The 116283-nt window shown below is 53.9% G+C and overlaps 2 protein-coding genes and 1 pseudogene across 5 annotated transcripts; 1 reads left to right on the top strand and 2 right to left on the bottom strand.

Moving 5' to 3' along the window:
* Positions 1–48479: 48479 nt before the first annotated feature.
* Positions 48480–101407, bottom strand: SRC (SRC proto-oncogene, non-receptor tyrosine kinase). 4 transcript variants are annotated; one of them, XM_054573778.1, is made up of 16 exons: positions 101278–101407; positions 80783–80850; positions 69641–69807; positions 68340–68600; positions 66418–66517; positions 65393–65410; positions 59869–59901; positions 58900–58998; positions 58621–58724; positions 56583–56732; positions 54863–55018; positions 53189–53368; positions 52190–52266; positions 51295–51448; positions 51010–51141; positions 48480–50730 (listed from the first exon to the last, which is right to left on the bottom strand). In XM_054573778.1, exons 4-16 carry the CDS (start codon positions 68590–68592, stop codon positions 50522–50524), a joined length of 1665 nt encoding a protein of 554 aa, XP_054429753.1. In that variant the 5' UTR covers positions 68593–68600; positions 69641–69807; positions 80783–80850; positions 101278–101407; the 3' UTR covers positions 48480–50521. The 4 variants fall into 4 exon arrangements, with proteins under 4 accessions (XP_054429753.1, XP_054429755.1, XP_054429754.1 ...); XM_054573780.1 differs by lacking the exon at positions 59869–59901; XM_054573779.1 differs by lacking the exons at positions 69641–69807; positions 101278–101407 and adding an exon at positions 100117–100183.
* Positions 73719–76027, top strand: LOC129070916 (ATP synthase subunit g, mitochondrial-like; annotated as a pseudogene).
* On the bottom strand, positions 83165–89239 carry LOC129070917 (keratin, type I cytoskeletal 19-like). The gene is given in 8 exon segments (XM_054574145.1): positions 83165–83761; positions 84127–84184; positions 84186–84234; positions 84237–84584; positions 84587–84681; positions 85221–85331; positions 88394–88535; positions 89206–89239. Coding segments are annotated over 8 exon segments (1434 nt in total).
* Positions 101408–116283: the final 14876 nt, after the last annotated feature.

The raw sequence follows: 116283 nt of genomic DNA on the forward strand, positions 1-116283 counted from the left end.
CAGTGTAAGAAAAATATTACCGCACCCCACAGTTACAAAGGGACACCCTGAAGCAGTGAGGGAAGAAGGGATTATTAGTTAATTAAAGGTACTAGAATGATCGCTAAGCTGTTTGCAAAAGCAAATCCACTTTATTCTTCATTTCATGTCATACATCAACATTAAGTTCAGATGGATTAAAGATTTATATTAAAAATCATACTCAATAAAGGAGAACTGAATATTCATCTAACACTCTGGATGACTGTTACCATCTAAGCTGAAAGGCAAAGGAAGCATTCACAAGGAAAAGAAAAAGAAATAGTTTTCAAACTTTAGGCTTAACTATATGAAAATTGAAATCAATGTGGAGGATGTCACGCAGAGGGTTAACGTCCTTGGTGTTTAAGAATCCATACAAATTGAGTTTTAAAAATTCAAATCACTGCTGGATAAATGTGAAAGGAGAGGAACACTCAATTAACAGAAGATTAATTTTTTATGGCTCATAGGTTGAACCTATTTTCCAATATCTAATTATTTTTTAAAAAGTAAATTAAAACAACAGTGAGATAACACTTTTTGCCCATCACAGAGTGCAGGAAAAATTTTTAATGAGTATACCCCATGCTGGCTAGGATGTGATGAAACAGGCACTACTGCTGATGGGAATGTAAATTACTCCAGCCTTTGACCCGGTAATTACACTTAGGGCACTCTGTCAGAAGGAAGTCATCTCAAACTGACAAAGGTTTATGTACAAAGAGATGTGCAGGGACTTGTTTATAACAACAACAACAACAACAGCAATAAAAATAACCAACTATGGGGGAAATGTTCAGCAAATTATTTTATATCCCTATAAATGAACTATAGTTTATTAACTAATTGCAATTATTTATTTATTTATTTTTTACCAAAAGCTCTGGCAAATTCTTATGATATAGAAGTAGAAGAGCAAGTGAGAAACCAGGGTACAAATTGTATGCTAGATATTATCTCAGCTTTGGAAACAAAAAAAGAACACACTTAATAAAAAGACTGGAGGGAAAGGTGCTGGGACTCTAAATCTAAGGGCATGGGACTGAGGACAAGTAAGCTTTGGTGGAGGACAGAGGAGTATATATTTCCATATTTGATATCGAAGTTAATGGAAGAGGCAAAAAGTTTATGCATAGGCAAACGAGTGGAACAATTCACAATGATGCCAAGCCCTGGAAAGTACACACAAGGGGTGCTGGTAGCTCTCTCAAATTCAAAGAACTTCATGTCTGGAAGGCAGGGGCCTTGGAGTCTTCTTCAATCTGGTTACCTGTTCAGCTGCCCTAAAATTCAAAGGCTTGCCTTGGGCCTTGAGCTCAAGGAATTGCCTTCGTTCAAGTACATGCAAGAGCAAAGACCAGAGAAGGGTGTTGGAAAATCGGTCTGGGCAGTTCATGAAGGCCCTTTGAGACATGCTGGGGAGTTTAGTATTTTATACCAAGGGCAAGTTTGTACCTAGAATATAGAAAGAAGCCTTAAAATGCAAAAATAAAACAACAAACTACTCAATTAAAAAAATGGGCAAAAGATTTGAACAGGCACTTTACCAAAAAGATATACAGATGACATACAAACACATCAAAAGATGCTTAACATCACTAGTCATCAGGGAAATGCAAATTAAAACTATAATGGCACACCCTGATGTACCATTAGAGGCTGATCACACCGAGTGAGGGCTTAGAGCAACTGGAATTTGCATGCATTATGGGTGAAAATGTCAAATGGTACAAAAACTTTGGAAAATAATTCAGTGGGGAGTGTACACTGGGGTCACTGGGTCCAGGAGGGGTGGGTGATCGTGTGGGAGGGGGTCCAGGCGGAAGCCCAGATTACACCAGTATGTATGTACATACGTATTTATTTATTTTTAAAGATTTTATTTATTTACTTTTTTAGAGAGAGGGGAAGGGAAGGAGAAAGAGAGGGAGAGAAACATCGATGAGAGAGGGAAACATCCATCAGTTGCCTCTTTTACGCTCCCCAGCTGGGACGAAAACCACAACCTGGACATGCGCCCTGACTGGGAATCAAACCAGCGACCTTTCACTCTGCAGGATGATTCCCTGAGCCACCCTGGGCAAGGCTACTCTGGTATTTAGAGGGGCCCACGAGGAAGATGGAAAAGGCAGGGCCAGAAGGCAGATTCCAGAAGGAGGGTCACTCCAGAAGGTGGAGTGGCCAACGGGGGCAGTGTCCAAAGAGTTCAGGGGAGGTGACCTGGCCTTGGAGAGGCCTCTGGGGACCTCTACCAGAGCAGCCTCCGCGGCGGGGCATGGGAACCCCAGAAAGGGAGGCAGTAAGTCTGACTATGAAAGCAGACAGGATGGAGATGTGCTAAAAAGGGATACAGAGTCCAGAAAGCTATTCTTTTTTCGCAGAGTGAGTGACGGAACAGAGGGACATGTGCTGGGGGCTCAGGCATCCTGGGGGGTGATGGGAAATTAGTCTTGGACAAGAACACATGTTTCATTGAATGGAACAAAATTAAATTGTCCTCCTGCCGCCAAACCCCTGGCGGCCCAGGCCCAGGCAGCAGCTCGAATTCTGGGGATTTGGTCCTGCCCCACAGCCGGAAGCCGGGCCCTGGCCTTTGAATCACCTTCCGCACCTGGCGACTGCCTTAATCCCAGGGGCGCACTAAAGGAATGTTTCCTGACATGAAATGAAATGTCTGAAATGAAGCTCAATTTTTGTTTTTTTAATTATTGAAACTAATTGGAGTGTCCAAGAGACATGAATGGAATCCCTAGGGTGAAGGGAAGGGTGGCAGAGGCTGGCGGGGTGGAGGTGGGGGGCGTGGTAGTGGGGAGAGGGCAGAGGGAGGCCGCACTAGCGGAGCCACGAAGATTATGAGGCAGCCGGTCAGGGGAAGGCGTCCCCCTCACCTCAGCAGTCCCCGGCTGAGGGAAGCCCAAGGGCTGGGGGCTGGGAATCACTGTGTCCCCCAGTGCCTTTCCCCAGCCTCATCCTGCGACTCCTGACATCTTACCTGCCTCTCTTGCGCTAAAACGCAGAGGTCCTCCTTGAGCCGCCTCCCCTCACAGCTCTCCCAACAATCGCAGCCAAGCGTTCAGTCTCGCTGCTATTTCTCAGACCCACCCCATCACCTCCATCCCTACTGCCCCCCTGGTCCAGGTGCTAGTCCCACTCTGCCCTGACTGTGCTGACCTCTGACCTCTTCTGCCCACATCTGCTCTCACTTAAAATAATCCTCACTGCTTACAACAACCAGTAGCTCCCCACTGCCCTTAGATACTTCTGACCTCTGCCTCTTGCCAGCCTCTTGGACCGCCACTACCCTCCACTCACTACACTCCAGCCACAGAGCCCATGGGTCTTTCGCACATTGTCCTCTTCTTCCGGCCTCAGGACCTTTGCATAGGCTGTTTCTGCTCTTTGAACAGAATTCCCCTTTGCACATGTGTCCCTCTACTTCTGCTGGCTAATGCCTACTATGGTTCTATCTTAGCCCAAACATTGCTCCTCAGGGAAGCCTTCCTTGATTACACTCTCATAGCAAGTACTGAGCTGGTCTCCCTCATAGTGTATTCATTTGTGAGATTCCTTGTTTAATATGGGCCTTGTCACCCGCAGATAAGATGGATGCTCCAGAAGGACAGGGACGGGAGCTGTTCTGTTCTCCAGCATAAATTCTCACTGAATATTTGCTGATTGGCTAAGTGTATCCAAATGGAGGTGTTGACTGGGAGCTCCCATACCCCAGGCACAGAGAGGAGGGAGAAAATGTTGAAAACCCTTCACCACGCGGAGCTCATCCTAATCTAGTAGAGGTGACAGACACATGATGTCACCCCAACCTCCACGTTTATCTTCACCTTGTTCTTATTGTGTTCATATCTCTGTCTAAATGTCTCCTTTGGACACAAGTTGTATTGGAGGACACCCTACTCCAGGATGACCTCATCTTAGCTAATTACAACTGCAGTGACCCTATTTCCAAATGAGACCCCATTTGGAGGTCCTGGGGGTTAGGACTTCAACATAAAGCCCTGGGGACACAATTCGACCCATAACAGGGAGCCTCTGGAGCAAGAGCCCTATAGCAGGAACAAGCCCTCTGTGTTCCAGAAACAGCAAAGAGGCCAGTGTGGCTGCAACAGTGAGCAAAGCGAGGGTGTGGAAGGGTGGTGAGGGGACAGACGGGCACCTCACGCAGGGCCTTGGAGTTTATTCCAAGTGCAGTGGGAATCATTGCGGGTCTGAAGTATGACTTCCATTTGTAAAGACCCTTCTGGCTGCCATGTGCAAGGTGACTGGCACAGAGCAAGTCTGGATGTGAGAGGCCTTTGAGCCAGAGAGAAGGCAAGGAGGCCCCGCAAGAGTGTGATGGGAGAAAAAAACAATGTTACGGAAAGGAAACACTCCGAACATGAGCTGCATGAGCCAGAAGACCCGCAGGATTTCCAGAACCAGCCGCTCTAGAGACCAAGAAGGAGACAAATGAGAGGGCCTGAGCCATGTGTGTGCACCCAAATGGGAAGTGGACTGAGAAGTGTCCTCCATGGTTGGCAGCCAAGAGACCCTGGGGGCCTGGTCTACAGCTCAGAGAGCAAATACAACCCCAGAACTCGTGGCTGGGAAGGAGGAGACAGTCCATGAATCTGAGGACACAATGGGGAGAGGAATCCAGGGGCCTCACCCTGAGTGTCACCAGAATGGAGTTCTGGAATCAGGAAGAGAAGCTCCACAAGGAGATTCAGGAAGGTCCAGAGCGGGGTCAGAAGGACAGCAAAGGATGGTCTGCCACACAAGGGAGGAGGGCGTTTCTGGAAGGTGGGAGTGGTCACCCTCGAGCTGGGAGCAGAAAGGTTGGAATGGAGGGTGAGGAAAGAATGATGTCCCCCGGGCTTGACTGCTGGGAAGCTTTGGGGGGCCTGAGTGAGAGGAGCTGGTCAGGAGAGGGGATGGGTATACAACTGGGTGGGAAACCACCAGAGAAAGGAAGGGAAGGGTGGAGGGGTGGGGGGAAACAGGGACCAGTGAGACTTGTTTCCCAAAGTGAGATTTGGGATTGTGATTTTTCTGAGAGGACACAGCAAGGACATTAAGTAAGTAAGGATGCACCAACTAGTGGCCAGATGGTCCCAACCAAGGCTGTAAACAGAGGGATTATCATTAGATATGCATTGCATTAAACAGGGCCTAATTAAACTGCCCACCTTTCCTGGGCAGCTTGACCTCCTCTGCGCTCTCCTCCACGGGCAACAGGGCCCCACGCCAGCCCCAGCTTCATCTCGCCTCGTGGCTGGGATTGTGTATCCCTCATCTTCTACCACCACGGACCACTTGCAAATTCTGACCATCGCTCAGTAAAACCAGTGGGTGCTGGGTATATATCATTTTGTATTAAAGCCTAGTACACAGGCAGTATAGCACAGAGAGCTGAAGTGTGCAGCCCAACAATTTTTAACTGTGCATCTACTCAGGTATCCCCCACCCAGGTGAAGATACAAAACAAGTCAGCCCCCTAGAAGGCTCCGTTGCACCTCTTCCCTATTAGTACCCACCATCCGGCAGTAGTTACTATACCAAGGGAGAAAAGTCGTTTGGTCTTGAACTTCACATGAATGGAATTTGTGTGTTCTCTGTGCCTGGCTTCTTTCACGAATATCTATGAGAGTCACCCATGTTGCCGTGTGTGGTTGTGTTCTGTTTTTTCTTATTGACTAAGAGTGTTCCTTCCTATGACTAGACTACCAATGGATCTATTTATCCACTCTCATGTTGACGGACATTTGAGTTTCCCGTTTTTTGTGACAATAGAGAAAGCTGCTGTGAACATTCTCTGCGTGACTCTGGGTGAATCTATGTGCTCATTTCCATTGGGTGTAGTTCTAGGAGTGGAGTTGCTGAGTCAGAGGGTAAGCGTGTGTTTCGCTTTTGTAGATATTGCCAGTTTTCCAAAGTAATTTAACCAATTTACACTCAACAAAGTAGAGTATTAAGTCAGGTTTATTGAGGCATGATTTACACATGGTGATAGTCACTCCTTCTTGTGTAGAGTTTTGACAAATGCATATAATTGTATAACCCCTCACCTTAATTTAGATATAATACATTTCTATCGCCCCAAAAATATTCCCTCATGTGCCACCAAACCCTAGTCACCTATGATCCGTTCTCTGTCCCTACTTTCACCTTTTCTAGAATGTCACGGAAATGGAATCAGAGTGTAGGCAACCTTTGGGTTTGGCTTCTTTCATTTTTCATAACACATTTGAGATTCATCCATGTTGCATGTTTCAATATTTGTTTCTTTTTCTTGCTAAGAACTGTTCTGTTATATAGATGTGCCACAGTTTGTTGTTGTTGTTATTTTTATTATTTCTTTATCAATCGAAAGATATTTGGATTGTTTCCAGTTTGGGGCAATTGTAGGAAAAATTGCTGTAAACATCTACGCCGAGGTGTTTACATGGACAAGTTTAGTTTCTCTGGGGTAAATGACCAAGAGGAGTCAGAAAGGGTCTAAACAGAGCATCCACCACAGACGTTGCATCGCAGCACGCAGAACAGTGCCTGGCACCTACCGGAAGCACAGTAAATCCTTGTTGACTCAGTGAGTGTCAGAAGCTACTGCGACGGGACACACAAGCAGAGCTGGTTTGGGAGGAAAGATAAAGAGTTTGGTTTGGGGCCTGGCGACTCTGAGACGGTGATGGGTAATGGGCAGTCATATCTAAGGGTCTGGCGCGCAGGGCCCGGCATGTGAGAGTGAGGACAGGGGAGAGCAGTGGGCTGGAAGCGGCCTCTGCTGCTTAGAGCGCAGGGAAAGGGTGAGGAGAAAGTGGCCAGAGGGAGGAGAGGGAAACCAGGAGAGACTTTGGTGCTGGGGAAACCCAGGGGCCCTGTATTTGAAGAAGAAGGTGGTCTGCGATCTCAGACGCTGCCAAGCTAAAGCCACTGGCTTTGACCCCATACAACACCCGGATGACTTTGGCCTGGGAGGTTTCCATTGCCCAGAGGGCCTGGAGCAAGACCAGAAAGGGCAGCCAGACACAGGCCTGGGGAGGGGGGGCTTGGGCAGAAGGGGATGGAGGAGAAAGGGAGGGTGTTTTCAGAAGGAAGAAACAGGCGGGGGCGGAGGGGTGGGGAGTGCCCACGTAGACAGGATCCGGGCCAGGTGGAAGGATTAGATTTAAACAATACGTCAGTGTTGGGCTAAGCTGCCATTAATTAAGTGCTGAATTAATTAAGTCCTCAGCGGGTAACTCTATCCCCGTGTCCCGGATGAACCTTGTGGGCTTCCGATGGAAGGCTCCCGGGAAGGGCGGGCACATCCTGCCTGGGGTCCCCAGCTGTTGTCCCACTAAACTGTGACCCATGTTGAAAGCCCCCAGGAGGGCGAGCGGGCAGGTGATTTCCTGGGAACCCTTTAGGAGACCACCTTGGGAGGAGAAGGTGAGGATGGGGGTGCAGGGATGGAAAAGCTTGCCCAGGAAGGAGAGGAGAAGGATCTGATGGAGGCAGAAGCCGCGGGATGGGCGCAGCTGAGAGTTTTTATGGGTAGAGAGGAAGGAGCTGCAGAGAGGGGGAAATTGGAGGAAGGAGAAGAAAGAGGGTGTGAGGCCCAGGAGGAGACGGGTGAGGGACAGCTGGCCTTAGACAAACGAAAGTGCTGGCAGTTCGCTGCGGAGTCATGAGGGAGGCGAGTGGCGGGAGCTGGTGCCCTCACAAAGGCCTCTGTTTTCTCCATTGAGCAGGAGCCCCAGTTGGCCGAGGGGCACAGGGGAACAGGGGTGCGGGGGGCTTGGGCAGAAGAGTTACTGCAGGAAAGGGAAGGAGTTTGGGGACCACTTTAGGGGTGGCTGAGTTACACTTAAGACCCAGCTGAAGTTGAAGAAAATCAATCTGTGTTGGCGCCAATCAGTGTGGTGATGTGATTTTCGCTGGCCACATTTGGCAGCCCAGACGCGGAATGGAGAAAACAGATGGTTTTCTTAGCTCCTGCTCATCCACCTTCTTGTCGAATCTGCCCAGCAACCCTGGCCAACCCTGATTTACAGATGGGGAAACTGAGGCCCAGGGAGAGGAGACTGCATGCCCAGAGTGTTGCAATAAGTAAGCGAGGTAGGGCCCAGCTCAGGGACCTGGATCCCCTGCTTGGGGCGGCTCCTTTCCCCTCATCCCAAATACTCACCCAGCCAACTTTCTTGTATGCCCAGGATTTCTTAGTTCAGCCTTGCCCTGCTCACTAAAACCTCTCCAAGAGGGAACAGAAGGAAACAGAAGCTCAGAGATGACACATAAGTGGTCCAGGGTCAAACAGCACGTGAATCAGCATTGTTAAGGTGCCAGTTCTCCCCAAATCGGGGTCTAGATTCAACACAATTGCAATAGAAATCCTAGAGGCCTTTTTGTAGAAATCGACAAACTGATTCTAAAATAGATATAGAAATGCAAAGAACCTAGATAGTCTACACAATTTTGAGAAAAAAAGAACAAAATAGGAGAACTTGTATGACCTAATTTCAAGACTTACTTTAGCCTACAATAATCAAGACAACGTGGCATTAGTTTATAGATAAATGCAACATAATGCCCACACATATATAGTCAATCACTCTTTGACAAAGGTGCCAAGGCAATGGGGAAAGGATAAAAACTTTTACAACTCAATAATATAGTAAGATACTCAAACTGAATCTTTTGGATTGGCAAATATTTGAACAGATCTTTACCAGAGAAGACATAGGAATGGCAGATAAGCACACGAAAAGATGTTTGACATCATTAGTTTTTTAAAAAATGCAAATTAAAACCACAATGAGATACCACCACACACTCACTAGAATGGCTAAAATTAAAAACACTGACAATATCAAATGCTGGCATGAAGGTGGCACAACTGGAACTCTCATACATTGCTAGTGGAGGTATATAATGATACAAGTGCTTTGGAAAATATTCTCGTACTTTCTCATAAAGTTAAACATACACTAACCATCCAACCCAGCAACTCTACTCCTATATATTTGCCTAAGAGAAATGAAAACATATGTCCACACAAAGACCAGCTCTCAAACATCATAACAACTTTATTTATAATAGCCTAAAACTGAGCACATGGTGGGGCAGAGTTCCCAGCTGGAGGAAATTGTGCAGGAAAAAAACTCCAGAAATCTACATGGGGTCTCCTCGAGTCATTACTAAGTGCAAGGTTGTGTGTATGTAGGATGAAACTCCACGAGGCCAGGCAAAGAAGGACTGGGAAGTTTCAAGCTGAACAATTCCCAGAGCTCACACAGGGTGAGAGGACCTTCAGGATGTGACTTGGCAAAGCTTGAGTCCTTGGTGATCATGTAGGACATTCAATCGTGACTTAGTTAAAGGCAATAACCTATCCCATGAATGAAGGCTACTGTGAACCCGCCCTAAGGGAGCTTTAAAATGAACCTCAAATAATCAAAGTAATTTGCAGCTAATTTAACTGCATGCCACTTCTTACAGGAAGACAACAAAAATCCAGACCAGCAATAAGTGTAACATTCACAATATCCAGCCTTCAAGTAAAAATTCCTAGCCAGGCCAAGGAACAGAAAAATGTGTCCCATAGCTAGGAGAAAAATCAGTAAATAGATACAAAAATAACAGAGCTGGTGGAAATAACAGGCAAGAACATTAATGGGTTTTTCTATCTATGGAGTTAAATGAAAAAGGTGATCTTTCTTCTAAATAGAGGCAACCGCAAACCAGGGCTTATGGCTTGGAGAAGTTAGAATAGGGGCTGGGTTTTGGCTTCTCAGCTGGGTGTCTTCTCAGTCACACTCTCAGCTAGATGCCTGCATGCGAGTGCATCTTCCACAACCACAGGGGACAGCCCTGGGGTCTGTCTCTTCAAGGAGAACCAAGGACGCCAGGGTGGCTGCAGCAGCATGAGGAGTGGGGGATGAAGGGAGAGCGACTCCGTGCCGCCTGTGGACCATGGTGAGGACATTAGGTTTTGTTCTGAGTGACATGGGAGCCATTGGGAGGGTTCCAGCAAAAGAAAGTCGTGATTTCTCCAGGAGTTAATGGAGGATGAAGAGGAGGGGGTGGAATGGAGGCTGGAGGACCACAGAGGAGACCTCTTCAGCTCGGGCCAGGCCAGAGAGAGGGACTGGAGGGGTTGGGATTAGAGGAGTCTCAGAGCAGCAAGGAGGGAGACTCAGCAGAGAGCAAGGATAGATGGCCGTGGGTGGCAGGAGAGGGGGCGGGGGGGAGCCACAGATGACTTGGGCTCCCGGCTGCAGCCCCAGGCCTGCAGTGACACTCAGTGCTGGTGAGAATGGGGAGAGAAACACATTTGGGGCTGCGAAGATGATGCAGGGGTTTGAGGCACCTGTGGAAGGATCCTGCCAATGTTGGCTCCCAGGCTGTGGCTTGAGAGGCAGGAAACAGAGGAGGGAGTCTCAGCTGCAGCCGCAGCTGGGGGATGTCGGCACAGAGTGCACGGGGCGACCTAAGCTGGGGAGCAAGGGAAGGGGAAGGAAAGAGAGACAGGACAGAGAGACTCTGCCCAGAGCTGATTTAGCATGCTGTGGACAGACGGATGGTGCACGGAGCGGTGGAGGGCGTGGGAGCCAGCCCCTCCCGTGCCTCGCAAAGATGTGACACACTTGCGTGTATACGCATGCGGACACATAGACACACACCCAGACCACGAGACGGAGAGTGAGAGCAAAAGTCCACAGGCACAAGGACTCATCAAGCCAGACAAAACTTATCCCCCCCGCCCCGCATCCGTGTCCCCGCATTCCATCTCTGGGGACAGGAATCCCGACACCGCTCTCTGCCTCAGCCCTTCAAGTCTGTGCGACTTTCTCCTCCAAAATCTCTCACCATCTCCTTTGCTCCTCTTGATTCCTGTGGCCGCTATTGTTGCCCTGGCAACAGCCATCCTTTTCCATCCTCGGGGGTCCACTGGGGGTTTGACTGAGGGGGCCGAGCAGAGTACAGTGGGTGCACAGGTCTGGGGCTTGAGCTGAAGGGCCGGGAGGCAGGAAGGCAGCACAGAAACAAGGGTCATTTGTGCGGAGGGAGCCTCTGAAGCCCAGATGTGGACAGAGTGGGCCAGGAGGGCCCAGGGAGGGGGAGGGGCAGAGGAGTGAGGACTCAGCCCTGGGATGTGTGGCTACGGAAGATCGGGAGGGAGGAAGAGGGTCTGAAGGGGTGTCCAGGACAGACCACACACGTCGGGTGTGCGCACGCACACACACAGTGGTGCTGAGAGTGACTTAGAGATTTGGGATGTCCCTGTCACCCCATCTTCTCGTGGTGACCAAACACTGGTCTTTCTCTCCCCTGGTTTCCTTAGAGCTCAGCCTAGGGCTTTGGTGCCCCTGTCCTCAGCAGAGCACCCAGGTGCCCGATGAGTGTTTGGTGGATGGACAAACGGACAGGGCAGTCATCCACATGACGCTGTGGCAGGGCTGAGGGGATGGGGGGCGCTCTAGCAGCCCCCTTGGAGGGAGAGTTGGCACAGAGGGGGAACAGATGGGCCGTGGGTGGCTAAACAGGAGTAGTCGGAGACAACTCAGGGCTCCTGGCTGCGGGACTGCACCAGAGAAGGTAGTGACATTCTGCGTTAATCAGAACAGGAAAGGGGCTGGTTGAGGGGAGGGGCAGATGATGAGATAAGTTTGAGGCCCCTGTGGAGAGGCCCCATCAACGCTGCTTGGCTCCAACCTGTGGTGAGAAAGAGAGAGAGAGAGAGAGAGAGAGAGAGAGAGAGAATGAAGGTTGGGTGGTCCCAGGGGGCAAAGGAGATTGGCGTGTCGTCACAGAGGGCAGGAGCTACGTGTGTGCAGAGAGCAGGTGCAGTGTGACAGGACAGGGGTCAGGGGAGGAGAGGAGGAGAGACAGACAGGACAGACAAACAGACCCTGTCCTGGGCATTCTGTGGGCAGATGAAGGGAAGAACCAACACTGAAGAGTCCAAGGGAGTGATGGAGAAGGCGGGAACCAGCTCTGACCATGCCCCGGAGGGACGCGACCCACACACATACCCATGCGCACACACAGAGAGAAAGTAAAACTCCTTGAGCCCCAGAAAAAGAGAGAGGAAGTTGGAAGGGAAAGTGGCAGGCGCGCACACACAGCAGGAATGAAACACACACTCAAAGCAAAATTCAATAAGACTCCTCAGGAGAGAGGAGCGAGCGTGTCGGAGTGAGATGAAGGCAGAGGCGGGGGTGGGGGGAACATCAATAATAAAGTTAGAAAAGAAAATGAAGAGGGGAGGCCGGACCCTCAGGGAAGCAGAGAGGCAGGCGGATCAGAGAGACAGACCCACACGGCAGATGAGTGCGTGAGGGAGGGAGGGAGGAGTGGGAAGGGGACACATGATAAAGAATCTACGAGAGGGGCACGCCATGACCCGCAAGTCCACACCGAAGCACGCACCACTTGTGGCCCTTGGGGCGAGGGCCAAAACTGAAGAGCAGGAGAAATGGGGGAGAAGGTGAGACAGAATGAAGGAAGGGAGGAGAGAGGTCAACTCCCGGAGCTCTGGACAATGTGAATGCTCAGACTAATGGGCAAGAACCACAGACTGCAGACTAATTCTGGGGGAGATGTCTTAACACTGGGGGAGGTTGGTAAAGGCTCCTTTGAGGAAGATGTGGGCTTCCTGGAGGGTGCCCGCGACCCTGCTCAGCAGGGCTCTGGCAGAGGGGACCCCTCAGTGTAGCAGATAGAGCAGCGGGAAGGGGGAGATGAGACCCGGGAGCGGAGACACAGTGGGGTGGGTGGAGCAAAGCAGGCTGCAAAGGAAAGAGAAGAGGGATGGCCCGAGGAGCGGAGGTCAAGGAAGTAAAGGGCGTCCAGGCCCCAGGATGGACCCCAGCATCAGAGGCCCCGGATGGAAGAGGGAGGTGAGGGAAAATGGGCCATGGTGTCTGAAAGCCTTTCCAGCCACCCTGGTCGGACAGAGCAGCTGCTGTGGGGAGCTGCAGGGAACAATGGGTCGGGGAAGGAGTGGGTGAACACGGCCAGAGCTGAGAGTCCCTCCCCAGCTGTTCAGTGGATGGAAAGAGAGAGGACAAGAGAGAGGCAGGAACAAAAGGTCAAGGGATTCTTCAGGTGGGCATGTCCACCTGCTGAGAGAGCCCAGGGGAGAAGGAAGGGAACATCTGTTACCAGGGCAACCACAGGACTGAGAGGATGGAGATGGGACTTTGGAGGAAGAATCAGTCATAGGTGGAAAATGAGACGCAGGTAGAGAAAACGGGGATAATCTATGTTTTCAGTCCTAGATTTGAGAAATGGTGGCGGGGGGGAACAGAGCTGACTGTGGACTTGGTAAGTCTGTGACGCTGCTGGGGTCCTCAGCGGGGGGGCGGGGGGCGTTAGATGCATGGTGCGTCAGCAGAGGGGCCTAGAGCAGACTCAGAGATGTGGGGGCATCTTTATATTTCACATACACAACCACACACACTGTAATGTTCAGAGTGACCTAAAAACATGGGATACACTTACCCCTATAGCCTCTTACAGACAACAGCGTCCCCATAGACTCTGCTCTACCAGGAGTAGCCTGGGCTTTGAGATCTGTGTCCTCAGCACAGCACCCAGTAGGTGTCCAGTGCAGACTTGTTAGATGGATGGATGGATGATGGGTGAATAGATGAATAATGGATGATGGATGGGTGGATGGGTAAATGGATAAATGGGTGAATGGATGGCTGTATGGATGGTTGAGTGGTTGAAGAAATGGAAGAAAGGAAAAATACCAGATGGATAGGTGGCTGAAAGAATGAAGCCTGTGGTTCAGACATCAGATGTCGAGGCCTGGGCAATGCACGAGCTGAGGAGTTGGCCTGGGGTCTTGAATAATCGCTTGGAGGGAGATTCAGCAGGAGACTCAGCATGGTGGCAGGAGAGGGAGGAGTCAGAGATGGCTCCTGGTTGCTGAGCCTCAGTGGGGCTGATTCAGTGCTCGTGAGCCCAGGATGTATTTGGTTGACACTGGGAGGTGATCACTCAGGGGTGTGAAGATGCCTTGAGACACTCTAAGCCTATATTAGTTTCAAATCTGAGGCTGTGGTTGGGGGTGTCCGTCAGAGGAGCAGGGCCAGGACAGGAAGCAGCGGCCCGGTCTGAGGGCAGGGGAGGAGGTGGTAGAGACGGAGATGAAAGGGCACAGACAGGCCGCGCCTGGATCTTGGTGAGCCTGGTGTGTGCAGACGGGAAGATGGATGGACAGGTGGCGAGTGTGCAAGAGTGACCCTGAAGGTGCGGGCCCTGCCTTGTTGGAACTGCCGGGGCTGAGGATGGCGCCTTGGACGCGCGAGTCTGGTGCCGCCTCAGCGGGGCCTGGGCTGGACATGGAAATGACACATCACAGAGGCTTCTGAAGTCCTGGGCCTGGGTGACGTGGCCCCCAAAAGAGAGGAGGGAGGAGGACACAGCTCTGGGGACCACTGCTCCTGTGTAATGGAAGGGTGAGGATGAGGAGAGAAAAGGGACCGAGATAAGAAATGGGCATTCTCTCTCTCTTTCTCTCCCTTCTTTCCCCATGCACACACACATTCACAAAGCCTAATGCTCAAAGTGACAAGAAGATTTGGGACTCTGGTATCACTGTGTCACTGCCTTCTCATGATGGGCTAATTTACCTGCCTCCCTCTTGGACACTAAGGTTCTGCAGGACCAGCCTCGGCTCTGAGGTCAGGGTCCTCAGCAAAGAGCCCAGTGAATGCTCAGTTAGGTCAGAAGCATGGAACAGCGGGTGCATGACCATGATCCTGGCATAAGACCCTTATATCTGAGCTGAGGCAGGTGCTGAGGGGACCTTGACCTATACCTTGGAGCGAGACTTGGCAGGAAGAGGGCGGCAAATGGGCTCTGGAGGCAAGAACTGGAAAAATCAGAGATGACTTGGGGCTCCTGGCTTTGGGTCATAGTGATGCCCATTGCTAATGAGAATGGAGAGAGAAGCACACCTAGTGGGTACAGACACAGTGCAATGGGATCGAGGAGTTAAGTAAGGGCTCCCTCAAGCTCAAGACTAGGGCTGGAGGGAAAGAGAAAGGGGCCTAGGCCGTAGGAGGCAAGGGGAGGGGGATGCTAACGCAGAGGGCAGTGGACAAGCGCATCAGGGGATGTGTGTAGAATGAGGAGAGAACCTGGGACAGGACTTTGGAGGCGCTGAGGTGTGAGAACAGAGCGGGACGGGCTGGGGAGGGAGAGGAGGAGAGACAGGACAAGCAGACACTGAATTAACCAAGCAGCTTATGGGAATATAGAAGAGCAGGCAGATACACAGGCAAGGAGAGCAACAGAGAGGGTAGGGGTAGCTCTGGTCATGCCTCAGGGGAAAAGATGTGCCCTGTATGTGTTCATACCTGGTGCGACGGGGCAAGGAAAGGATGTGGGTCCTGGCACTCGATAGCTGGTGTGTGTCTGTGGGTGATGGGTCGGTGAACGGAGTAACTTACGAAGTAAGAATAAAATCAGGTAACAGAACCAGAAAGAGAAAAACTCATGTATGAAATCCCTTTGCCAGTCACTTTCCCAATAACTGAGATTTCCTGTGGGAAGAGGGGGTAGGAACCAGGATCAGAGGGATCAAAGAGAATTGCAAGGCTTTAGAGCAAAACTACACAGTCCCCCGAAAAGAGTGAGCTGCAGGGGACAGGCAGACAGTCCAGGCACACACACACTCATAACACACATACACACAGCACGAATGACGCACAGCCTCAGAGCAAAATTCAATAACTCTCCTCTGGAGAGAGGGAGCGAGCAGAGATGAGCAAGACGCAGTCAGATACAGGAAGACGAGAGGGATTAAATGTCAATAAAAAAGTTGAAAAGAAGCGGGGGTGGCAGGACATGCTGGCAGACAGATGGAGGCAGGCAGAGACCCTGGCGCAGGGCACCTGGGGAGGCTCAGTGAGATTTGCTGGACTGATGGAGGTGTGTGTGGCCGGGGGGGGGGGCCGGCGGGGGGTGGATGGACGGACAGATGGATGGACGAACGGAGTAACCCAGAGGCTGGAAACAAAACCTGATAAAGGGCCCAGACAGAGAAAGTTCTAGATGTTTTCTGTTCGCTCCTGTAATTCCCCTCTCCATGCTCCTACTCTGCGCCAGGAGGCTGATTGTGCTAACTACCATCCCTGGGCTTCCTGCCCACTGGCTTCTGGTTGGGTTTGGCCAATCAGATGTAGGAGACAGGGAGGGAAAAAGAGGTACCTCTGGGTCACATCAAGCTGGGTGGTCACAGCCCCTATTGAGGCAACGTCTCTACGCAGCTATTTGTTTCTAGGTTCTGGTAATTACGGCCACATCTCATCCCCTAAGTAGTAGAAGTGGTCACAACCTCACCACTATTAGCCCCTGGTGTCTGCAAAACCTCTCAGGTTTTTCTGCTTGCACACCTCACAGTACAGTGCCTTTGTAAATAAGCTTTCCGCAGATGTGCCTCAGTCTGTTCCATCTCTTCCCTGTTGGGACCCTCTAACACAAACCCACATGGGAACAACAACAATACACACACAGGAGGGCACGCAGACACACGTGGTGGGACACAGTGTGACAACTGCATCCAGAAAGAACAGGGCGTGCAAGAGGCAGAGTGACTTACAGGCCCAGGAAGCAGAAGGGAGGAGGCCCAGACAGAGACAAAGAAGAAGCAGGGACACGCATGTCCACGGCAACCTTGTGTCAATGGCAGACAAGTAGAAATCATCTAACTGTCCATGACCAGAAGAAAAGCTAAACAAACCATGATGTTTCCGCCCTGCGGAAGGTTATGCAGCTGATAAAAAGACCGATGTATAGTTTCACATATTGAGATGAAAAGAGATCCCCCCAAAATGAGCTTAGTCAAAAATCCCACTGAGCAACATACATAGCTCAATATAATTTCTAAGGAAAATAACGTCCTAAGCCAAGACATACCAAAGACATTTTATGTTATATACACATATTTTATTTGACATACATATGCATATTGTATTATGTACACAACGTGGTAGGACTGGTTCCTGCTAAAGTGTTAACTGTGGCTTCCCCCGAGGAAGGGGTGGGAGCACAACATGGGAAACCCTTTCATCTTCTCTGCGATATTTTGCTTTTTATATAAAGATGATGAGTTCATGTGTCACTTAGGTAATTAAATATTGATTTTTAAAAGGAGAGAAAGCAGTGAGGAAGAAAGGAACAAGAGGGTTGAAGGACACAATTTTCATCTGTCTATCCCTCCATGGTCCCCTCCTGCCGTAGCTGCTGGCCAGCTCTCTGTGTCTGGGTTCTGCGTGCTGACACCCAGGTATGCGGACACTGTCCCAAGAAGCTCAGAGATACACACCCAAATGCAAACGTGCCTGGGTGCTCCAGATGTTCTTCGGGATGTTCCCCTCAGGGAAGGGTCAGCAAGCATTCTGTGGGGAGGACGCGGGCCATCTTCAGGAGAGACACAAGGGGGGAAGTGAGGAGGCCTGGGGTGGCCCTGCCAAGTGGAGCCACAGCCCCGGGCCAACAGAAAGGGTGTCCCCGCTCACCAGAAAGAGGCTAGGCTGCAGACACAGTAGGCTGTGGCCACGGCGTGGATGGTCACCAGGCCCTGGGAGGTGAGGAGCCGGGCGGGGAGGCAGGTGGATCGGAGGAAGGAGGGCGGGAACACCCATGGAGAGCACTGAGATGCCGCAGATCGTGGAGCCAGAAGACCCTCCACAGGAAAGAGCAGAGATGGCTCACAAGGTGGGAGGAAGCCCAGAACCCTCATCATCATCTCTGGAAATAATGGGGGGGAGCAGGGGTCCAAAGTGCAGAACCGACCCCCAATTCCAGGGCCCGATGGACACGGGATGGGGAAGAGAGAAAAGACCTCATTCTATTTGGCAAACGGGAGGTCAGTAGAGGCCTCAACTGAGCGTCCTGGTGGGCTCATGGTCAAGGGCGGGTGGTCACAGAGGGGTGGGGGAGGACTGGGAAAAAGTCAGAGGCTGGTGTTCCCTCCCAAGTTTTTCTGTGGGCTGACGGAGAGAGCAGACTGGAGGGAGATGGGAACAAAAGGTCAGCGGAGGGAGGTGAACGTGTTCAGCTCTGAAAAACGCAGGAGTGGGGAACATGGCGTTGCCAGGGCAACCGCACTGCCCAGGGGTGACAGAGAGAAGTAAAGGGGAAGATGGGGGCGTGGGGAGCTGGGGATAGCAGCTCGGAGGCAGAATCAGAAAATCTTAAAGGTAGGAGGCGGGAGAGAGGAAGGGGGCCTGAGATTCGGTACCCCAAGATGGGAAATGAGGAGCATGGGATAATGTCGGGGAACTCAAGCATTTCCTCTCAGGCTTAGTGAGTTTGCAAAGCTGGTGGGATGTGCAAGTGGAGAGGAAAGATCTTTAGCTACGTGGCCTGTGGGGAATATAGGAGGGCCTGTGGGGACACAGGCATGAGTGAGGGGGCTCTCGGAAGCCCCAAATGTGGGTAGCATGGCCCAGGGAGTGTGTGCGGGTAGGAGGAGCAGGAAGAGGGGAACACGGCCTGGGGTGCGCTGATTCTGGACGGGTGAGGAGGGAGGTCTGGAGAAGTGGGCAGCACAGAAAGCTCACACACACACACATGCGCCCCGAATGTGATGCTCAGAGACCACGGCCTAGGGGGCCTTTGTCACCCCCCATTTTCTCATGATGTAATAAACGGTCTGTCTTACCCTGGACTCTGAGTTTCTTCAGGACATAACATGGGGTGTTAGGCTCTTTCCCTCCTCAACAGAGCACACACTACTGTGTGTTCCACGTGCATGTGTTGACTATCTACCAGATGGGTAGGTGGGTGGATGGGTAGATCGATAAATGGATGGATATTGTCCAGGTTCAAGATCCTGGATCCTTGCTGAGGAATTACGCAGGGGTTCTGAGCCGTCTCTTTGAGGGCCACTTGGCAGGAAGCAGGGACAGATGGGTCACGGGTTGCAGAAGGGAGGGTCAGAAGGGAGGGTCTGCTTGGGCTCCAAGCAGAGGAGTGACATTCAGCACAAGAACAGAAAGAGATGGCCACCTGGGTGCAGAGAGGATGCGGTGGCAATGCGATGCTCTGTATTTAAGATGCCTGAGGAGAGGCCCCATCAGCGTTGGCTCTGGTAGCACAATGGGGGACATGCACATGGCGAGCAGGGGCAAGATGGTCCAGAGAACATGGACAGAGCGGCGGGGGGAGGAATGGGAGAGAGCCTGAGCCCCTCACCCCCTCTCTGCGCGAAGGACGGCCGAAGAGGAATCAGAGAGAAGACCATGAAGAGAGGAAGGAGGGACAAACAGACCTTGGTCCAGAACTTTCTATGAATGTTCTGGCCCAGGGTGGCCACCCTGAATGGATGGGTGGGTGGGTGTATGGGGGGAAGGGTGATGGACAGTCAGACTGACTGACAGAAAGACAGATGGAGCAGGACAGAAAATGTGGGAGCCAACTGTGACCACAAACACACACACGCAGGCACGCACAGAGACACACACACAGTGCAAGAAGAACTCCGCAAGCCTCAAAAACAAGAGAGAAAGCTGAGAGGAAAGGCAGCAGTTACATGCATGCGCATGCGCACGCGCGCACACACACACACAGAACAGGGATGACACACAAACATAGCAAAATTCAGTAAGGCTCCTCCATGGCCGAGAGGCAGCGAGAAGACGGAGGATCTTAAAGAAAAGTTTTAAAAGTCGAAGAAGGAGAGCAGAACCCTCAGGGGAGAGGAGGTGGAGGTGTCACAGGTCATCAAAGACACGCCCAGCCCAGCCCGGTTCTGAGGGGGCTCACGAGCATCTGCAGTGGACAGGGGAAGGGGCTGCGGCCACAGCCTGAGGAAGTCCCCGAGAGGAAGACCCTAGGGTGACACAGGGTGCCGATAACTCCTGTGGCCCTGCAGCTCCCTCGCCACCCTCCTCCTCCTCCTCCCTGCTCTAGGCCCCCATGGGGCTGAGCTGTGTAGGCCAAGGCGGTGCCCCCCCCCCCCGCGGCCTGAGCTCCCCCACCACCACCCCGGCTTGGCAGGGGGTCCTGAGGGAGGCAGGAGGGAGGTCAGCTTATTCAATGCCCTGGAGCTCAGGCTGCCCCGTCCCTCCACCCAGTTCTGGAAACTTCTCCCAGGCATGACAGTTTCCCACCACTGTCCCCGGTCCCTCCTGCACCAGCCCTCATGGGTTCCTGTGCCCCTCGGGCCCTTTGCAAACAGACACTCCCCAAACTCCCTCCCTTTGAGGAGGCATCTGTTTTCTGTTGGGACCTGACTGCGGCCAGGATGGGAACCAGGGTCCAAGGAGACCCCCGTTGTATATGCAGGGCCTTAAATTTTTTTAACAAATATAATAGGTCCTTATATCATTGGTGTAATTGAAAATTATTTTTTTTAAAAAAGATCAAGCAAGAAGGGGAGAAAGAACAAGAAAGAGGAAGAGAGGAGATCCACAGACACTCTGTCCCGCCTGCCTCTCTGCAGACCCCAAAAGGTGGGCTCAGGTTCCAGGCTCCCGGTGGCCTTCGGGACAGAACGATGACCACAGACAGTGCCTGGTGCCCCTTGGGTCCAGCAGGACCTCAGGGGGGTAGGCAGGGGCTTCTCTGGGGACGGCACAGGGCACAGGCTTATTTCTCTACACATGGTGGGGGTTGAGAGAAGGGGAGCGACCACAGCAGCCACTCCAAGGGGAGCCTTCCTCGTGCCGGTGCACGCGGGGTACAGGCCCAGCAGAGTGGCCGGAGCCAGGGCTGGAGCTCAGCAGGGTGGGGGGAAGGCGCCAAAGGAGAGCGGGGAGAGGCAAGAGCTAGAATAGGACCCCGGGGAGCACGGAGACACTGGAGGCTGGTGGACCAAAAAACCCTCCCAAAGAAACGGGCCGGGCAGAGCCTGAGGCAGGGCCGAAACCAAGAGCCCTGGGTGTCCACAACACTGGTCCCAGCATCGGGGCCTCAGGGGGTGCGGGAGGGCACAGAGCATGAGCAGTGAAATGGACCGGCTTGCTTGTCAACAGGAAGGTGGGGGAGGCCTTTCCGGGTGCTACAGGGGCTCGGCCGCAGAGGAGGTGCTGGAGGGGGAGGCGGAGAAATGAGCAGTGCCTAAGATTCCCCCCACTTGTCAGTGGGCAGGAAGAGAAGACAGGAAGGAGACAGGAACATCTCTCCTCGGGTGGAGGGAGGTGATTAACCCACCTGCTGAGAGGACCCAGGAAAAGTGGAGAGGACAGCCGTTGCCAGGGCAACGGCACTGGCCATGAGGATGGGGAAGAGGGAGAGGGAGAGGAAGGTGGGAGAAAGCCTCTGGGGAAGGAATTGTGAAGACCTGGGGATGAGGTGGGGACTGGGAGTGCTGGCCAGATTTTTGGCTCTGGATATAGGGGATGGCGCTGGTCAGGGGGTGAAGAGTTTGGTCTCGACTTGATAAGTCTATGGTGCTGGTGGGACCTCTAAGGAGAGCCAAGGAGGGAACAGTGGATCTGTAAGCTTTGGGGACTGAGCCTAAGGGCCTGAGGTAAGGTAACATCTTGCAGAGGAAGCCTTGAACCCCCAAGAGTAGACGACCAAGACAGGAAAGCTAGGAGGGAGAGAAGCAGACGTGCGGTGTGCAGCTGTGGGGAGCATTGAGGCAAGAAAACCAGGAGGAAACAGGAGGGTCTGGAGAAGTGGCCCAGACAGACAGGCACACGCCGATGCTCAGAGTGCCATAAGGTCTTGGGAAGCCCTGATCGTGTATCCTGTAGTGTAGGGATGACTGGCCTGCCTCCCCCGGGCCCCTGAGCTCCTGCAGGACGTGGGCTGGGGCTTTGGGCCCCCTGTCCTCAGCAGAGATTAGGCAGGTACTCATGCAAGTTCGCTGGTGGATGGATGGTCCAGGAATCAAGAAGCTGATGACCACGCTGAGGCAGGGGCTGGTGGGATTGGGGTGGGGAGGAGATTGCTGAGCTGCCCCTCCGAGGGAGACTTGACAGGAAAGGGGGACAGATGGGGGTGGGCAGCAGGACCGAAGTCAAAGATTGAGGCTCCTGGCTGCGAGGCCCCCGGTGGTAGTGATGCTGAGAGCTCATGAGAAGTGGGGGAGAAATACGTTTGGGGCTGGAGAGATGCTGCATGGGGTTGAAGCGCAGAGTCCCAGTCTGCGCGAGCTGAGTCAGTGGCAGTGTGGAGAGGGGATGAGTGGGGCCTGGGCTGCAGGAGGACCCTGCGGTGTTACTGCAAAGCAGGACTCTGAACTCTGCCAGGGAGCAGGTGAAAAGTAGGAGCGGGAGAGATCTAGAACAGGAACGTGGTGGCCCCCTGTGAGGGCACGTGAAGCAGAAGGAGCCAGGGGGAAAAAGGGTCAGGACAGACAGACAGACCCTGGTACACAGCTCAGCAAATGCGCTTTGGGTAGAAGGGCAAATGGAATGAAGAGTCACTGGAATGGCAGAGAGCGTGAACCCCAATTGTGACCCTGCCTCAGAGAAAGGAACATGACCCAGATGTGGGTACACATATACACGGGGCCTGCACACAGACAAAACTTTCCCAGAAGTGAAAACCTTTCCAAGCTTGAGAAAACAAGAGACAGAGCTGAGGGGGCGAGCTGAGTGCACACCGAGCAGGAATGACGCACGAGCGCAGCGCAAAATTGAATAAGGTTTCTCAGGAGAGCAGGAGAGAGCACGGCTGAGCGAGAGAGATCAAGACAGAAGCAAGAGGAGCGAGATGATGTGTAAATTAAAAAGTTAGAAAGTAATAAAGAAGCGAGATAGGCGGGGGCTTCAGGGACAGGCAGGCAGGCAGATGAAGAGACAGGCTCACGCATGGGCACACACACTCTCTAACACACACACAAGCCAAGCCTGAGCCCTGCTCCCGGAACAGACTCGGTGCATCTCGGTGGGTGGGAGCGTGGTAGTGGGGAGGATGGGTGGATGGAGGAGAAGATGAGAATGAAACCTGAGAAAGGCCCCAGGGAGAGGAAAGCTCCTCAAATTACCCAATTTCCTGATGGGGTCTTTTAAAAAAAAAAAAAATTGATATGAGAGAGAGAAACACCCATTTGTTGTTCCACTTATTTATGCACTGGTTGCTTCTGGTATGTACCCTGACCGGAGATTGAATGCACAGACTTGGCTTAGCAGGACGACATTCTAACCAGCTGAACCACCTGACCAGGGCTCCTGGTGGGGTCTCAACTGACAGACAAACAGAACAGGGAACAGCACTGGGAAAGAGGAGGGAGAAACAAAGGGGCACAGAAGGAGGTGAGAGTTCTGAGAGATCCCAAGAGACAGATGAATGCGCAGATGAGGTTTGGGTGTTCCTAGGCCCTAGAGGAGAGGGAGCCGTTAGGAGACAAGCATATGGTGAGGACAGCCTTACCTGCAGTGGTGAAAAAGCGCAAATAACCCAAATGCCCATGCCTGGGGGGAAGGGCTAAGTTACAGTGAAAGCAGCCGTCCCTGGGATCCTGCGCAGCAGAGGAAAAGAATCGACTGCAGTCCATGTTCTAATAGGGAAAGGGGGCCTCGGGGAGCTGTGGAGAGTAAAGGCCCACCAGAGAATAATATACACAGCGTGAGGCAATTTCTTTTAAAAACAAGAACAGCAGCATTCTGAATACTGTTTACCAAACCGTACTCTACATTTTCTGGAGGAATATATGTGCTTTCCTTTCCTGTCATGCACTGATTTTTGTCCATTGACTTTGTATCTTACAGCCTTGCTGAACTCCTCATACAGTTCTAGGAGCTTTGGGTGTGGATTCTTTAGAAGCGTCTATGTAGCCAATAACATCATCTGCTATTGAGATGGTTTTGTTCCTTCCTTTCCAGTCTGTATGCTCTTTTACTTCTTTTTCTTGCCATATTGCACTGGCTAGGTCTTCCCATCTGATGTTGAATAGAGTGATGGAAGCAAATGCTGTTCCTTGCTCCCAGTCTCGGGGGGGTGGGGGAGCAGTCTTTCACTATTGAGTATGATTTTAGCTGTTTTTTAGGAGTTTGTGTGTGTGTTTGATGAATTTTTTCCCACTAATTTGATAACCCTGGGTTCCTCTAGGGAAAGAGACTGGGGATCAAATGTAGGATGAATGGGGACAGTGGAAGACACTTTAGTTTCACATGTAATGTTCTTAATCTTTCAAGAAAAAGCCCCTCAAACCAGTGTATTTGCCTATCACTGGTGAAACTGAAAAGTAATTTTTATTTTAAAAAAGTTGAGAGGGGGTGGCAGAAAAAGGAAGAAGCGACTACTGGTACGCAAGTACAAGGAAGAAGAGGAAACCCATAGACCTTCCATCTGTCTGTCCACCCCTCCTCCCTGCCCTAGCCCCAGATATTCTTTAGCCCCTCCTCTGTGCTGACATCCAGAGAAGAAATCAGACATGGGGTTCAGCCTGCTGGGGAGAAGGGCACCCAAACCCAGAGACAAGCTTCTGGGATATAATGGGGATGTGATGAACTATGGGGGGAGAGAGCCCATCAGGGGCTTCATTGAACAGGACGCGGTGCCTTATTCTTGAAAAATGCATTTGGAAGGAAACAGGAAGGAGACCATTGCAGCTTTGCTGACACTGAGGCGGAGCCCATGGGACATGAATCGAACAGATGGATGTGCAAAGGAGAAGAGACCGCAGATCTGGTGAATAGGAGGTCAGTAGAGAGCTTTGCGCATGCCTCCTGGCGGGTACAGAGGAAGTGGGGCAGTGCCAAAGCCAAGGGTTAATCTCCGCAGATCGTCTGCAGGTGGAAGGAAAGAGAGGACCGGAATAAGAAAGGGCAAGATGGAGTGTTTCTCCACAAGTTAGAGAGAAGTGATCACGTTCCTCAGCTGAGAGAAGCCTGGAGAGAAGGGAGAGGATGGCCGTTGCCAGGGCAACCATGTTGGCCATGAGGATGGAGAGGTACAAGGGGGAAGAGTGGAGAGCGATGTCGGAGGAAGAATCAGGAAAAAAAAGGAATTAAATTAGAGATGGAGGGCAAGGAGATAGAGAAGGTGATGTCTCGATTACTAGTCTTGGAGATGGAGGCGCGGAAACAGGGACAGAGGCAGGGATAATAGGGGGCTTTATCCCATCTTTGTAAGCCTGTGATACTGCTGGGGCATTAAAGTGGGTCTGAGGGAGGAACAGTGGATATACCTGAGGGAGCTTCTGCATGGAGGGGCATCTCTGAAGCCCTGGGCAGGAACAGCATGGTACAGGGGAGCCCGTGCAAGGAAAGGAGCAGACTGCAGCCCTGGGACAACCAATTATGGAGGGTTGAATGGAGGAAGGTCTGAAGAAGTGACGAAAGAAAAAAAGATGGATGTCATCCCCCAAAACACACAATGTAGTGACCACAGTGATATAAATTCTTGGAAGGGCCCTGGCTGGCGTGGCTGAGTTGGGTGGAGCATTGTCCCATAGACTGAAACTTCACAGGTTTGATTCCTGGTCAGGGCACATACCCAGGTTGAGGGTTTGGTCACCAGTCAGGGCACGTACAAGAAGGCAACCAATCTATGTTTCTCTCTCACATCGATATTTCTCTCTCTCTTCTTCTCTCTCTAAAAGCAACTTTAAAAATGTCCTCAGGTAAGGATTTAAAAACAAATCCTGGGGAGTCCCCAGTATGCATCCTGTGCAGGAATGACTTTTCTGCCTCCCCCTGGTCTCTGAGCTCCTGCAGGATGTGGGCTGGGCCTTTAGGGCCCGTGTCCTCAGCAGAAACCCAGCAGGTGCTCAGTGCAAGTTTGTTGGGTGGACAGGTGGATGGATAAATGGATGGATGGATGATGGATGGGATGGTCTAGGCTTCAATTTTCTGGGCCTGGGCCTGGGATGAGGTAGGAACTGATAAGACAGTGATGGGGGAGGGGTGAGCAGGTTTGGAGGGAAGATTCTACAGGAAGGAGAACAGATGGGCTGTGGGTGGCAGGAGAGTGAAGACTCAGAGATGACTCGGGGCTCCTGGCTGCGGACCCAGGCAGGCAATGACACTCAGCGCTAATGAGAACAGGGAGAGAAACCCATTAGAGGTGCGGAAATGATGTGGTGAGCTTGTCATATGCTGGGTTTGAAGTACCGAAGCCAGCTGGGGATTGGCTTTGAGTTTTCAACTTGTGAACAAAAAGGGAGTCTGGCCTGCAGAGCTGTCATCATGGCGGGCGGGGAGGCAGGATGAGCGTATGAGAGGGAGGGTGGGCCCCCGATACCCACACTGGGGGCCCCAAGGTATGAAGGCAGGTGGAGGGAGAGGAGAGAAGGAGACAGGCAGTGGACAGCAGACAGTGGTACTCAGCACGCACTTTCACAATAGACGAGCTCAGGTCTTGGTGTGAAGCAGGTGTTTAATAAACCTCTTGTGGATGAATCAACAAATAGATGGACAAAGTGTGAATGACAGTGACCCAGACACTGGGAACCACATCAGCCCAAGCTTCAGAGGGAAAGGCATGAGAGACAGACAGATGTCCTCTCTCTCTCTCCCCCCACCCGTCTCTCTCTCATACACAAACACACACACACAGCATAAATGACTCACAAACTCAGAGCAAATACCAACAAGACCACTCTGTAGAGGAAAAAAAAGGAATGGAACATGGCTTGGGAGAGAGATAAAAACAGGCAGTGAGGGAGGGGGAAAGGGTCCCTCGGACAGACAGCAAGAAGAGACACAGACACACTGAACACACATGCTGACATCCTCTCTGAGTGGCACAGAATCTGGCACTTGTTAGAGGATGGAAGGAGGATGGATGGATGGATGGATGGAGAAGTAATCCAGAGATGAGAACAAAACCTGATGGAGTTCCCAAAATATGAGTGACTCACATGTATTCACACACACACACACACACACACACACACACACACACATACATCATACACCTACATTGTCTAGCATAGCTCTACTACAAGGTATTTAAAGATGGAATGAAGTATAAAATAACAAAGGAATGAATGAATGAAGCAAACCCAAATTGAACCAAAACCCAAAAGGCAAGAGAGAAGCAGAAATGTGACCCACTGTGAGAGAGACAGACACAGATGCGCAACCTCAAGTATTGGTGTTAACTCACACACACGCACACAAACACACACGCACACACACACACAAGATGATCCACTCACAAAGGGAGGACCAACGCTGTGAGGGCTCAGAGAGAGAACCCAGAAGGTCGGAAAGAATGAAGAAGAGAGTACAGTAGAGCAGGGCAGGGAAGCAAGAGGCTGGAGTGGAGAGTACAGAGGTAAGGGCTGAGAAGGAACAGACTCGGTCCCTAATTAGACTTATGCATGCATTCCATGAGTACTTATAGAGCACCTACTATGTGCCAGACACTACTGAGTGAGCACATTACAACAGGAAGCAGAACAGACTCAGCCCCTGCTCCCCTAACTGGTCTTCCAGTACAGAAGACAGAAAAAACTAAGAGGAGGATAAGGCAAGTGATGAGACAGAGCGTGGGGCTTGGGGAGGAAAAATTTCAGAAAAGATGATCAGGAAAGGCCTCCCTGTGGAGGCGGCATCTGAGCTGAGAACTGAGTGAGAGGAAGGAAGGAGGTAGCCTTGTGAATTTCTGGAAGAGGAATCTTCCAGGCTGAAAGAACTTACAAGGGCTAAGGCCCTAAGACAGGAATGAGCTTGGTGTGCTTAAGGGCTGGCAAGGAGGCCAGTGGGACTGAAGCTGAGCGAGAGAGGGAGAATGCATATGTAGCTGGAGATGCGCTCAGGGCCAGATCATGGCAGACTTTGTAGGGAGTGACACAAAGCTTGGGTTTTATGCTCAATGCAATGGGAAACCACTGGAGGGTTTTAAGCAGATGGTGGCCTGACCCAATTTGCAAGAGCCCTCTGGTTCTGGATGGAGAATAAATTGGACACAGGAGTAGAAACAAGGAGATCAGGGAGAAGGTTGGGCCATTGTCCCAAAAAAAATGTCAGGGGCTTGAGTTAGGATGGAGCAGCTGGGGTGAAGAAGAAAGAATGGATGTGGGATTTTTCGGGAGTTCAGTCAGTGGGGCTTACCAGCAGATTAAGTGTGGGTATGTATGAATGATAAAGGCTATAAGGGACTCCAGGATGGCTTCTAGGGTTTTAGGGTGGTGTCATTTACTAATATGGAGGGAAGAGTGGAGGGGAGATGGAATGTTTTCAGCTTTGAACTTAGTGAGTTTGATTTGTCTGTTGAGTATCCAAGTAGAGATGTTGAACGGACAGTGGACTCTGGGCTTCAGGAAGAGGTAGAGTTTGGGAGTCATCAGCTAACAGAAAGTAGGTCAAACCATTCAACCGGATATGATCACCTGAGGAGAGTGTGTAGAGGAAGAGAAGGGAGCCATTTAGAGGTTGGGAAAAATGGGAGGATTTGTTTTCCCAACAAAAGAGACCAAGGAAGAAAATCAGAAGAGTGTCATGTCATGGAAACCAAGAGGAGTGAATGTTCCAAAATTTAGGAAGTGCTCAACCACATACAACATTGCTGATGGGTCAAGGAAGATAGGGACTGAGAACTGACCATTGGACCTGATGAGACAGAGGTCACTGGTGATTTTGCCAAGAGTGGTGCTGGTAGCAAGGTGGTGATTAAAGGCTAATTAGGGGGTTAAAAAAAGACTGGTTGGGGGCTGACTTCCAAGGTCTTGTTGAGATCAAAGACATGCTCGGGTAAATGAGATGGGATGACAGCACAGAACGGATGGAAGGGAGATGGCTTGAAATTGGGGTTCCAGAGTTATTGTGTTGCAAGATCAAAGATGTTACTTGGCTGAGGTCAAGATTATCATGGAGGACAAGATTGTTAGCACCTGGGAGGTCAAGACCAAGGTGTTGGCCATACCACCCATGCGGGTGGTGCGGTCATCAAGGACAGCCACAGAGCTAGGAACAGAGAGAAGACAGAACTAAGAAATACAGTCCTCAGGAATTGAGGGGACACAAGGAGAGATTAGCAAATGAACACCCCAATGAGAAGCATTGGTGGATTGAGCAAAGCGGAGTCAAGAATGATATGGGGGTACCACCCTCTGTGGCAGGCCACATGGTGGTCTTATTGACCAACCCCAGGACCCCAAAAGGACAAATATGTGTCAGAAAAGATGCTGAATCTAATTTGGGACCCAGGGTGTGGCAGGAGCCTGAGGGATAATCCAAACAGAAGCAATGAGGAAATGGCTGATCATACAAATCTGAGAGTCAAAATCACGATTAGGCAGGAGATAAAACTCAAGAATCATCAGTATTAGAGTGGTTATTAAGAACAGCAGGCAGGGACCAGATGATAGAGAAATGAGAAGGGCTGGGTACCAGTCCTGGGAATGAGGGAGGGTGGCATGTCAGGAGGAGGCCCTTATTTTAGTTTTGGGTGGTAATTACGTCAGTTACTGAGGTGAAGGAGGCGAGGCAGAGGCCAGGTTTGGTGGATGGAAGTCAAGGGCTCATTTGGAACATGTTCGAGTTGAGTTGCCTGTAGACTTCCATGTGCAGATGTCCACAGGGCAGTTGGACATAGTTCAGCTCCTGGCTGGGAGTCAGAATCATGCTTGCTGGGTTTTCAAGTCATAGCATTGAATGAATCAAGATTCCCAGGAGAGTAAGGGAGAGAGAAACAGAGAGAGGGAGACAGAGAGAGAGAGACAAACATACAGACAGACATCCAAAGACTAGGCCATGGGCTCACCAACATTTCATCAACACTTACATGGGTTCCCCTACTTTTCCCCAGTGGCCAGTTATGGGAGGAGAGAGGAGAGTGTAGTGGAAACCGAGATCGGCAGTGAAATGCTGCTGAGGGTTCAAGTAGAACAACAACTAAAATTAAATGCCCATTAGATCCGGCAGCTTGGAGGCCTCGCCGATGACCTTGGGGGAGCTGACTGCAGTGGGTGAAGGAAAAGGGCCAGTGTGGGGGCAATTCTTGCCCCTCGCTTTTCTGAGAGGGAGGAGGGAGGTGGGGCTGTAGATGGCAGAGAAATGGGGTCCAAGGAGAGAATTTTTCCTAGGATGGGAGAAGTTTACATGCTGGCTGGAAGGACCCAAAAATCTTTTGAAAGGTAGACATCCTTCCAACATGTTAAAAAGTACTGCCTTAGAGACAGGGAGGCGGGAGGGGGACAAGCAGGTGCAGACAGGGGGACAAGGAAGAGAAGAATGGCGCACCCACGGAGTCATTCATTCATTCATTCAGAAAATCTTTAATAACAGCTACCCATTTAATCTTTAATAACAGCTACGGATCATGAGCCTGGCGCTGCCATAACAGCTTTTCAAAATTCATCTAATCCTCGTGGTACCCCATGAGGAACATGCTGTCAGTGGCTTCGTTTACAGAAGAGAGGACTTGGGAAGGTGACAGGTGTTTGAGCAAGAAGTGGAAGGGTGAGTGCGGGGCGGGGGTTGAAGCAGGGGCTGCTGAGGGGCCCTGGAGGGAAAGTCGGCAGGAAGCGGGACAGATGGCTGTGGGTGGCAGGAGCTGAGGACTCAGAGATGACTCTGGGCTCCTGGCAGCAGCCCCAGTGGGCACTAATGAGAACAGAAGGAAAACATGTTTGGGGGCTTCAGAGACAAGGTGTTGGGTTTGAGGCATCCAGGGGGAGGCCCCGCCAGGGCTGGCGTCGTGTCTTCACCCTTACGGTCTGCAGGGAGGGCTGGGGGCCTCGGCACAGCAGGCAGGGGATGCGCTGCCCAGGGAGATGGTGCAGAGCGAGGAGCCATGGAGCTCAGGGCAGAACAGGAGATACAGAAAAAAAGAAAGTCTCCAGGGCCCTTTACACTTTGCAATAAGAATGCTTAACTTAGAGGGTGACTCTGGAGCTAGACTGGTTCACATCCCGCCTCCATTGCTTGCTGTGTGACCTGGGACAATTCACTGAACCTCTCTGAGCCTTGGCTTCCCCATCTGTAAAATGGGAATAATAATAGTATCTATAATCATATTATAAGGATTAAATGAAAAACACATGTAAAACCCTTATGGAGGTTTCTGGCAGGTGGCAAGCTCTACTTAAGCTGTTGTTATATTTTTGTCTCGCTCTGTCCTTGAGCATATGCAGCCTTTAGGAAGGCAGACATTTAAAAAAACAACAACAAAGATGTGACCCGAGGTTTGTTTTAATGGTTCCATTTATGAGACAGCCCCTATTACTAATAGGAGTCCAGGAAAGGCATTAGCGAGCAGAGCTCATTTGAGCTGGGCCCGGAAGGGTGCCGACAAGTCAGTCAGCAAGGTGGAGCAGGAAGGTTCTTCCTTGCTCTAGACACTCTCCAGCATCCCTTCCCTCACAGGTGCCTCACTTGTGTCTGGCCCTGTGCCGGATGGGTGAGGCCACAGCTCCAGGGAGGCTGGCTCTACTGTCCCGCCCCAGGTGGCTGCTCAGAAGGGAGCTGCGGGGCCTGAGAAGCCGGGATAGGGGTGGGAGTTGGCACAGAGCCCTTCCTGGGACTTGGCGAAACTTTAGTGGCAGTACCCAAGTGTGTGTGCACACTCCGGGGCCCAGCATGGAGCCTGGGGCCAGGAAGGGAGTCATGCCTGGAGTTGTGGACGGAAGGAGGGAGAGGGCGGAGGGAGGGAGGAGAAGAAAGGGGCCCACGGAGTTCAGGGAGCTGCGATCTAGCCAGCGAAAGGGAAGGAGTGGCAACACAGTGGCACAAAGGTAACCAGCATGCAGTGACACCCTGCTGTGTGCCCCGCCCTGGGCTGAGCATTCTGTATGTGAATCATCACATTGGAACCCCGGCACTCTTCTCCCCATTTTGCAGACGAGGACACTGAGGGCCACAGCAAGACGGGACCAGGTACCAGGCACCGAAGTCCACCAGCCTCCAGTGTGTCATGGTGTGAGGCAGAGGCAGAGGGAGAGGGAGAGGACAGCCCCAGAGGCAGCACAGAGAGAGACAGACAGTGAGACACAGAGGGGCCAGCCGGAGCCAACCCAGTTCTCCGAGTGGGCAGCCACCTGGGCCACGGGGAGAGGCTGGGAGAATCAGGCGGCCCCTCCTGCTGCCGATGAACCGCGTCCAGCTTCCCAGCCCCAGCCCCTGAGGCTGAAACGGGAGGGACGCCCCTCCATGCACAGGCCCCTGGTCCTCTGCCACCCTCCTTGCCCTCCTCTCCCGGGGCCACCAGGAGCCCTCCCAGAGGTGCTAGCCAGTTTCCCGCTTCCCTTGCTGGGGGCAGCTATGCTCTCCAAATGTGTTACCCGTGCCGCCCCCCGCCTTGAGTTCTTCTTTCTTAAGGAACCTCAGAACAAAAGGACAGAGGCCCAAAAAGGGATGGAGGGACACAGGCAGGTACTCAGGACAGTTGGTCCCTGGATCCAGAGGGAGGTGGCAGGAGAGAGAGGGAAGGGAGGAGAGGGAATGAGGGTTCTTTTTGGTGTCTGTCTCTCTTTCCTCAGCTATTTCTTCCTGCTCATTTTCTCTGTCTAGCTTCTTCTCTCTCTCAACACACACACACACACACACACACACACACACACACACACACACACACAGACATTTGATAAAACCCCAGAGAAAAAGAGGGAGGAAGGGAGAGAGGTAGGAAACTGTCAAACAGACCAAGACATTCAGACAGGCTGACAAAGACACAAGGGAGTGTCCCAAGTGGGGACCCCAAAATGCCTTTGAAGGAAGGAATACGTGAGAATAGAGTGAAATTGAATCTGCAGAGAGAAAAGGTTCCCAGATACAAGGAAAGGTTTCTGAAAAGACCCCCCAAAATGTTAACAGAGGCTCCTCCCTCTCCGGGAGGTGGGATTACAGAGATTTTCATTTTATATTCTCCTGAACATTCTTTCTGCTATTTTCCACTTTCTCTGCAGTGAACACGTTATTACTTCTGAAATCAAAGGAAAATAATAAATGTCATTTCTAAAGGAAAGAAAACATCCACAGAGGGGGAACGCAGCCTGCCAAAGCTCGAGGGAAGCAGCGGGTGGTGGGGAGGAGAGCGAGCTTCTGCACACTCACCCACACGCACACACACGCACACTCACACACACACACAGACACACACACGCTGTCCAATTCTTTAGGTTGAAAGCAAGCACAGCCAGAGTGAAATTCCAGAACTCTCCAAGGAAGGAAATGGGTGGAGAAGAGAAGAGAAGAGAAAAGAGAAGGGACAGTCAGGAAAGACGGGAGATGGGCAGACAGACACCAGTCACACCGACCCAGCACAGGGCGTGACCCAGCGGGATGCTCCCTGTGAGCTCTGACACCCTCACGGTTCTTACGGTGGTTGTGGTTGTACCTTTAATGGGCGTTTCTCATTACAAAGGTAATAATGCAATCTGTGTGCCTGGCAGGCAATTGAGAACATATGATGTTCTATTTTTTGAATGAGCAAAAAACTTATGAATGGGAGTGACCCATGGAGACTGAGGGAGAGTAAACTGTGAGGAAACCAGAGAAAGGAGTGTAGTGAACACACACGACGGGAGAGGAGCAAGATGGCAGTTCAAGACGACTGCAGAGAGGAAGGCGGCAGGCCGACAGACGCGTGCCCAGGGAACCAGACTCTCAGACACATGTCCCCACGGGCACCCCAGGAGCTCCCGGAACGGGGGCAAATCCAGTGAGACCTGGGCCGTGGGAGGGGGCATGTTCTCCCTCACGCACATGTGCCCGGCCCGTCGTCTTCAGAGCAGGATTTATGAATGAATGAATGAATGAGAATGGACGTGGGAGCCCCAAGGTGGGAGCAGGACCCATGCAGACAGAAAGCCAGGTACCCCGACACAAGGCACTCAGAGACAGACCAGGGAGCTGGTGACAGGGACCGAGAGGAACGGGCTGCACAAGACAAAGAAGGAGGGCAACGGAGAGTGCCGGAGGGACACACACGTGCGCGTGCACACACTTTACAATCCCGTTCGGTCCACTCCCTGGCACGCTGCCAGTGTCCCCTCCTCTTGGGAAGTAAGACCAACAGGGGATGTCTATTGTTCTCTCTCTGCCTCTCCGAATTTTCCACATGTTCTATCATAAAGATGGATGCATTACTTTTGGGATCGGGGGGAAAAAAATATGTGCCTTGAAAGAAAAAGAAAAATGGTACAGAGAGTAGAGATGAAGACAGAGAGAGCAAGGGAGGGGAAGCAATCAGTCACACTTGCACACATGCTTGCACACATATGCACACACACCATGGACCCTGGGACTGAGAGGGGATTTGGGGAGGGTGTGGCAGGGGAGGTAGGTCAGCTGGGGCGCAGGGCCCCAGGCCTCCAGACGCCCCCACTCACACAGGGGGAACAAGCTCCTGAAGGAGCCTGGGAGTACTTTTTGGGCCACCTGCTGCACGCAGGCCCCTAGGGTTAGGTTGGGGCTCCAGCCCAGCGGCCTGGGGCCTGCTGCAATTGTGAGCAGCAAGTCTGGGTCGACTCAGAGGCTAGGCCAAAGCGGGGTCTCCCAGAGGAGGACCCCAGAGCCCAAAGCAGGGCCCTAGGGGAGAGAAAGGGGTTTGCCAAGCCGACGCACAGGGGAGAAATGCGGCCCTCCTCACCGGGCAGGGACAAAGCTCAAGCACAAGGACAAAGGCCTGGAGAAGCAGAAGGGCCGGAGAGAGACAGAGAGAAGGACAGGCAGAGAGAGAAGCCGAGGAGGCTGCAGGGACAGGCAGAGTCTGGGTGTGAGAGCCTGGAAGACTCTGAAGGTGGCTGTGCTGTCTGCACAGTGGAAGTTGTCAGGGTTAGGGTTTGGGGGTGGGAGTTGATCCGTGACAGGGAGCAGAAGCAGGGGGTGCACAGAGGAAGCCATGGGGACCCCTTCCTTCCACAGAGGGACGGGGTGGCCTGACTCGGGAAGGAGAGTTGGGGGTGCATTGGGAGCTGCCTGGGGCAGAGTCCAGGCATCTTCTTGGCAGGTCAGTATTGGGGGAGAGGACAGGGTTGACCTGGGCAACTAGGGGAGCGATACAGACCCCCACCTCGGGAACCCTGGGGACCAGGGCTCAGGAGGAGCTTGGTGGGGGCTGCCAGATATCGGGGTATGAAGATCCCTCAGTACAACACCCAGGAGGGCGTGAGGCCACAGCAGCTCGGGGTACCAGGGGGAAGGCAAGGCCCCTGGGTAGTGCCCCCGGGAGCCCCAGCGGGTTAGGGGCAGGCAGAGAGAGACACATACACACAGACACACACTGGAGGCCAGAGGAAGGGGGAGAAGACAGCCTGAGAGAGAAGGGAGGGGGGAAATACGTGGCATGGGACACAGAGTCAGACATGGTCACATCTGGAAAAATCGAGGAGGAGGGAGAGCGAGGCCAAGGGAAGGAGAAAGAAGGAGAGTGGCGGGAGCAGAGAGATGAGACAGAGACAGTGAAGGGGAGAGAGGAGCAGAGAACCGGAGAGGATGAGACCACGAGAGGGAAGGGGAGCAGGGAGCAGCGAGCCAAGAGGAGCACCCCCACTCCCTTTCCTCTCTTTCTCGCTCAGAGCCAGGGCAGATTTCCGTTCCGCTGCCGTAGAAACAGAGAATGGGCAAGAGGGAGGGGAGGAGGGAGAGAGTCATACGCGTGCGCGCACGGCCCAGCACAGGGGAGACTCGAGGGGCGCTGGCTGAAGAGGGGGATAAATGCCAGTGACTCAGAGTGAGCTCAAAAGCAAGAACCCACAGAGAAGGGGTCCCGGCAGGGGCCTCTGGCGGTCTCTCATTGTGTGTGCATGACACACTCAAAGAATAGCAATGACCTTTGGGGCAAGAACAGAGAGAAAGCAAAGATTAGAGTGTGGTGGGACAGTCAGATGGACAGACGGACACAAACACACACACGAGGCAAAGCATATGATGCTCAAAAGGAGCACAAAGCCACTTAATGCTCCAGGGAGAAGGCGTGACAGACACCAGATGAACAAAGGCCACCCTCACACAGGGTGAGAGGAAACCGGGGCAGGAGGTCCTCAAAGGAGGAGGGGGAGACAAGGGAGAGAAGGAGGGGACCAAGGGGCCCGGCCACATGTCCCCTCACCCACAAGCCCCTCTCCCTATGTGCATGGAGGGAGGCACCATCCTGGGCACAGGCGATCCAGGAGTAGGGGCCAGGCTTGACAGGCGAACGGGGCCGAGGCCTGGAGGTAGCGGGGACCAGGGGTGTGAGGACAGCAGGTGGGACAGATGTGGTCAGACATGTGTTTGGAGAGGGTGATCTTGGGAGAAGCAGGGATGGCCGGCCAGCCGAGGGGCAGCAGGAGGGAGGATGGCAAAGGGGAAACCGGCAGTGAGATCAAAGAGGTGGCCATGATAGGTGGCTCAGGAGGAAGGAAGAAAGACGCAGCTTTGGGCATGAAGGCACTCAGCTGGCGCAGGGTGGCCCAATTGTCCCAGGAATAGGAGGGCCAGAGGAGAGAAAGTCCAGACTTCCCAAGACAGGGGGAACGCTTTGAGACTCAAAAGGGAACACAGTAGACAAAGAGCGGTCTATCCACACGATGGAATATTATTCAGCTAGGAAAAGGGACAAGGTCCAGACATGTGTTCCAACATGAACGAACCTCAGAAACTTTGTGCTAAGTGAAAGAAGCCAGACTCAAAAGGCCCCATATCCTATGACATCATTTATATGAAATATCTAGAACAGATAAATCCACAGAGATGGAAAGCAGATTGGTAGTTGCCGGGGACAGGAAGAGGGGAGGGGGGAACGGGAAGTAACTACTCAGTAAGTACGGGGGTTTTTACTTCGGGGTGATGAAAAAGTTTTGGAATAGATAAAGGTTGCATAACATTGGGAACATGCTAAATGCCACCAAATCGTTTACTTTCAAATAGTTAATTTTATGGTAGATGAATTTCATCTCAAGAAAAAAAGAAATTTTTTTTTAATTAAAAAATGTAGTTCACCAAGAAGGCAAGTGAGGAAAGGGGTTTCCAAGTGGAGGGACCGGCCCATGCAAAGGCGTAGAGGTGGGAAGGCAGGTAATGGGGGGGGCGGGGGGGGCTGAGAGGGGAGGGACTGGGAAGCAAGAGGGAAGGAGGCCAGCAGAAGGGGGTCTTGAGCACTTCGTGGGGGTGGAGCCTAGGGGCTATGAGGTGAGAGATTGTACGGCTGGCACCGCGCTGCTGTGCAGAGCAGTCAGTGGTGCTCTGTGGAGAATGGATCACAGGGTCAGACCAGAGACAGAGGCAGGTATCTGGGCCACCCAAGGCGGGGGTGTAGGGGGAGTGGGGGCTGGTGAGATGGAGGGGAACAGTTAGCCAAGGGGGTGGGCAGATGGGAAAGGGGAGGACAAAACTAGGGGACCAGGTGAGCAAGAAGAGGCCTCCCCTCCGCATCCTGGCCAGGTGGGGCTTAGAAAATAGCTTGTTCACTCAGTCAGGGAGCAGGTACTGGGTGCCTCCTACCTGCCGGGCAGTGTCCTAGAAGCTGGGGGCACAGCACGGAACAGACAGACTCTCCTCGCCCTCCTGGGGTTGACAGCACAGTGGCAGAGGGGGTGGTGTGAGAGACTGAAAATAAACCAATAAATCAATACAGGTGATGATGGCCGAGAGTGACAAGTGCTCTGCGGACAGACAAGCAGGGGAGGTGTCAGGAGAGGGACGGAGGATGCTGCGTTGGACTGAATAGTTAGGAAGACTTCTCTGAAGAGGAGGCTTTGGAGCAGAGGCCTGAAGGGGCTGAACAAGCACACAGGTCTCTGGGAAGAGCACTCCGAGCAGAGGGGACAGCAAGTGCGAAGGCCTCGAGGGGGGAGCAGCACGTCCCATTTGAGGAGAGGCGGAGGGCGGGGTGGCGGGGGCAGAGGGAGTGGCGGGAGGGGCTGGAGGTGAGGGCCTGCTGAGGGCTTTGGCTGTTTTCCACCAGGTGCCCCTGGAGGGAGGTGGTCCCTAGTGGGGACAGGGTTGGGGAAGGAAACGAGGAGGCCTGCCAAGCCCCCAGCCCTGCCCTGCCCGCCTTCAGGGTTTGTTGACTGAAGACTGAGTGCACCCTGAAAGTTTCTCCAACAAAGTCATTCAGCAGCAGAAAGGCCACAGGAGGGGCGAGAATGAGGAGCTTTGACAGGCACACACAGACGCAGGCCTGACGCAGGAAGGAAAGAGACGAAAGCTCGAGAAGGGCTCCGAGGGAGAGAAGGAGGGGGCCAGGGAGAGCGGGAGCAGTGAGGCGAGACCCCCACACTGCCGGATGACGCACTCGCCCACGCAGGGAGAGGGGTCCCCGTCAGGGCTCCGTGCATGCGAGGTGTGACGCATGCCGCCTGATTGCAGGTTTGTGCGGCCGCCAGGCACAGACAGTGACGTGAGGCCCCGACAAAGCCCCCAGGAAAGGGTCTGCAGAGATGGGAGGGGACAGGAGGAGAGAGACGTGAGATGGATGGCAAGGGGGCAGGCCGTGTGCGGCCAGCGAGACACACAGGGAGCCCATGACGCCTCCAGAGTCCCCAGAAAGAGAAGGACACTCGGACAAAACCACCCAGACAGATCCCTGCACTCAGGGAGACACAGCCAGAGACGATGTGATCTTCACAACACAGGGAGACCCAGCCAGGAGGCCCCCCCGAAATTCACAGACATCCCCACAGACACTCATCACCACACAGAGAGACACACAGAGAGACACATCGGCAGATGGCCGCCACAGAGCAAGACACGCACAGAGCCCAGCAGACGCTCCCATTCACACGGAGAGAAACCATCAGAAATCCAGGCAAGGACACACAGACTGTCAGATATACAAGCGCACACAGAGAGATACACAAATCCAAACACAGGACACAGACACACAGAGAGACAGGAAGACGAGAGACTCACACCCATTGGTGCATAGGGACAGAAAGACAAACCTCACACAACCTGACAGGGACAGACGTACGCAGACCCTCACTCTCAGACAGATGGCAACATACACCCCGACACGGGGAGAGCCGAGCAGGAGGACCGAGGGGTCAGTGGAAGGGAGAACATGAAGATGAGGAAAATTACATGAGGCCACGTGCCCACACCCAGCCCACCAGGCTCGAGGCCTCCCCTCCATGCCAGGGGGCCAGGCCACAGAAATGTTTGCGTCCCTAAGGCCTGCCCCACTGTGGGTGCTTGGTCACTGTTTGTTGACTGAATGTGCAACCTCATTTGCCTGCTATAGGAGGGTGCTTTCTGGAAGGTCAAGGGAAGGCCGGAGCACCGCAACAGGTGACAAGTGACAGGAAGCCAGTGGGGGGACTAGAGCACTGGCCAGGAGGGAAGGCAAGGCCCAAACCAAGGCACAGGCTGGGATAAACAGGATGTGGGCAGGAGGTGCAGGGGAACGGACCGAGCCTGGGGGTCGGTCCTGTTGCCAAGGGCAATGGAGCAAGGTCCGGGAGGTGGGTGGACAGGGACCTCTGCAGACCAGGGGGCGGTCCACACAGAGGTCCAGGTGGGTCTCCAGGCTCAGTGGGAAAGAAGAGAGAAAGACACCGAGAAGGGCCATGGGGAGAGAAGGGAAGATTCAGGGAAGTGTGTCCAGGAGGCTCAGGGAACAGACATGACTGCAGAGTCAGGCCCGAGTCTGCAGGAGGGTGGGAGGGTGGGAGAGGCCATGTCAGGGCCATCCCAGCAGGATGGGAATAAAACTCAGCCAATGACGACAACCACGGGGAGTAAAAGGGGGGTTTGGATGTGAAGACAGCCCCGGAAAGGGCAGGGCGAGGACAGGTTGGGGCTGGGGTCGGGGGCGGTTCTGCGGTACGAGAGATGGGCCTGGGTGGGTGGATGAGTCTGGGGTTCAGCTCCAAGATCTCAGCCAGAGACCCCAATGGCAACTGGTTGTCCGGGGAGCAAAGAGAGTTGGGTAAGAGGGACAGGAGATGCGAAGGCAGGAAGACGAGGGCCAGGCCAGAGCTGTAGCTGGGGGGACGGAGAGCCGGCTCTTGGCACCTCTCAGAGAGAGCAGAGGAAAGAGAGGGAGAGAGAGGGAGAAGTGGAGCCAGCCTCACCTGGAAAAATCTAGATGGAGCCCCCAAGAGTGGGAGAGAGAGGGAGGGAGGCAGAGGTGGGGGAAGCAGGAAGTAAGGGGGAGGTGGTGGGTGAGCGGGACACACACATATACACACACACACACACACACACACGCATGCTCCTGCAGTGCCGCACAGAATAGAGGCAGAATTCAATAATGACTTGGAGACAGAGCAGAGGGAGCCAGAGAGAAGTGGCCTGGGGGAGGGAGGGAAGGAGGGGGGCAGAAGCACAGAGCATCTTAGGAGGCATTCGATAATCGTTGACTGAATGAGGGGACCCAGACAAGAAACTCCCAGAAGGGAAGCAACAACTGAGAAAGTTCCGAGACAGACTGACAGTTACACATATACACAGTGGAAATAAAAACCATGTCAAGATGTGGATTTAAAACAATGAAAGGAAACAGTAATAGAGTCAGAACGGGGGTTCCCTTGGGGATGGGGATGGTCATGAGCGGGGAGGCTGTGGGGGCCAGAATGGTCTGCTTCTTGCTTGGAGAGGTGGATCCGCAGGTGTAGAGTTGTACGTCCTATGGCATGTAAACTATACCTCAATTTTTTCTTTTTATGAGAGAAAGAAGAGAGGGAAGAAAAGATGTATGTGACAGGGAAACAGGAAAGATGTATGTGACAGACAGGGAGACAGGGAGACTCTCTCTCTCTCTCTCTCTCTCTCTCTGCCCAGGTAAGAACAAACCCTGACAAAGTCTAATGAAAAAGGAAATAAAAAAGTAATGCAACCCAAGAGAGAAAGACCAACGCCTAGACCCTCACGTGGAAAATGAGAGCGGCCCCAGGGGAGACCTGAATTGGGAGGGGGGTCCACAGGGCAAGGAGGAAACCTCCACCACTGGCCTCTTGACCTGGAGACAGGGGCTGGTGGGGCTTCTGGGCAGGCGTCCTGGCCCGCGTAACCAGGGTAACTGGCGGGGTGAAGCAGGCACAGGGCGGGAGAAGGGGCCAGGAAGGCACTGAATCTGGGGTGGGCCTAGAGGGGTGCAGGGTGGGGGCGGGGGAGCTGGAGGCTGGGCAGGAGTGCCGAGGTGGCCCGGCTGTGGCGAGCGGGGCCAGGGACAACAGTGGACCCAGGAGCGGGGGTTAGAAAAGGGCCCAGAAGTAACTCTAGAACAGACAGATACATGGATGGATGGACGGATGGACGGATGGACGGACGGAAGGACAGACAGACGGACAGACAGATCGCCATGTGCTTATCTGCAGAGTGAAAGCAAACGCTGGGTAGACCTCAGAGATGGGCATGGAAGGAGAAAAGGGGAGACTGGGAGAAGTGGGGGGAGAGACAGATACCAGAGTGTCTGGAAAAATCAAGATGGCACCAGAGAGGAGGCAAGCGGGGAGCACAAGGGTGAGAGGAGATTAGTCTCTCACACACATACGCATGCACACGCACACACGAGGTGTTCACTGTGTGTTGACCAAAAAGAAATTGCCCCCAGAGTGGAAGCAGAGGACCAAGTAAAGAGGCAGAGATGACACACTGACAGCTTGCCACACAGATTCACACGTGCACGCCACCTCTCTCTGCGAACACCGCACGCACAGAGCCGGGGCAGGCTTCGGAACTGCCTTAGAGATCGAAGGGCATTGATCGAACAGAGGGACAAATGCAAGTGTTTCAGAATGAATACAAAAGCCTCAAACCCCACAGAGAAGGGGGCCAGGCAGGGGGCTACTCTGTCCATGTCTGTCTCTGTGTGTGCCTCACGCGCACACACACATGCACACACGCCACGGCCTCAGGAGCAGCTGTTGCTGGGGTGACTGTTCTAGGAAAAGCTGACAGAGTGAAAGGAAACAAGACCTGCAGCCCGTGGCAGTGACCCCCGTAGTGGAGCAAGGCGGTGGCAGCTGCCCACGCTGGGGATCCGATAAGCCAGTGGAGACTGGGAGGGCCGAGGCTCAGGGGACAGTCAGCAGCCAGACCCCTATTCAGCCACACAGACGCATGCACACGCCTGACAGGCCCTGTACAAATGGGGGGAGGGGGTGCGCGCAGACACACACGCGCACGCACACATACATAAGCACACCTATGAGCGCAGTCACAGCTTCATCGGGAAAAAACTAATTCATGCCAAGTAACATTAAGCTAAAGCTTAGAGGCAGAGAGGGGCAAGAAAGAAGGAAACAAAAAGAGGGCCGACAGAAACAGAGACAGAGAAAGAACAAAGAGAGAAAAGGAGAAAGACAATGCGGGGGTAGTAGACAGGTGATAGACAGACACAAATGCCAGAGGCACACAGAAGGCTAAACAAGAGTGAGCCTGAGAAAGGCGTTCGGGAGGAGGAAACCAGGGTAGGGCCCAGGTGAAGGGCGCAGGGAAAGACAGATGTGCCCCTGCCGCCCTCGGCCGCCTCTGAGGAACGGCTCCCTGGGATTTTCAGACAGAAGCAGCAAATGGAAGAAAGATGCCAGAGTGGGTGGGAGGGACCCTCTGCTCAGCCCCTGCTGGATTCAGGCACCGGAAGGGAGCCAGCAAGGGACCACATGCCACACACACACCACACAGCACACCACGCACATCACACATACCACACCACACACAAGCCACATACAACACACATGCCACACCACACACATGCCATGCACACTAGACTACATGCAAACCCTGCACATGCCACATCCACACCATACATGTACCACACACACATATACACACAGGAACAAACTCAACAAGGCCAGAGAAAGCCAAGACTTAGATCAGCCTCACAGAGAAGGGGAAGGCGAGAGGCGGAGGTAAACAGGAAGAGCAGGAGCCTTCCGCGTGCCTCTCTCGCCCTCTCCCGGTGTCTGTCTGTATGTTTGTCTGTCTCTCTCTCTCTGGCTCCCTTACACAATTGCAACCCCTAGAAAAGGGAAGGAGGGGGCAGAGAAAGAGGGGATGCAGTGACTCAGTGGCAGTCCCACCGCTGGCCTTGCACGCTGTTCCGCTGCCCCTCACTCCCCCTCCTCCTGTTACTCCCACTCACGGGCAAGCCTCCCTCCGCTCCTCATCAGGGGAGCCCTCCCTGGCCCTCTGTTCAAGCTTGGGGCCCATCTCTAAGCTCCAGGGGCCGTGGGCCTTTCTGCATCTGTTCTGCTCATCTGCCCTTCTAGGCAGTAGCACATGTCCATGGCTGCTCCCCAACAGATTTTCCTCACCCCCCAAACCCTCAGCCCCAGCCAGGGTTGGGCACACGGTGGGTGCTCGGTGGAAACCTGCAAAAGGAAGGAAGGAACTGGCGAGGGGGAGCGTGTTCCACAGGGAGTGACAGCAAAGGTGGAGAGCGTCGCAGAACAGAAAAGCAGAAAGAGAGAGGGGCAGAGGGAGGAAGGGAGAGACCCGGAGGGGGATGGGAAGACAGGGGCAGGCACATCTGGAATAATCAAGATGAGGCCTGGCGGTGGAGGAAACACACACAGCCGGACAGGAACAGCTGCTCCATAACGAGTGTTTCAAGAAGTCTGAAGAGCTGAGGGCGGAAGGAAATGCGGGCCCTCCCCAGCCGTAGCGACGGGCGGGGGCCACGGGGGACGGAGCCTCACTGGAAATTCAGCCAGCCTGCAGACTTGGGGGTACAGGAGGTCTGGGGACAGATGGGAGCCAGGTCCCTGGTCCCTGGCAGACACACCGACACCAGGTGTTTGTTGGGGGAAATGAGTGAGTGAATGAATGAAGGAGGAACCCCAGAGAAAGAGGCAAACCTGCTAGGATGAGAGAGAAGGACAGAGACAGAGGTGTTTGGGGAGGGGCCTGGCACATAGATTATTTGGCTTTGGTGCACTCACACAGAAGTCAAGGGCAAACCACTGCAGGGGGCACCCCTGCAGGGGGCAGGCTGGACCCATAGAAAAATGCAGAGAGGTGGAAGGCACAAAGGACTCTCCTGTGGCCCTGCCAGGAACAGCATTTGCCCAGGCCTGGCACAGAAGGGGAGCTCAGTAACTCAACAGCCCACAATACATTTAGGGGGCCACAGAAATGTTTTCATATATAATATTAAATATACCAATACTGTCATGAAATATAATTTTTAATATTGTTTATGGAGGAAGGGGTCCATGAAGGCAAAGCTAAGCAGGGCCCACAAAAGTCATAATTGGGTCCTGGTTGGGTGCCCAGCCTGGGACTGGGCAACTCAAGGCCAAGTTTAGGATGAACCTTAATGCAGGGAGCACCAGAACCAAGGAAACTCAGGGAAGGGGCAATCAGGAAGCCTTCCTGGGGGAGGTGAGATTCCCAGACTGAAGGAAAAGCAGAAGTAGCAGCATGGGCAAGGTCTGCATCAAGGAATCAGGGTGCCATGGGTGGCTGGATCCAGCCTGGAAAGGCCTGGAACAGCAGGTGAGGGAGATGGGGCTTCCTCCACCAGAGAGAGAGGACTGTGAGCAGGGCCAGAGCGGGGAGGGGGAAATCCAAAGCCACGGGAGAGTGTGGGTGAGCGCTGGCTGAGCCTCCCAAGATGCATGGCCCAGTGCTGGAGGCCGAATGGTGTGTGGGAATGACAGAAGATGAGTTGCGTTCTGGGGGGCTGAGAGTAAGGTTCCAGAGAATGGTTACCAGGGAAACCAACCAGGAAGGAGACCTCGAGGCCAAGGCTGGAGGGAGCATGGGGGGCAGAATAGGGGTCAAGACGAGGAATAAGCAGAAAGTCACCCCAGAGGCCAAGTTCCAGGAGCCCTGGGGAAGGGGAAAGGGGGTGGGAGAGAGGTTCATGGGTAGACACACACGCACACCAACGTGCACACACCAAGAGCGTGTCAGGGAAGGCCAGAGGAGGAAAAGGAAGAGGGTATTCAGCAAAGCTGCAGGAAGGTGGACGCGGGAGGTAGAGACAGACCCACCGGCATTGAGAGCCAGTCACAGACACGCAGACCCGTGGACACACACACACTCCACCCTGGGGACAGGTGACCAAGGAGTGAGATGGACATTTAATGAAACCACAGCATTAAACAGGGGAAACAGCGAGGGAGCCAGGCAAAGGCACACGGACAGATGAATGCACTGGCAGAGCCTGGCAGGGGACAGAGACCCAGGGTCCCATGGGTCACACTCTGAGGGAAGCACAGATCTGGGCACTGGATGGGCAGACCCCAGCGGGGGGACGGCTGCGGAGAGCGAGAGTGGGATGGATGGCGGACCAGAGCTCCAGCTTCGGGCCGCTCCCCCCGACCCCCGACGTCCCCATCCATGCCCCTTTTCCCTGGCTGTTCCGTCTCTATCTCTGTGTTTGTCTGTCCCTGCCTTTCTCTCTGCAAACCACAGTTTTTTGAGGCCCCCAAGAGAAAAATGGGAAAAGAAGACAGATGAAAAAATAATGCAGACGATGAAACAGGAGTGTGACCATGTGTGCACGTGTGTGCGTGCAGCATGTGCTCAGATGCGCCTCCCGCACAAGGTCTGGGGCAGAATTTTATGAGCAGGAGCAGAAGGGGATGAAAGGGGCAGAGGATGAAGGAAGGGAAGGACGGCAGCGGGGCGTGCGGCCTGGAAGATGGGGAAGCAGGGACACACGGCCCACTGCACACACGGCACATGATACATGCAGCCACCCCCCCACACAGCACACTGCACACTCACTATTCACATCCACACCTAACACATGCTGCACACACATGGGAAGTGCAACAGTGGGAAAGACTCAATGAATCCAGGGAGAAAGGGAGGTAGGGAAGGGGCTGAGAAAGACACAGACACACAGGGAAACACGCGCACTCACACGTCCACAGGCCCCGATGGCAGGACTGCGCCCAGAGTAAATCTCCTATACGAGTTTCACATGTGAATGTATGAAAGAATAAACAGGCCAGCCCCGACTAGTGTGGATCCGTTGATTGGGCATCGTTCCACAAAGCAAAGGGTCGCCGGTTCAATTCCCAGGCAGGGCAAGTGCCTGGGTTGCAGGTTTGGTCCCTGGTCGAAGCATGTACGAGAGGCAACCAATCCATGTTTCTCTCTCACTTCAATGTTTCTCTCCCTCTCTCCCAATAAATAAATAAACCAATTAATTAATTACATCAAGAAAGAAAGAAACAGGCCAGCAGCCCAGACTGAGAGCCAGTAAGTGTGGACCAGAGGCTGGAAAGACTGAGACACAGAGACACATTCAGAGACAGACAAAGAGGCACAGAGGTGGATGGGCAGAGAACAGGTGACAAGATCAGACAGGCACACACCCAGAAACATGCCCCATGTTTCTAGACGGGAGAGATGGGGTATGGAAAACAAATGATTGTCTTTCTTTGTGCTTTTCTGTATCTTTCCTACTCTGCTGTAAGGAATATTTTTTCCCCTTGGGGTTAGCATCTTATTTTCTAAAAAAAGAAAAAAACTCCATGTAGAATAAGAGAAAACCACTAAAATCAGGAAGAGAAGAGGAGGGGACACGGGGATCCTGGGTCTCCAATCCTCTGGTGTGAGCGGGAAACTGGACAGGGCTGTGCGAGGAGCAGCGGGGACGGGGGGGCCAGTCATGAGATGGCGGTCCCAGCAGAGTGGACATCTCTTGCCTCTCCGCACTCTCTCTCACGAGGAGTCGAGCAAAAGCAAACTGAACAGAGGCCCAGAGTTAGGGAGTAAAACCCAAAGAAGGAGCCAGAGACGAGAGGTGGGCAATTCAGAGGGAGCTCTCGGCCTCCCTTCCCATGTGGACGAGACCTGGGTGTGTCAGCAAGAACTGCCCTGTTCCTTCAGGTTCTCGTTCTAGATGGCGCAGTGCATGACCCACATGGCAACCCCGCGACTTTCAGCAGGTCGGGGAAAGCTCCCAGAGGCAGTGGCGGCCACTGAGATGTTTTGAAGGATGAATAGGAGTTTGCCAGGTTGCAGAGAGGAAAGAAGGAGCATTCCCAGAAGTGGAAACAGCTCGGGCAAAGGTATGGAGGTGTGAGGGCCTACGGGAGAGTCAGGGGCATCAAGATATTGATAAGGAATAAAATCTGAGAGGGAAAGGGAGAGAGAATAGGGAAGAGAGATAGCAGCGAGGCGCAGAGAAAAAGAGGAACTAACAGTGAGAAACAGAGAAACATGTATAGAAACAAAGATTGGAAATCAGACGCACACAGAGACGCAGAGTAAGACTGAGAAGATGGGGAGAAGGGAAGTTAAGGCAGGGAACTGAATTGACAAAAGAATTGTCAAGACAGAGAGCTAGGGCTGCACAGATGAAAAGAGGGTGGGAGAGAGCTGAAGAGACAGAGAGACAGAGAGAGGGACAGAGAAAGGCACCGAGGGACCCACAGAGAAACATAGGGAGACAGCGGAGACAAGGGGGCTGTGGGACCTTTCCCAGCGGTGCCTCCAGAGCACAGTCCTGCTGGGGACACTGATGCTGCGCAGGCGCATTCTGACCACAGCAGAGGCGCAGCCGGATGCTTTGTCCCTGCCAGGGCCCAGATGAGTCACGGGCCGCCTACACGTGTCCTTGTGCCCCGGGACACAGGGGGCCACCAGGAGTCTCCCGAACCCACCTGGGTCCACACAGACACATGCTGCCGCCCTACGTTTGTCCACAGAACCACCCATTGGAGCCCACAGCCCAGGGGCCCGCAGGTTCAGGCTGGATGGATCTGAATGTGTCCACACAATACACACAAATTCATGCACGTTCACTTTTATATCATTAATACCCAGGTACACACACACCTCAGGAGCCCCGGGGCTAGCACACTAGCTGGACAGGTGTGTGTAGAGACACAGAGCCGTGGGCAAACAGCCCCCCCGCCACACCTCCATGAATACAAAGGCGCACACATCCTAGCACACGCCCCCTTGAACAAACAGAAGACCAGCCACAAACTCACATCCATGCTCCGTGGAAGTTCCTGTTCACGCTCCCACGTCATGAGCACACACATGGGGTCTCAGGCTTGTGAAAATACTACTGAACAGAGCAATATCCCGATTTTGGCATTCGTTTTTAATGAAAGTGTTATTATGGCCAGAGGTGACTCACGGATAGGTGTGTGATCCGATGTAAAATAAATTTCTTCGTAGAGACTGTTGCAAATGAACTTCCCAGGTTGTGTCCACTGGTGGTGGGAGCGCAGGGAGGAGAGGAAGGAAGAGTCCTGGGTTTCCCTCCAGAGTGCCCACGGCTTTGGTTGGCCCAGCCCAGCGCTCCTGGGAAACACGCAGATGGCGCACACACAGCCACATCTCCCCATGAGCACATCCACAACCCCGTGCGGTCCCCACAACCCCACCGCTCCCCGAGAGTGTCAACTGTCACCATCCCCCACACACAGCACACTGCACCATCCAGCCAGGGCATCAGAGTTCTGAACTGCTTATACTTTGGAAGGCCTGGGTTTCCTCTCGTGCACCTCAGACACAAGAAGCAAGGCTTCTGCCAAATGCGCTCACTCCCCAAACGCAGGCACAGGTGTGCACACACGGGCACATTCCGAAGCAGTTGTCTCCAATCTGATCACGTCACGCCCAGGGCGCCCAGGCCCAGGGCCGTCCAGGCACCAGTGCCGCCCCCGCAGAGGCCCCTCTGACCGCAGCCGGTCCTTACCTCCCACCCCTTTCCCTCTCCAGCACGCAGGAGCTGCTCAATAAACCACTGGCTGAACTCTGAGGTCTGCTTGTTTTTAATCAGACAATATGCAAAGTATTTACAACCAATTCTGGATTCCCCCCTCCCCCCAAGCCTGGGCCACGGAATGTGGGATGCCCAGGCCCTGCCCAGAGCTGGGGCCCCCCAGCCTCTGCATAGTCATCTGAAATCTACAAAACACTATTTATTTGTTTGTTTTTAAAAAAGGACAGTATTAGGACACCTTATACAAAGGGCCTTGGGCAGTTGGAAGGGGATTTGAGAGCTCACTGTTGCCAATGAGCCCAGACTTCACAGGGACAGACAGAAGACTTGGGTAATAAACATGTATGAAAGGAAAAGTTGAAATTCCATAGGCCGGCACCGCTTGGCCTCCTTCCCTGCTGGCAGGGCCTGGCTGGCTCAAGAATCCCTGGCAGTGGGAATGTTATTGCTATGAGGGGGGGCTGTGGGTGAAATGTACAATGTGTCTGGGGGACAGAATAAGGGGTATTTTTACATGTTAAATATGGACACACATGGAGGAACACACACGTGCACACACACATACACACAGAGGCCCTTGGCAAGCTGCCCACAAACTGTCAGCCGCCCCCTTCAAGAGGAGCACACTGAGGCCCAGGGAAAGCCGCCACACGCCCTGAACAGCAGAGCTGGGGCCAAAACAGTCTCCCGGTGCCCCGGGCTGTGCTCGCAATGTGATGCTAGGCCACAGGGTCCGGACGGGAGCAGAGCAAGCGCAGAGGCCGTGGCCACCTACGGAGGCTGACGCTGCAGCCAAGAGAAGAAGCAAAGTCCAGCCAAGGTCGCACAGCCGGTCCCAGGGCATGGCAGGGGACACCCTCATCCTCTCTTACCCCAGCCTACGCACTCCTTTCCCTGCTCAGGGGTTAAGGGGTGTCACTTGGAGAGGGGAGGAGGGGCCAGGCATTGAAATGACAAAGGACAAACAGGACGGGCAACCCGGAGTTCCCTCCTAAAGCCAGGGCCAGAGCTTCCCATCCACGTAGATCTTCTATTTTTGCTTGATTGCCTCCAGAGTCTGGGAGCTCACTCCCTTCCATGGCCGGCTAGCCCGGAAGGTCAAAATCCACCCATGATCTGATTGAAGTCTGCCACCCCACACCTGCACTTTCACCTCTCATTCCCAGCTCAGCCCCACATTACCTCCACTCTCCCCCCACCCCCGCCCAAAACAGCCCCACTGAGTGGGAAACAGCAGCAGGGCTCTCTACTATCTCTAACCTATCCTCCGGCCCCTTGTCCCTTGGGCAGCCACAGTCTGTCCATGATGCCGCTGAGGACAATCTTGTTGGTTCCTGAGGAAGACAGAGGGAGCACCGGGTTCTGATCCCACCTCAACCCTGAAATGCTCTGTGGCATTGGATAAGTCACAACTTCCCTTCAGACTCTGTTTCCCCATGGGTAACAGGGGACATGGAATTGATTATCTCTAAAGGTCCCCTGGATCGAAAAAGGGCAGGGTTTGAGGGGGTTCCCAGCCCACCCACCGTCGAGTCAGTCTAGGCCTCAGCCTGCCCAGCCTGGGGGCCGTGGCAGAGGGGTATGGACCCAGCGGCCTCCGCCAACGGGTGTTTCCGAAATGGACGGCAAGGGGCAGGGTATCAGGCAGGCTGACGGCCAAGGGCCTACCACTTTTCTTTGGAAAGGCTCTCTGGCCAGCTCTGGAGACAGACCTGGGTGGCACGGAAGTGGGACGGAGCTGATGCAGGAAGTAGGCGGAGGCCGGGAAAGGGGAGCCTTCAGCCCCAGCCCTTCTTTCCGGTCCTCCCACCGTGACGCACAGAGCTCCAGGAGGGGGTACAAGGAGGAGGCCTGTGGCTGAGCAGGAGCCAGGACACAGTCACTGTGCCAGGCTTGGGTCCCGCCCTCAGGGCTGCCCCAGGCCCGAGCCCTTCCATGCCACAAAAGGGGAGAGGCCTCATCACTGGCAGCTCAGCCCCACGGAGAAGATCAATGGCAGACAGGCAGAGGGAGGCAGGGCCCATGCTGGGGGCCACCCAGCCCCAGATCCAAGCCGAGAAGCCAGTCTGGCCCTGTAGCCTGCTCCCTATAGGTTCTCTCCAGGCTGGTACTGGGGCTCAGTGGACGTGAAATAGTCCTCCAGGAAGGCCTGCAGGTATTCGAAAGTGGGCCGCTCCTCCGGCTCCTTCCGCCAGCACTGGCACATGAGGTCGTGCAGGGACTCGGGGCACTCCGGGGGGCAGGGCATCCGGTAGCCCCGCTCCACCTGGTCCAGCACCTCGCGGTTGACCATCCCTGTGGACAGAGGGAGAAGTGAAAAGGCTGGCTCTGGGGAGGAAAGCGGGACGGGGGGAAGCTGATGGGGACAACAGACAGGGCTCCCACCAGGACAGGGTGGGTGTAACCGTGGGTAAGCCTCTTCCCAAGGCTGGAAGCTCTGAGGGGTGAGAGCCTAAGATCAGGTATTCAACTTCTTTGTTATACGGATGGGGAAACGGAGGCCTGAGGCTTGTCTAAGGTCACCAGGGGAGAGGGGTTCAGGGACCAAAGATGGGCTGTGGGAGACCCTCTTACCCGGGTAGGGCACCCGTCCCTTTGTCGTGAGCTCCGTCAGCAGGATCCCAAAGGACCACACATCTGACTTGATGGTGAACCGGCCATAGAGGGCGGCTTCGGGAGCCGTCCACTTGATGGGGAATTTGGCACCTGCAGGAGCAAGGAAAGTCAAGAAAGGTCAGATAGGTGCCTATCTGCCAGATAAGCACCATTCCCTTCCCCACTTGAAAGGTAAGGAAACTGATGCTCAGTGAAGGGGCATGACTCCCCAAGGCACATGGGGCCCGCCCAGAGCCTGCCCACCTTGCCGGGCTGTGTACTCGTTGTCTTCGATGAGCCGCGCCAGGCCGAAGTCAGCCACTTTGCACACGAGGTTCTCGCCCACCAGGATGTTGGCGGCACGCAGGTCCCGGTGGACGTAGTTCATCCGCTCCACATATGCCATGCCTGAGGCGATCTGCAGGCAACACCCAGGGGCCTGGCTCAGGGGCCACCTCCCACCCATCCCACATCACAGGGCATGTGCCCAGGGCTGGGGTCATCCCCACGACAGAGAGCCAGCCAAACACCCTGCCCTTCCCAGTTCTTCAGGCACGTGAAATCACGTTACAATCAATCGTATTGACACAAAAAGCAGGGCCAGCGCCCAGCAGGAGGGAACACAGGACAAAGGGCAAAGAGGAAAGGGGAGGCACAAGACAAGATGCAGCCAGAGAAGTTGGAGTGACCATGACAAAGAGGCCTCAGATGCTGCAGAGACAGATATGTGCCAGGTCCTGCCAGCTGTCCCAAGTCCCCGTTCTGAGCCTGTTTTCTCATCTGTCAAATGGAGTAATAGCCATCCCTACCTCCCCTGGTTGTGATAAGGATTAAGTGAAAAAATGGTTGTTGGACAAACACATACTAATACATGTTTGTTGAGTGAATAAATGACCTTCACAGAGAAGAAAATGGAGGCCTGAAGTCCCATAGCAAGTCCGCGAATCCTGCTATCCTGCTGCCCAGGTTAGGGCTCTTTCCTCTGCCCAGAACCACCACTTGCAGCACTGTAAGTGGTCCCAGTGATACATGAGGCGAGATCAGTGAGAATGAGGGTAACAAAAGCAAGCTTCCCGGAGGGGGCGGTCAAGAGGCCAGACTAGCTGAGCCATGTGGATCTGAGTGTACGATGCCAAGGGTGTAAGAGGGTCTGACTCACCTGAGCAGCCATGTCCACCAGTTGAGGCAACCGCAGGTACTTGCCCGTCTCTCCCTTGAGAAAGTCCAGCAAACTCCCTGGGCAGAGAGAAAGAAGCTCTAGCCCCCACCCTGTCCCCCTGAGCTAGGACACAGCAATTCCCGGGTCCCGTCCAACTGGGCGGGCTGGCCTCACTTTAACCGGCACTGCAGAGTCTTTGCAAACCCATCTCTGAAAAAAGTCTCGCTCGATCTTCGTCACTCAAGGGCAAGCAGAATGGGAAACAGTGGAATGCTCACCTCCAGGTGAACACAAACTATGGTCCCTCCATGAGTGGAATACTACTCAGCAATAAAAAAGAAACAAACCACTGATCCCATACAACAAGGAAGAACCTTGGATATAAAAGATTATTTAAATGAAGTTCTAGAAAAGACAAATCTAGGATGACAGAAAGCATGTAGTGGTTGCCTGAGTTTGGAGCTGGAAGGTGCTGTCTGCAAAGGGGAGCGGGGGACCTGTCTGGAGCGATGGAGACCTTCTATGGCCTACTGGTAGTGAGGAACACACACAGATTCCATCCGTTCAAACTCACTGCACTGGATGCTTAACATGGGTGTCTTATACAAATTATGCCTCCAAAAAGTAGAATTTTGGAAAATAACTCATTCGTTTTAAAATTAAGTAAAGGTCAAGCCAGAGACTTGATATAGCTCAGCTCCGGTGGTTGGAGGGAGTTCTCTTTCTGCCCCAAAATAGCACGTGGCTTTAGAAAACCAGCAAACTAGGGGAGACAAGATGCACTGTGGGAAATCGTTAAAAATAAAATGAAACAAGAAAGGCAACCTTTAACTTTCCATCGACACGAGAAGTTGGCTCTAGTCCACTCCACCTCTAAAGAGGTACACTCTGGATCCGGGGGGCAGTAAAACACTTCCCACGTGCTCTGTAGAGCACCCTGACTCAGAGGCCGCCCAGCTGGGGGCTGCCCGCATCCCGGTGCCAGTCACCAGGCCTCACCCTTGCTCATGTACTCCGTGACGATGTAGATGGGCTCCTCAGACACCACCGCGTACAGCTGCACCAGCTTCTCGTGCCTCAGTTTCTTCATGACCTGGGCCTCCTGCAGGAAGGCCTCTGGAGACATTGTGCCTGGCTTCAGGGTTTTGATGGCCACTCTGGTGGTGCCATTCCAGGTCCCTGTGTGGGGAAGGGTGCAGGCTGCCTCAGAGGACCCCCACTCCCATTCCTCAGGGACCCAGGGATCTGCCCGGGTACAAACTTCAGCTCTGACCTCCCTGGCCATTCTGAGCCTCAAGAGTTCCCACCTGTAAAATGGGCACGAGGAGAGGCTGTGTCTCCCAGGACTATCACAAGGGTCTCTGGTACATGCTCAAGAAAGAGTAGCTGTTGTTAGGACTATGATTATTAGAAATGGCCCAAAAAGCAGTACATTGGCCTGGGATGGGAGACCATGGTTCCAACTCAACTGCTCTGTCCTGGGTGATCATGTTCCTTCTCAGCAGCCCAAAGAAGGTGCCTCAGGCGCTAGCAAATGAATGGACTGGGGCTGAGGCTTCTCTGATGCGTGGCTGAGGGGCCCATTTCTCTCAGGCTCTGGGCATCCATCTGAGTATTGGGGCTCAAGCCCTCCGAGCACAGCCCATCTCGGGGTATGTACCTGGCGCTTCCCAAGTCTACCTGGAGCATCAAGGAAGAAGCCCCTCCCCCACTGATTACTGCACAGCCAAGCCACGTAGGAGTCTTGCAGCCACAGAGCAGCCGATGCACAGACTTTTCCAGGGCTTGCTCACATCCTCGCTTTCCATATGTGCCTGGGAGTTGGCTTCCCATCCGTCTCCCCTCTCCCCAGCTCACAGCCAACATCCCTCTCTTCCCGACTTGGCCTGAACTCCAGCCTGCAAGCCTTTGTCCCCACAGTGCCTTCCACCATCATCTCTTCCTCTGAAGGGAGAAAAGTGGAGACAGCGATGCCAAGGGAATACCATGGCTCGGATGAACACCTTGAAGACAGGACCCTGCGATCCCTCTGCTGAAGCCACAGGCCCACAACTGTCATGCCTGCCTCCCCGGCCTCCCGCGACTCCTGTGTCAGCAAAAACCAATGGAAGGGGGCCTGAGTTTTGTCAGGGCTGTGTGGTGTTTATTTTCAAGAACGGTCTTGCAGTTTCTCCAGGGTTAGACAGGAATTGGTAACAGGCCCAGAACAGGCCAGACCTGCGCTTGCCAGGACTCCCTCCGCGAGCTGAGGCTTCTCTTCCCGGGGCTAAGAGCTACCGTGTGGAGGCATGCTGGGCCAGCGAGCTTGCACCGCCCCACGGTGGGTTCTGTTATCACCAGCCCCATTTTACAGTTGGGAGGATCAGGCTCAGAGTGAGCTGGGCCAGACCATGCAGCAGCGCACCACAGAGATGCAACACCCAGCCCCTCTGCAGAGGCGTGAGGGGGCTGCACCTCACCTTGTGCCGGCTACCACTGGGGGAGCTTCATATTTAAAATAGGGCCCACTGTTAAACAGAGGCGCAGGAGGCTCTGGGTGGTAAAGGGAAGGAGGATGAAGGGGGCCTCGAGCTGCCAGATGGGATAGTACATCTGCCTGGTTCTCAGGTGGGGACACCAAAGTCCCCCCAAGGGGACTGCGTTCTCCTCCGAGGGGTAGGAGCAAGGACTTACCCATCCACACCTCTCCAAAGCAGCCCTGGCCCAGCTTGACCTCTAGCCGCAGTGACTCCCGGGGGATCTCCCAGGCGTCCTTGGCCAGGCCCTGAGTCTGTGGCTTGGATGTGGGGCACACAGTGGTGAGTCGGTGGCACAGGCCATCGGCATGTTCTGAAGATGGAAACAGGGAAGTGGGGTTCGGGCCTGGTGTCCCCCTGGGGCCCCCAGTCCCGCGGTGTGTGTGTATGGACCTACACATTGCATGCGCACAAGCTTCGGGGACACCAGGATCCCCTTGCTGTGTGTATGCCCCTCGCCCCACATAGGCTCACGCTGCCTCATGCATCGACCTCATGTATCTGCTCACCGAGTCATTCGCCCATTCATTCACCAGACTTCAAGGGGTGGCCAGCTATGCGGGTGCCAGGGACCCAGTGGGGGACAAGTCCAATGGAGCCTTGGCCTCTGGGAGCTCACAGTCCGGGGGAGCCCAGCTTCCCTTAATCAGCTCCCAAGACCACATGTGTGACAGAGAAGGGCTGTGTGTGCAACAGCAGGTGGGCTGGATAGAGTCCTGGAAGGCTTCCCGGAGGAAGTGGTACTTGGGCTTGAATCTGCAGGAGGGTGAGTGGTTAACTAGGGAGCAGCACTCCGACCAGAAGGCACAGAGCCTGGTGCCTGTGCAAAGGTCCTTAGGGAGGAACAGCTGCTGGGTGGGAGGAGCTGGGGGGCCACAGGGAAGCGAATGGGGGAAGAGGAGCCCCAGGTTTAAACTACCCAAGGCCTCAGAGACCACACCGGGGTGCTTATCCTAAGATTCCCAGATAACCCCTGGAGGACTTTGATCTGGGGAAACAGGGTTCAGAATGAACTGTAGTAGCGGCTGAGAGGACAGAGAAGTGGCAGGTCCTAGAGGGTGTCAGGAGGCTCGGCAGACAGGAGGAGGAGGATGTATGGGGTGGGAAGAAGCAGGCACTCCCAGAATGGGCCACACCTGCACACAGAGGCCAGAGCTACACACCACGACCACACAGGCATGCACAGAGACCCGCCACAGGGGTTCACAGGGGCCCGTGACTCTTTGGTCCACCCGGGCAGCCCTCAACAACAAGACAGCCACACTATTGCACACATACACATGGACTGTGCATGTGAGCTCCGCGCGCTCGCTCACACTCGCTCTGGCTGTCTCTCTCTCTCTCTCTCTCTCTTTCTCTCTCTGCGGCAATCTGGCCGCCCCCTCCTCCTCTCCCAGTAACCAGTTCAGACCGGTACTAGGACTGCAGAGACAAATGACACCAGCCCGTGCCCCTCCCTTCCCTGCTCACTCCTCCAGGCAGCCCCCTCCTCACCAGCCAGCTGCAGAGGAGGAGAAAAAGGAGGAGGGGTACGGGGGGGGGGGGGTTGAGGGGAAACAAGGAAGAGAGCACAGGGAGGAAAGAAGAGGAAAGAGACAGGGAGGGAGGAGGTGAGGGGGAAAGACAGGGAAAGGAAGAAGGGGCAGGGAAAAGAACAGGGAGGAGGGCAGAGCCACACATCCCCAGCATAACTGAAGCCCCAGCCCTTGTTGGCCCCAAAGCCCCTCCTCAGGGTCTGCAGTCCAGGCTGAGATACTACCCCTCACCCCACCCCCCAGTGCCCTCAGAGGGCTGAGCCCCAGGCCGGGCAGCCAGCTCTCCCCCGCCCAGCTGCCTGTCCCCTGGAGGCCTGCACCCGGGTTGGAGGGGGCACCCACTGGAGTAGTAGGCTACGAGCTGCTGCAGGCTGTTGAACTGGGTGCGAGAGGTGATGTAGAAGCCGCCGCTGTCCAGCTTGCGGATCTTGTAGTGCTTCACATTGAGGCCCTTGGCGTTGTCGAAGTCGGACACTGAGAGGCAGTAGGCACCTGTAGGGAAGGGCCAGGGGGAGCCGTGAGCACTATGCCTGTCACCTCCACAGGCCACAGCACTGGCACGGTTCTGTGCCAGACCCAGGAGCAGGGAGGGAAGCCAGGTCAGCAGCCCCTGGCCCACGGCAGAGCCAGGTGTGGTCCAATCTATCTTGGAGCACACAGCTTTGGGGCAGCCACTGAGACAGGGACAAGTCAGCAAAGGGGCACCTGGCCGGCAAGCTCTGCCACACACCCTTGGCCCTGGCAAGACTTCGGAAGCCTGAGAGAGCGTCCCAGCTGTGTGACCTGAACAAGTCGCTTGCCCTCTCTGGGCTTCATTTTCCTCCTTTGCCCAATGGGGCTACTCCCAGGGCTGCTCAGAAGATTCAATAAGGTTACACCTGAGAGGGCCTAGCACACGATAGGTGCTCAGTAAATGCTTGCCGAGAGTGTAGGAAAGTCCCCAAGTGGCTGCATGTCCCCGAACTAACAGCTTCCCCTCTCAGTGTGCCCTCAGGAGCTCTGTCTGTGCCCCAGCACTTCCTGAAGGCTCCAGGCTCAGGCGGGAGCCGGTGGTTGGCTGAGGCTGGGCAGACATGGACAGGAGTCCGTGAGCTAGGCGTGACCTCTAGGCGCTAACACTCCACTGGGCCAGCCATAACAGCTCCCTCCCTGCTTTCCTCGAGCCTAGAAAAGCTTTGGGCTGGAAACGCTTCCTCCTGCCCAGCAGGCCTGGCTAGGAGGCTCTGCTAACCGGAGCCCTAGAGACGGTGGCATCAGGGAACAAAGTGGCATGCGGGAGCAAGGCTGAGCCCCAGAGGCAGGGCAGTGCGGGCAGAAGCTCCAGGGAACAGAGAAAGGCCATCTTGGGAGGCAGCGTACAAGTCCCATGCTAGAAGCCCAGTCCCCATGGCCTCTGGACAATCCTCAGGTGGGGGTTAAAAATCTGTGTAAAGAAGGGAAAAGGAGACCCAGAGCGGGAAAGCAGCTAGGCACCAGGTCACCCACCAGTCAGGCACCAAGCTGGGACTCAACATCAGGTCCCTAAAGCTGCCGGGGGCAACCATGACTTGCTGCAGATGGCCCAGGCCCCGTGCACATAGGAGCCAACCCTGGCCATTCGTGCACACGTGCAGGCATGCCTGTGCCCAGCAGTTGCATGCGTACAAAGGTACACATTCCCCAGGCCCCCAGGCATGGAAACAAACCCACAATAATTCAGTCCCACGCAGCAACTCACAGTTCCTCCCCCACATGCACACACAGGCCTGGACCCACACATGGCGTGCGCAGCCACACGACCGCTCATAAATGCACATGCGTGACATGCATGATCTGCTTTCCCATCTCCCGCTGAGCCCCAGGCCCACAGGAAGTGGCCCAGCTTCGTTGCCATGGTGATGGGGCGCCTGCAACCCACTTGCACAGGGGCTGGAGAGAAAGCGGGTGATACGGGTGATACATACACATTCCCTTGCTGGGGGAAGGGACAAAAGAACAGGGGCCAGGACTGTTGGGGGAAGGGCAAAGCCAGGTCCAGGACCCAGTCCCGCCCCAGAGGCCCCCGAAGAAGGGGAAGAGGAGAAGCCCATTGTATCAGCGCCCACCCTGGGAACAAGCCTTTTGCTTTGTGACCCTCAGTCCTCCTGACAACCTGTGCCCTCCCCTCACTGAGCAAAATGAGGCCAGGCAGGCCAAGTGTTCTCTTTTGCTGCACCTCTGGCCACCCAAGGTGATTTAGTGTTCCTCAGACGTACCTCTCAGCCTTTGATCCTGTCATTTTCTACACCTGGAGGCTTCTTACCACCTCACGCCATACACCGAACTCCTATTCAGCCTGCCACACCCAGCTCACACAACCCACAAAACGACAGCCCCCAGTGGCCAGCAGGAGAGCTCGTACCTTTCGTGGTCTCACTTTCTCGCACCAAGAAGGTCCCTCTCGGGTTCTCCGCATTGAGCAGTAACCGCTCTGACTCCCGTCTCGTGATCTTGCCGAAGTACCACCTGGGGTGGGGGGGAGGCAGCTGGTCTCGGTGGCCCAGGCTCCTGCCTACCCACAGTGCCTCTGCCTAGGATGTGGCTGGGGCCCGGAGCGGCCAGACCTCCCACCCTGGCCCCAGAGAGAAGCTCCGAGCTGGTAACAACGGTGAGTAAGCAGGAGGCTGGAGACCATACTCACTCCTCAGCCTGGATGGAGTCGGAGGGTGCCACATAGTTGCTGGGGATGTAGCCCGTCTGTCCTGTGCTGAGCGAGTGGGCTAGCCACCAGTCTCCCTCTCTGAGCAGGGGAGAGGGAAGGAACAAAGGAGAAGAGGGTCATCAGCAGTAGGCCCCAGCGCCTGCAACCTTCAGGGGTGCTGTGCTGGGAGCCCTGGAGGCCAAGTGGGGCACAGGGAGCAGCGGGGCAGGGTCACTCACAGCCTGCCAGGCCGCACAGGCCTGAAACTCCTCCTCTCCCTGGCCCAGATGCCTACTGGCCAAAGCGGGCTCAGACGGGCTTTGTCCAGGACCGTGGCAGGACTGACCTTGGTCAGCCAGAGGCCTGGATTCACACGGGCAGAGTCCTGGGATGGGAAGTCACCTTGCTTCCCTTTGGATAGACCAAGCCGCCTGAAGATGCCAAGAGCTACCTTGAGAGTGAGGTAGGGGGCTCCTTGCCTTGAAGAGCAAGCAAGTTGTAACAGGAGAGAAGGTTCCTGTCCAAGACGGATGTCACATCAGACCTTCAAAGCTTCCCCAAGCCCTGAGATTTGGAAGCCCAATCCTAGGAGCTGGTGAGACCCGGGTGGAGGCAGGGGTAGCCCTTTGGGGCTCAGTGACAATCCAGGTGCCAACCCTGCACACTAGTGCAATGCTTGCCTTCATCACAAATCACAGGTCACACCTAAAGGGCTCCTTGGCTGAAAACTACGGGCCTCCTCTTGCAGCCTGCCCACCTACAGGGGAAACTGAGGCCAGAGGGGCTGGGACTTGCCCAAAATCACACAGCGAGTCATGTCGGAGGGGGCTGAGGTGGCAGAGCCCCCATGCGCAGGGCACTTTTACACGAATTGCCCCACAAGGCAGAAGAGGAGATGGGGGCAGGGCAGGAGGCGCTCCCCACAGTCGGGTCCCCGGGCCTGGGTGGGAGTGGGGAGGGGAGAAGTACCTTTGCAGCCATCTGAATGTGAACCAGGTCTGGCTGGAGCGGGGGTCCAGAGACACAGAGGAGAGAGGAGAAAGCGAGAGCCCAACAGGAAAGAAGAGGCAGAGATGGGGGTGGTGAGAGGGGGAGGCAGAAAGAGCAAGGGAGAGAGCAGGACGGCCAGGCGGTGCTGGGGATGGGGGGGCAGCCACAGAGGCCTCACATCCAAAGCAACCAAAGGGGAGAGGGAGAGGGTCCATGAGGAATGTGGGGGCGATGGGAAGGGCTGCCTGGGCACTAGGGTCCAGCTCGCACCCATTCCTCCTGTGTAGATGGGAAGGCTGAGGCCAGAGAAGCAAAGGCCCCCCCGCAAGGTCACACAGCCAGGCCCAGGCTCCTGACGGCAGGGGGCGAGGGGAGGGCTTGAGAGCCTGCTGAGCGCCTCAATCCAGGGATGCCTTTGGACCTCACAGAGACCCTGAGAAGACACACAGCACGCAGGATGTGCTCCCCACCCCGTCGCCGGGCCCAGAGAGGGAAAGGCACTTGCCAACAGTCACACAGCCTGGATCTGAACCTGAACCCCTGGCTGCTGGCTCTTCTGAGTTCCCCCTGACCCACGTGCTTCAGTCCATTTTGAACGTGGAGAATTTGAAGCCAGGAGAGTATGGGGCTAGCAGAGCTCTCCAAGGACCTGGGAGACTATAGGTGAGCACCCAGACTGGGGCTTGGGAGTCGGGGGCTGAACCAGAGGGGTAGGGACACCCCTTCTGGATGGACTGAGGTAAAGGCAGCATGATGGACGCTGTGCAGCTGACTCGGCTGTGCCGCCGCTGATGCGTCTTCGGGCAGGGACACTGTTCACGTGGGCGTTTCCGCAGGAGAGGGAGAGTAAAGGGGCGAGGGCCACCTCAAGGAGAGGAGCCCTCCCATGCCCAGGACTTCCATCCACCTCCTGTTGTGCACCTGCCCAGGGCTGCCCACACCTGTCTGTCCCATTTGACTTCAAGGCCACCCTGAGAGGGAAGAAGGTAAGGCCTCGGTCCCCAGATTAGGAAACCGTGGCTCAGAGATGTTGAGGGACCAGCCCAAGGACACACAGCGCCTAGGCTGCAGTAATGCAGCATTTCCTTTGTAGAGCTGGGGAAACTAAGGCACTGTGAGGGGCTGAGATTTGCCCAAAGCCACAGAGCAAGGGAACAGCTGAGATCTTCCAGTCCAGAGACTTCACTTCACCAATGGGGAGAGTAAGGCGCAGAAGAGGCCGCGATTTGCCCAAAGCCATAAAGCAAATTGATGGCAGAGCCAGAGTGAGAACGGGGCAGCTGGTCTCGGTGGCCCAGGCTCCTGCCTACCCACAGTGCCACAGTGCAGTGGGGGCCCGCAGCAGACACAGCAGGCTCAGGACACCTGCAGCCTCCCCAGGCCCTCGGGGGCTCAGAGACCCCGGGGTAAGCCGGGGGCAGGTGAAGGAGGAGGCAGCAGGGCTGGGGGCAGGGCACTGGGCCAAGATCTGGGTCAGAGGCTACAAAACGAGGCGGACTGACAAAGCCAGAGTCCGCCAGCTGATCGGCCTCTGGGGAGTCCCCAGCCACCAACTAACTGGGGGAAAACTGGCAGAGCCTGTGCCCGGAGGCCAGCCAAGTAGGGCCCCCAGGAGCAATGGGGGTTCACTTCTGTTGACATTACCCAGACTTTGGCCGGCAGAGCCTCTAGCTGCCCAACGTCAGCTCGTATGTGCGTTTGGGCTCCCAGCCCAGCCTGGGAGTTTCAGTTCACAAGGGCAGGGCGGGAGGTGCACTGCAATCTCACTGAAGGACTCGAGGCCCGACTTCGGCCTGGCCCCCGCTTGACAGGTGTCTGCGAGCTTGAGAGCCAGGGTCAGCCGCCCCGGGCACCAGCCCAGCTCACCCGCGCAGCTGTGTGACCTTGGCCCTGCCTCAGTTTCCTCATCTGTAGGATGGGGATACACATACCTCCCTCTGAGGATGTAAAATACCAGCACAGAGCCTGGCACACAGTAGGTGTTCAATGTGTATGTACTGTTGATATCTTGATTTGGCTAAAAAAAGAAAAACAATTGAATCTGTATCTCAATGGTGTCCCTCTTCCCACTCTCCACAAATTTTTTTTTTTTTTTTTAACCAAAGCAGCTCACTCCATCTCCAATAAGGATTTGCTGTGTGACCTTGGGCAAGTACCCCACCCTTTCTGGGTCTCAGTTTCCTCGTCCATAAAAAGGAAATTATACTTTTTATTTCCTTTTTCACAGGATCTCTCTTGCAGCAGCGTCAATAAGCGAGCATCACGCCAGCTTCAGCTTCAGGTCAGCTAATTCCCGTGAGTCCCATCTGAGCCTCAGTTTACCCACCTGCGAAAAGGAGCTATCAAGCGCCATCCTCCCAAGTCTACGGTCTGGGAGACTCAAACCTGTCGCAGGCGGTGGCCAAGGGACACCAACCCAAGCCAGCCTTGGAAGTAGCAGTGGGTCAATCTAGGCACCTCCCCTGGGGCCTTATCAGGTGGGTAAGAAAAAGGAAAAGATGGAAAAGAGTAAGACATTCCCTGCCTGGCCCCTCACCTTCCCACCTGCAGCCAGAGGACAAGGCACTGGACCAGCTGTCCCAGAGCTACAATTTTACATGCCAACTGCTGTTCACAAGCTGTGTGACCTCAGGCTACTGATCTCACCTGTCCAAACCTCAGGACCCTCTTTTTGGACCCTAATCTTTGCACTGCCGGGTGGGATGTGGATCAGGGTTGTGGCAGCTTTGGAACCTGGGAAGTTATACCTGTCTGGGGGCTTATACGCAGGTCAGAGAAGCACGTTGGGGATTGCAGGCAAGCTTGGGCAGCACGCACAGCCCACGCAGGCAAGTTTCTGGGCCCTGGGGCCTGAGCACATGGCACATGGCACATGGGAGACAGCAGGGAGGGGCCCGGGCAGGTCGAGTAAGGAGGGCAGGAAGGTATCCCTTGCCCTGCGGTGAGGGACGCCCAGGGCAAGGTGGCGGAGGTCAGTGCCTGATGGGGAGCTCCTCCAAAACAGCTGCTGGAATCTGGGTGTGGGAAGGGGAAGTTCAGGGAGCAACCCAGAGTCAGACCCAGAGGGGTCCTGACCCCAAAACTCAGACACTGGGGCCGGGGCTCGGGACAGTCGGCCCACAGGCCCCAGGGGGCTTTCTCAGACCCAGGGCAGCAGAGCACCCAGCATGCTCGGGCCCAGGGCCACAAGGCATGAAGATGCGGAGGGCGGGAGCTCCAGGCCTGCTGTGAAGGTCCCGGCCCAGCCAGCCCTGGCCGAACTCTGCGACAGGCAGGCTCCTCCCTAAGCTCTCTGTCTCCCCAACAAGCAGACCAGCCACAGGCTAGACTCAACCGTCCCTCAGTCACAGGGGGAGGTGAGGGGTTAGGGCAGGGGGGTCAGGGGTTAAACAACAATGGGCTCCAAGCAATGGCAGAAGGACACGTGGGTGGGATATGAGACCCGAACACCTCAAATTGGGATGGCCCAGCTTCCAATAAGCACTACCGCCCCTCCTGTCATCCCTTCATCTCTCCTCTTCCTCTGATGCCAACCCTGAACTCGGCCACCCCTGACTTCCCAGGCAAAAGAGCAGTTTGAGTACTGCAAGGGAGGAGGGGCTCTCAATTCATCCCCACCCTCCAATCAGGGTGCCTCACTGCCACCCAGGGCTGCCCATGGACAGGACTCCATCCCTTCTGGCAGCCCCAGGGCTGGCCAAACACCCCCCGGCCCATCCCAGAAGGCAGGACAAAGGAAGGGAAGGGGTGCGCGGAAGAAGGAGTAAGGGCGGATCTCAGACTCTGGGTGAAAAAGGCAGGATCAGTTTCCAGAGCCTTCCTTCCAGTCACCCCTTTGCTCAAGCTGTGACCCCCGCACAAGATGCCCTTCCCACCGCTGCTGGCTGAGATCCTCTGCAGTACTTCCAAGCCACCAACCTGATGCTTCCTCTTCCCTCCTCCTGGCTCCTCTGCACCTCCACTCGTAACGCTCCCCCCCACAAGGGCAGTGGGCCATGCCTACCCCTCCCAGCTCTGCCACCACTAGCTGTAGGACCTTGAGCAAGTCATTTCACCTCTCCAGGCCTCAGTTTCCTCATCTGCAAAACGGAGCAAATATGAGTTTCCACTTCCCAGGGCTGTGGTGAAGTATGAATAAAACAACGCAACTCAGCGCTCAGCACGAAACCTGGCTCACACACAAAGCACAATACACGCTGGTATTTCATTACTGTTCATTTGTCTTATTCACCAGTAGCAGCGGGGTACCCGCCGTGTGCTGAGCAACAGGTGATGGGGGACCCAGGCAGACCTGAGAGCAGCCCTCAAGGTGCTCTCAGGGTGAGGGGAGGCAGATGCAAACAGCTGAAACCATGCGAGAACTGGAGTGACACCTGCCTCAGACACCCAACGGGACGGAACATCGGGAAATCCCCGCCCCCAGGGAGAACAGCTTCAGTGGGGAGAGAGCTGCTGCCCGAGTTCCGGTCCTGGCTTTGCTGTTTGGTAGCTGTGTGACCTCGGGCAAGGGCCTTCACGTCTCTGAGCCTCAGTTGCCTCATTTGCAAAATGGAGAAACCCCCTCCCCGTATCACAGCCCTGGCGGGACTGCTGCAGAATAAATTTGAGGACACAACTTAAAAATGCCTGGCCTGGCACCTGGCACTTCTTTTCCCTTTTGCCTCCCCGAGAAGGCAGTCCTCAGCTGGATCCTGAGGGATGAACAGGAGTTTGCCAGGCAGAGATGGGACAAGGAGCATTTCAGGCAGAGGGAACGGCATGCACAGGGGCAGGGAGGCGTGAACAAGCAAGACACACTCAAGAGAGGTTGGAGATGTCCAGCCTCCTTAGCCGAGCCTTCGAGGACACTCATGGATCAATTCTACTCTATCCTCTAGAACCTTCTTGCCCTTCCACAGCCCCGAAGGCATCCAGCCCCCTCCAGCACCACACCCTCTGCAAGGGGCTGCCTTCCACTACCTCCACTTGCGACGTGACTTCACTGGTCTTCCTCTAAGGACCTGCTTGAACCTCCCAGTCCCTGTGGTCACCACCAGAGGGGGGCACAGGAGAGGTCCAAATACCTGGGCTGACTCTGGCCCTACCCTCTGCCTGTCGCTTGGCCCGGACTGGGGCGGGCCCCTGACCACACTCTGGCTCCAGGGAGGCGTGGACAAGCCTCCTCCAGCCAGGCCCCACTGGGCCCAGCACGGGACCGTGCATGCGCTGGCACTCGATAGGGGCTGATGGGTCAGAATGAATGAAGAGCAGGTGAGTTAGCAGGGTGGCTGGGAGGAGGGGTGATGGGGAGTGAGAGCAGCGATGGGAGGACCCCCATTCTCAGCCTGGGGTTAAGGTCAGGGCCTGGTTACTCTGGCTGGGGTTGAGGACAGAAGCTGGGAAGCTGGAAGCAGGCAGCCAAGGGAGGCAGAGACCACAGGCAGGGACACGGCCACAGGCAGCAGCAGCCCCACCCCCACCAGCGAAGCGCCCCGCCCAGCCCGCCCACAAAGTCTGTACACACCTGACATCCACCTTCCTCCTAAGGGCCAGCGAGAGAGAGAAGCAGAGAGAGGGAGAAGCTGAGAGAGGGCTGGAGGAAGCAAGCGCGGGCAGGAATGGGGGGAGGGGTCCCCAGGCGGCACGGGGGTGGGGGGACCAGCAAGCGCTGCCAAGGGCAGCAATGCAGCAGGTGCAGGCTCTGCCCCGCCCTGTTGGCACTCCTGCTTGAGCAAGCCCCACGCCAACCCTACCCTGAAACCCTCCGCGGGCCCCCACCCCTGGGCACATGACCCAAAGGCTTCCCGGCACCCCCTGGACAGGCGTGGCACCTCACTCCCACTGTGCCCAAGGCAGGGAAAGAAGAGCAGAGGACAGGAGGAGAATGACCCCCACGCAATGCTGGAGTCCCCCTCCCCTCTCCCCATCCACAGAGGCCCCAGGGTCTGGCGCGGGCCCCCACAGGCCAGCTTGGCTCTAGGATGCCCCACCCCAAGGCTGGAGTCCCTGGAGGTGAACGAGATGTCCACCAGGGAGCCCTGCCCTCCATACCCTGTCCTGCTGCTTCACTGACACGCTCACACTGGGGGCCCAATACGATTCCCCAACCTCCCATTGTGGGCTCCTCTCCCTACAGCTGGACGCTGGCTCAGCCAGCTGCTCCAGCCTCTCCAGCCCCAAGTCACTAATGAGGGCACCTCTGTGGGCAGAGCCTCCTGTTTCAGGCCCCGCTATTCGTGGTCCTGGGCCTGGGGCCCAGTTCTGCCCTGACCACATGCCCCTTGGCAGAGTCTGGGACCTAGGGTGCTGTGCCCTGTTGACCAGTTATGGAACCCAGATCCCAGTTCCAGGGACCTCCCGGAGCCCCACGCACCGCCACTTGCCTTATTATCACACCTGGAGGCCTGGCCCTCAGCCAGCTTTGGTGCTCGGCTCTGCCTGCCGCCCATCACGCTGCCCCCTGAGTCTGGGATGCTCAGAAGTGGCTCTAGCCCAAGGCTGGGCCCAAGGGATGGGGTCTCCAGGGATGACAGGGAAGGGGGCACTCACGTGTTGTTGACAATCTGGAGGCGCTCCCCTTTCTTGAAGGATAAGTCAGTCTCTGTCCGTGACTCATAGTCATAGAGAGCCACAAAAGTGGTCACTCCACCTGCAGAGAGGGAAGGGGCACATCAGAGTGGCAGAGGCCATGGCTGGGGAGAGGGGTGGATAGAAGGACCCTGCCCCCTACAGGGCCTGGGGACTGGCCTCCCACATGCCGTCAGAGCCCAGTCCAGGGGCAGGGTCACATTCAGGGGTGGGAGGGCCTCCATGAGTGTCCAACTGTGTCCATGTGCCTGAGCACCCATGAGGACGTGCACGAGGAACGTGCGCCTCTTCGTGTCTGAGCCCCACTGGGCTCTGGGTGATGCTGGGGGTTGGCTTATCGGTGTCATGTCTGTCTTCTGCATAGACCCAGAAGCGCCCACTAGCAGGCATCTTTGTTTGTTCCCAGAGCCTGACACACAGAAGGTGCTCAAGGAACCACTGCGGGATGAATGAACCAGTGAATGAAGGAAGCTGCCCCGAGAAGATTGCTCTACTTCTCTCTCTAGGGGCTTCTATGTGCCTGGGGGGAGCTTAGCAGCAGGTAACTGTCCCCTCAAAGTGGCCTTCTCTGTCCCCCACTTTAATTACAATCACCACCCCCCCACCTGCCAAAGCTCCCTCCCTGCCAGTCTGTCCCTTCTTGCCAGTTACAACCTTCTAAGACCCCGCACAGTTCACACGCCTGGCTTTGTTTCTCTCCCCCGCGGGGGCTTTGTCTGGTTTACACACTGCCGTGTCCTCAGACCAGAAGGATCCTGGCACACCGGGGAGGGGCCACAAATATTTCTTGAACAAATGAATGGGTTTGTTTGTGGGTCTGTTGTCTCACTTGGGTGTGTGTCTGTGTCCGGGGCTCCATAAGAGCCCATGTTTCTGTGTGTTTTTGTGTTCCCACTGCATGTGTGCATCTGTGGGTGTCTGTGAATGTACTTCCTAAGTACGTGTCTGTGTCCTGTGTGTGTCTTTGAAGGGCTTTGGGCTAAATGTGTGTCTTCATCCAGGATCATCAGCTTATATGTGCACATGTGCTCTGTTTGTGCACATCTGCACTGGGCACATGTCTGTGCCCAGGGGTTGTACATACATCCACATATCCCTGGTGTGTCTCCATGTGCGAGGTCTGTGTGGGTCTATGGGAGAGTGTCCAGCTAAGCATATGTACATATCTTGCATGAGTGTCTTTGAATGGCTGCTGATTCTGTGTGTGTGGCCATGAGTGTGTGGCTCTGTGTACGTGCATTGGGTTGAGAGCACAAGTGTTGGTGTGTCATGTATCTGTGTGTCTCCAGGAGCACATCTGCCTCTTTCTAAGCATCTCTTGTCTGGGTTGCTATACCCCGAAAGTGCCAGCAGAGGGCGGAGGGGCGCACCTCAGCAAAAGGAGGGCCTCTGAAGAGGAGTTTTGGTTCTTCCTTCCAAAGCCCCCCTCCAAACAGCACCTCCCCAACCACCCCCAACCCACCTTTCCCGGTCCCTTTTGCCACATACCAGCCGCCTGTCCTGACCCATCTCTGGACTGACCAGAGCAAAGAGCAAAGTCTCCATCCTGGTTCCCATGCTGCCCTGAGCAGCTCCCCCACCCCTGCTCTCTGGGCCTCAGTTTCCCCCTACAGTCCTTTATCTCTAGACCCCTTTATTCTGTGCACCTGATGGGTTGTACACCACACTTTCCAGTTTATAAAGCCCTTCCCACCCTCAGCCTCCAGGAAACTCCCAAAGAGTCCCCGAGGCCAAGTAACCCACAGTCTCTTCCCCCTTCGTGGGCAAAAGAAACAGCAGCCCAGAAAGTGGGGTTGCTGCCCCAGGACACGCAGCCCTCCAGGCAGAGCAGCCTGGGCCCGGCCAGGCAGGGCGAAGGCATCCTTCCCCCCAGGCCCACTGACCAGCCAGGGGCCCCGCCCTCTGCGGGGAGGTGACTGTGTCTGAGGAGTTGAAGCCTCCGAACAACTTGGGCTCAGCAGCCGCAGGGGAGAAGGCCGTGTTGGGGCCTCGGTGGCCATCAGCAGACGCCGGCTTGCTGGGGGTCTGGGAGGTGGGGAAGGCACCCCCGCTGCCGCCACCATGGGCGTTCTCAGCAGGCTCCAGGCTACGGCGCCGTTGGCTGGCATCCTTGGGCTTGCTCTTGTTGCTGCCCATGGTCCTGGCTGGAGAAGAGAGAGGGCCTTGGGGTGAAGGGGGACTCTGGGAGCAGGCAGGGCTACCCGGGCCCCTTAGAGAGCCTCCACCCCAACCCATTCTACAGATGAGGAATCTGCGGCCCGAAGAGGGGTACTAGCCTCTTTGGATGAGTTGCCTTTCAGAGCCTCAGTTTCTTCATCTGTAAAATGGGAATAATGATGTCACCCACAGAGGGCTTCCTTGGCACAGGACCAAGCACAAAAGAAACCTCATAATCAGAAGCCCTAACCTCTCCCATATCTCTGTGAGTCACTGTTTCTGTCTCTTGTGGGACAGTGTCTGAGTCATGTCTATGTCCCAGGCACTTAGCACATAGGAGAGAGCTCACTGAGGGTTTGTTGAGCTAATATATGATGGACTGGAAATGTCTAATACCGAGGGAAGGATGTTAAAAGTGGCAACCAAGTCAGCGACACAGCAGGCAGCTGAAAGGAGAGATGGCTGGAAGCTCACCCCGGCCACAGGGCCTTTGCACATGCTGTTCCCGCTGCCTGAATGCTCTTCTGTGACAGTTCACCAGGGTAACTCATGCCACCCTCAGTTCTCAGTTCATCAGCCACCTCCTTGGGAGTGTTCCCCAAATCCTCTCACTGGCTTAAGTGCCTGTGACTTATGTGCCTCTCCTTGATAACATATAACCCAGTTTTCATTTAATTTTTATTTATGCAATTATGTGATTATTGTCAAGGGCTTTTAGTCTGTCTAGTACCTAGCTCCCAGTACCTAGCACTGAGTGTGGCACACAGTAGGTGCTCAATAAACAGATGAATGAAAGATTTCTGAGCCAGAAATCTGGCTGTCTAGAGATCAGGAAACACCAAAAACCAAGCTGAAAACTCCCCAGCGATGCCCATGGCCCTGCCACGCCCTTTTGCCTCCCACTTCCGCATCCGCAGGCCCTCGCTGGCCCTGGCTCCCCCCGAGCCTGGCCAGGGCCTCGCCACCCATCATGGTCACCGCCCCCCGACTCCCTCATCTTGGCAGCCCTGATGGGTCATCACCTCACCTGGTGGAAGGCAGGGGCTGTCCCAGAAGGGCCTGGGAGGCAGCCTGGGGTCTCAGCAAACACCAGGTGTGGAGTCAGGGGTCGTGGCCTGGAGCCCCTGCTCCTCGTCTTCCCACTGCGCGACCCTAGGCAAGTCACTTGGCCTCTCTGGGCCTCAGCGTCCTCATCTGCAAAGCAGGGATAAAGCCAACTCTCAGGGCTGTTGTGAGGGGACAATTAGAAAGAGAAATCGCCATGACTGTGACTCATGGATCACGATTTACCAGGCTCTGATGCTGGCGGTCCCAGTGGTAAGGGCCGCTCAGATCTGAAGTCTCCTTCCCCCTTCCCAAAGCATGTTATGAGCGAGAGCAAGGCTCGGTAGGGCCCAGGTTGTTCAGGGTGGGCTCTGAAGCCAGACTCCCCAGCTCAGATCCTGGCTCGGCCCCTAATCAGTAGTGTGTCCTCAGGCAAGCAATGCGACTACTCTCTGGACCCCATTTCTTCCTCTGAAAATGGTGGAGTCATTGTGACAACTGAATGAGGCAAGGTGGAGCGCTGGGAACACAGCAGGTCACCCTGCCAAGTCACCTTTCACGGATCTGGCATGACTCTGGACACACAGGCTAGGAGGGTTCCAACGGTTCTCCAGGGGGTGCTGCAGGCCCTGGAATAAGTCCAGAATTTCCCCTGGGGACCCTCGGATGGGAAAAGTCCCCGTGACTGGTTGGGGCCTCAGGCAAGACGGTTAGCCCAGCTCCATGACCCCACTCCCTGTGTAAACCTCAGCCAGTCCCTTGCACCCTGCGGGCCTCAGCCTGCCCAGCCACACAAAGCTACACAATGGGGGTGTGGCCTGCATGCTCCCTGGGGTCCCTCCAGCTCAGAGAATGTAGGGCTGGGGAGGCCCTGGGGAGACCTGCTCAATAGCCCAAAGGATCACCTGGGCCTCCCGAGGGACCAATGGGCCTGGGGACAGGAATAGCCAATTTCTATGGCAAGCCAATCCGCTGAGGTCATGGTGCCCATCAGCACTCATATAGTTGGTGTCCTGTGGGACCTACCGACCTGGTTCCCCGCATTCCCAGGCCTGAAGGCTGAGTCCCAAGCCCCATACCCCCAGCACATGTGCTCCCTGGTACAGCATCCACAGCACCAACTGTACAGCAGGCCTCTGTTAGTCACTGCAGTGGGACACCGAGATGAACTGGCCAGGTCCTGCCTCAGAGGGCACGTGTCCTAACACGGGACTTGTTTGTGGGACTTTTGAGAGGAAATAAAAATTGCAAAAATGTATTTAAAGACTTTTTTAGATGAAGAACTTTTTAAGAGCCCAGATTTTCTTTACAATGAACTAACTGATGAAGAGTGAACCCCTTGTTCCTGGAGGTAACCAAGAACAGGAGCTAGGGTACTTGGCTGATGTGCTGTGGAATGAAAAGGAGAGTCAGAGCTGGACCTTGGAAGCTCTTCCAGCACCAAGGGGATGTACGTTCCCCCTCAGAAGGGGATGAAGGCGAAAAGACAGCTCCTGGCCCCTAAGCTCTCACACTAACCAAGAAGACCACTCCCCACAGGAGCATCCGAAAAAGCCTAAGAGAGGCCTTTAAAACCAGGTTGAGGGGGCCCAGGGCCTCTGATTGCCAGGTTGGCTGGTTTGTGGGGTTTGGGTTTTTTTGTGGGGGGTTTTGGTCCTTGTGGTTGATTCTAATTATACAAGTAACACGTGTTTGTGGAGAGGCAGGCAGGCCGAGGTTGAGAGCCAGCGCCCTAGAACAGGCTACCTGTGTTTGAATCCCAGTCCTCCTGCCCTGGCATGGGGCCCTGTGCCTCACCTTCCTGCTCCGTCAGTTGGCGGTAACAACGGTGCCCCGTCATGGGGCTGCTGGGGGAACCAGTGCGGAAAGTGCATGGATCAAGCGTTTCTTTCTGGCATCGTAGGAAAGCCGGACTGTAAACTGGGACCCATGTTGTGCCCTGGACTGTAAGCTCCCTGCAGTCAGGACCAGAGTAGATCAACCTCTATATACCCAGTGACCAGGACGGGCCTGGCACCTACAAGGAAATCTGGAAATATCCGCAGAATGGATAAAAGACTGAAGAGCACAGACATATGATTTGCATCCTGATTTGTTTGTGCAGCTTCATGTTCTAGAGACCAAGTATCAATCTGCAAGTATCATATTCAAACCCTCCCAAAGCCCCGACCTAGCACTGAGCCTGTTATAAGCACCTGGCAAATACTGACTCATCAAATCCCAGCGATAATGTAGGAGGCAGATACCAATTGTGTCCCTATTTTACTGATGAGGAAATTGAGGCACAGAGAGGCTGAGGAACATGCCTGAGGTCACACAGCAAGAGTGCAAATGAAAAGTGGAAGCAGGAAAACACAACGGGAGGAAGGAATCAAGGGTGGCTCCTGGGGTCCAGTGGAGGAACTCATGAGCCCCACCTCCCACCCGTGGGACCGCTCTCTCGTGGAACAGCCAGATGCCCTCGGCAGACGGTGTCATGAGTGGGTAGGGCGGTCCCGCCCCATTCCTAAAGCAGGCTGGAAGTTTCAGGCTTCTGACAAAGTACAGAGTGCTTGAGGAAAGAGAGCACATTTAAGGTGGGATCTAGTCCCTGCAGGGCTGCGACTATGCTATGGGACCTTGGGAGAGACTGACCCCTGGGCCTCAGTCTCCTTCCTCGGGGCCCGACCCCATCTCAGGGCCCAAACGCCAAGTCACCATGAGCTGCTCATTTGAGAATGGCCAGCACCCCCATCTCTTCCCCCACTTACTTGCACACTCCCAGGCAGAAATAGATCCCAGGGGCTCCAGGGGAAGTGGCAGGGGCTCTGTACCGGGGTGCCTGAGGTTCCAAGAGGAAGGAGGCCCCTTTCCTCTGGGGAGCCATCCCCAACCGCAGGCTCCAGGCAGAGGCCCGAGTTATCACTACCCATGAGAGGTGCCAGGATGCGCCCTCCAGCGCTGCCCCCTCAGTGTCGCCAACACGCCATGCTCAGTGGGTCCCACCCTGACATGGCATCTCTCCCTAAGGCTGCCCCCGCCCCGCGTTGCCGTCAGGGCTGGTTTCCCATCCTCCCCGCTATCTTTCTCAAATGCATCCTCCCCCACCCTATCTCCATTCCCTCAGGCCAGGCCCCCCTCTCCCGGCCTGGGTGCAGCAAAAGAGGGCCCTCCAGCGCACCCTCCTCCCAGCAGGGGTACCCCTGTAAACCACACAGACAACGCACCAGAGTCGGTGCTGCCGTCCCTCTTGCACACAGGCCCCTGCAGAGGGCGCCACGCTGGCTCTCACCACCTGGCCTTCGCATAGGCCTTTCTTCAGTTCCCCTGCCCCCCTCCAGGTACACAAGTGCTCACAACATCCAGAAGGGTCCGGAAAAGACCGCTGTTTAGTCATGCCATTCCCACTCCTTCCTTCCCGACTCTGAAGAACATCAGTTCCACCTCTGCTAAGGGTGGAGGGAAGGCCAGGAGCTTAGGAGGTAAGAATAAGGACCCCAGTCAGACCTGGGTTCAAGTCCTGGCTCCACTACTTACTAGCTAAATCTTTTTGGACAAGTCACTTCACCTCTCAGTCTCCTTATCTTTCAAATGGAGAAACCTAACATCCGAGAATTACGTGGCAGAGTCCATGGGCAGGGCACAGAATAAGTGCTCAATAAACAAGGCACGATGTTGTTTTTATCATTACAGGCGCCAAGAGGAGCAATGCGAGGGGAAGCAGGAGTCCGGTGCCTTGAATGCTGAGCAGGGAGCTGAGAACCTGACGAGCAGTCAACACTCAATTGTGCTGACAGCACAGTGAAAGGGGAACTAGAACAGCACCCACTTTATAGTCGGGACTAAGGTTCAGGGAAGCCAGAACTCGGCCTGAGGCCACACAGTAAGTGAGTGCAGCAGAAACGGGGTGCTCGAGGTTCAGGAGATGCGATTGGAACGCGCCTCTGACGGCCCAGTCGCTGTGCTGACAGACCCCGCTGCCCAGGCACCGCCACCACCCCACCACCATCGCCACCCCTGCTGCTGGACCCTCCGGGGAAGAAGCAGCATCATGGAGTCAAAAACACAGGCCTGTAGCCGGAATGCCAGGTGTGGATGCCAGCTTGCCACTGCCTAGCCATGCAGCCTCAAGGGGGCTTCCGTTTACCCTTCATCAAAAAATCAGCACAATTGTTCCTAGGTAACTGGGTTTGTTATGGGGCAAACATGAGACATAAAGTGACTGGTACATAGGAATGGCTCAATGAATATTAGCTATTATCATCGTTATTGTAGGAAGATTGTTTTCAGGCCCCGCTCTCTTTTCTAATCACTCTTACAATTAGGCAAAGACTTCCAAAATTCCTACTATGTGCCAAACCTTGTGCATGGCCCTGGAGGGATGGTCTGGAGGAGCTGATTGGGAGCCCAGGCCTACAAATGCCGCTTCACAAGGGAAGAGTTCAGAAAAGACAAACATGTCTACTAACTAACTGTACTCTAAGATACTTGCCAATGCAATGGGCTAAGAAAAAGGAATGGAAGAAATAAAATGGAATTAGAGAAGAAAAGGTGAGTATTATCATTTGCAGGTGGTATCAATGCAGATCTGGGAAATCCAAGAGAATCAGCTGCAAAACTAATCAACAAAAAGCTAATTAAGTAAAGTGGTAGGAAAGTAAAACGTAGTATCTAAAAATCAACAAAGTATTATTTATATACCAACAACAATCAGAAAATAAAATGAAAGAAAGCCAAGCATTATAAAAATATCAATTCTTCCTAAATTAATCTAAAAAGTGACATCAATAAAACCCCTACAGGATTTTTTTTAACTAGAAAATCAATTTTAAAGTTTATAAGTAAATGTATATGAGTAGTCATGAAAATCCTAGAAAGGAGAGTAACAAGAGGGAAATAGCCCAAAGAGGTAGTAAAAATTACTATAAAATCACAGTACTTAAGTGTGTGACGTCAGCACAAAAACAGACAAATCAGTGGACAGTTTAGAGGAACAGTTTAGAGGGTCCAAAAAATTGGCCCAAAGATATAGGAATTTAATATATAATAAAAGCAGCATTTTATACCAGCAAGAAAAAGATAGACTATTTTTGAGGTAGAGTTGGGGCCAATGATCTGCCATCAGAAGACAGATAAAGTTGAATCTCAGTCTCACTCCATATGCCTATAAATTCCTGATCAATCAGTTTTGAATCCCACAAAAACAAAACCATAAATCGCTAAAAAGGGGAGGGGAGAATAAATTTTCTAATCTCAGAATAGGAAAAACATTTACAAACATGGCACAAAACCTAAGAATCATTCTTAAAGTGATAAGTCAATCTACATAAAAATCTAAAATGTTTGTATGGCTCAATAAACATCGTAAACTCAAAAGACAAACAACAAGCTAGAAAAAAATATTTGTAACTGATATGATAGACAAGAGGTTCTTTTTTTTCCCCTTTATATATGTTGCATTCCCACAAAATAAGAAAAATAACCACAGTGAGCAAACCAAATGACTCTTAAACATATGACAAGATGCTCAACCATGCTTATAAGGTTAATGCACATTCAAACTACACAAGCTACCCAACTACATCAGACTATGCATGCTTTCAAGTGCACATAGTCCAGGATAGACCATATGCTAAGCCATAAAACAAGCCTCAATAAATTCAAAAGGAGTGAAATCATACACAGCTTATTAATGACCACAAAGGGATGAGTTAAGTAATTAATAACCAAGAAATTTGGGAAATTATAAATATGTGAAAATTAACACATTCCTCAATAACCAATGAGTCTAAGGAGAAATCACAAAAAAACAGTGAAAATACTTCGAGATGAATGAAAATGAAGACACAACATATCAAAATGCACAGAATGCAGTAAAGGAAAACTTCAGGGAAATGTATAGCTGTAAAAGCCTATATTTAAAAAAAAAGAAGAAAGTCTCAAATCAGTAACCTAACCTTCCACCTTAAGACAATGGCAAAGGAGTTAGAGCATCATCCTTACAAGCCAAAGTTGTGGGTTCGATCCCTGGTCAGAGCACATACGAGAATCAACCAAAGAGAATTTCCACCCTGGAACCAAGGCCAAATTTGTCCATAGCCTTGTGCTGAAGGCTCCCATGCTGGTAAACACTGCTGGACTTACTCAGCGCCTCAAGTGGCCACATTTTGACACTATCCCAAGGCTTAATAGATTCTTCCAACCCCTGCTAAGATCCCCACAGTTATTCAGAGCTTGTGAAAAGCAAGTCAACAGTGCTCAAACTGCTAGCTTCAGACAGCTCACAGCTAAGGAAGCTTTGCTGCATGGTTTGGTGGCCACTGAGGTGTGGATGTGGTTTTACGTTAGTGAGATCACAAGCAAGCGTGGCATCAATGGCTTTAATGACTGAAGACCAATCTTTAACATCTGTCTCATTTTGGTTTATTATTTGAATGTTCTTGGACCATGAGAGATTAGAATAGTATTTGAATTTAAAAAAAGATATGTAAAAAAAAAAAAATCAACCAAAGAATGCATAAATAAGTGGAACAACAAATTGATGTTTCTCTCTCTCTCTCTCTCCCTTCCTCTCTCTCTAAAATTGATCAATCAGTCAATAAAAGACACTGGAAAAAGAAGAGCAAACAAATCCTTAAGCAACTAAAAGGAAAGAAATAAAGACTAAAGCAGAAATTAATGAAATATAGAAAATAAAAAATAATAGAGAAAATCAACAAAACCAAAAAGTTGGTTCTTTGAAAAGATCAACAAAATTAACAAATCTTTATCTGGACCAACCAAGAGAAAAAGAGAAAATACTCAAATTACTAAAATCAGGAATGAAAGAGAGGCTAATACTACCAATGCAATACTACCCGAGGTAGTATAGTCGCTATTACTAGTAAAATACTACCCAAGAAATAGCAACTATATTTTTTATAAAAAGTCCTCGGGTGAGAATTAAAATACTACCCAAGAAGTAATGACTATAAGAGAGTGCCATGAACAATGCTATGCCAACAAGTTAGATAACTTGGATGAAACGGATGAATTCCTAGAAAAACACATACTACACCAAAACTAAGACAAAATAGAAAACCTGAGTAAAGTTAAAACAAGAGATTGGATTAGTAATTTTTAAACTTCCCACAAAAAGAAACCCAAGCCTAGATGGCTTCACTGGTGAATTCTACCAAACATTTAAAGAAGAAATAATACCACTTGTTCACTAGGGAACACTTCCCAATGGTTCTACAATGCCAGTATTACCCTAATACCCAAACAGACAAAGACATCATAAGAAAACTACAGACCACTATTTCTTAGGAATATAAGACGTAAAAATATTCAACAAAATACTAGCAAACTGGACCCAGTAATATATAAAAAGAATTACACATCATCACCAAGTGAAATTGACCCCAAGAATAAAAGGTTGGTTTAACTTCTGAAAAGTAATTAATGTAATACACCATACCAATAGAATAAAGGACAAAAACATTTTATAATCTCGTTAGACACAGAAGAAAGTATTTGGTATGTGGTAATCCAACACCCTTGTCCTATAATCCAACTATGTGGTAATTGAACACCCTTTCATGATAAAAACACTCGACAAACTAGAAAGAGAAAGGATTTCCTCAACCTGATTATGGACATCTATGAAAACCCCATATCTAACATCATACTTAATGGTGAAGGATTGAATGTTTCCCCTAAGATGAGGAACAAGACAAGGATGTCCACTCTTACCACATTTATTCAGCATAGTACTGGAGGTTCCAGCTAAGTCAATAAGGGAAGAATATGAAATAAAAGACATTCAGGTTGGAAAGAAAGAAGTAAAACTATCTCTATTTGCAGATGACATGAGCTTTTATAGAAATTTCTAAGGATTCCACTAAAAAAATTATTAGAACTAATAAACAAGTTTAGTGAGTTTCAAGATCAATATATAAAAATAAATTGTATTTCTATAGACTAACAATGAACAATCCAAAAATAAAATTGAGAGAACAATTTACAAGATCAAAAGAATACTTGGGAGTAAGATTAACAAAAAAGAGTACAAACCTTAAACTCTGAAAACTACAAAAGTTGTTAAAAGAAATTAGAGATCTAAATAAATGGAAAGACATCCTATGTTCATGGACTGGAAGACTAAACACTACTAAGATGGCTAGAGTTCCCAAATTCATCCACAGACTCAGTTCAATCCCTATCAAAATCCCAGCTAGGTACTTTGTAAAAATTGAAAAACTGATCCTAAAATTCATATAGAAAGTTAAGAATTCAGGATAGCCCAACAAATCTTGAAAAAGAAAAACAACACTTCTCAGTTTCAAAACTTGCTGTGCCCTGGCCAGTGTCGTTTCAGTTGTCTGGAGCATCATCCTGTAGACTGAAAGGCTGCAGGTTCAATTCCAGGTCAGGGCATATACCTAGGTTGAGGGTTGGATCCCCTGTAGGGACACATCTGAGAAGGCAACCAATCGATGTTTCTCTGTTTCTATCTCTCTCTCGCCAAGCAATTTAAAAAATAGTCCTCGGGTGAGAATTTAAAAAAAGAAAAAAGATTATGTAGAAAAAAAAAAGAAGCTTGCTGCAAAGTGTTCAGGACTATGCGGTCCTGGTTCAGGGGATTGAGTGCCACCTTGAGAACAAAAAGGTCACTGGTTCAATTCCCAGTGAGGGCACATGCCTGGGTTGTAGGCCAGGTCCCCAGTTAGGAATATGTGTGAGGCAACCTATTGATGTTTCTCTTACACATCGATGTTTCTCTCCTTCTCCCTCCCGTCCCCTCTTTCTAAAAATAAATAAATAATTAAAATCTTAAAAAAATAAAAAGACTATGTGGTACTCAAAAGAACATAAGCACCCCTATGCTCACTGCAGTGTTATTTACAATTGCCAAGATATGGAAACAGCCCAAGCATCCGTCACTAGATGAGTGGATAAAACAACTATGGGACATTTACACAGTGGAATACAACTCGGCTATAAAAAAAGAAGAAAATTTTAGCCTTTGAGACAGTATGGATGGACCTGGAGAACATTATGCTAAGTGAAATAAGCCAGTCAGAGAAAGACAAATACCATATGATTTCACTCCTATGTGGAATCTGATGAACATACTGAACTAACAACGAAAACGGAGACTCATAGATAGGGAACAGGATGACAGCTAAGGCGGGGAGGGGAGGTTAGAGGGTAGAGAGATTGAGCAAAAAGGAAAAAGGACTCATGGACATGGACCACAGTGTGGCGATTGCAGGGAGACAGGGGTGTAAGAGGATTAAATGGCAATGGAAAAAAATAGAATAAAAATAAAAGACGATGTGGTACTGGTATGAGGACAGACTTATACGTCAATGGACAGAATTTAGAGGTCAGAAATAAACTACCTTACATTTACAATGATTTTTGACAAGGGTGCCTATACAATTCTATTGGGAAAGAAGAATCTTTTGAACAAGTGGTGTAGGAACAACTGGATATCCACATGCAAAACAAGGAAGCTGGACTCCTTCTTCAAACTCTACACAGCAATTTAGTCAAAATAGATCACAAATCTAACATACAAGGTAAAACTTTTAAAATTCTTATAAGAACATATAAGCATCAATTTCACATCCATGGTGCACAATGGTTTCTTGGTGCACAAGCAACAAAAGATAAACTGGACTTAATCAGCATTAAAAGTGTATGCATTCCAAAGGACACAATGAAGAAAATAAAAAGAATCCACAGAGACCTGACCAGTATGGCTCAGTTGGTTGGGTATCATCCTGCAAACCAAAAGGTAGCTGGTTCAATTCTTGGACAGGACACATACCTGTGTTGTGCGTTCGGTCCCCAGAGAGGATGTGTAGGAGAGGCAACTGCTCAATATGTTTCTCTCTCACATTGATGTTTCTCTCTGCCTCTTTCTCCCTCCCTTCCCCTCTCTAAAAAGTATATAAATAAGTAAATAAAATCTTTAAAAATAAAAAAGAATCCACAGAATGGGAGAAAATATTTGCAACCCACATATCTGATAAGGAACTTGTATCCAGAATATATAAAGAACTCTTGTAACTCAAAAACAAAAAGACAAACGACCCAATTAAAAATGAGCAAAGGATTTGAATAGACATTTCTCCAGAGAAGATATTCCAATGACTAATGACTGCATGAGAAAATGCTCAGTATCATTCATCATTAGGGAAATGCCAATCAAAACCACAAAGAGATGCAACTTCACATCCAGCAGGATAGATACAATCAAATGAAGTACTGATACACGCCACACCATGAATTAACCTTGAAGACATTATGCTAAGTGAAAGAAGCCATACCCAAAAGACCACATCAAAAACAACTCGGTGGTGAGGGCAAGATGCAGTGTGCAGATGATGTGTTACAACGTCGTACACTTGAAATCTCTATGGTTTTATTAACCAATGTCACCCCAATAAATTCAATTTTTAAAAAATTTTAATAAAATAATATATTGGAAAAAAAAACTACACTAGAGGCCACCGTTCATCTATTAGATTGGCAAAGATCCCAAAATTCTTTGGCAACTTATGTTGGTGAGTGTGAGATGAACCGGGGGGTATGGCGTGAGGGTCCTTCAGTGTAGCCTCCCTGAGGGACGATCTGGCAAAGTATACATCAAAATGACAACTGCACACACCCTATGACCTGCAACTTGGCCTTAATCCTAAGGGTATTCTCACATATGAACGCTAAGCACATGACGGGGTTATTCATTGCAGAACTGTCTCCGATAAGCAAAGGTTGGAAACCACCAAAATATTCCTTGATAATTAAATAAAGCCTGTTCTCCATGCACACAGTGAATACTACACAACCATGATGAAGAAAGCAGCAGCACAAAATGATCTCCAAGGTATACTGTCAACAGGACATAGGTATAGAACAGGGTATACAATGTGCTACCATTTTTTAAAAATTTTTCTGACATATATGCTTATATATGCCTGGATCTCCCTCAAAGAATACACCAGAAACGCCTCTAAGTGGATGCCTCCAGGAAGGAGACCTGAGCGCAAGAGAAACTTACTTTCCCCTGTCTTCTTTTGTACTGTTTGAATTATTTTTTTTACTGTGTGTGTATTAATGTATTTTCTTTCCTTTTCAAGAAAAAATAGAGGCTTACCTGGTTTCAAATCCTGGCTTGTTCTCTCATTGTGGGGCAATTACTTCACTTCTCTGAGCCTCTGAATTCTGCAAAGGGAGGGATAATAATAAGCTCTACCTTGCAAGGCTGTTGTGGAGGATTAAATAAGACACCACAGGCCCAGGGCTCCCCACTGAGCGTGGCTCCTAGTAAGTGCACAGCTCCAGCTGGTTTATTCATATGGCATTATGTATACCAAGGGTGGACTCTAACAGGTGCCATCAGAGAGTCTCAGACCAAGCATTCAGAGCACCAGCAATTCCCTCCAACTTGGCAGACACTGGGAGAGGCTTCCTGGAAGAGGCGGCCTCAAGGACAAGGGGTTCCACAAGTTGAGATGATGACGGGGTATGGTGCTCCTGGCAAAGGGCCTGGAAGTAGGGAAGCCCTAGGTATCACTCAATCATTGTGCACTGATTGGCTCCTTCAACAAAGCTTAGCTGAGTACCTACTGTGTGCCAGGCACCATAATGGGAAAGACAAAGAAAAGACGGAGTGGCTGGATCTGTCAAGGGAGGAAGGACAGAGTGCAGTGACTGGGACAATGAGGGCGGGGTCTAGGGCCTCAGCGGGGTCCAAGTGCTCACAGAGGAGACCAGGAAAAGGAGGCTCGGAGACGGAGAGGTGCTGGCTGAGGTCACAGAGCAGGTTCTCAACTTCTGAGAACAGCCTCTCCCAGCTCTGCCCTCTCCTAGTCCCAAAGGCCAGAGAAGAGAAAGCCCACAGGGGTCCTCCCGAAGTGCACTCAGCAGAAGGTAGGTACGGATGCCGTCTAAACTGCGGACCCACGAAGAGGAGGGGCAACGGCTGGTTGATGAGGAGGGAGACTCCCATGTGCCAGGCACCACGCGAAGGAACGCACAACACGCACGAGCCCACGCGAACCCACTGCGGCCCCACGTGGACAGCCCCACTTGCAGAAGACGAAACTGAGGCGCAGAGGTCAAGCCGATTGCCTAAGGTCACCCAGTTCGCAAGAGACAACATCACCAAGCAGGCTCAGGTTGTCTGGGCTTTGAAGCCTTGTGCCCCTGGGCCCATCCCCCCACGGAGCCACTGGCAAGGCCTGTATCAGTGATCACACCCCCTCTCAGCAGGGCCCAGGTGGAAGGTGTTCTCAGCCAGCCCAGGAATGTCTCCTGATAACAACGGCCCAACAGGGGTGGGAAGAGTGGGTGGTGGAGGTTGTGGCAGGAATGTTTGGAGGGGGGGAGGAGGCTGTGGGGGTGGACACGGCCCGTTGGCAGCCATTGTCCTGGCTCTGGAGAGAGGGGAACGGGAAGTCCACATCAGTCACCTGTCCAAGCCAGGTAGGGAAGAGCACTGCTAGGTGGGGTATAGCATCATGGTTGGGGCGGGGTGTGGGGGGGTCCCTGCTGTGACCCATGGGAGGAGTCTGGGAAAGCTGACGGAAACCTCCTTCAGTACCATGGAGACGCCCACAGTCATACCCAGGCAGTTGCAAAGGCCAACGAGCTCACCCATGCAAAGCCCTGGCACACAGGCCATGCTTGATGAGTGGGCCCTTGATATTGCTGCTAACATTATTATTTCCACTGCCACTGTTCAGGTCTCCAGCTCCTACCAGGACCCTGCTACACAGGGACAACCAGCCAGAGAGGCTGAGAAAGGCAACCAGGTGCCCCGGGCACCATCCAAGACAGCAGAGAGCCTGCTGGGAATCCTGGTCCTCCTGGCCCCAGGCCACTGTCAGCCCCTCTCCCAAGGCCCCTGGTCCCAGCAGGCTCTCGCTGGGTGTCCTTATGCGAGGGACTACACAGGGCCCCTTGGCCAGTCCATTTTCCATACGGGGAAATGGAGGCCAGGGCAGGGAGAGTCGCTGGCCCAAGGTCCCACAGCAGAGGGGCCACTCATGGAGCGAACGCATGACGCCTCTAGACTTCCAAGACTGAGGCCCCCCCCGCGATGTCCCATCCTTCCTCACCACAGCCCTGCGGGGCAGGTACTGCCAGCACTGGACCCATCCACAGAGGAGCAAGCTGGGCTGAGGCCACGTGGATGAGAGCACTGCCCCATGTGCCCATTTCACAGATCGGGGCTGCGTCCCTTTCTTGCCTCCCATGTGACTTCCCATACAAGAAGGGACACTCCCCATGGGCAATGATCTTTACCTGATTCCCTCCTTCCTTCGGACTCTCAAAAGAATTCCTCAACTGGGGTGTTTTTTTCTACAGGTGCCTTTTGGCGGTGGGGCGGGGGGGGGGGACGTGGAGGGCGGAGCATAAAATTTTACTGACAGGTCAGAGGAGGAGCCAGGGGTGAGGGTCCCTCCCCTCCCATGCCCCTACCCAGGAGCACCCATGCCTCTGCTGGAAGCAGGAAGCCCAGAGGCGGCTGCACTCAGGCTGTCTTGCTGGTGGGCAGGTTGTTGTAGCCGGCATCCTGGCCTGCAAGGAGGCTGCAGTAGGGGGCAGTCTGTTCCAGCGGCGTGTTGATGTCCAGGAGCTGCTGGTACTCCAGGTTCTGCTGGTCAGTGTCAGCACGAATATCACTCAGCTGGGCTTCGGTGCTGCTGATCAGTGTGTGGCCCTGCGCCAGCTGGGCTCCAAAGCAAGCCTCCGTTTCCGCCAGCATGCCTTCCAGGGCAACTTTCATGCTGAGCAGGGACTGCAGCTCCGTCTCCAGCCCCTGCAGGCTGTGGAAGAGGTCAGCGACCTCCGTCTTGCTAATATGCAGTTGCTCCATGTGGCTAGCGACCTCCCACTTTAGCACCTCAGTCTGGCTGGTGAACCAGGATTTCGCGTCCCTCTGCTTCTTCTCAGCCATGACCTCATATTGGCTTGTCCTATCACTCAGGATCTTGGCAAGGTCAATGCCAGGAGCAGAATCCACCTCCACACCAACCTGGCCACCCACCTGGCCCTTCAGGGCACTGATTTCCTTCTTGTGGTTCTTCTTCAGGTAGGCCACCTCTTCCTTCAGGCCGGGGCGTCCAACCTTCGGCCTGTGGACCTCATGTGGCCCAGGATGAGGCCTAACACAAAATCATATATTTACTTAAAACATTGCTTAGTTTTATTACTTAGATATGTACATTTTCTATATCAGTGATCACAAACTTGGGATCTGCTTGATGATTTTAAAAGATTATCAAAAGGGCCGCTGCATAACTAGGGTTATTATGAGGAATTTTTGCTTATCTGTGGTAGCGGGTATCACAAAAATTATGCTCGGACCCTTTTATTGGCTCATCAGTTTTTGTTAGTGTTTGTGTACTTAATGTGTGTCCCAAGATGACTCTTTTTCTTCCAGTGTAGCCCAAGATGCCAAAAGGTTGGAAACCCCTGCTTCAGGCCTTCGACCTGCATCTCCAGATGGGCCCTGGCCAGGTCAGCTCCTTGGGCAGACCCTCGATGTCCCCTCCACACTCCTGCGCAGGGCCTGCTCCATCTCGAACTTGGTTCGGAATCATCTGCAGCCAGGCGGGCACTGGTGATCTGCAGGACAATCTCAGCGCTCCCAATGGTGACAAGAATCTTGTCCCGCAGCTCCTCAGTGGTCTGGCAGCAGTGGCTGTAGTTGCAGGCAGGCCCAGGCCCTTGCTTCTGGTACCAGTCATGGATCTTCGCCTCCAGGTCCCCGCTGGCTGCAGCCAGGGCACGCACCTTCTCCAGGTAGGAGGCCAGGCGGTCACTGAGGTTCTGCATGGTCACCTTCTCGTTGCCCTCCAGAAGCCTGTCAGACCCAGCCAGGGCATGCACACAGCTGCCCAGTAGCCCACAGAGGAGGACGAAGCGGGTGGAGGACACCGACACACCCGACGGATGCGGGGCGCGCAGTAGGTGCCTCTTGCTCCGAAGCCCATGGTGCTGCCACCCAGGCCCCCGTAGAAGGAGGAGACCAATGACTGGTGATAGCTGTCATAGCAAAAGAGGATGCGACAACCCTAGTCAGAGGAGCTATGGTCGGTGGGAGGAGTCAATAGATGGCTTTTTAATATAGAAAGGACTCCTGCCTCAAAGCGGGGGGATATGAGTAATGACAGTAGTAATAGCTAATATTTATTTAGTACCTACTATGTACCATTCCTATTACCCTATTTTACAGATGGGAGAAACTGAAGCATGGACAGGTTAAATGATGTGATTAAAATCCCACCTCTCAGCAGCTGAGTGACAAGTCCCTCCCTAAAGAGGGGCTGATACCCAGGGCCCCTGGAAAGGGCCAAGGAAGAAGGCTGAGGCTGGGCCTTTCTTGGTAGGGTCCAGGGACTGCTTAGCCCCCTTCCCCAGACTCAGTGCTGTGCGCTGCTCCGGTGCAGGCTGGCAGGGTGGAATGGGGCGCGCTCATGGGGGTGTTGAGACTTAAACTTCCCCCCTCATGTCTTCCCAGCAAGGGGTTATGCCACCCCCTCAGTGCTCCCAACAACCCTGGAGCAAGCTGTGGCCAGGCGCACTTTACACTGAGGACCAGGGGGCTCCAGGGAGCTGCCACAGTCAGGCAGTGCAGAGCCAGGATGCCAGCCCAGACCCTAGTGATGCCAAAGCCCATCCTCTGTCCACCGCACCTGCAAGGAGGCATGGGGAGGGCAACCCAGGAGGTGGGCACAGCATGTGCAAAGGCCCTGAGGTGGGAAAGGTACACGTGCAGGGAGTTATCAAGTGAGAGATCTGGACTAAGTGGGTCCCAGCCTAACTGGGTCACTGCTGGACTTTGGAACAGGCATGAGAAGGTCTGAGAGGGGTGTGCCCAGCCCCAGGTCACACAGCAAGGCAAAGGCCAGACCTCGAATGAGGGTGTGGGCAGCGGGACTAAAGATAAGATTCTCAGAGCACCAGGCTCAAGAGTCCTGGGCTGTGATGGGGCTGGGCGAGGAGGTGCTGGCCTCAAACCCTCAGACCAGGCAGGCCGGTCTCAGGAACCCAGCCAGGTACCGCCTGGCCTGGCCTGATGAGGGCCACCCACCCCATGGCTGAGTGGAAGGCCCCCGCCGGAATCAACCCAGGGAGCTCATGCCTCCTCTCAGGCCTCAGCGTCCGCACCTGGACAGAGGCCGCGGCTTGCCAAGGACTCCTCAGCGGCCCCCAGTATCAGGGGGTGACCACAGGGAACAATGAAGTGACTTGTTTTGTTCTCTCCCACCTTACCCAAGGTCATCTCCCCCGGGGCCTCCCAGCTGCCGCACCCCCACTAGCTGACGGCTGATGGGCCTTGGGGGACAGTCACCAGCCGGCCCCTGCCCACGGTGCCCGCTATTTCCTGCCAGCAGCTGTGGCTGCGTCTCTGTTCTGAGAACACACAGTGCCCCTTCCTCCTCACCCACACGCATACAGTAACTCCCTTCAGGGACACTGGTAGGCAGGAGCACCTGGTGGCCAGGCCCCTCCACACAATCAGGCTGAGCTCAACCTCCCCTCCCCCCACACTAAAACCCACAGGTGGCCTGGATGTGTGACCTTGGGAAGACCCAGCCCTCCCTTTATTCATCCATGTAAGAAGGTCTCTGGCTGATCTCTGAGGAAGAAGGCATCTGAGCCTGAGGCTGGGGACAGTGGTCAACAAGATGGCCAAAACCCTTAAAAAACTCCTGCCTGCTGCTCACAAGGTCAAGGCCAAGGATGAAGGAGGGCCGCTGCATGCTCTCTCCTCTCTGCCCCTTGACCCTTCCTTCATCTCATAATTACTCTCCAGCCTCCAGATCTTTGCACATGCTAATCCCTCCCCCGAAGCTTCAGGACCTGCCTCCCCTGCCACTGTGTCCCCACCTCCCCATGAACTCCAGCACACTATTGTCTGACCACAGGCAATGCCTGACCTTGCCCGCCCACCAACTGAGAACGGTACCCCTTTTTTTCTGGGCTCACACAGCCCCCATCACATGGGGATTAAGAGCAGAACTGCCTAGATTCAAAACCCGGCTCTGGGCCTTTGTAGCTGTGTGATCTCGGGGAAGTTATTCCACCTCTCTGTGCCTCTGTTTCCTCACCTATAAAATAGAGATAAAAATAATAACCTATATCCAAGGATTGTTGTGAGGTTTAAATGAATTCATATTCATGAAAAACTTATAACAGAGCCCAGATCCTAGGAAATGTTCCATAAGTGTTTGCCATCAATCCATAATAGTAGCAGCTGTTATTTGTTGAGTGCCTACTGTATGCACACCAGGCCCTGTGCTCAGCATCCTACCTGGGTTCTCTCACAAGAGCCTGGGAGGGGGGTCTTTTGTGAAGTTCACATTGTGGTAAAGAGGGAGAGGTCCAGGCGTACCTCAAAATATATCTGGGGGAGAAGGGGATTTTTGCTGACATTAAAGACATATTGTTCATTTCTTTTAGATGGATTACGGTTTGGGGGCTACTTTCTTAACATGAGTCCTTATCTTTTAGATTTACACATGAAATATGACATGCGGGATTTGCTTTAAAATGGCACAGGATGGGGGGGGCAGAAAGGGTGCAGAGTGAGCAGGAGAGGCCATAGGGTAGTGGTGTTGGGGCCCAGTGAGGGGTTTGTGGGGGATCATTTTACTAATATGCCTCCATAATAAAGACTTTTAAAAAAATGATTAAATGAAATAATGCAAAAACAATGTTTGGTCCCCTTCCCCTTCCCACCAACTGCCCCAGCCTGGGCAAATCAGCATCGCCCCCTCCGCCCGCGGGATGCAAGCAGCAATCCACCTGCCTCCGCCCTCACCCCAGCCCAGTCTGTTCTCCACACGGCAGCCAGATGCGCTCTGAACGGTCCCATGGCCCCCGCCTCACTCAGAGTCAAAAGCCAACGTCAGAATGTTCCAGAGGCCCTCCCTAATGGGCCCCTCAATCTTTCTGCCCTTTTCTCCTTCCATTCTACTCCTCACCATTCTGTTCCCTGTTTCTCCTAGATTCCTACCCTCCAGCACCGCCCTGCCTTAGGGTCTTAGAACTGGCTGTCCCCTCTCCCCACATTCCCTTCCCCCAGGGAGCAACAACAGTCTGCCCCCCCTCCTTGGATGTGAGCTTCTGGGAGGCGTCTTTCTTCCCAGCGCGCACTATCTAATTACAGTCCCTTCTCCATGCCCCAGCCAGCATTCCAACCCCTTCCCTGGTTTACATTTGATCTGTGGCACTTGTCACTCTCCTACAGACCGTGTGCACAGTTTCCTTATTTGCTGTGTTTATGTCTCCCCACCTAGAATGCCAGCTTTGCAAGAGCTGGGACTTTTGTCTGATTGGTACTTTGCTGTATCTTCAGCCTCTAGAACCGGGGTGTCCAACCCACGGCCCACAGGCCACATGCGGCGCAGGATGGCTACAAATGCAGCCCCACACAAAATCGTAGATTTACTTAAAACATTATGAGATTTTTTTTGTGATTCAACATCACAATGCATTTTACGTGTGGCCCAAGACAACTCTTCTTCTTCCAGGGTGGCCCCCTGCTCTAGAACATTGTCTGGCATATAGGAGGGCTCAGGAAATATTTGTGGAAAGGAGGGAGGGGGAGAAAGAACCGATGGCAGGAAGGACAGAGGGAGGGAGGGATGCAGGGAGGGATCAATGGGTCCTACTCACACTGAAGAGGTCAGGCCTCAGGCCTGGGTCTGCCCAGCCCCACCACAGCCTATGCCCTGACCACTGTGCTCACCTGCCACTGCTCAGCATGCCCAGGTGGCAGAGCCTCTGACCACCCGCACATACACAGAGTGGCGTGCAAGTCCGAGACAACTCCAGGCCCCGAGCCCCGCCAGCAGGAGCTGGGACACGCACCAGGTACCAGGGGATGTTTGCTGAATGAGCAAGAGTGAGTGACGAGTGAGCCGGGGGCCGTCTGTGGGCCAGTGCAGCCAGAACGTGTCTGGTCCCATGTTCACGCTGCAAACACGCTAAGGGCTGACAGGCCTCAAACCGGCTCTGCCAGTGTGGCTGGGGCGGGGCCGGGACGCTGCAGGCTCCAGCTGGCATTGGCAGAGGGATAGAGGGGTGTGCCAGGGACCAGACCCGCAGCCTGGAGAGGGCGAAGGCTAAGCAAGGGGGCCGTGGAACTCCCACCAATTCCAGTCCTATAGAGACGGTACTGTTCCAGCCCCTGAAAGCTCTTACGTTTCTTCCCGGGCAGGAAGGGGACCCTTTTCCAGCCTCAAGGTCCTGATACATGGTAGACGGCATGGTCCCTTCTTGCCAGGACCCAGCCCACAGTCTGGAAGCCTTAGAGGGAAGGGCAAGCCCCAGACGTGGGGGCACTGGAGCAGGACAAAGCAGCAGGAGGCCTGGTAAAAACCCTGCTCTGTCCCGAGTACTGTGTAGCCCTGAGCCAATCTTGTGCCCTTTTGGACTCAGTTTCCCCAAGTGGAAAGTGGCGTTCGGCTTCAGTTCCAGGTACCTTCTATCCCAAGGTGCTAAGTTATCTAGAAGCGGCCACTCAGCAACTCCAGCCCTACCCCGAAGCCCAGCTCTCACAGTGGACAGGGCCAGAGACCAGGCTCGCATACATGCCCTTACTCCCCACAGAAACAGCAATAGTACCTGCTGATTACTGAACACCTGGAAGCCTGGCATTGGCGCTCTACATGCACTGTTCCATCTGGTCTCTCCTGCAGCGCTGTGAGGTAGGGACAGTTACTCAGTTTTCTCATCTGTGAAATCGGAAGGATTCTGAGAGTGTCACCTAAGGTATACCATTGCTTAAAGCCGCAGGAACTGGAGGACTCAGTCCAGCCCTCAGGACAAGGTGGAGAAGCTGCTGGGCCTGTGTGCCTCTAGACGGATTAGGGAGCTGGGGGTGAGGGGGGGCAGGGGACAGACATGAACCTGAATCCCACAGAGGTCTGCGGCAGGGCCTCGGCCCCTCACTACCAGCAGCCCCAGAGAGGAAGGGTGATTTCTCACATCTCCCATGGAACCCAGTCCCAAACCTGCCAGTCCCATCTCCAAGCACAGCCTGAATCCCCTCCCTCCCCTCCCACCGCCACCACCCTCTAGCCTAGGCCCAGCCTCTTCCTCCAGGCTGGCCAATTGGGGTCAGAGAGCCTTTCTGAAATGTCAATCTGAACCGGTCATTCCTGCTTAATTTGCCTCACAGCCCCTACACTCCAAGACTAAGGACAAAGTCCTCTCAGGGGCCTCCGAGGCCTTACAGTGGACTTTACCAGCCCCGCCCCCTTTGCTCATTCTGCTTCCAGACCAGCTGCTTCTCCTTTCCCTGAGGATCCAGTACACCCCTGCCTCAGGGCCTTTGTACGTGCTGTTCCCCCCCTCCCCCCGCCAGCACACACTTCCCCACTTCCCCTGGATATCGATACACCTGATGCCTCACGCCTACTCAGAGAGGCCTTTCCTGACCACCTGTCTAAAGGCCAACACACCCAGACAGCTCTGCTCTATAAGTCCCATTTTAAAAGCTACCTCCTCACAGAAGGCCTTTCTGACCTCCCCCAGCCCAAGTGAGAACCTTCAACTTTTCCTTCCTAGCACGGACCATAGTGCTGATACACACTGCGTGAGTACATGTCTGATAAGGTCAGGGGCCACTTCTGTCACACTCTCAGATGAATAGTTTGTAGTGGGTGTAATATTCGAAATAGTTAACAGCTGGGATGCTTAGGCACCATCTGGTCAGGATGGACACTGGCCAAGAGCACAGGGCCTAGCATGGAGTGAGTACTTGGGAATGAATGAATGAATGAATGAATGAATGAATGAACAAACGGATGGGTGGATGGAGGGATGGGGCGATGGGTGGATGGGTGGGTCGATGGGTGGGTGGGTGAGTGGATGAATGGATGGGGTGATGGGTAGATGGATGGGTGGGTGGACAGATGGATGGATGGGTGAGTGGATGGATGGATGGGGTGATGGGTGGATGGCGTGATGGGTGGATGGGGTGATGGGTGATGGGTGGATGGCGTGATGGGTGGATGGGGTGATGGGTGATGGGTGGGTGGGTGGGTAGGTGGATGGATGGATAAATGAACAAAGCACACACAGTAGGCCTGAGACTTGCCAGACATGCCGTGGCCCTGAGAAGGTGGTCCAGAGAAGGGAATGGCCTTCCCAAGTTCATCAGCCAGGCTCTGGCCTGAGCAGCTGCAGAGAGCCCGGGCACTCCTGCACAACCCGGCTTTCATTTCCCATCCTCCCAGTCTGAGGAAGCTCCTTCCCCCAGGGGAACTGGGTGAGGAGGAGGGGCAGGAGGCCCCCTAGTCCCCAAAGAGGGGGGGGTTTCTGGGCTCCATCTGTCCCACCACAAAGGGGCTTTGTCCTCAGTGCTGAGAGCCTGGGGCAGACCGGAAGCCACCCTCAGCCACTCAGCATGTCCCAGAACCCGCAATAAACTGGACCGATAGCTCCAAAGCCCGATCACAGGAGCAGGCATGGTACTGGGCACAGCCCTCTAAAATCTTATTAATCCTCCCTAGGAGCCTTAGGAGCAAGGTCCTGGGGTGACCCCCATTTCTGCAGATGGGGAAACTGAGGCTCAGAAGGACAAAGTTACTTGGCCAAGATCTCCCAGCCAGCAAAGAACAAACCTGTGATTCAAATCCAGGCCCATCTGGCACCCAACTCTTCAGCTACAGCTCTCAGCTCGCCATGTCTGGAGCACAGGCCCTCTGGGTTCAAAAGGGTAGAGGGGCCTTTGTGGAGGCACAAGTGGGCAACCCTGCCTTCACCCTGACAGGGAGCCCCTTGCCCTGGTGAGGCTACCTAACAAGGGAGGGAGGCCGGGCCCAAACCTGAAGCCCTTGTCCCACGCCCAGCCCATAGCCCAGGCACTTTTGGAATCTGCCAGCCAAGCCCCAACAAGTCCCTGTCACTTCCTGCCAGACCGAGAATCTGCAGGGAAAAGATATACTGGCAGACACACCAAGGGGAAGAGGCCCTCACCCCACTGCTCCCCTTTCAATCCCAGACCTGCGCATGCCTGGCTGGCTGGCACCCACCTTCTTTCCAGGCCCATCTGTCTGCTCTCCATGCAGCCCCCATGGCCACCTCACCAAAACCACACTGCCAGAGGGGCGGCTACCCTGCCCACAGCGCTGGATAAATCAGTCCTACCTGGCAGTCTCTCCTCTCCGCCCCAGGACAGCATGTAGGCCCCCTGAGCAGGCACTCAAGACCCTCTGCTGATGGGCACTAGTCACCTCTCCGGTCAAATCCCTGCCGCTCCTCACTCCTCAGAGCTCCAACCAGAGGAGCTGCTCCTGCCATGCCTTCAGGCCCTTGCTCAAGCTCCACCTCCCTGCACAGAATCATCCCATCCTTCCACGTATGTCACATGTACCTCTTCCTCCAGGAAGTCTTCCCTGAACCACTCCCTCCAAAGCTCCAGACCAGCACCTACCTTCTGCCCCAAAGAGGGGTTCTTGATCCTCATCTGGAACCCCAGCCTCTGTGGGCTGCCTTCACCTGGCAAGAGTAATTGAGCATCTGAGCCCAGTCTGATCCTTCTCTTTGTCCTCTCTTCCCACCTTCAGCAGGAGGCCCGCCCTGCTCCCAGCAGCCCTGGCAAGGGCTTGGGGCCCTATGGCCTTGCCCAGTCGACCTAGTCACCTTCTAACTGCACCCCTCGTCCCAGGCTGTGCCTGCACATTCCAGACCACTCCCTACCTCCAAATCTTTGCCCCTCCTGCCCATCCTCCCTGGCAAGCCCTCGCTCTTCTTTTTCCCTCCTGAGCTCCAGCTCACCCTTTACATCTCAGGCCAGGTGCCACCTCCTCTGAGAAGCCCTTCTGGCATTGGAATGGACTGCCACAGTTCACACGGCACCTACCCATGGCAGGGCAATGACCGGGGTCTGTGTCTGGCCCCCCCACTGTGCAGGCTGCTCCCAGAGTGCACCTCTGGGATCCCTAGTACCCAGCAGAAGGACCAGACATCACCAGCAGGTAACTGAGAGCCCAGGAGCCCACTCCCCGCCCGGAGAACCCAGGGGCAGAGGCCAGGACCAAGTGCCCATGGCAGCGCGGAGCCCGGTTTTGCCCACAGACCTAAGGTATGGGCAGAGTGGGGGGGCCTCTCTGCAAATGGCCAACTGGTAACCAAACCCACGTCGTTTCTAAAACTAGGGCACAGGAAAGAAACAGGAACAGCAGAATTGTCCCCAAATAGAACTGTGGCTCATCTGGTTCCAGGGCCTTCGGGAACACCTGGCAGGGATGGGGGTGGGGAGGGCAGGTGGCCGCTCGCAAGGATAGAAAGGAAACCTTCAGTTTGGAGGGCAGGGAGGTCAACCTCACAGCCACCGCCACTGATACCCCGACCACCTCTGTCAGGGTCAGCCCAGGTTCTGGAAGGTGGCGGGTCCTCTCGCACTTACTTCCACCCAGCTACAGGGCGTTCCCTACACTGTCCACCTCCAAGCCTTGGCTCACATGGACGCTCTGCTTGGAATGCTGTTATGTCCCTTCTTCCGGTCAGAATCCTGCCATCCTCATACCTGGAGCACTGACCGGGCACTTTCTATAAGCCTGGCATCGGCAGCCGTTTGAGCAGAATGAGCTTATCACGTCTTCCCAACATCCCCTCTCAGGGAAGGACTCTGGGACCCATCTCATAGATGAGGAAACTGAGGTTCAAAAAGAGAAGCCATGTGCCCAAGGCCCACAGCAGAGGAGGCAGAGGGACCAGGGGATTTGGGAAGTCACCTGGGTGACAGCAGCCGCGGGGCACCCAGAGGCCTCATTCAGCCTCCTAACCAGGCCTAGCCTCAGGGGCTTGGCATACCTCAGGCACAAAGTACGCAGGGCACGGTCCCGCCCACCCAGGCAGAACAGGAGCCCCTAGCTACCCCCCGACCCCCACCCTAGGGTGGCTCCTGAGTGAGGAGCCACATTGGTATGATGTGATGGAACTGTCTCCTTGACAATATGCACAGATGAGAAAACTGCCTAGAAGGGGACAGCTTCCCCATCCGGGAAGAGGGATGTGCCCCAGGAACCTCTGGCTGTGGCACCCTCCTGTGGCCTGGCGGACTTTACTTCCTTCCTCTGAATCTCAGTTTTCCTATCTAGAGAATGGGGCTGTCAGTTCCATTCCTCTTTGGGTTGATACCAATTATAATAAAATAACATTCATAGAGAGCTTGCTATATGGTGGTATTGCTGAGAAGGTCCTGCACAATGCCTCACTTGATTCTTAAAATAAGCCTATGATGTGGAGACTGCCATTAAGCCCATTTGTCAGACGGGGAAACGAAGGCACAGAAAGGTGAACTGATTCTCTAAGCCACACAGCTAATGGATGGCCGCAGCTGGAGGTAGAGGAGAAGACCCTGGATTAGGAGGCGGGGTGCCCTACACAGGGCCCAGAGCAGGAGCTCAACCTCGTGCTGAGGAAGGAATGACTACCGCAGGAACCCAGGGCTGTTCCTTCGGGATGGGGGCTGCGTCTGATTCCCTGCGGGGATGCGGACACAGCCTGCCCCCTGAGTTCCTACAAGGACCCCTCCCAGTTCTGCAGGCTGCCAGGCTATGTGCCCTCCGGCAAGCCGGCTCGCCTCTCTGAACCTCCAGAGCCTCCTTTCCACAATAAGTCGAGGCTTCATGGGACCCTGAGAGAGGGGTTCCTGCTTGCGGAGACTGGGGGCTCACAGGGGTTCAGTTCCATCTGTCCAAGCACAGAGAACACCTGGCATGAGCCTGACTTGGGGCCTCATTTTCCACATCTGCCAGATGAAGGTTATTACGACGGTTCTGTCTCCCTCTCAGCCCTACCTGGGGGCACTCAGAGGTGACTGTGGACAATGCTTTGTAAACTCTAAAGCACGGCACCCTTCCGAGTTATGATGATCGCCACACTCCCACAGAAGCTCAAAGCACCCTACAGCTTGCCATCTAAGGCAGAGCAGTCAGAGCCATGAGGCAGGGCAGAGAAGGAGCCATGGGAGTGCAGAGGAAGGACGTATGGTCTCAGGCTGGGGCAGAGCGTGGTCAGTAAGAGCTTGCTGGAGGCGGAGGCAGCTTGGCCACTAGCAGGGCACGGAGAGGAAGGGCACGCAGGCTGTGGGACCCCCAGAGGCAAAGACCTGGAGGCTAGACGTCCCAGGGCAAGCAGGAAGACAGCCAGTGGCCCAGAAAGGCGAAGGGGTCACTTGTGTGAAAGGGAAATGTGGGAGATGATGTGGGTAGGGCATAGGCAGAGCTCTGGCCCCGACTAGCAGCACCTCCAAGAGCCTTGCTTGTGGAGCCGGGGCCCATCCTGGCCTCTCTCAGAGCCTCAGCCGCCTCCCAGGCCAAGTGGGCAAAGGTACAAAGGACTCAATGCTTGATCAGTGGCCACCTTCAGAGAGATGGACGCATTCAGTGGGGGAGGGGTATTGAACGCTAGGGATGAAGGCACTGGAAGGCCCAGAAAAGTCACAGGTGGGCAAGGGTTGAGGCGGGAGCCAGCTCAGAGAGGCCGGATGGAGCCGGTGGCTTCCAAACAATCCAGCCCCCAAACTTGTCTGTCCCTAGTTAACTTTCCCTCTGCCCCACCCCACAGGACAAGCCCACCATGGACAGAGGTATCCAGGCTCAATCCTGGGGATCTGCTGGCCTGGAGAGGCCCAACATTTCCACCTTCTCAGGGAGCTACCTTCATAATCACAGGCACTCAGAAGTATTAAGCACTGCCTGCGGACAAGCCCTGCACCACAGCAGATGGGCATTGCCTCTCTGACCCTCTCATCGCCTGTCAGAGCTGGCACTCGTTCTGTCATCCCCACTTCACAAACGGGGAAACTAAGGCTCAGAGCAATCATTTTCCCACAATCATACAGAGCAAACAAGTGACGGAGCCAGGATTTGAACCTAGATCCAACCAGCTTCAAAGGCCTTGCTAGTTCCAAACTCCCACTATGCCACGACCATCCATTGAGCACACTGACATGCCAATCCAGAGACCTGAGGGGTCCCTGCAAGATCAGAGTACTCCCGATCCAAGGGGAGATCCATCAGCCAGCGCTGGAAGCCCCGAGAGTCAGTATGTGTGCTCCCAGCAACACACCCACCCTTACCTCGGGAAACACTGCAGCCTGCCGCCAAGTTGGTGCACACTCAGTGGGAATCGGGTGTCACAAATCACCCTGAAGCCAGAAGTCTGGGCTCACACTTCACCACCCTGGGTGACCATGGCCCCAGCCCTTAGCCTCTCTGAGCCTCCATTTCTTCTTCTACGTAACAGGAACAAAAGTTCTGCCCACCCCACAATGGGGTAAGGGATAGAATGGGTCACCTTGCTATGACCTTGCCGGGAGAACACGATGCGAAGACACTGACATCAAACTCAGCAAAAGTCGAAGCCATAAACGTGCACAAAGCAGCACAGGAGATAATCAGCCCTTCACGTGGAAGCGGAGACTCCCGATACCACCTGACCCCAACTTCCATCCCCCATCCCTGGGAGCTTGAGGGTTCAAAGGACACATTCCCACAGTTTCTCAACAGCCCCAGAGTGGGCATCAAAGAAGAGGACTCGGCCAGCCCTACCCCCGGAGAAGGCCCCTGCAAGGACTCCCAGCACTGAGCCTCAGTGACAGAAGGGTCCTCACCGCACAGATGAGGAAACTGAGGGCCAGAGCGGGAAGGGACTTGGCCAAGTTTATCCAGTTCTCCTTCCCTCTGGCTTCTCATTTTATTCCGCAATTTCTCTGGGTGGTTCTGGGGGAAGGGAGGAGCTGGGGCTGGGGGTGGAGGGGGAATGGAGGTTCTGGCTTCCAGTGCTAGGATCCTCCCCAGTCACTGACCCCTTGACTCCACCCCACCCAGGCTGTACTGCGGGCAGGCGCAGGCTGGCTGAGTAGGGAGCGTCCAGGATCAAAAGACAAGAGATGCGCATTTTCTCTCAGCTTTGATACCATGTCCTGGGTCTTTCTGGCCTAATTTCCACCATCTGTAAAGAAAAGGTCAGAATAAATTGGGAAGAACAAACTCACGGTACACAGAGAACACTCTCTAAGCCTCTGTCCAGGGCAGACATTACTAATCTATCACAGCACTCTGTCCCATGAAGACAAGGCTGGCCCTCAGAATGTCCTCAATACAGTGATCCAGGTCTGGATAATTGTAGCCCCAGGCTGTCCCAATACTGGATAATATCTGAGCCCCATGAGGGAGGGGAAGGGAGAAAAAAGGAAGTAACATTTCCTGGGTATCCAGTAGAATCCAGCTACTGGGAGACGTTAGCTGATTTAATCTTCTCAAGGGAGATGCCTAGGCTAAAGTCCAGCCAGGCTGCAGAACTTGCCTTTGGGCATTCAGCTGGAACAGGGTCTTCAACCCAGGGGACGTATCTACCAGACCACCCTCCCCCAGAACAGCGATGCAGAGGCCGCCATCAGCAGCTAAGGTACAGTCTCACTCCATTCTCCCCTTGGCCCTACAAGGTGCAAACCTCATGCCCATTACACAGGTTCAAAACTGAGTCACAGGAAGGGGGCGTCAGCTGCCAGAGGAAGAAGGACTTGAGTGTGCGCCTGATTCTTCTCTACCCTTATTTACTAAGTCAATGCACTAAATGCTTTGTTTCAATCCCCCTGGGGCATCGTGGGAGCCATGACTCATACTATCCCGCTTCAGAGATGAGGAAACTGAGGTGCCCCAGAGGAAGTGCCTCCCTCAGGGGCTCAAGTGGAAACCAGAACAGTATACCATGGAGATAAGGGGGCGGGGACCATGGAAGGGAAGTAAAGGGCTATGGAAACCCCAAGGGAGATGGAGGTGTGGGGGCCCACACGACAGAGGCAGGAAATGAAGCTCTATCTAGTCGAAACGCTCAGAGCAGGGGGGCGGAGGCGCTCTGCTGTGGCTCCCAGGCCTACAGGACGTGCGAGGCTCCTGCCGGCTCCCAGCTCTGGACTAGGAGTCCAGATTCAGCCCTGCCACTTGGCAACCAGGAGACCTTAGCCAAGTGGCTTCTCCTCTCTGGGTCTTAGTACTTACATCTGGAAAATGGACCAACCTCATCTAAGGCGGGCTTTCAGGACGCTGGGAAGAGCTAGACCCACCTCCCCGGCAGAGCCTCCTCACACAGAGAGGGCAGGGCAGCGCTAACGTCGCCCAGCACCCGTGTGGCCTTGGTTCCCAGCATCCCTTCCTGGGCCAGTCCTGCCCAGACCAGCACCTTCCGACTGTTAGATCGTCCATTCAAAGCCTCCACCACAAAGCTGGCGAGGAGAGACCACCTGGGCCGACCTACCAGCCCGGTGCAATGCCACACAAGGCAAGTCCCATTGCCTAAGTGCCTGCTGGTGCCAGGCACAGGGCATACAGCCCTCCTTTAACCCTCACACGACAGCGAGATTTTTATTGCCCCCATTTTCAAGACCAGGAAACTATGTCTCAGACACACACGATGAATGACCCAAAGACTCACAAGTGAAGACGGTCCGAACGTGAACCCAGACCCATCTGAGTCCTGAGGCCTTCCCATACCTTTGGATTGCAGCTAACGCGCCCCCCCTGCTCCCCATCTCACCCCCAAACTCCAGCCACCCTGCACTGCACTTCCCCAACCTCTGGCTCTCACCTTCTCCTGCTTTCCTGCTAGTGAGTCCCACTCCTCGTTCAAAGCCCAGCCTCAGGTGCTGCCTCCTCCTCCTGACACCTGACCTAAGCCCCCACAGAACCCTTAGCGTCCAACCCACAGATCTACTTCTACCAGATGACTCGGCCAGCTCTTTACCCCTAGCCTCCAGCATGGAGTTGTTCATACAGGGGATGCCAATAAGCCCCCTGTGTGAAATGATGGCCAAACTCCTCCCCACAGTCCACCCGGCCCCACACGGTCCAGCCCTACTGCCAACACCCCCTCATTTCACCTTTCACCCAATTCCCCTAATTCTCTGTCCTCCCGACTCACAGGCTTTCCCATTATTACTCCACAGCAGCAAAAATACTCCTCTACCTCAGGGCTTTTGCACATGCAGTGCCCTTTAGCTGGCAAGCCCTTCCGATAGCTCCATGCCTGGCCAACTCCTCCGTGCTCCCTTCAAGATTCCTCTGTATCCCACACCTCTTTCTCTGAGCCCCTATCACATCTGTGATTATATATCCATTTATTTGGCAACTTGTTTGCTATTTGGCTCACCTTCTAGACCCAAATTTCTGGGGAGCCAGGGCTCTGTTCACAATTCCCCAGCCAGGACCCGCCCAGGCCAACAACACCAGGGGCTCTGGGATGTATCTGAGCCAAAGGGAAGAAAGAGCACCATGCCCCCTTCTTTGTTCCGCAAACCGCTGCTCCCCTCAGCACCACTCCCTGGAAGCCTCCCGATGCCTCCCTCCAGCTCCCACTGCCAACCCCATCACGGCACCGCTCAGCCTGAGTTACAAGCTCCTCGTTCACGGTAGGTGCTCAAGGGTCACAGACGTCTGTATCTAAGCAGGTTTGGGAAAACAGGGTCAAGTGAGGACCAGGGAGATTGGAGAGGGATTTTCTGTCAGCAGGTCACTGAGCCATCTCCTCCCTGGCTCCCAGGGCACAATCGGAGAAGAAGCAAAGGCAGGAACTGACTGAGTTAGGGAGAATTCCTGCTCCTGGAAGAGGCTAGAGTAGAGGAGGAGAAAGCTGGGGGTGGGGTGGGGGTGGGGGCATGGAGGAGGGCCTTCCTGGGAGAGGTGGGCCTTAAGCCAAGCCTTAAAGAGCAAGAGCAGATAAGCAGCTCAAACAGGAGAGGGCACCCCGGGCAGGGACCTTCAGGAGCAAAGGCACAGGGGCCACACAGGAGGACCTGGGCAGAGTGGCAGCCAGGCAGGCAGGCAGCCGAGAGAGGTGACACACTATAAATCATTTCCCTGGGTGGAAAGACCACATCACCAAGGCACCACACCACCAAAAAGGCCTCGTGGCTCCTATGCAGTCACTCATCAGTACAGTCCTTTCCAACAGCGCCGCAGGCCCAGTCCCCTACTGGGAAACCCCTGCTCCCTCAGCTCTGGAGGGTGCGGCGGCAGCCAGGCTAGTCTCTGAGGTCTAGGTTCTAGTTCCAGCTTCAACCTGTGTGGCCTTAGTCAAGTCACTTCCCCTCCCTGCACCTCAGTTTCTGCAGCAGCAAAATGAGATAAACTAGAGTCTCCAAGAGTTCCTGGGATGCTCAGGAAATGTAAGCACCTGCCATTCTCATTGGTACATTTTAAAACTGAGGCCAGAGGGAGCGGCGAGTTGCCTAAGGTCACACAGCGGCCGGATGGCAGGGCTGTGCTGGAGCCAGTTCTTCCCAAAGGAGTTCTGAGGAGTGTCTTCCAGCATCAATGCCTCCTCTTCTGGAGAGGAGCCCCGCTGGGGCCAGCAACCTCACTTCCCACCCAGTTTAGGCCATTCATCCCGTCCATTGAGGCACTCCCTTATTAAGCATCTACTACATGCCAAGCCCCTACATGCAGAAACACATACATTTTTCCCCTGAGGATTCCCACGCCACGTATGGAGACTCGGAGGACAGTCCCTTGGCCCAGGTCACCCAGTGAGAATGAGAAGCGTAGGTGCCTTGTCTCCCCAGCTCGGAGGCTGAGAAGATGGTCAGCAGCAGGACCAGCCCGGCCCATTTCTGAAACCAAGGCTTCTCTCCACTCACTGTGGCTGGGCCTGGACTCAACCCAGGTCACGCAGGGACCACTTCTCCAATTGTACAGAGTCCCTGAAGCTCAGAAAGCCTCACCCAGGGCCACACATGCTCTGCCCACGCTCAAGTTGGCATGAAGGCCTCCGGGCTGAACTGAAACCCTACAGGTGGGCTCCTTTGATTCACCCCGGGCCTTCCACTAGCCCACTAACCCCAGCCAGGGCCACCTGCCACTGATGAAGACGCCCAACTCCCAGCACAGAGAGGGAAGGCAGTTGTCTGACACACAGCAGGGATACCCACCCCCGACCCCAGCCCAGGCAGGCAGGTGGACTCAGCCTGGTGGTGAAAATCCAAAACTTTTGCCAACTTCTGAGCAGGCAGGCGGCCGGGCCTACCCAGGGGTGAGCCTGGGGGCTGTGGGCAGGAGGGACCAAGCAGTTGTTGGCCAGTCCCTTCCAGGCCAGTGGCACCAGGCCCTACCCAAAGCCCCACGAGGACAGAGGTTCTGGTGCCCAGACGTGCGTCCTCACACCGATGCCTCCAGGCCTGGGCCGTGCGGGACCCCTCTCCACCACCCCTCCCGGGCCGGGGGCACCAGGCCGGGCTGCCGCGGCCAGAGGTGGCGCCGACTGGCTCAGATTTCAGATTTGGCCTAGACCCGGCCTGAGGGTTTGGGCCGGGCTGGCTACTCTCAAGGGAATCGTAGGGGATGGGTGAGCCGGGGAAGATCCCCGCGCCGACAGGACCCTCGACCCCCGCCCCCCGCCCTGCTGCCCCCACCCCCGCAGCATCACAACAAAAGGCCGCGCTGGGCAAAACCCGTGCGCCCGCCCAGCGCTCCGGGATCGCGGCTCGGCCCTGGGGGTGGGGGTTGAAGGGGTGGGCAGGAGCCCCCGCGGCCTGGCAATCCGACGCCAGGGTGGTCCGCCGGCGGGGGTCCCCCACGCCAACCGGGACCGAGGGCCCCCGAAGGGGCGGGGGGCGCTCACCTGGGCCGGCGGGCAGGCGGACGCACCAGCAGACAGGCGCACAGGAGGGCGGACCGCCGGACGGCCAGGGGGTCGAGCAGACGGCGGCCAGGCCGCTCCGGCTCCCAGGCCGGAATGGATTCCGGGCCGGGAAAGACAGATCGAGAGAGAAAGGGAGGAGGAGGAGGAGGAGGAGGAGGAGGCGGTGGCCCGAGGAGGGAGGGAACAGGAGGGAGGGAGCGCGCGAGCAGGGAGGAGGGGCCCGGCAGGCCGCCGGGAGGAGGAGGAAGGAGGAAGCGCGCGGGGACGGATTCCCCGCCGGTGACTCGGGAGAGACCCGTGCGCGGCCCCACACTCGAGCCCGGGGTCCAGGCGCGGCCGGGGATTGGGGAACGGAGGCACCGGGCGCAGGAGCCCCGCCCCCCACCTCGTCGGGTGAGAGAGCCCCCCCGCGGGGCTCTTCCCTGTCCGTCCTCTAGCCAACGTGCCCGCCCTGACTCCCCCAACCCACCCACCCTATTTACTCCAAATCCACTTCTCCTGCAATTATTAGTAATAGTAATAATAATATCACTCACAGAGCACTCCTTTCCCGGCGCCTGCTAAGTGGCTCTGATAGACTTTAGGACCTATTTCTAACAACCAGCTGGGCTGGGGGATAATTACCTCCATTTCACAGGTGAGAAAACTGAGGCACAGAAAAGGAGGTCACCTACAAGGACCTTGGCCTTGGACTCTGGCCTTGGCCTTACTTTCCCAAAGTGGGGACTGGGGCCTGAGGGACAGTGTGGGGAGGGGAAACATTTATCTTAACAGATAGATGTTCATTTTAATGTTGGGTTTTTGGGTTGTTTTTTTTTAAGTTACTAAGGCAGCCCATCAAAGTCATCAAGTTCTGGCTATTATTGCTGAGGAGGGGGCTGAAGGGGATGTTCAGAGGCAGTTACCCTTTTAAGGAAATGAAGAGGTGAAGTACACCTGGATGCAGGGCATCTGGAGTAGATCAAAGGAAGTGCACATTGAGGAAATGCTGCTTAGCCCGCAAGGCCTCCCACCACCAGGATCTGAACCCCCCTTGGAAGAAGGTTGGGGGAGGACTTTCCCCAACTCTGGTCTCCCTGGTGACACCACCACCTGCTGGCCCAGGCCGCCCTACTGGAGGCAAGCATCCCACCAGCCTTGGGTCTTCACCTGCGCTCCTGCAGTCACGGCACAGGGAAGGCTGGCCTGTGTCCAGCCTTAAACACCACACCTACCTCCACTTTCCTTCTCTGAAAGTTCTCCCATTTCACTGATGTTTCGGAAACTAAGGCCCAGCCAGGTCAGAAGGCAGCAGTCCTGGATGTCTCCTGAGAGGAGCTGGGAGGAGAACCCTAGCAGATGGGAGGGAAAGGCCTCAGGATATAAAACAGCATCCAGGAGACCAGGGATGAGCAAGGCCTTAAGCCAGACTGATCTGGGTTCCAGTCTAGGCTAGTTGCCCACCTGCTGCACCTTGTACAAGTCACAGGAGTGAACATGGTCACAGGGGACTCCCGGGAAGGTTAGAACTGACCGGTAGGAGGGTGTTTGAGGTTGTGTTCAATGAATGATGCTTGGTAAACCGAGGATTGGGGGGAAGGGCTGCTGAAAGTCACAGAGCTGGTCAGCACAGGCCATCATCTGGTGAAATGGCTGCACTGGCTTGCAAGGCTGGCTTAAAGATTAACCTCACCTTCCCAAGATTCTGGCTGGAGAAGCAGGTTTCTCAACCCTTATTCATTCTTCAGACATGTCTGAAGGTCTTTACTGGCCACACTGCGCTAGGTATGGGATATTCATCCAGTGGTGTGCTGGAGCTGGCTCTTACCACTTAAAAGAGTAAATTGTCTTCATCTTTTCCCAACTCCAACTTCCATGATTGGTAGCTTGATACCAGCTATTGTGGGAGTATTTACACCCTGGAAATTGGCAGTCACTGCTAATCAAGGTTTTTTTCCTTCTGGTGAGCTGGCTGTTAAATACTTACAAGCACATCATGAGCTTTATGCCCAGGAGTTCAGCTGAAAGTCCCAGGTTCCTAGAGCAGGGATGACAAAAGGCTTAAAAGCAGACTTTGGCCTCACTGACCTGAGTTCAAGTCCCAACTCTGCCACTTCTTGAACATATGGCCTTGAGCCCACTGTTTCTCTGAGCCTCGGTATGACAGCCTGCAGAATGGGCTACATGTGCTGCTTCCCCCAGAAGACTCACATGGGGATGAAATGCGGTGCTATGAGCTCAGTATGTGCGAGCCCTTGTTATCACTCATACCCCTGTGCACTCTCTTGGAGCAGCAGGGGCCATCTGCACAAGTCGTGGTTTTTGCAAGCACAGGTTCCTTCTATGTGGAAACACCGCTGACCCCACGGGCTTGGCTCAGCTGCTGAGGTTCTCAGGAGGCACTTCAGGAGGATGTGGCCAGCACAATGGTTTTATTATAGAGCCCTGGAAATATTCATTATTTTCAACCATCCCCCTGGGCCTGTGCCCTGCCAGGAATGCTCACCCCATATCTCTAGCTCCCCAACCCTCTCTTGTCCATCAAGGTCCTAAGTAAATGCCACATCCTTCAGGATATGCTTCCTGAAAAACCCCTGACCCCATGGAGGGATACACCATCCATCCAAGGTGTCTCTGTCCATTCAGGGTGTGTCTGTCCTTGCTCTGAAGGCAGGGACTATGGCCTGGCCCATGCTCAGCACAAAGCAGATGCTGCCCAGTTGGCTGGGCAGAACGCACTGACAAGGGTTCCACATGCAAGAGGTCAAGTTCCAGCTCTTTCATTCACTGGCTGTGTGACCCCGCCCCTCTGAGCCTCAGTTTACTCATCAATAAAGTGAGGCACCAACCCCACTAACTCCCAGGATTATGCAGATGCAAGAGTAGGTGGCCTAGGCCTGATAAATAAGTGACTTTTCCTGCATTATTTTGCTTAAAACATTGTTAGTAAAATAGCAACTCATTGCTTAGTACCCACAAATCACTCATCATCATTAATAGACAGCAAGCCCGTACTTGATGACCATCAATGGTATACACAGCCCTGGGTCAGGCCTGGAACACCAGGAAGGACAACCCAACCCAACCCAACCCAAAGAACCCAGGAGATGACAGATACTAATGTCAACATTGTTGGGATGGTGAACACCTGTTGTACACAGTCGTCTGTCTCTAGAAACCTCTTCCCTCCTTCCCCCCACTCGGATCAAAGCCATGCCAGGGGGGCAGGATGGAGAGTGAGGAGTGGGGCCCGACCCCACGCAACTGGCAGCAGACTCTTCCCCAAGTCCTTCTGTATGACATGGGACCAGGGGCGCTGTCTGCCCCTCACCCAGGGCCCTGGTGGCTCTGGCTTGATGGTGGTCTATTTGCTGTGCTCACCCCCAAGCCCTTGGGACAGTGACCAGAAGGCTGGGCCCATCACAGGCACTCATCCGCGAATTCCAGACCAGCCCTGTCATTCCCCAGATGATTTGCTGTGAGTTGTCTATTCACAGCCACCTGGCTCAGGGCTATAGGCAAGGGTGGAAGAATGTGCAGGCTCTGGCCTGAGGCTATGGAATGGGCTTGCCACCTCCACAGCACGGCACTTCACAGTTTACACAGAGATGTCTGGTCCATGGGCGCAGCAGATGATCTGGCCCCTGCCAGCCACTCAGGCCTCCCCTGGCACATCCTAGTCACCTTCCCAACTCTGTCAAGCCTGCCTCTGTGCTGTCGCTCCATCGCAGCAGCTCCTTCTATCCTGAGGCCTTTGTGCTTGCTGGTCCCTCTGCCTGGAACTCTCCCTACCCCCTAGCCTCTGGCTAAGCCTTACTCTTCCTTCTCCTGGTCAGTCAACATCTACTGAGCATCTACTATGTGCTAGGGCCTACACTAGGTGCTAGGGATACAGCAGCAGTAAACAAACTAGATCTGGTCACTGCCTGGAGTTGCTCACAGCCTGGAGGAGCAGGGGAACGTGCCCAGTGTCCTAGGCAGTGATGTGGCAAGCACAGGGGGCTAAAGGGGCCCCGAGGAGTGGCCCTAACCCAGCATGTGTGTTGGAGTAGGGGGGCTGGTGAAGAAATGAGGATGTCTATGGAGAGTATAGAAACCTGAAGTGACGGTCTCAGGTGACAATGGACAGAGAATTTATTCCAGGCAGAGGGAACACGTGAGCAAAGGCACAGAGGCCAAAAACACTGCCGTGTTTCGAACTGCAGGCACAGCACTGCTAACGGAGCCCAACCTGATGGGGGACAGGAGTCGGGAAATTGAGGTGGGGAGTGTGGCTGGGGTGAGCCCTGCAGATGCTGAAATGCCAGGCTTGGCTTCTGTGCTGGAGGCAATGGGGAGCCGTGGAGGGTTGCGAGCAGAGAAGGGCCTGTGACGTATTGTTACTGAGTGGGAAGCAGATGCGGGGACAGGGAGAGGCAGTCTGGAGGCCTCTCCACTGATGGCAGCCACAGCTGGGGACCAGCTGAGGCAGTCCCCGGCTTACATCAGTGTGTGTGTATGTGGCCACATACCTAGGTTCCAGGAAATGAGGACAAACTTGCTCAAAGGCCTAAACACAGGACACCAGAGAAGCATCCATCCCTGGCCCCATGGAGTCAGGAGGAGCCAAGAGCAGGTAAGAATGTCCTTCCCCCGAGGTCAGCCGCCAGAGGGGGTAGCCAGGAGCCAGCGGGCTTCTCCAGCACCTGCCCAGTCTCCAGGGAAGGGATGGAGACAGCGGGCACCTGAGCAGGCGAAGCCCAAATGGTGACATACAATGACAGCGTTAACCACTGAGTTATAGCCAAGCATAATCAAAGTTCTCAGAGCCTCCATTGGGGCTGCATGGCCACTTCACCGATGGGAAGCTGGAGGCTCAGACACTTTTCTACCCACCCCCAGATTCTGGGGACGAAACAGGGGATGTCATGTGTAGAAAAGACCTGCCTATCCCTGACCAGTGTGGCTCCGTTGTTTGGGTGCCGTCATGCAAAAGTGAAAGGTTGCTGGCTGGCTTCCTGGTCAAGGCACAGGCCTGGGTTGCGGGTTCAATCCCTGGTCGGAGCGCTTACGAGAGGCAACCAATTGATGTTTCTCACATTAGTGTTTTTCGCCTTCTCTTCCTCCCTTCCTCCCTTCTCTCAGTAGGTAAACAAACAAACAAACAAACAAATAAATAAATTTCTAAAGATTTTTTTTTTAAAGCCTTCATATGTGAAAATAGGCATGACATTCTCCCAACATCACAAGAAGAGTCACTGTCAGGCAGAGCCAGGTCCCATTCAGCCCAAGCCTCCTTCCTCCAGATCTCAAAATGTCTGTGAAGAAAGATAAAAGGAGCCAGGGCCCTTGATCCGCCTGGCCTGGCAGAGGGCAGAGGGCAGGGCGGAAATCTGCAGTCCGGGCTGTGACCCCACAGATCAGAGCGGGTTAGAAACCTGCTGAGCAGGGAGGGGACAGCCTGCAACAGGAGAGCTTCAAAGAATAATTGTAAAAATAACCATCATAGCAACGGCTCACAGCCACTACGTGCAGAGTTTCCTGGGCAGTGCCCTGTTCTGGGGGCTTCGTGTGCAGCATCTCAACCGGTCTTCACAGCGCGACATGTCAGAGCCATTGTTATCCCTGTTGTACAGATGAGGAAGCTGAGGCGAGGCAAAGGGACAGGCCGCAGGGAGGGAGGGCGGGACCGCAGATTCAAGCCCAGGCAGAATTCAAGCCCTCCTGAGCCTGGAACTCAGACTCCGCGGTTCTGTCCTGCCCAAACCTTCCCTGTGCCTCGGTCCTCACGAATTTCACGTCCAAGAGGGAGCGGCGGGACCCACAGAGCCCCACCCAATCGGTGACCCCCCCCCCACCCTACGCCTTCCCTTGCACCTCATGGAATGTCCACGTCTCCCACATTTACCAGGCCTGTTGGGAAGAGGAATCTAGAAATGTTCGTGGGAGTACTTCAAAAAATAGATGTTAAAGAAGAAAAAAATGTTAATCCTATACTCTGTCCTCAAGAGGGAGAGCTTAAGTCCCCACTAGTTAGGTATGGACTGCTCCAAATGACTTCCTTCCAAAAAGGACAGCATGGGGCGGGGGACTTTACAGAGCGGAGGAACCTGACAAACACTGCCCGAGCCAGGTGACCCAGGTCAACAGCGGTAAGACACGAGGGTAATATGGCCCCGTGATGTGATGTGATGAGAACAGCACTTCACCTCCGTGTTTTCCTCTCCAGAAGGCATTAGCCCAGTGTAATCATGAGAAAAGCCAACAAATTCCAACAGGGAAACCTACTATGAAATAGCTGACAGTTCTTAGAACGGTCAAGGTCATCAAAAACACGGCAAGTCTGAGAAGTTGTCGCAGCCGAGAGGAGACTAAGGAGACATGATGATGAGATGCACTGTGGCTTCCCGGGAGGGATCCTGGAGCAGAAAATGGACTTTAGGGAAAAACTAAGAAACTCTGAATAAAGCATGACCTTTAGTTCACTACAATATCAATATTGGTTCATTAGTGGTAACATAAGATATTCATAATAAAGGAAACTGGTTGTGGGGTATATGCCGTGTTTTATTCTAAAGCAGAAGAGAATTTTAGGACAAGCAGGAAGCCAAGAGAGCCGTCTCTAAACATTTCCTTCTAGAGGTAGGGAAACTGAGGGCCAGAGGAAAGGGAGTGACTTGCCCAAAGTCACATTTCAAACTTAAGGCAGCCTGGACTAGGATCAAGGTTCCTCAATGGCACAAGCATTTATTAAATGCCTACTGTATACAAGGCACCAGCCTGGGCCATGGTCATGGTGAAGACAGATGGAGAGGTTCAAAGGCTTGTCCATAGGTCAGCGTGCCTCTGGACCAGTTGTCCAGGGACACAGATCCTGCCTGTTGGGGGCTTTCAAACCAGAAGGGGAAACAAATGCTGAAACACCCTTAGCAGGAGGGACAGAGAGCCACGAGCTTCCACATTCAGAAGATACAGCCCCACCAGCTGCCCTCCGTGAGAACTTGCTCAGCCTCAGGGTGCTGCTGAGTGCAGTGGGCCGTAGGTGACACCAAGAAGGTCCAGGAAGGTGTCAAGACTGCGAGGCATCTACCACAGCGCCTGATTCACTGCAAGTGCTCAACAAACAGTATTCTTTTATTAGTTCGTGAGTGCAGTCTGAGTGCCAGAGGAGCTCAGAGGGGGAGTGGTTGGTAGGTTTGCTCTGGTAGGGGTTTCTTGGGGAGCTTCCCAGATAACGGGCATTTAGATTGGGCCCTGAGGGCTGGGAAGAAGTTTGCTAGGCAGGAAGGATGTAGAAGCGGCAGCCACCAGCCTCCAGAGTTCACAGTCTGGTCTAGCGGAGAGGGAGACGTGTCAGGCCCCTCTCCCTGGGCTTTCCCATCCGCTGGGACTTCCCCCTTTTCTGGTCTTGATGCCTTCTTCCTGGCTGCTCTCATCTTTGGGGCTCACCATTCCCTGAGCCCAGGGCCAAAGCAACAGGGGACAGGCAAGGGTGGGGGCGGGCGGCAGAACCCAACAACTCCAGGACTCTTCTGGAAATGAAACCAAGCCCTGCCACCCACTCACCGGCTGGCTGAGTGTCACTTAAACAACTTCCTCCTTCTGTTCCTGTTCAGGAATCACCCAAGCAGGGCTCTCTGGTGGCTGGGCCACTGCCCCATGGGCTGGCACTAGGGCCTCCATGGGTCTACTCTGGCCGCCCAAAGACTCCCAGGTTCCCAGACCCTTTGCCTGGTCGGTCTCCTCATGGCTCTTATCCTCACCCTCCGGCGTACCCTCTCTCCTTCCTGCCACCACACATCTGCCCCTGCGGGCAGCCCGCCGTACCCCCTCTCTGCTTTTCCAGGCCCACTCTCCCTCCGCAGCCCAGCTGGCCCCGTTTGGAAGTCGTCCGCAGAGACCCCTCCCTGCCCGGGCCTCTCTGTCCTCGTCACCCATTCACGCCTCCTGCGTGGCAGGCCCTGTGCCGAGGTTGGAGACAGATGCAGCAGTGACGGAGACCGGCACCGCCCCTGTCCTTCGGAGCCTGGGCCTCCAACCCCCATGCCCTGTGCATCCCTGTGCTTTGTCCACAGCCTGGGTGGGGACTTGGAAGCCAGGGCTCCAGTCAGGTGCAGCCTCTATCCAGACGGGCCTTGGGCAAGTCCCTTCTCCTCTCTGGCCAGCGTTGTTTCCATAGTTGCTAAGGGAAGAGGTTCAACGACATTCTAGGGAATGGGCAGAAGAGGTGGTGAGGATGGCCCCGATCCTATCCCGCCAGCCCCAACAGAGAGATTTCCTCTGAAAGGAACCAGTGAAATTCATTCACAGGGCTCCAATCGTCAGAATTTCTGGGTGGAAACAAATATAGGGGCCCAGAGAGGGCACCCACCATGTGGCCCAGCATCATGGTTAACAGCAGCTCTGGAGACCTGGCTTTGAATCCTGCCTCCATAGCTCTGTGGCCTCTGGCAAGTCACTTGACCCCTCTCACCCGGAAACTGCAGATGACTGGACATACCTCTTGTGACTGTTTAGTGATTAGCATGACATACACACATGCTAGATGTTCAGTAAATCGACGTTATTGTTGTTATTATTATCATTTCTGGTGTAGCCGACCTAAGATTCCATTAATAAAGTGGACAACCATGGCAGCCTTGAAAATAACAATGTAGATCTACACATTTTGCCATGAAAAGAATTCAGACTATGTTAGGCAATTAAAATATTGTAGTATTACCAATATAATCCCCTTCCTGTTTAAAAAAAGTGGGCATAGGAAAAACAAAAAGGATAAACACTTCCATGTTTCTAGCAGTTGTCCCGGGGACAGAGGCATCACAAATGACCTTAGTCATTGTTTTCCTTTGTGCTTGTCTTATTTGTTAAGTTTTCTGCAGTGAGCTCATGTTACTGGGGCAATAGAAAGCAATATAGATTATTTGTGACTCTGGATCACAGTGGGCCTTTGTTCCCCAGCTGCTCTGGACGCCCAAGACAAGGCCTGGTCACAGAGCTCCACAGCTCAGGGCTCCTGGGGATCAAAGTCGTCCAGGAGGAGCTGGTCGGGCACTTGACCTCTCCCCACCTGCTCTGGGCTGGCCCCTTGAGGTACATCTGCCTGGGATCTTATTGTTCATTTTGCTTCCGGCTCCACCTGATGAGAAAGCGTGAGGCTCCCAGGGACAGTGCCGCGTTCTCTCCCACGACGTCCTTGGACCCTGCTCTTCCCCTCCCCCTCAGCTCCCCTCAGCCAGTGTGCGTCCACAAACCCTCCTGGGGCGGGGACGGGGGCGGGGGGAGGTGGCGGGCAGAGGCTGGTAATGAGGAGAGGGGGCTCCTTGGTCGTGGGCAGGGTTTGGGAACGAAGCCTCAGCCAGGGCTCGCCCAGGGGGAGCCCACAGTCTCACAGCTTCAATTGGATTTTAAGCTGGGTTCTCCTGAAGCAGAGCCCAGATAAGTACTCCTTTGGGCCACGATCCTATACCTCCATGAGGGAAGGAGAGAAGCCACCAGAAAGAGTGCCATCCAGGTCACCGCTGTGGGCAACCTGAGCTCCATTCCTCTGAGACTCAAATAAGTCTGAGAAGGGACCACCCACCCAGCTTCGCCGCCACCCCAGCCCTGGCCTCTCTCAGCTCTGGACTGTCCTCCAGACCTTTCCCTGGGACAGCCCCCCAACCCCCACCCCGCTGCCCAGGATATCCTGCTTGTCCAAAGCAGAACGCAAGCTCTGTCCCTTGAAACTGGCCCCCCTCCTAGCTCCTCAGCTCAGAAAGAGCTGCTCCATCCTGTTGGGTACTTTAGCCAGAAAGTGGGTAGCCCCAGCCTCTCCCCACCTCCACCCCCACCCACACACCCAAGGCACAGTCTCTACCAACCCAACCACCCCTTCCTGTTGTCCCCTCCCCCACATGCAGGTGGGGCCTGGCTCATCTAGATGCCGTTTCGTTTCGGGCCTCCTCACGATCACCTGGCCTCTGGTTTTCCATCCCTGATTCAGCCTATAACAGCCCTCCTGTTCTTCTTTCCAAAATACATCTGGTCCTTCAGTGGCTCCCTGTGGCCTCAGGACAAAGCCTGTCCTTAGGAGGCCACGGAGGGCTCAGCCAGCCTCCCCAGCCCCGCCTGCATCTTCCCCCAGAGCTGAACTGCTGCTCCCTCCCCACCTGAGCTATAGTCTCACCTTGAGGCCTTTGCTCCTGCTGTTCCTCTGCCTGGGATGTCCCTCTCCCCACCTCTCCTCCCTGGTTAACCCTGTTCATTCTTTGGTCCCTCCCCTGACCCTCCACCCTCGATCAAAGCTTCAAGGACCCCATCTGTGCTTCTCAGAAAGAATGCTCCTTGTAACCCATCCACTCCTGCCACAGGTCAAGAGCTGCGGTGGGCAGGGCTTGGGCCTGGGTCATTCTCGTTCCCCAGCACTACCCAGGCCAGGGCTTGACACTGAACAGGCCCCAAGCTTGTTGGGACAGGCATCTCAGGCCTGGATTCCCCAGGTTCCCTGGAACAGTGCCAAGCCTCTCCCAGCCCCTGCCTGAGGCAAGCATAGGAGCTCAAGCTTCCAGACCAGGAACTGAGCCAGCCATCCTGCCCAGGTCACGCCCTGAGTCTGGCCTCACCTTCTCCACATACCGCTGCCAGCTCAGGGAGGCCCTCAGCGGGGTGGGGATCCCCAGCCTCTGTGTCGACCCAGGCCTCAGCCCCCCGGGGCCACAGGCCCTGGCCGAGACCTCTCCCATCCAGATGGCTGTATCTGGGGGAGGCCCAGAGTTGGCAGGAAAGCACCTCCCCACAACCTGAATTTGAACCAGGCTTCTTGCCGCTTGCTCTCTGGGCTTGACTTCCCGCCCCAGCTACCTCCCAATAATTAAATATATTTAATCGTCCAATTGTTCACTTTACTCCTGGGGCCTTGAACTGGCTCTCTTACAGCCTTCTCATTCCTGGAGGTGCTGGCATCTGTGTTTCCAGGGGCTTGGGACAGGGCTATTTGACACGATCCAACTCAGCAAACAGGCGAACACCTGCAGATCACTACCTATGTCAACAAGAGGAAACATGCCCAAGAAGCATACGGCGGGGGAAGGGCCAGGCTGGGCAGCCTCCCTCCCGCGCTGCTCCTTGGGTCAGGGCAAGGAGGAGAAGTCGGCCATCACCAGCCAGATCCTTCTACCTACCAGGCACTGGAAACTCAAGGCCCAAAAAAGGCGAGAAACTTCCCCAAGGCACAGAGCTCAGGTCTGGAGGTCTTGCTGAGGCCTTGGGAGTTAAGGAAACACTTACCATCTGGTGGGTGCACCCTGGTTGATAAAATCCACCCAGCTCCTGCCTTGGTGAAATCCACAGGCTGGTGTGAGAGATGGTTGATAAACCAGAGGACAAAGCTATTGATGCAGAAATACAGATTGTGCTACATGCTAGGATGCAAGTCAGCGGGGGACAGGAGGAAGGGAGGGAGCACCAAGGACAGGAGGTCCAGGAGGGCTTCTTGGAGGAGATGAATTACAGCTGAAGCTTGAAGGATGAGCTAGTGGCTATAAGAAGATGTAGGGGGAAGAGCGTTCAGGGAAAGGCCCTGAAGTGCGAACCGGCTTGCACTGGTCTGGGTAGCACCACGGGTGCCAGGAGAGCAGCGGGAGACGAAGCTGTATTCCTGAAGAGGGTCTGGAGCCTCCTGGTCGGGGTGGGGGACGTGATCTTTGCTTAAGTGCGCCGAGAAGCTTCTGTGGATGGTAAGCAAGGAGGGGTGACACGATCCAACGTGTGGTTTTGAAAGGTCCCACTGGCAGCTGAATGGAGGCGGATTAAAGGGGCAGGTGGAGGCAGGCAGGCCAGCAAGGAGGCCGGGAAGTCCTCCGGGTGAACGTGGCCCAGCCCCGGAGGTGGTGACAAGCACGTGATTCAAGTGCATTTGGAGGAAGCACCCACAATCCTTGCTTAGATCAGGAGTGTGGGTGTACAGAGAGGTGGAATCAAGATTGATTCCCAGGCTTTTGGTCTGAGTGGATGGAGCTGTCATTTACCGAGATGAGGAAGCCTTGTAGGAGCCTGCTGTGGGAAAAAAGTCAAGAGTTCAGTTTTGGCCAATTTATGTTGGAGGAACCTATTATGTATCCATGGAGATGTTGAAAAAACTAGTAATAGTCAGCCAACACTTACTTACTGAGCACACTCTGCATCGAGCCCTAAGTGCCTGATGTACATTAACTCATGTAGTGCCTTCATCAGTCCCTTGGAAAAGGAACTATTATGCCCATTTCACTGATGAGAAAACAGAGACTCACAGTAGGATATTGTGTATAGGATGAGAAGAAAGCCATGCAGAGCCCTGAGGAGCCATCAAAAAGTCTACAGGAAGAGGTTTCCAAAGGAGTTCTGAGCTTCTCGGAAGGGGGTTCTCCTCCGTCAGCCTGATGTTGCCAGGAGGCCGCAAGAGAGAAGATAGGGATGACAAAGTGCCCAGGGGATTGAGCCACAGAGCAGCTACCGCTGCCCCCAGGCAGTGGGGTTGCAGGGGGGTGGGGCTGGGAGCTGGATCACAGGAGGGCCCAGAGGGAATGTGGGAAGAGGGGGCGGAGGGAGCCAGGGCACCCCCCCCCACCCCATGCACCCTCCAGGAGCTGAGCTGGTAAGCACGGAGAGGGGCAGGGGCAGCTAACAGGAGCTGAGGGTCCTGGGATACTGCCCTGCCCACCCGGGCTCAGGGACTCCAGTGGTTTGCCAGAGAGATGGACACTTTAGAATAATAACTTCCTTTTTGATATTGTCCAGGCAGCAGGTGCCTAAGTCCTTTGTTAGCACTGAGAGCTCCCTCTCGCCTGCGATTCTCCAGTGGACCTCGGGCAAGGCACAGGGTCAAGGGAGGGAAGGGTGACCCACTCTCACCTCTCTCAGCTCCCACTGAGACTTGTTAGAGCTGAGAGGGCTTGGGGCACCCCGATGCTCCCTGGCAACCACGGGCCATCGGAGACAAGGAGGGCCAAGGCCGCAAAAGTCAGAACACGGGGAGTCTCTCCTCGCCCCTGGACAAGGCAGCCTCTGAACTCAAAAAATAGCATCAACCCCTTTCCTACCTCGGAATCCGGAGTGGGGAGACCATGGCCATCATGTGAGTCAGCCATCCCCCACGAGGGTATTCGGGGCCCAGAGTGGAGAAAGGAGTTGCCCAAGGTCTCATTCCATTTGGCCATCGCCCCTTTAATCAGTGCCCCAGGACGCTAAGCCGCTGGCACTGTCACCTCCCCCAGGAAGCCTTCGCTGACTCTTCTCCTGGCTGGGTTAGGGCCTTCCCCGCATTCCCAAAGCCCCTCAGGCGTAATATCACCAGCTGTGCCAGTCTCTTTATTGTCTGTGCATCTACCTGGCCTCACAGATTGAAGGAAGAGGCCACGTCTGATCTACCTTGGTGTCCCCAGTGCCCAGCTTAGGGTCTGGAAAGAGCAGGAACTTGGGTGTGTTTGTTGAACCAACGCCAACTGAACTGAACCATTAGGTGCCTTTTGAAGGGCCACAGGCTTGCTGCTCCTCTAGTTTGGGAGGCAAAGCACCGCATTTCAGACTCAGCATTTCCACCAGGCCATACAGATGCACAGGGCCCCTCCGTGACTGAAAACCAACAGGGACACCATTTTTCCTGCCCTCATGTTCCAGAGGAGGAAGCTGAAGCCCAGAGCAATGAAGGCACAATCCGTGGGCCCACAATCAGTGGGGACGAATCGCACTCACTTGGCCTTGACCCTGACTGACTCCGCTTCCATAAACGTTAAAACCTTGGTTTCCCTCATCTGCAAAACCAGGTTGGCCCCCGCAGTCTCAGAAGGGTCAGCCAGGGTCGCTTTCCATAAACTCAAAGGTCCCAGGCCCCTTGGGTAGGGGAAGGAAAGGTCCCTCAAGAGGCTATTTATCATCTTGTACTGTCCCCCCGCCCCCCGCACCTTGAGCTCTTGGAGCAAAATATTCCCAGAAGCAGGGTGATTCATTCTCAGCACCATTTGCCAGTTCCAGAGAAAAGGCAGACCATGAAATACACTCTGCAACTTTTAAAGAGAGGACAAAAAAATTTCAAGACCAAGTTTCCGTTTAGTGGACGGAGGCTGAGGGAGCTTGGGACATTCATATTTTTTCCTTCCAGAGAGCCAAGCTTTTGAGGAAGGAAAAGATCATGGTTTGAGCCAAATTCACCCAAAACTCAAAGTGATACCCTCTAAGAACCCCAAAGACAACAGTGTTTTTTAAACAACGTGATAGGCTGGACCTGACAACCACTGTTAATGTTGTTGACTGACTGGATGTGAGTTAAAACCAAGTGAGCTTGGCTGTTTTTGTTTTAGATGCTCATCCACGTCAGGACTCCAGCCGTCAAGGGAAGGACGAGAACCTCATGCGTGTTCCTCTTCAATTAAGCAGATGGAAGCTTGCTGAATGTCGGAGGGTCTGGATGTCTTGCAGCCCACGAAGGCATGGAGGGAGGTTCGCAGGTGAGTCTCGCGGGGTCTGGCATGGTTTAATTACAGGGAGGGTGAATGGTAAACTTCCACGGTTCACAGAAAACCAACCTGGAACGACCCTAGCAGTACAAAGATAGCTGGAAATCTCGATCTCTCATTTTGAAATCACAGGATATCTATGCCCCAAGTTTGGTCTCTTGTAATATGAATGTTGTACTCACCTCTTTAAAAATTGTGCGTTTAGCTCCCAATCCCCAGCTGGGCAGAAGTAGAAGAGAGCTTGAACTCTTTTCCCAAGCAAGAATGTGTGATATAATAAGAAAGCTCAAGAGATCTGGGTTCTAGCTCGATTCTGATTCCAAAAAGCTAAGTGGCATTGAGTGTGTCTCCAGCCCTCTCGGCCACTCAGTTTCCCCATCTGTAAAAGCTTAGGGAAAAAAATGTGTTGAAGAAGAAGAAGGGGCCCTTGAGGCATGGCTTTGGAGTCACACCTGCCTGGGTTCTAATTCTAATCTCATTTTCCTTGCTGTGTGTCCTGAAGCAAGTTAATTAACTTTTCTGAGTTTCTCGTCTGTAAAGTAATATCTACTTCATG

The sequence above is a fragment of the Pteronotus mesoamericanus genome, unplaced genomic scaffold (genome assembly GCF_021234165.1).
Source record: "Pteronotus mesoamericanus isolate MK-2021 breed Mesoamerican mustached bat unplaced genomic scaffold, CSHL_Meso_final contig_25, whole genome shotgun sequence".
Taxonomy (NCBI): domain Eukaryota; kingdom Metazoa; phylum Chordata; class Mammalia; order Chiroptera; family Mormoopidae; genus Pteronotus; species Pteronotus mesoamericanus.

Bases quoted from the DNA above. Each gene is read 5' to 3' on its own strand.
- SRC (XM_054573778.1), bottom strand. From the start codon at position 68,592: ATGGGCAGCAACAAGAGCAAGCCCAAGGATGCCAGCCAACGGCGCCGT. The intron at 58,725-58,899 runs GTGAGTATGGTC...CCCCCACCCCAG, and splicing joins GACTCCATCCAGGCTGAGGA to GTGGTACTTCGGCAAGATCA. The intron at 56,733-58,620 runs GTACGAGCTCTC...CCTTCCCTACAG, and splicing joins AGAAAGTGAGACCACGAAAG to GTGCCTACTGCCTCTCAGTG.